General features: G+C 37.0%; 1 protein-coding gene across 2 annotated transcripts; it reads left to right on the forward strand.

Moving 5' to 3' along the window:
- Window positions 1-28382: 28382 nt before the first annotated feature.
- Window positions 28383-83204, forward strand: ABO6 (DEA(D/H)-box RNA helicase family protein). 2 transcript variants are annotated; one of them, XM_082915464.1, is made up of 20 exons: window positions 28387-28779; window positions 31648-31686; window positions 31925-32079; window positions 32172-32259; window positions 32361-32597; window positions 34591-34686; window positions 38979-39167; window positions 39328-39487; window positions 39579-39709; window positions 40245-40415; window positions 41101-41373; window positions 48189-48383; window positions 48770-48973; window positions 52762-52831; window positions 52927-53075; window positions 67295-67603; window positions 67695-67754; window positions 72565-72717; window positions 72833-72943; window positions 82203-83204. In XM_082915464.1, exons 3-20 carry the CDS (start codon window positions 32066-32068, stop codon window positions 82671-82673), a joined length of 3081 nt encoding a protein of 1026 aa, XP_082771590.1. In that variant the 5' UTR covers window positions 28387-28779; window positions 31648-31686; window positions 31925-32065; the 3' UTR covers window positions 82674-83204. The 2 variants fall into 2 exon arrangements, with proteins under 2 accessions (XP_082771589.1, XP_082771590.1); XM_082915463.1 differs by lacking the exon at window positions 31648-31686 and having other exon boundaries at window positions 28383-28779.
- The last annotated feature ends 27442 nt before the right edge of the window (window positions 83205-110646 follow it).

The raw sequence follows: 110646 nt of genomic DNA on the forward strand, positions 1-110646 counted from the left end.
TATATATATTAATATATATTTATAATTTAATATATATATAAACTTTATTTCATAAAATTGAAACTAATGTTAAATATATATAATAATAATTTATAATAATAAATAATAATCAACTATATAAAATATTTATTTTTTTATTTTAATTCTTAATTTTTTTTAATTTTATTGTTCAGGGATAAATTTTTTTATTTTTTTTATTTTAAGGTTTAAGGTTTAATTCTCAAAATTTATTTATTTTTATTTTAGGGTTTAGGATTTATAAAAAAAAATAAATTTTAAGAATTAAATTCTAAATTCTAAACCCTAAATTCTAAACTGTAAAATAAAAATAAATAAATTTTAAGAATTAAACCCTAAACCTTAAAATAAAAAAATAAAAAATTTTATCCCTAAACACTAAGGTAGCGTTTGGTAACATTTACGTTTTTGATTTATGTTTACAAAAATTTTATAAACTAGTTTCTGTTTCTTTTTAGAAAAACAAAAATTACAAACGTGTTTGGTTTGAACAAAATGTTTAAAAAAAATTTAAAACATAAACTAAAACTATGTTTGTTCAAGCCTAAAATATTTATATTTATACTTATTATTTATGACAGTGGGATCACACATATTATAATTGAAAAACATTAATTAAAAAAATAATTGAAAAAAATTAATTGGAAAAAACGTGGTTTGCAAATATTATTGAAAAAAAATTAATTGGAAAAAACGTGGTTTGTAAAAATTATTGAAAAAAAATTAATTAGAAAAAATTTAATTGAAAAAATTTATTTGAGGAAAAAACGAAAACTCAAAAAATGAGTTTACGGTTTCAGTTTTCAAAATTTTTTTTAAATAAATTTTTTTGAAAAATAATTTTTTTTTAATTAAATTTTTTTTCAATTATTTTTTTAATTAATTTTTTTTTTCGTTTTTTTTCAAATATATTTTTTTCAAATAATTTTTTTCAATTAAATTTTTTTTCAATTTTTTTTTTAATAATTTTTACAAACCACGTTTTTTCCAATTAATTTTTACAAACCACGTTTTTTTTCAATTTTTTTTTCAATTATTTTTTTTTCAATTATAATATGTGTAATCCCACTGTCATAAATAATAAGTATAAATATAAATATTTTGGACTTGAACAAACATATTTTTAGTTTATGTTTTAAATTTTTTTTAAACATTTTGTTCAAACCAAACACGTTTGTAATTTATGTTTTTCTAAAAATAAAAAGAAAGCCGTTTATAAAATTTTTGTAAACATAAACCAAAAACGTAAATGTTACCAAACGCTACCTTAGTGTTTAGGGATAATTTTTTTTTTTTTTTTATTTTAAGGTTTAGGGTTTAATTCTTAAAATTTATTTATTTTTATTTTAGAGTTTAGAATTTAGGGTTTAGAATTTAGAATTTAATTCTTAAAATTTATTTTTTTTATAAATCCTAAACCCTAAAATAAAAATAAATAAATTTTAAGAATTAAACCTTAAACCTTAAAATAAAAAAAAATAAATTTTATCTCTGAACAGTAAAATTAAAAAAAAATTAAGAATTAAAATAAAAAATAATTATTTTATATAATTGATTATTATTTATTATTATAAATTATTATTATTATATATATTTAACATTAGTTTCAATTTTATGAAATAAAATTTATATATATATTAAATTATATATATATATATATATATATTGAGTGTGAGTGATGTTTGTGCGTGGGGTTGTCAGAGGGAGAGAGAGTGTTTGTGTGTGTTTGATGAATTGAAAGCTGAGCGTGGTTTTGTGATGAAAATGTGTTTTCAAAACATGTTTCTACATTTTGGCTAAAATCGTGGTGGTTTAGAACAGCGAATTCAGAAGAAATTTTTTTTAGATAAAAGTGTGGTTTAGAACAACGAGTTCAGAAGAAACAAAAATTAATTAAAAGCGCCTTTTGTAACCGCGATTTCTTAATCAAAAGCGTGTTTTATAACCACAGTTTTAAGACTTCCCAAATTTCACGCGAGACAAGCGTACACGATTTAGCCTATTTTAAGAATTCTTTCAAAACTAGGCTTAGGCCAAGTTTGGCATGTGCCAAAAAAGTCAAAAAGTCAAAAAGTTACCCAAAAAGCTAAAAAGTTATCACTATTCACCAAAAGTCAAAAAATACGGCTGCACAACTCCCAATTCTAATTAGTGTGTTTGGTTTGAGTTTTTTGAATTAAGTTTTTTGAAAACTGAGTTTTTTTGTTTTCGTGTTTTTTTTATTTTTAGTGAATGTTTTTAAAATTTTAAACATTTTTTTTACTTTTTTAGATGCACCTTATTTAGATGTATCTAAAAAGTAAAAAATTTATGAAAAAATATTTTTAAAAATTAATAAATGCATAAAAATACAAAAAATGTACTGAATTCTCGTATTTTGTTTTTATATTTTTGGTATTTAGTGAATTTTTAAAAGGTTTTTTTCAATTTTTTTTTTTTACTTTTTTAGATATATATATGTTAAGTATGGAGGCTTTTCCCAATATAAGCCTTTTTTACATTGTATTTCCAAAACTAGGCCAACTTCTGACGGAATTCCAAAACTAAGCTAAAGCGCCATTACTATTCGCGCTTTTACTGTTAGGAGGCCAAAAGTTGATGAATAGTGAAATCGCTATTTTAAATCGCGATTTTAATTAAGAAAACGCTGTTCCAAATCGCGCTTTTAACATAAAAAAAATTTCTGAAGAAAACGCTATTTAAAATAGCGCTTTTACTGTGCATATAATAATTTTTTTTTTTTTTTTAAAAAACGCCATTTGAAATGGCGTTTCTACTGTTCATTCACCAACCAAAGCCAACACACACTGACACACACACACCAATGAAATAATATAATTTTTATATATAATAATAATTTATAATAATTAATTATATAATTTTTATAATTTTTGTAAATATAAATCATTTTTAGGTTATGAATGGTTTGATTTATAATACGTATGTAAGGATAAAAATTTTTATAATCAAAAATAATTTTTATAATTTTTATAATCAAAAACAATTTATAATACGTATGTATTATAAAAAAATTTATAATAATTTATAATACGTATGTATTATTTGAATCTTTACATTTTTTATTTAAAATTTTTCACAGTAAACCCATCTTCACATTTTATAATACGTATGTATTATTCAAAAATAATTTATAAAAATTTATAATTAATACGTATGTAAATAATTTAATACGTATCTTCACATTTACATTTACAGTAAACCCATCTTCACATTTACATATGTATGGTTTAAGGGTAAATTTTTTGATAAATGACTTAAATGATAAATCAAACCATCCATAACCTAAATTTTTTTACCCTTACATACGTATGGTTTAAATAATTTATAAAAATTATTGTCATACGTATGTAAAAATTGATTATAAAAATTGCAAAAATTATTCAAAAATTATTACAGTAAATCCATCTTCACATTTAGATTATTTGTAATTTTTAAAATTGCAAAATATAATTTTCGTAAATATAAATCATTTTTTTACCCTTTATTTATAAAATAAAGGGTAAAAAAATTGTAAAAATTGTAAAAATTAAAAAAAAATTTAAAAATTATAAAAATTATATAATTGATTATTATAAATTATTATTATATATAAAAAAATTTATAATCAATTTTTGCAATTTTTATAATCGATTTTTACATACGTATGGCAATAATTTTTATAAATTATTTAAACCATACGTATGTAAGGGTAAAAAATTTTAGGTTATGAATGGTTTGATTTATCATTTAAGTCATTTATAAAAAAATTTACCCTTAAACCATACGTATGTAAATGTGAAGATGGGTTTACTGTAAATGTAAATGTGAAGATACGTATTAAATTATTTACATACGTATTAATTATAAATTTTTATAAATTATTTTTGAATAATACATACGTATTATAAAATGTGAAGATCGGTTTACTGTAAAAAATTTTAAATAAAAAATGTAAAGATTTAAATAATACATACGTATTATAAATTATTTTTGATAATTTATAAATTATTTTTGATTATAAAAATTGAAAAAATTATTTTTGATTATAAAAATTTTTATCCTTACATACGTATTATAAATCAAACCATTCATAACCTAAAAATGATTTATATTTACGAAAATTATAAAAATTATATAATTAATTATTATAAATTATTATTATATATAAAAATTATATTATTTCATTGGTGTGTGTGTGTCAGTATAGTGATCCCAGGTTTACCCTTGTTGTACAGTGATCCGGACATGTGTCCGTGGATGTTGGTAGTTGTTTATTTTCTAGTTTGCATCCTCTTTACTTTGTATTTTGAGTTATGGGATGTGTTGGGCAGGTTTGTTACAGGTTGGTTGCGTTTGGGAGCCTAGTGTTGCTGCCCAGATTTTTGGTCCTTCGCTCGAGCGAGGAGTTTTTCGCTCGAGCGAGGAGTAGTGTTGCCCCGGTTCTGGACCTGAGAGTTGTAGTTTCTGGCTCGAGCGAGCTTTTCGTGGCTCGAGCGGTCTGGGTTTTTCTTCGCTCGATCGAGAACTTCTTGGCTCGAGCGAGAGTTTTCTGTGTCTGGTCGCTCGAGCGACAAATCCTTCGCTCGAGCGAGCGTGTTTTATATCAGCGGACAGCAGCGTCTAAAACATCACTTTTTCAGTCCTTTTCTTTGATTAAACCCTAAATCCGACACCCTCTCTCTCTAAATTTGCACTCTCTCTAAGATTTGATCTCCCTAAGGTGTGAATCTAGCCTAGGGCCTTTGTTAAAAAGATAGAGGGCGTTGGGAGCTTCGATTTAATCTGAAAAAGTTTGGATTTGGAGCAAGTTGATCTTGGAGTCTTCATCTCCTTTTTGGCTTAAACTTCAAGGTAGGGATAACCTACTCCTCTCTATGGGTTTTGTCTTTAAATTTTGGTATTTTGAGATGTTGGGCTTGGTTTGGTAATTTTGTGAAAGTTTGGGGCTTTTGTGTAATTTTACAAAAGTTGGGGTTTTATTCATAATAAACCTAGATGCATGTTTGACATAAAAAAATGGAATGATTGTTGAATCATTGATGAAAATGGAACCTAAGGGTTGAAATAGTAATTATGGAAAATGGCCTAATTACATTGTTTAATTAATTGGGATAATTAATTGATGAGAAATGAGGAAATGAAATGTTGATTGAATATCCATTTGTGCATTTATTTTCTGTTTTAGAAATAACTGCTTTGGGCTATCGGTGGAGGATAGTCGTGATTGTTGTAGACAATGTATGTTGATTAGGCAAACTGAAACTAATCAATGGAATGTGTTATGGAACTTGACAGTTGCTAGAATACATTAATTGTTTGTATTGTGTGATTGTATATAGAACCAATGTGTTTATATACGTTATGTGTAGAGGAGGAGATAGGGGATGTACTCCGCGGTTTAGGGGAAGATAGGGGATGGACCTCTAAACCGGATAGGTATTTGGAGGAGATAGGGGATGTACTCCGTAGACAGAGCTCATATGCTTGTCTAGAGAAGTGAAGATAGAGCTCATATGCTTATCTTTGTGAAGTGAAGTGTGGATACAGCTTGTATGCTTATCTGTGGATATTGTTGATATACATATCTGTTGTAGAATGTGGATACAGCTTGTATGCTTATCTGTGGATATTGTTGACATACATATCTGTTGAGAATGTGGATATAGCTTTTATACTTATCTGAATGTGAGATATAGTTTTTATACATATCTGTGGAAATGATGATAGAGCTAGCATGCTTATCTGTTGAAAAAGGGAAAATGAAAAGTAATTGGGACTTGTAAGTCGTTGACATAAATATGAAATTTATGTGATTGAATCAGTGTTGACCAACTATCAATTGCTAATGTTTTAGTCATTGTCCATGGTTGGTTTAGTGTATTTCTACTGGGCTGTGGCTCACCCTATATGGGAATATCATTTTCAGGTGCAGGAAGCATGCCACCTCCAAGGACATAGCTGGGAGGCTAGTGGCGGACATAGTTATGTCGTTTTACTGTTGATGTATTACATGTAATTTCAAGCCAAGGGCTTAATGTGTAAACGAGTTAGAACTCTTTGTTGTAACCAAGTGTTAACTTGGAAAGCTGTAAGCCCGTAGGGCATTTTGTTATGAGGTTAACATGTAATACTTATGTAACGGAATTCTAATGAATGAAAGGAATGTGGTTAGTTTAAATGTAAATGCATGTCTTATCTGGTGGGTTTATTGTTATTATTTTGAGGGCGTTACAGTCAGTGTGTGTTGGCTTTGGTTGGTGAATCAATAGTAGAAACGCCATTTCAAATGGCGTTTTTTAAAAAAAAAAAAATTATTATATGCACAGTAAAAGCGCTATTTTAAATAGCGTTTTCTTCAGAAATTTTTTTTATGTTAAAAGCGCGATTTGGAACAGCGTTTTCTTAATTAAAATCGCGATTTAAAATAGCGATTTCACTATTCATCAACTTTTGGCCTCCTAACAGTAAAAGCGCGAATAGTAATGGCGCTTTAGCTTAGTTTTGGAATACCGTCAGAAGTTGGCCTAGTTTTGGAAATATAATGTAAAAAAGGCTTATATTGGGAAAAGCCTCGTTGAGTATGTCTAAAAATTAAAAAAATTGCTCAAAATATTAAAAAAATTCAGTAAAAACAAAAAAACACGGAAAATAAGAAAGTAGAATTTTTTGAAAAGTGTTTTTGAAAAATCATAACCAAGCATGCTGAATTTTTCCCTACATACTAATTTATATAATTTTTTAATACATATTTTTTCATAAAAAGTCAAAAAGGTAACCCAAACAACAATATTTTTTTCCTCACCTTTTTAGTCTAAAAATTCAAAAAAGTGCACTTATTTATAATATCCCAAACAATCCCTTAGTTTGGGAATTGATTTAGGCCAAGTTTGGGATACTTAAAAAAAGTCAAAAAGTCAAAAAATTACTTAAAAAGTTAAAAAGTTAACACTATTTACCAAAAGTCAACAATTACGACTGCACAATTTCCAATCTTAATTGGAGGCTTTTCCCAAAATAAGCCATTTTTGTATTGTATTTCCAAAACTAGGCCAACTTCTGACGGAATTCCAAAACTAAGTTAAAGCGCCATTACTATTCGCGCTTTTACTGTTAGGAGCGGAAAAGTAGATGAACAGGAAAATCGCTATTACAAATAGCGACTTTGATTAATAAGTCGCTATTACAAATAGCGCTTCTAGTGTTTGTTTGTCTGCGGATAAAAACGCTTTTCCTAACAGCGCTTTTTTCAAAATTGCCCAAAAACGCTATTTGTAATAACAATTTTAAGAAAAAATTTTCCCCGAAAAAAACGCTATCTCTAATAGCGATTTCAGTTCAAATTTTGTTGCCAAAAAAACGCTATTTCTAATAGCGATTTCATTTAAATGAAATCGCTTTTTGGATCAGCGTTTTCAAAATCCTCATATATACGAACAAAACCCCCCCTCATTTGCATACGTTTTGCAGATTTTCAGACTTAGGTTTTTGGCTCTCTCTGCTCTCTGCTCTCTGCTCTCTGCTCTCGCTCACTCTCTGCTCTCGCTCGCTCTCTCTCTCTCTGCTCTCGCTCCTCCATCTCAGCTCGCTCTCGCTCTCTGTCTCTGCTCTCTGTCTCTCTCCGTGGTATGACATTAACCCTAATTTTATGTATTTAGTTTTTGTGTTTGTAAATGTGTTGTATTTTTCTGTCAATGTTAGGGTTTTACTTGTGAATTATTAAATGTGTTAGGGTTTTTATCATTGTGGTTATGAAATTAGGGTTTGGAATTTTTTGGCATACGGGTTAGGGTTTTTCTGTCAATGTTAGGGTTTTTAAATGAATTTGAATTTTTTGGAATCAGGGTTAGTTTTTGAATTTTTTGGAATTATTAAATGTATTTTTCTGTCAATGTTAGGGTTTTTATCATTGTGGTTATGAAATTGAATATGGTTATGAATGTTTATGCTTTGTCCGTGTGGTTGTGGTGATGAAATTAGGGTTCGATATTAGATTGTTCACATTATTAGGAATGTTCAAATTAGGATGTCATTTTAGGGTTCACATTATTAAGTGTTGTAATGCATTTGAATTTTTATGCTTTTGAATCATAAATCGGGTTTGGAATTTTTTTAATTTTTTGAATTTGTTAAATAAATCATAAATATGAGAATTGAGAATTGAGAATTGAAATTTGGAATGATGAAATTCGTAAATCATCAATTCATATAATTGATAATTGTTAATGTGATATTATGAAATGCATATAATTGAGAATTGAGAATTGAGAATTGAAATGACGAAATGTTTATATTTTGAAATTTGAAATCAGGAATTAGAATTTTGAAATTATGCTTGTGAATGAAAATGTCTATATTTTGAATATTGAATAAACCAACGTACATTTGTTGAATTGGAAATTGTTTTTTTTTGCTTGTGAAGAGGAATTAAAAGGAAATTAGGGTTTTAAAAGTAATTTTTTTTAATTAAAAATTGCGATTAAAAAATCCGAAATTCATATATTTAATTTTGACTCTATTTTATTAAAAAGAAATATTTTTATTGGTTTATCAAAATAAAGTATTTTTAATTTGAAACATATACTGTCATTATATAATTTTAAATAAAGTATTTTTATTTATTTGGTTTTTTATTTTTTGGAATAAATTGAAATGTTTTTTTTTTTTGTAATATTATAGCATCAATGGATTTTATTTTTTTGGTTCTAATATTATAAAATTAATAGATTAAAATCTAATTGTAAGTGAAATTCAACAATCTATTTCAAAGAATTGTTTCAAGTTAAATGAGCTTCCAAATAAAGAAAGTAATATTATTTATATGATTTATAAATTTATATTTTATTTATAATGAAATATTAATGTTTTTTGTTTTTTTATTCAAGAGGGTACTATCATTTTATTTTGTTATGTTTTTTTTATAAATTAGTTAATTTCATTATTTCAAATGTGAGAACATTTTTGTCTATGTACAAAAATATCTGAGTTTCATCATATTTATTTCTATTTATGTTTTACATTCTCCTATACAAATGAAGATAGTTAAAATAATTAAATACATTGGGCACATGTTAAAAAGACGCTTGTCATAATGTGCTTAAGCCTTGAAGTCCCATGGGATTTGCTAATTAAGGTCCGTTTGACCAGAGGTGAATTGGCTAAAATATTTGGCTAAAAAGACTACTAAAAAAAATCAAAAATCAAAAAGTTAACAAATTCAACCCTATTAGCGTCTATTTGGGAAGAGACTTTTTGGGCTTTTTTTGGCTAAAATAGCCACAAAAGATAAAATAAGCTATTTTAGTCACAATAAACAAAATATCACATTCAACCCATAATCCTTACACTCTTCTCTCACAAAAAAAGTCAAAAAAGTCAAAAAGTCAAAAAGTCCTTCCCAAACCAAACTTTTTAGCTCAGGCTAAAATAGTTAAAAAAGCCAAAAAAACCAACCCACTTCCCAAACAAAGTCTAAGTAAAAGATCACATCATATATATCAATCATTTTTTTCCTCACAACTATTTATTCAATTAAAAAAAAATTCCAAACACATTAATTTTTTTCACCTCATAAAAGACCAAAACATTAAAAAGCTACTAAAAAAATAAAGTTCCCAAAAGGGTACTAAAATGTGATAATGTAGGATTTTACAAAATAAACGGTTCGAATCATCGAAACGGAACTTGTGATGGGCTCTATAGGCTCCTCAAGTTCTCTCTTATTGAGATCTGAATATGAGAAAAATCCAAAGTAATTATATGTTGGATCTGATTAACGAATGTTTCAAGGCACAGGGACTATAAGAACAACAACAACGTAAAAGATCATGTTATCTCTATTTATCTAATTGTCATTTATCTGTTCACGTGTCACTCATTTGTCCAAATTATCACCACAACTGTCGATGACTTTTCCGATGATGGTCCTGTGACTATCTAGCGACAGTCGAGTGATTGTGGTGTGTAAGGGTATAACTACACAAGAGTGAAAATAAAAATAAATAAATAAATCTTCAAAACAATAATTTGTTTTTTTTTTCCACCAAAACCTTTTATTATTATGTCCTTATCAATAAAATAAATTAATCATTGACCTAATGCCGCATATACCCATCAAAATAGACTTTTCACCAATTTTTTCATTCCAATTGTCATAAAAACTGAATTAAATTAACCAAAATGTTAAAGACCCTAAAAAATTTATTAAAATTTCTACTAAATGTCTCACGTAGGTGTGGAATCTACATGGGACCTGCATGGTATGGGTCCTACGTGAGACATTTAGTAGAAATTTTGATAAATCTTTTAAGATCTCTAATATTACTCTTAAATTAAACATTCAACTATAAAAGTCTAACACACAATGACAAACATACAATAATAAAACGAACAAATGCAAGGATGAAAGACACACGCATGAATTGGGAGAGTCCATCCTTGAGCTCCAAACAAAGTGCAAGACTCTTGACCAACAAGCTAGTTCTTTGTTTCATACTTTTGCGAAGTGGGTTTATTAGTAGAAAGAAGAATCTCCAATGTCCACCCATTAATTACTATGTATTGCACCACTGGCATTGGACCCAAAAGAAAAATATTTTGAATATTGAATAAATTTGAATATTTTGAATGTTTATATTTTTAAATTTGAAATCAGGAATTAGAATTTTGAAATTATGCTTGTGAATGAAAATGTCTATATTTTGAATATTGAATAAACCAACGTACATTTGTTGAATTGGAAATTGTTTTTTTTTGCTTGTGAAGAGGAATTAAAAGGAAATTAGGGTTTTAAAAGTAATTTTTTTTAATTAAGAATTGCGATTAAAAAATCCAAAATTCATATATTTAATTTTGACTCTATTTTATTAAAAAGAAATATTTTTATTGGTTTCTCAAAATATTTAATTTTGACTCTATTTTATTAAAAAGAAATATTTTTATTGGTTTATCAAAATATTTAATTTTGACTCTATTTTATTGAAAAGAAATATTTTTATTGGTTTCTGAAAATATTTAAATTTGACTGTATTTGATTTAAAAAAAAAAAATTGGTTTAATTTCGTTTGGTTTATTTCACTATATTTGGGGTCAAGCAGCCAAAATATGATTAAAACATTTAATGAGCTGAATTTGTAATACATATAATAGTATTCTAGTACAAATTAAAATTTTATGAGAAAACTGAAGAAAATTTGAGAAAGTTTTTGAAATGGGTATTGAACGAACTGACTTATCGTCTTTTTCACTTTGTGATTGTCCACTACCATTGAAAAGGAAAATCTACTTTGTAATAAATTTAGAGTAGTTACAATATATGCATGACAAGAGTAATAAATTATTTTAATTAATAGTCCATAGCAATTTCGTACGTAAGAAGGGGAAAAAAAAAATTGGCACTTTGATGGGTAAGCATGTGTTTTGTAATACCAAATAATTGGTACGGATGGCCCGATAGATTCACATGGATAACTATCCAAAATGTAGTCCATACATTTAACCACCAACTTCAATTTAATTATCTGTAATTTTTTGCCATTATAAATTATTTCTGTAATTATTTTTTTGTTTTTGTATGTGTAAGAAAAAAAATGAGTAAATAAATTTAATTTTTTTCTTACTTTTCAGAACGATCCAAAATGATCCAAAATCAAGTTTTCTTACTTTTCAGAACGATCCAAAATGATCCAACATGGAAACACTTCAAATAATTTTTCAGTTTCTAGTATCCAGGTTTCAACTTTCAGTGGCTCAATAACACCTAGAAAAGTCAGAGGTTTCATCTTGTTAAATTTCTGAGTCAACCCGATAATGTCATTAATTATCAGTTCCACTTGCACTGAAGAAGGCGAAAGAGGTAGTTGTTGTCTCTGTTGTTATCTCATGGACTCGGTTAAAGCTTCTAACATTCTTTCCATTCTGCCATCAAAGGATTCAATCACATCATCACTTCTTGTTCTCTCCATTTGCTATAGGTAAATAGAGCACTAATAAACATAGGCAAATAGCTCGTTTATAGTTTTGACAATGCTCAATTTCATTTCATGTCTAATTGTTTCAGACATGTCGTATAATTTCACATACACTAACACATGCTGATGTAATGCCCCTAATTCTGTCTAGGACATCTAGTAGCTTATATGGACTCATGTGTACGGTATAACTCGTGCTCTGATACTACTCTATCACGACCCAAACCCGCTACTATAGGTATGACCGGCCAGTAATCCTAAGATTACCGAATGCCACTTAAATAGATTTACAAAATTAGGGGTTGGCGGAAGCAAATATCATAATTATTCTGTCCATAGAGGTGTGCAGACATATATGCATGAAAAGAGTAATAAATTATTTTAATTAATAGTCCATAGCAATTTCGTACGTAAGAAGGGAAAAAAAAAATTGGCACGTTGATGGGTAAGCATGTATTTTGTAATACCAAATAATTGGTACGGATGGCCCGATAGATTCACATGGATAACTATCCAAAATGTAGTCCATACATTTAACCACCAACTTCAATTTAATTATCTCTAATTTTTGGCCATTATAAATTATCTGTGTAATAATTTTTTTGTTTTTGTATGTGTAAGAAAAAAAAGGAGTAAATAAATTTAATTTTTTTTTTACTTTTCAGAACAATCCAAAATGATCCAAAATCAGTTTGTTGTTTTAATTTTATAAGAAAGCCTCTATGCCCTCTACAAAATGGACGAGGGTTACTAGTTCACATAGGAAATAACTTTGTCATTAAGGTCCGTAATGGCACAAGTTGGAGCAAATCAAATTAACTTATATTTTCCATAAATCTGAACAATTACATCACCAGGTTAAAAAAATCTCTCTCAATGTTTGCACCCTGTATTTTATATTGTCCAAATCAATCGCGTCACCCTCTACTAAATATCTCTCAACCTATTTTATTTTTCGCCACTAATTCGAAAGAATTAAGACAACAACTATACTTCTTGTTATGTGTTTTTTAGATGAAGACAATAGAGCAATGACAACAAAGAACATTCACGTTGAAAAGATAAGAGTCTTCACATACGAAGTAAATGAGACACAATATATAACTCCACGTATAGATGAAATCTCAGCTGTTCTGTTATACGAATAAAAATAAGTGAACAAAATGAGAAAATAAACAGTAATAATCAAGTTGAGACACAAATATATAGTTGACAAAATACAAATTGAATTAATGTTTCACCTCTACAGTTCCTTCAACCCTGGAAAATATAAATTGATAAAAAATTAGAGGGTTGCTTTTATTTGTGGCTTCTGCAAATTTTAATGTTTATTTTACAAGTACAATTCGATATATGTATATTGTTGATATTTTAATATTTATTGTTTCATTGAAGCAAGTATATGGCAACTGTTCCAATTATCTTTTACTGGGGGGGGGAAACATAATTCGGGATCCCGATGAAGGTGTGTCATATGATGCTGAGCCGAAAGGGATATATATGGTGCAACTTGGCACCACACTTGGCAATTTGGAGGAGATGTTTATGTCCAAGGTCGCAAGTTACGGGGAAACAGTCCGATTGATCTTCAAATGTAGATATCCTTATCGCCAGTGGCAAGCAACCAGCAAATACAAAATATTACCGATAAATGACGATGAGGCGTTGAACACCGTTTTAAGTATCGGTGGAAATTTCGAACCACCAAATTGTTTGGAAGTGTACATTCAGAAAGAGGTTGTACAGAATCTTCCGAATGTAACACAGATGGAATCGCATCCGTTCACTACATTGCTGACACATGGGGTTGACACGACAGCATTTCAGTCTCCTATGTATGAATCAAATGAATGTTATGCAGCTGGCTACACACAACAGACATTTCATGGCCATGGTGGAGAATCAAGTTCACATGGTGGATACGAGACTGAATTTCACAATAACACCCAAGATGTGCCCACCTATAGCCATCATACGACTCTAGTTGAAGTTGCTGGTAATATGGCTGAAACGGTTAATTTTGTGCAGTTTGCTGACAGTGACATGTACGGTCCTGATGTCGCCCTAGACAATGATGAGAATGAAATGTGTGATGAAGAAAATTTATTGGGCGGATCAGATGATGATGATGATGAAGAAGATGATGTCGACGCTCCCGTTGATATTCAGAATGCCCCCATTCCACCTAGACCTGAAATCCCTTTCTTTGAAAACATTCACATGGGTGGTGATTTTGACATTAGTAACCGCGATGTCGTTCCCCGTAACCGAATCTGGAATGCTGAAAATCCAGAGTTGGACAAAGGGATGGTTTTCGTTGATAAGAAGCAACTCGTACATGCTGTGAAATTGTACCATGCAACAAATAATCGAGAGTACAAAGTCGTAACCTCCAAGCGAGACGTTTGGGTGTGTGCTTACAAGCACGACTGTAGATGGTGGTTGCATGCATCTCTTAGTAAGAGACATGGGCTTTTTGAAATAAAGCAGTATAGGGGTCCTCACCATTGTTTATACCCACGAACGAACAGGGACCACACAAATATTAGCTCCAGTTACATTGCTTCTCATCTTTTGGGACAAGTTGCGGTGAGTATACAAAATAAATGTTTACATTTATATACACATTGTTTATTTAAAGTGTTCACACCAAAATTGTGTCTTTAAAGTGTTCACACCAAAATAATCTGACTCATAGGTATTGTTGTATGCAGAACGAACCTGATATGCCCATTAAGAATGTCATCGAAGACATAAAAAAATCCATGAACTATACTATACATTACAAGAAGGCGTGGCATGCAAGGGCAAAGGCAATTCGAATGGTATTCGGAGATTGGGATGAATCATATATGATGTTGCCTAAATTCATGTATGCATTACAAACATCTAATCCTGGTACCATCGTGCAATGGAAGCATAGATATACCGGAAATACAACCATTATGCCCGTCTTCCACTTTGTTTTTTGGTCTTTCAAACCCGTCATCGATGGATTCAGACATTGTAGGCCTATTATAACCATAGATGGTACATTCTTATACGGGAAATACACTGGTGTGTTGCTTGTAGCAACGATTGTCACCGCCAATGGCAAAGTACTACCGCTTGCATTTGCTGTTGTCGACAAGGAGAGTTTGGAGTCTTGGTCGTTCTTCATTTCAAATATCAAGGAACATATTGTCATGGACCGACAGGGAGTGACTTTGATATCCGATCGAGCTGAGAGTATTTTAGCTGCTGTGAGGCGGCATTGGTTGAATCCCTCGCTCCAATTTGTTGGATATCATCGGCACTGCCTTCGACATGTTTGTAGTAACTTTAACACTACGTTCAGAAATAAGGAGCTGAAACAACTTCTATGGAAAGCAGGAAGTGCTCATCAACGACGAAAGTGTAATGGTTACTTACAACAAATACAGGCTATTGACCAAGAAGCCATCACTTGGGTTTACAAGATGAATCCTGATGAGTGGGCCCTTTCGTATGACGGTGGACATCGCTGGGGGGTATTGACTAGCAATGATGCAGAGTGCTTCAATAGCGTCTTGAAAGGTGCAAGGAACTTACCTATCTCAGCTATGGTAGAATTTACATTTCGGCGGCTTGTAAAATATTTTGACGAGATGGGAGCCCAAGCTGAACTAGATGTACGAAATGAGTTCCAATACCCTAGACAGATGCAAAAAACTATTGAGGATGGCATCGCAAGGGCAAATACTTTCAAGTTGATATCATATGACAGGTTAGTTTGTAATATAAATGAAATTATTGTTATTATGTTGTCAATTTAACTACACCTAAAAACATGAACTTCATTAGTTTCTACTATAATTTTTTTATAGGCCACGCCGTGTGTTTGAGGTGCAAACATCTTTTCGCCATGGACGAGGTCGCAATACACAAATTGTGCGGATGAATCAACCCACGTGCAGTTGTGGGAAATATGAGATACGACACTATCCATGTTCTCATATGCTCGCTGTAATGTCTGAATGCGGTGACAATCCATTCGAGTACGTTGATCCAGTATATAGGCTTCCTGTATACATGAGGGTTTGGGAAACTAAATTCAATCCAATACCGCATCAAGATTATTGGGCTGATCCGCAGTGGACTTTAATGCCTAATGTACTGCGTCTGCGACAAGTGAAACGGGGTCATGCATCTATGTCTCGTATTCCGAATGAGATGGACATATCAGATAGGCGTTTCACCGCTCGTTGCAGTGAGTGCCAGCAGACAGGTCATGACAGGCGAACATGTCCGGCGCGACTTGGTCGATGAAGACTATGTAATACTTACATATTGTAATAGATCTTTTTGTAATTCTTTATTTGTAATAGATCATTTTCTTTTCTTTTGTAATTCATTATTTGTAAACGGGGTCATACATGTAATAGAACATTTTTTATTTGTAATAGATCATTTCTGTTGTTTAATTCTTTATATATTGTAATTGTTTTATTTGCTTGACGAAATTTACAACTATCATAGTTTTTATTCTCTACTTCATTCAAAATGTTTATTACAGAATTTTGTGAATTACATGTACGTAATTTACATGTACGTAATTTACAAATTTTTTACTTTATTGCAAAACAAAAATTACAAAATCAATAATGAAGTTGTCGAATATGCTATAAATGTAACGAATTTTGTCAAATATGTCAAAATCAATAATGACGTTATGTCAAATATGCCAAAATCAATAATGAAGTTTTGAAAAAAAAAATGATCATTCCATTTTGTTTGTAAATATTGACATACAAAAACTATCCACATGTTATTGGTCATTATTAAGCTTATGTAACTGATATCGTAAAATGACTTTGTAAAAGATTTTTATATTAGTCCGAAGCATAGATAACAATAGGTTATGTTGAATTGCTTATCATATTTAATGGGCACATAATATGCAAAATTTTGATTTTAGTTAATTGCTTCCATGTTAATGGCACACAAATTTATACTTTTAAAATAATCGACCACATTTATTTTTCAAGTCGTCATGTACATAATAATTTCAGCTTAATTGATATAGTTAAATTACATGCTCACCAATACAGTTTTTCAAAATGTATTTGTTTTTCAACTGTACAGGCTTCATGGCACATCTACCTGATGAGGTCCCCCTTTTGAGTCATCCACATCGGGCTGACAGTATATGGGAGGACCCGGTATGCAATAACGTTTGTTGGACTTTACGCGTACAATGAAAATACACTGCATTTTGTTTTTCATTTCCTTGATAATGCTATAATTTAAAATACTCATTCTGTTATACAGGACCAGTCACGCACCGTGGTGGCATGCCGACGGGGAGATTCCGGCCTGTGGGATCGTCCATTGGACCATAGAGTCTTGCAGTGTCTACTACGCGCGGGATTCTATGGTGTATATCGTATAGGCCATATCAGACTGGACCACCCACTCATTACTGCTCTCGTCGAGAGATGGCGCACAGAGACTCATACATTTCATTTCCCGACCGGTGAGGCCACCGTCACATTGCAGGACGTATCTGTCCTATACGGTCTACGGATTGATGGGCGAGCAGTTACTGGACTTGACCCATCATTGACGACGGAGCAGTGGATAGCGCTATGTGCTGAGCTATTGGGAGTAGCACCTACACCTGCAGACTTACAGGCAGGTAGAGTGCGGGTGAGGTGGCTGTCGGAGCATTTTCAGGGCGATTTTCCAGATGATGCTGCAGATGAATTAGTACAGCAGCATGCGCGAGCATATATTCTGTGGCTTATTGGGGGGGTACTTCTCCCTGATAAGTCACAGAACCTGCTCAAGCTGATGTATTTGCCACTATTGAGAGACATTGACATCATCGGCCAGTACAGCTGGGGCGCCGCGGCTTTGGCATGCTTGTATAGGATGTTATGTCGAGCCACTCAGGTGGGTGTGACTCAGATCGGAGGACCCCTTGTCTTGCTACAGGTTAGTAAGAATTTTATTACATGTCAATTCATATTGTATGGCATATATCAGTATTGTAATTGCGTTCAAACTATTGCAGATTTGGGCGTGGGAGAGATTGATTCGCATTGCCCCGGCTAGGCGGCAACTAGTTGCTCCTGGTGAGGTTCCCATCGGGCAGGGAGACATGCAGATGCCGGCCGGACCTCGAGGTAGCCGATGGAGGGTTGACATGAGCCACGAGGTCGTATCGACCCACGTAGTGGTCGTGTATAGAGACCAGCTTGACCGGATGATAGACGGCGAGGTATCAAATTTAAATACCTAAATTTTAATTGTCATATGGACTGTATACGTTTATGACCGATTTTTAATAGACTTGTCGTTATTGTAGTTTATCTGGCAGCCTTATGCTGATGTCCTCCACACGCTCCCAGACTACTGCCGCCTAGGTGAGGATATATGGATGGCGAGAGTACCACTCATTTGTTATGACGTGGTTGAGTGGCATCTCCCTGATCGTGTCCTCCGACAGTTTGGTCGGGTCCAGGCCGTGCCTGTAACGCCCTCAAAATAATAACATTAAACCCATCAGATAAGACAAGCATTTACATATAAACTAACCACATTCCTTTATTTCATTGAGTTTCATTACATAAGTATTACATGTTAACATCAAAACAAAATGCCCTACGGGCTTACAGCTTTCCAAGTTAACACTTGGTTTCATCAAAAGAGTACTAACTCGTTTACACATTAAGCCCTTGGCTTGAAGTTACATGTAATACATCAAAAGTAAAACAACTACACTATGTCCGCCTCTAGCCTCCCAAGCTATGTCCTTGGAGGTGGCATGCTTCCTGTACCTGAAAATGATATTCCCATATAGGGTGAGCCACAGCCCAGTAGAAATACACTAAACCAACCATGGACAATGACTAAAACATTAGCAATTGATAGTTGGTCAACACTGATACAATCACATAAATTACATATTTATGTCAACGACTTACAAGTCCCAATTACTCTTCATTTTCCCTTTTTCAACAGATAAGCATGCTAGCTCTATCATCATTTCCACAGATATGTATAAAAACTATATCTCACATTCAGATAAGCATAAAAGCTATATCCACATTCTCAACAGATATGTATATCAACAATATCCACAGATAAGCATACAAGCTGTATCCACACTTCACAACAGATATGTATATCAACAATATCCACAGATAAGCATACAAGCTGTATCCACACTTCACAAAGATAAGCATATGAGCTCTATCTTCACTTCTCTAGACAAGCATATGAGCTCTGTCTACGGAGTTCATCCCCTATCTCCTCCCAATACCTATCCGGTTTAGAGGTACATCCCCTATCTTCCCCTAAACCGCGGAGTACATCCCCTATCTCCTCCTCTACACATAACGTATATAAACACATTGGTTCTATATACAATCACACAATACACACAATTAATGTATTCTATCAACCGTCAAGTTCCATGACACATTCCATTGATTAGTTTCCGTTTACCTAATCATCATGCATTGTCTACAACAATCTCGACTATCCTCCACCGATAGCCCAAAGCAGTTATTTCTAAAACAGAAAATAAATGCACAAATGGATATTCAATCAACATTTCATTTCCTCATTTCTCACCAATTAATTATCCCAATTAATTAAACAATGTAATTAGGCCATTTTCCATAATTACCATTTCAACCCTTAGGTCCCATTTTCATCAATGATTCAACAATCATTCCATTTTTCTATGCCAAACATGCATCTAGGTTTATTATGAATAAAACCCCAACTTTTGTAAAATTACACAAAAGCCCCAAACTTTCACAAAATTACCAAACCAAGCCCAACATCTCAAAATACCAAAATTTAAAGACAAAACCCATAGAGAGGAGTAGGTTATCCCTACCTCAAATTCGGAGTCCCAAAGGAGAAGACGACAAAACCCAACGTGCTCCAAAACCCGAGATTTTCAGATTAAAATGAAGCCCTCGACGATCAACAACTTTTTTGTAAAGGCCAAAGGTGAGTAAATCACTCCTACTAGATCAAAACCTAGAGAGAAGGTAGAGTCTAGAGTGAGAGGCTCAACAATGGTGATTTTGGAAAAGTAAGAGAGAGAAGAGAAAGTGAAAAAGTGATTTAAAGAGTCACAAATTCGGGACTTTAACCCAGGTCTCCGCTCGAGCGTAAAACACCCCGCTCGAGCGGCCACTCACAGACTTCCGCTCGAGCGGCCAACCTCCCGCTCGATCGCAGAATGCACTCGCCCAGCACTTTTGCAGAACCAGGCCTCCGCTCGAGCTCCCAACCCTACGCTCGAGCGGCACTCAGACAACCCCGCTCGAGCGGCCAATACCACGCTCGAGCGTACAACGCTGCACAGGAAAATACTGAATGGGTGTAATCTACGCTCGAGCGCCAACACCTCCGCTCGAGCGTACAGGCCAAAAATCTGGGCAACTAGTTTTGGTTTCTAAACTCAACCAACTTGTAACAAACCCGCTCAACACATCCTATAACTCAAATACAAAGTAAGAAAGGATGCAAACAAGATAATAAACAACTACCAACATCCACGGACACATGTCCGGATCACTATACAACAAGGGTAAACCCGGGATCGCTATAGTGCCGGATCGATGTGACACCGAGTGGTGGTTGCATGCGACGGATAGACGTGGCCGAGCCAGCACTGACTGGAGTCAGCATCATATGCGATACATACAGTTGTGGGATGCCCGTCGCGACACTATTGTACAGGCTGACTGGAGCGATGGGGTCCTCCCCTCTCCCGACCCTTACATGTTGTGGTATCGGCGACATACACACCTACTTGTTGGTAATCCGAGCCACCTGTCCGAGGCCGGATATCAGGGAGTTGGGCCTTCTCTCGAGTCATTGGTGAGCAGCGTACTATATCTCCGATAATTGTTAACTATAGCCTAATATAGCCTAATATATCTATTTTTTTCAGTCAACTGTAGCCTAATATATCTATTTTCAGTCAACTATAGCCTAATATATCTATTTTTTTTACAGGTGGTTCGAGCTGGGAGGTCATATCACTTGGTTGAGGACGCTATTTTCAGACGTGATGGACAGCTTGGTCTGCAGGCCCTTGTAGAGATCAGAGAGTTATTGTACGAGGGGATCCAGCATGCCCATCGGGTAGATCGTCTGCATTTTGGGGACTACGGTGTACACACTGCAGCAGCTGCTCCAGACACATCAGTCCCATCCACGTCAGTGCCTTCCAGTTCAGCGCCAGCCACAGCAGGTCCTTCGACTTCAGTCACCCCACCACATGATACCCCATACATTTCTCCATATTCCCCACACGTACATCTTACCCAGCATGCTGACCCTGACCCTGATTGGTCACCGCCCCGCTTCATACATGATGTTATTACCCCACCCACCCAGTTACATCCTACTTTTCTGGGGAGTACTTCGACCGCCCCTCGGTTCATGCATGATGTTGCTACCCCACCCACCCAGTTACCACCTGCTTTTATGGGGACTACTTCGACCGCGCCCAGGAGTACACATGATGCAGTTCTCACTGACATCTCACACATTGATGATGAGGGCCATATTGAGCCCCCCCCAGAGCGCGAGGGAGAGGTTATGGTCATGGGGGACGTCGCGGCCGAGGTCGGGGTGCGGGCAGAGGCAGAGGTCGTGGTCCAGCTGCAGATCGTGATACAGTTGCACCAGACGAGGGAGTGGGAGTTTCACAGCTCACAGCAGTATATGATCTACAGGCACAGGCAGGATCAGGGGCATCAGATGCAGGAGAGGGGGGGTCACACTCACACTCACAGGCTCCACAGGCAGTCAGTGGAGGGCAGCATGCAGGGGAGAGAGTGCCAGATATTCAGAGAGTCTACCGTAGGAGACCGAGGAGGGAGATCCACGGTCAGGGTTGTGGGACTGGGGGCAGGTTAGGGCATTAGCGGTTGCGATATGGACTATATAGGTTTTTTTTTTTCTTTTTTTTGTTTGTATGTGTCAAACTTGTACAGCTGATGTAAGTGTCATACTTATTTATTCGCAATTATCATTTCACAATTTTTTATTCTTATTTATATTGATGAATCACACAAATCTGTTTCACATCTCTACCCCTCTCTCATTATCCGTAATTTAGGAGAACATAAATTAAAACCCCGTTTGGTTTGAACAAAACGTGTAAAGAAGCTATAAAAAATATGTTTGTTCAAGGCTAAAAATAATTGAAATATCTCGCTTTATTGATAAGTCATGGATAAGCATTACAAATTGCATGCATTACAGAAATGCCCTGGGCGTTCATCCAAACAATTTCATTCATTATCATCATCATCTGACATCTCAATATCAGATTCATACATAACATCCATGCTCCAGGCGTAGTACTGGTGTGCATCATCCATTAACCCATCTTCGGCACGCTCATTTGCGGTCTTCATTAGTTCGGACCTCTGCAAACGTTGGGTCATGCGATTAACCTCGTCGCGGATACGATGCAATGCCCTTTGCAACAACTGTGGAGTGTTAGTTGGCATACGCATGGCTAACCGGCGAGGAAATTTAAGATTAACTTCACGGCATAGCTCAACGAGAACGTTTGCTCGAGTTTTGCGAAATTCCCACTCAGCTCTCATGGTATTGACGGTGGCACGTGAGTAATGCAAATTTGGATTTAATGGGTATTGAAATTCATCTCCATCTGCAACCCAATAGCGACCCATTGCTGAATATAGATCAACCACCGTATATGTCATGATCATATCGGTAGAAATAGCTGTAAAACTTTTGTTGTGGTATGCTACGATATTTATACCATATACACACATGGTAGCTGTGTGTATGCAATTTCCTGTTCGATCACATGCATGCCACTGACCTTATCCAGTGCATACGGCTGTCAGGACTTGACTTTGTGCAGTCATGAACGAATCAACGGCCTGTAGCATCGGCTATTGTGCCGCAGATGCAGCGATGCCTGTGACTTTGTGCATAATTGCAATGGGCACAGTACGTAGGAGGTATGTGACTTTGTGCAGCGATGCAGGGATGCATCTGACTTTGTGCAGTGATACAGTGATGCGTGTGACTTTGTGCATCACTGCATCACTGCATGTGACTTTGTGCAGTGATGTAATGTTGCATGTCACTTTATGCAGCGATGCAGTAATGCATGTGACTTTCTTACTTTGCCATGCTTGTATACGTTGTGACTTTTTTCTTGACATTACGTGATGCATGTGACTTCTGCAGTGCAACTTACATGCTTTGTTTTTTCCGCACATTTCAGAATTCATCTAAGTCACATTATTATGACTGTGAAAAGAAGCAGAAATGCTATTATGTTGGTAAAAAAATATGATGGACGATTGTGTAATGACAATAAAAATCGGATGACTGTGAAGTTCATTAACTGAAAATAAGATAAAATATAGGCACCAACGTTCCAATCGTGTTTACCTAGCAGGTGACCATTTTCTTATGTTGGTGAGAAAAACAATGATAGTTTATGAACAATATTACTTGAATACAAAGAAAATTTCATTTTTCGATTTCATTTATAATTTCTCGAAAACACTTATACGTACTGAAATCGTCAATTCCAAGTGAGTACTTATTGTATTACAAAAGTAAGCATGACAAAATAGTTTCATGTGCCGATGTGACAACTCACTGCATTTTGTTTTATTTGACAACGCACTGCTCGAATATGAAGGGATAGCATTGTGATTCTATGGCCTACAATTATTATTTTATCTTACAACCACGTCCGTGACTACATCACATGTACACAAAGTCACGGGTAATCAAAATTACATGAAATGAATAACATCAAATAATATCACGTGTATCACTTATTCCATAGTGCCCTAGCACCACTATCATGTCTATAAATACCCCAGTATGATGTTTGTTGAAGGCATAACAATAGTAATAGATATACAATTACTATTATTATTATTTTTTTAAATTTTATTAACAATGTCTTCAAGAGGTGCAGGAAGTTCACGCCGGCAAAGAAATCCGAAAGTGTGGCTGCTACCTCCATTTATGTATGACTACAAGAGCGAAAAGTACTCAAGTCCGAAGGATTATTATGCTGGTATCCGAGCAGAATGGGCGTTCAGGGTAACGGAGCAAGAAGGATTGTATAATGATCTACGTAACTTTGGGGCACCGGTACCTCATCGTCGTTCATTGACCATGGCTAGACGAAATGTGAGTGACTATGAAAAAGCAGTTAGCAGAATTAAGAAGGAGAACAACAGGATGTTGATGCGGAGATGTCGACATTTCATGCTTCAGCTAGCCACTGAAATGGCAGAAGCAAGCAACAGAGATTTGACAATGGTTGAGCGAAATAATGTCTTCAACAATGAAAAATATCTCTCTGACTACTACATGTCAGATGACGAATAAGAAATCAAACACCGTTATCTTTCATATGTTCGTTCCTGGAGTGTAAGACAACGTTGTTGTTGGTGTAACGTACGGATGTATTTCAAGTATTTTTGTTATGAACCTGAAGTTTATGAAATACCTACATTTATAAGTACACATTTATGAGTTCATGACTTTCTTTATTGAATTGCAATTTGTTAATGAATGTTCTGGATTAATTAATGGATTAATGTATGTTCAATTATGTGAATACTTAAAACACATAAAATAGATTAGGCAACTCGGAGAAAAGGTTCCCTTAACTGGGGCTGCTGAAATAGGGATGAAATTACAACGAATTTCAATCTCCATCAGGAAAGAAGAAAGAGTCACCTTCCAATTCTTGAAAGTCCAGTAAAAATTATGACTCCGGTAATGAATGAGGGGTTGACAAAAAACTAAACTCGGTGAATCGAACTACCGCCTTCAACAACACATAAAACATAACAGGTAGGTCGGTGAATAGCTTCCCAAATGACAAGAACAATTCAAATAGTCATACTTTTCAATGAAATACAAATAGCGGGTCGTAAGCTTCATAAGCTCCATTTTTTCACACATTGAGTAGTCAAATCGTGGAGAGACTTGTCAGTATATGCAGATAGATTGTGAAGTCATGTGACCTGGTGCACAGTCTTCGGTTTTATTGATTTGTTTATTACAGTCACAACTCATCTCTTATTTACATATGTGGGATTCTCAACTCAGAAAGTCACATGGCAACAGTGAATTCATTGATTTACCTTATTGTTAGCCTGCCTTTATTTTGTCTGTATATGCAGATGGATTGTGAAGTCATGTGACTTGGTGCAGAGTCTTTGGTTTTCTCGATTTTTTGCTCGATTTTTTTTATTACAACTCATCTGTTATTGATATATGTGAGATTCTCAACTCAGAAAGTCACATGGCAACAGTGAATTCACTGATTTACCTTAACAACAGCATGCCTTTATTTTGTCCTTATATGCAGATGGATGGTCTTTGTCATGTGAATTGGTGCACAGGCTTTGGTTTCCTCGATTTGTTGCTCGATTTTTTTTATTACAGTGACAACTCATCTGTTATTGATATATGTAGGATTCTCAACTTAAAAAGTCACATGGCAACAGTGAATTCACTGAATTACCTTACAGTCACCATGCCCTTATTTTGTTCGTATATGCAGATGGATTGTGAAGTGATGTGACTTCGTGCACATGCTTTGGTTTTCTCCATTTTTTGCTCGACTTTTTTGTTACAGTGACAACTCATCTCGCATTGATATATGCGGGATTCTCAATTTAGAAAGTCACATGGCAACAGTGAATCTACTGATTTACCTTACAGTCAGCATGCATTTACCTTACAGTCAGCATGCATATATGTGGGATTCTCATTTATCCGTTCATAATCAACTATATAAACGAGTAAAGGTGAAGACACAACCTTACAACTCAAGGTGAAGACACAACCTTACAACTCATTTCGCCCTACGAAATTATTATTCATTTGTTTTAAAAAATTAGCATGGCTACATGGTTCATAGGAGGGAGTGGGGGTCGCAGAGGTGGTAGGAACTTGCAAAGGGGTGAAAGTTCACGACGAGGAGGGGGAAGGGGAAGTGGCGATGCTGAAGATGAAACACCATTTCCTTTCTTGGATGCCTCTTGTGCTTATCATGATAGGTTTGGGAAGCGACATTTCGTCATGCCCAAGTACTATCGAGATCCATGTGGTTTGGTGGAGGATCCATCAGAAAATCAAACAGGATATGGTTATGCAAAGGCTAGACTTCTTAAGTGGCCCGCACTATTTATAGAGCGAGTGCAAAACGAAAGATTATGTCGGGAAAGAGGACTGAAGGTGCCAAAAGCACGTTCTGTTGAGATCCAAAAGGAAGATCCTGATAATGTTGATCGACTATGTCAAACACTAGAACGTGAGATTTCTCAAATGGGTCGTAGATTGGCCCGCGATATGCAGCTACTCATACTTAAGAAGGATGCCCAGAAGAACAAAACAGAACCAAATGTTGCGGCTATCAAGGCTATCATGGAGGATCCTGAACTTGTCTCTGACGCTGAGCTTTCGGATTGTTCAGACTCTGAGCCACCTGCCGATTTAAGCGCGAATTAGGTGTTAATGTCTACACTTCGGCAATATAATAACTTCCATTAATATGTAATGTCTGTGTTAGAGTAAGTATAACTGTTATGTTATGTTATGTTTATGTTTAAGTTTATGTTTATGTATTGTGTCTGTCAAATGTTACGGCTATTAATATGCAATATTAGGTCATGAATTAGGTGTTTCTCTATCTAACTGTTATGTTTATGTATTGTGTGTTCAGTTAAGAGTGTCCAGGATGTATGTAATGTGTGTTCAGTTCATGGTGTCCATAATGTATTTTTGTGGGAGAATTATGTCTGTACTACCTACGTAACTGAAAACTATTACATTTGCAACTTCAGTTATGTTGTTTTCATACCCGTAAGAGTATTTTGTAAAGTACTGACTTCGTATATTATGTATTAAGTATTATTACAAAAATGTTGAGAAAATTTATTTTAGGAGCTCTCGCTGTGGCCTTTGTCTTCTTGGCCTACTCCGCGGTGGTCTTCGCGTCTCACCCTTCGTCGTTGCTCGTCGAGTTGCACAATGTGTGGGTGTGCTTCGAACTGTACATCATGCATATCACATTCTAACCCATAACAAAGACGATACAAAAAAATAAATTTTATAAATGAAAACGGGTACAAAACGGTTTTACTAAACTGGTTTACTAAACTGATTTTCTGAATTACATTCTCACCTTCTAACCCAAAACAAAAGAATAAATATATATTTATGTTTAAATGAAAACGGCTTTCGTAAAGCCAAAATAATTTTTTAAATAACACCTTCCAACCCAAAACAAAGACAAAAAAAAAAAACAAAATTACATGAAAACGACTTTAGTAAAGCGAAAAAAAAAAAATTAATTACACAAAACAATAAGCAAAAAAAATTTTTACATGAAAACAACTTTAGTGAAGACGAAATTTTTTTTTTAATTACATTTTCTAAAACAAAACAAAGACAAAAGAAAAAATAAAAAATGTAACATGACAACGGCTTCAGTAAAGCCAAATAAATGAACATGATTGGCTTAATAATATCTACATGAATATGATTTTGAAATTATATATATGAAAAATAGTATGTAAAATTAATATATGAAAAGAGGTTTTTTTTCATATTATGTAAAATTTATGAATTACACATTCTAAACAAAAACAAAAGAAAAAAAAAAAAAACATATTTTAACATGATAATTGCTTTATGTTTTTTTCTTTTGTTTTATCTTGAAAATAGCGTTTTATTCTAACAAAGTTTATGTTAAAAACGCTGGGTGGGAAAAAAATTTCTGTTAAAATCGCTATTAGAAATAGCATTTTTTTTGAACAAAATTTGAACTGAAATCGCTATTCTGAATAGCGTTTTTTCTGCAAAATTTTTTTTGTTAAAATCGCTATTATAAATAGCGTTTTTTTGGAAATTTTTTTTTGTTAAAATCGCTATTATCAATAGCGTTTTTTGGCAACAAAATTTTGTGTGAAAAGCGCTGTTAAGAACAGCGTTTTTTATTGGGAACAGAATAACACTATAAGCGCTATTCGTAACAGCGACTTATTAATCAAAGTCGTTATTTGTAATAGCGATTTTCATGTCCATCTACTTTTGCGCTCCTAACAGTAAAAGCGCGAATAGTAATGGCGCTTTAACTTAGTTTTTGAATTCCGTCAGAAGTTGGCCTAGTTTTGGAAATACAATACAAAAATGGCTTATATTGGGAAAAGCCCCTCTTAATTTTTCTCTACAAATCAATTTTTACAATTTTTTATTACATATTTTTTTTATAAAAAGTCAAAAAATTAACCCAAATATCTATATTTTTCCCTCAACTTTTTAGTCTAGGACACCCCCAAACAAACCCAGTGGTATTTTGACTTATTTATGGAAATGCCCCCGAGTCTTCTACTTTGAACAACCTGTTCTGCATTTAACAGGTATAAACTGTAAACAGACTGCTCATCTTCACTCTGGAATAAGCCAATGCCATGCCCCCAAAATGAACTCCAAATCCAATTCGAGGCTAGGGTTTCTCTTAGCAGCAGCATGTGGCAAACAATCCTCGCTTCTTCATGCTCTCTTCTTGTCCAATCAAAGGAGGAGGTTTGCAACTGCTAGGCCAGATCAGGACTTGTTCTCGTTTCCTGCTCTTCCCACCTCCAATAACGCCTTTCCCTCTCTCTCCAGAATTTTCTCCACCTTTTTATTCTCGGGTCGCCGAGCTTTTTGCGGCTACGCCGCTGAGCAGTTCTCAGACGACGAGTATGAATGCGACTACGACAATCATAAGGTTTTTCCATCTCCTAACAACTTCCTACTATTTTTTTTACATATTATTTTCTTGGGAAACACTATGGTGCATGACATAATTTCAATTTTCTGAGCGGAGGTATTACCCGTACCAATTAGTATATTAATTACCAGCATATGCCATGACATTGTTATTTTAAAATTGTTGATCTCACCTATTATACAAAGGGTGGTGCTACATGTCCTAATTGGTATACCAACTGCAACTAATGTACCAACATAACTTATGTACCCCGCCATTATAGAAATTACAAATATTTAAAATCTCTAAAATTATGCCATGTATTCCAACGGGTGCATATAGCATTATTCTTATACAAACTATAAATATCCAAAATTTATAAAATTGTATTACATCTCGTCTTAGCATTATTCTTTTCCGAGTAATAACTAAAAAAATGTCATAATGCATAACTAAAGCACTGATGAATCATAACTAAAATAAAAAAAATTGGGTATAACTAAAGAAAAAATGGTATAATTATGATCCACTCTTTCTTTTTTTTTTTATAGGGGTGTATATTAGAATTTACCTTTTTTTGTTTAATTATATATTTTTGTCCAATGTGCTGTTTGTGTATGCATATATATGTATAGTATGAAAATGAAAATTTTATGGTATGTATGTAGTTATGAGACCTTGTGGTGGTCAAATTTTGGGTGAACTTGGTTTCGCCTGTGCTTTGTGGTATCTGGTTATGGGTGCAAGTGGGCTTGGTTTTCAGGTTTTATGGTTATTGACAAATTTATGAACAGGCGTTGTCTTGTGCCTTTGGTTATTAGGTTTTATGGTGTTTTGGTTATGAACCAATTTATGAACAGAAGTTGTCTGGTTATGAGATTTTGTCATGTTTTGTTTTGAACTCAAGTTGTCTTGGTTTTTGTGGTGTTTTGGTTATGAACCAATTTTGTGTTTTGGTTATGACTCAATTTGGTGGAAGTTATAATTATTGTGGCTAGTTTTTTGGGTGCATACCATATGCATGTTTACAAAGTGTATATAGTAGCACCTCCCATATATGTAATGTAGGGTCTGAAATTCTTTACTTGTTGTTCAATTGTGAACTTGTGTTGAATAAATGGAGGAGAACAGAAGAAAACTAGGATTCTGATTTTTGTGGTTCTTTCTATTTTGGAAAATTCAGCTCAACTTTGGAATCCGCTCTTGTTACTAATGAGAGTTTGAATCCCCTTCCGTTGCCCAGTTCAATGGCTTAGGGAGTGGCTTTTGAACCTTGAGTTTACCTTCGTGGGTTGGGTTCAAAGGGCCCTCTTGCCTAGGATGGGTTCTCGATTAGCCAAAAAAAAAAAAAAAAAAAAAGACAAATATATCAATTGCGGAGAGATTTTTGGATTTAGGGATATGGGGAGCTCACCTCAACTGAGTCAAGTAATTGTCTTAGCTTCGGTGAGAAAAAAAGGTTTCTATGGAATATGGATGTTTAATAAGGATGATCCACAAAGAGTGTGTTTTGCTGACACAGCCGGACTTTAATTGCACACTATTGTTAATGCGATCCTTATGAAAATCAAATGCAACATTCAGAATCAAAAGCTTTTTGTAATTTTGAATTTTATGATGACACGATGATGGAATAAAATGAATCTTATGTTTTTTCAAGTTTTCTTTGAAATCAAAAGTTCTTTTCTGAATTCAAAAGTTCATTTTAATATGGGATGTCTTGAATCTTGATCGATTGATTTGTTGTGTAATGAATGGTGCTGATAATAGAAAAGAGAATCCAACTAAGAAGCATGAACATAGACACTTGGATAAGACATAGACATGTTGACACGTTAATTTTCAAAATATGTAGAACATGACATTTGGATGACACGTGCAAAATATATATTCTATATATTTATTATGTGACATATATAAGGGTAAATAATTATTATGACATATATATGAATATTTAAGTTAGAGACAATAATTTTTGAAGTCAAAAGGAGGAGAATATGTTTAAATTTACGTTGTTTTTGTTTTATCTTGGGTTACCAAGTTATTTTTTTTCAAACTTGTAATGTGTTTCATGTGTGTCTAAGTGTTAGGAAGTGTCCAACGAGTGTTGTGTCGTGTCGTGTCGTGTCGGTGTTGGACACGACACGTTACCTTCTTAGAAGTGTCCGCCGTGCTTCTTAGGAATTCAGACAAAAGAATGTGTTTTATCATTCTTGTATCTGTAAGTGTTAAACATATAAGATAGAATGTGTTTTTGGCTCCTCCTAAAAACAGATATCAGGGTCTCAGATAAGAGAAATTTTGGTAGCGTTTGGTAGAGTTTTCTAAATATGATTTGAGAATAGAGTTGTATTTTGAGTTTGTGAGTTTTGGAATTATGATTTGAGTGTGGAAAATTAGTTTGGTTATGAGTTTTGAAAAGAGTTTTGGAGGGAGTTTTGAGTTTTTGAAATTAGAAAAGTTATTTGATTCAAAAACTTGCAACTCATAACCATACACAACCCAAAATTCTATTCAAAACTCATTAAAAATTAAAAAAATTTCGAAAATATTTTTTATTTACAATATAAAAATAACAGGTGCCAAAAAAAAAAAGAAAAAAAAAAAAAACCGAACACTGTTCCGGTCAACCGGCCGGATGTCCGGGTTAGCCAAATTTTCCTGCCTGGAAAGGAGTTTTCAAAAGTGGGTGTGGAATTATAATTTGAAAACTCAAAAAAAAACACCACACTCAAATTAGTGGGTGGAAATATGTTTGGAACACACAACCAAACACAGCCTTCAAGATTTTAGGTTGTTTTCTTTTCCCAAGTTTTTTTAGCCACTGTTGGTCATGCATATTTTTATACTTCTCTTGTTCTCAGTTATGTGCCTTCTCCTCTGCAGAGACTGAGATGAAGGCATACAATAGGCGCTAAAGATAGTGTAAGTCTTTTGAAACTAAGAACTTTATGGAAGATTCTTGGTGCGCTGTCTTTAAACACGGGTCATAGCTAGTAAAAAGATAAGATTTTAAAACAAGTGCTGGTTCTTATAAACCTATTATTGATGTGTTTATGTATTTATTAATATTTGATCATAAATTTGCATTTATTAGTATATAATTTGGACGTGAAGGTAAAAATTGTGAAACTTATGTTCTTAAACATTTTGTTGATGGCAGGCATCTTCTTCTGTGGCCAACATTGATGAGTGGAATTGGAAACTTAACTTGCTATTACACAATGAAAAGGACCAGGAAATTGTGTCCAGAGATAAAAGAGATAGGAGAGACTATGAGCAAATATCTAACCTTGCCAAAAGGATGGGGCTTTACTGGTAGGGAAACCATTATTTAATATTCCTTTGTAGTTTTATAATGTCTTAGCATTCACTAAAATTTTCCTTGGATGTCCAATTTGCATGTTCAGTGAATTGTATGGAAAAGTGGTGGTTGCGAGCAAGGTTCCTCTTCCCAATTATAGGCCAGATCTCGATGACAAGCGGCCTCAAAGGGAGGTAATAACTACTGGTTGTTTGTAGAAGGGTTTTATTCTTTATTTGTATGGACTTTCATCACTTTATGGGATAATTTGAATTTTTGTGCCCTGTTTTTGCAGGTGGTTATCCCACTAAGCTTGCAAAGGAGAGTAGAGGGTCTGCTGCAGGAACACCTTGATAGAATGCAGTTGAGTTCTGAAAGGGTCAGTGGCACTTCAGTTGACACTAAGGCCACTGATCAGGTTGAAGATGTAAATCCAGATGATGATCCCGATTCTTTCTTAGATGGCTCTGTTATGGAAAAGGTTCTTCAGAGGCAGAGTTTGCGAATGCGTAATATGCAGAGAACGTGGCAGGTATATTTCATTTCCTTTTTTTGAAGGTAATTAAAATGTTATATATGTTATAAATGGGGACATCTCTTAGACATTAGATACAAGAACATATCAGTGCAGGCCTGTTTGTTTCTGTTTTCATTTTGAGTGGTTGTCAAATGTCATCGAGTGGTGTGGTTGTGCATTGAGGGTTTGGAGTTGTTTCCAATTGAGGCTTATAAATCTAGTTGGTTAGAAAGACATTTTAATGAGGAGATTAGGGTGGTAGTGTTTTAGTGTGTTGGGGATAAGGCTCTGGCACCCGATGGCTTCACTATGGTTGTCTTTCAAGATTGTTGGGATTTGGTTATGGGGGATTTGGTGAAATTTTTTGTTGAGTTTTTGAGAATGTCATAGTAAATACTTGCAAAATGCTTTTATTTGTTTGATTCCAAAGAAAGGATAATTTTTTAAGTATTGGAGATTTATTTATTTTTTTGGATTGGCACCGGGTTATTCGGATCAAAGCCTAACTAATCTCTAGGGGTGCACAGGCTCTCAGCAAGGAGTTTCCCGCAAGTGCTTCATCGTTAATTCAAGGGTTTTTCGCCAATCCGATGGCCCCTAGGAATTGTTAGCACCTAAGAGATTTCGATCCCTGAATTTTGGAGGGAGCACACCGCCAAGACCCAAGGCCTTGCCACTAGGTCAACCCCTTGGGATTAAGTATTGGGGATTTCAAACCAATTAGGTCTTGTCACAGCTCTTTTCAAAAATTGACAAAAGTGTTTAGGAGGCTGAGAATAGTTTTGGGGATACCATTTCTTTCTCTTAAGGGGCCTTTATTGAAGGACATTAGATTTTGGATGTGGTTTTGATTGCAAATTAGAGGAATGCATAGGATATAGTGAGGAATGTGTCATTTGTAAGTCTGATTTGGAAAAAAGCATATGATCATGTGGAGTGGTTTGTTTTGGAGTTAGTATTGCAAAAAAGTGGGGATAGGTGGAGAAAGTAGACTCATGGTTGTTTCCTTGTGTAATTTTATTTGTTATTGTTATGGAAAGGCAGGTGCTACATTCAAGGCTTTTGAAGGCCTTAGACTGGGGGATCCTTTATCCCCTTTCTTATTTACTTTGCTTGTGGATGTTCTAGCTAGAGTGATTGATAGGGCTAAGGATTTGGACAACAGGACATGGCTAGATTCATGATTTTAAATATTAAATTTTATTTTATTAGGGTAAAATGCTATTTACAAATTAGCATAGAGCATGTTATGCATTAAATGGTAGTCTTATGCATAGCTATTTGGTAAAATCAACTATTTATACATACTCATTAGGTGCATGACCAATTAGACATATCAAACATATATTCCATACCCTTAGACAGATGTCTGAGTGTCGTACACAACATTTAATAAATTTAGAAGAGTCCATGTAACATAGGTGCTGCCATAATGACAAAACTCTGTCTATAACAAACCTTTGAACATTCCGTTTCTCATTCTTTTGTTGCAGATTTTAATTTACTTTTTCTGCTTTGTTTTGTTTTGTTCACATTATTTTGTACAATAATTTAACCCAAATAAATTTGGAAATTACAAAGTAATAGAGATCAATGTTTGGATTCGCTTCTATATAATTATGTTTTTGATAACTTGTTCCTGTGTAAAGAAATTTGAGTTCATTTGGGTTTGACTTTTTGAGATATCTTTAATGTGGTTTGGCAACAGAGCTGGAGACCTGGGCTAGTTTGTTGGCTGAAAGCCTGAAAAGTCTATTTAGGTAGGTACTAGGGATAGTGCTCATCTTGCTGAAGTGTATTTGTTCTGAATTTGATATGTTTCAACAACAGTCTATTATTTTATGAATAGGCATGTTGGACCTATATTTTACTATGGGAACTGTATCCATTCCTTTTCTTGTTAGGGCTCTGTTTAAATTTTAAGCCATTATTTAAATGTCATTTTGGAACTTTTATCCACGTGGAATTCTAGTTGCATTTTGAAATGAATACACCCTTTCATCTATAGGAATCACCAGAAGGCAGGACAATGCTAGACTTTCGGAGATCTCTGCCTGCATTCAAGGAGAAGGAAAGGCTGCTCCAAGCAATTGCACAGAATCAGGTTTGACTTGGGAATTCATACCCTTTCTTTCTCAATTTTCAATCTAATATCTATAAAAAAAAAATGAAAATTTTGTAGGGAATGAACTTATTTTTATTGCTGTATATCTATGCACTCTTTGGTTGAGCCCTTTTCGGATTGTTGTTTTGGTTTGGTCCTCCATAAAGTGTGGGTTATTGTAAGCTTTTATTTTCCTTGCTCTATTTGCTCGTGTTCCTGCCTGCTTTCAGCTTGCTTTTAGGGTGTTCAGTTGAGGTGAGGCGAGAAAGAGGCAAAAGGTATTGTAAAATTGCTCTAACACGAATGATGTGGTGTGTGTGGAAATAGGATATTTGAAGAAGTTTTCATGTTTGAGCTTCATGCCTTTTGGCTGGGAGAGATTTTTTTGAGGTTCTTCTTATTATCTTTGATCTTCGTTTGCCTTGTCTTATGTTAGAAGTCTCATGTGGAGTTTTTGGGTTGTCATAATGAGGCTGTTAAAGTCCTCTTGCAATTGTTGAATAGAACTCTTAATTTTTCAACAAAAGGGGAAAAGAAAAAAAGAATAATGTTCTTAATTGGTTCTCAATTGATTTCAGTTTATGAAGTTATTGGTCCTAAAAAATAACATGGAATTAATTAAGAAAACCTTTTATTATTGAGGTTGTTTATTCTTTGGAAAGTCCCTCGAGCCTTGGATTTAGAGTTAATTAGATGTTCATATTTTTTTTGAAGGATTTTGTGTTGTGTCTTTTTTACATTGTGGTTTTGGTGTTTGATAATTCCTTTTTTTTCTTGTCCCCACTTTTTGCATACATCATCCTTTAGGCTTTACCGTAGAGCTTGGGGAATGGTAGATAATTGAAGAACTTGACATTTGTTTGCAAATTTGTTGCGAAGTTAAATGTAGGATGCAAGTAAATGTTTTTTTGTTTGGTGGAAGCAAATATAATTACTTGTTAAAACAAGAAGATACACAACATGCACCGATTTAGTATACTAGTTGAAGTAAGCCATCAAAGTTGAAACCACTAGTTGCACTAGTATTCTCAAAATGTGTTTGTTGAGGGAGGCAAATTTTTGTGGCTAACGAATGTGTTGATTCTAGATTGAGAAGTGCTGAGGCGGGGGGTTATTTGCAAATTGCAAAGGCTTATGATCATGTGATTTGATATTTGTTATTTTACTTGTTGGGTAGGATGGGTTTTGGAAATAAATGGAGGCAATACAACTTGACTCTTGGTGTTGCTGAATGGATCGCCTGCTGGTTTTTCCAGCTATTGAGGGATTTGTGGTGAAGTGTCTCTTTGTTACCTTTGTTTTTAATTCTTCCTATGTAGGCATTAAGTTGGATGATTACCATGGTGGTTCAGGGAGATTCTTGCAGTGTTTTATGTTAGTACTAGTAGTACTTGATGGTGCGCTCATATTTTGTATTTAGATGGCACTGCGATATTGTGGGGCAGATATGGTCCAATTGGACTAACTTCAGTGTGTTCTTTTGTGCTTTGAGGTTGTTTTATAGGTTTGATGGTAAATTTGAAAAAATAAGAGTTGATTCCGGTATGAGAAGTTTCTCATGTCGGGGAGTTGGCCTCTATTCTTGCTTGTAAGATTGGTGTACTTCCAGTTACATACCTTAGATTACCTCGGGGGTTTTCTTTTAAATCTAAGGTTGTACAAGTTGCAGTCATTGAGCAGTTCCAAAGGAATTGCTAGGTTGGAAAAGGCAACACCTGTGTAGGTGAGGTTGGCTTACTGTTACTAAGAGCACTTTATCAATCCTTCCAATCTATGTCATGTCCTTGCACACTATTCCAGTTTTGGTGGTTAGGAGGCTTGAAAAGTTGCACAGAGAAATTTTGTGGGTTTTTGTAGTTGAAGAGTTTAAATGTCATCTTATTGATTGGGACACTGTTTGTACTCCGGTGAGGGAAGGGGGTTTGCATATTAGAATGTTGGGAATCTTTAACAAAATTCTTTTGGGCAAGTGTTTATGGCAAAATATAGCAGCACTTGGGATGAGTGGCCTTCGTTGGAGATGAATGTCCCATGGAAGAGGGCTTTAGAAGGTCATTCGTCTAGTTTAGGAGGACTTTTTGAAATGTGGTTTCTTTAACTTGGGGAAGGGAGATAGGGTGAAGTTTTGGCATCATAACTAGAGTAGAGATGAGGTGTTGGAGAAGATTTTTCCTTATATTCTTCTTTGTATTTTGATTGGCCTTCTATTTTCTCTTTGTTGTTGATGGAAGCTTCGGTGGTGGATTGTGTCCGGGGTGTGCGAATTTATGTTTTTTCGTGATGTTGGGCTGAGAAGGAATTTGCAAGATTGGGAGTCATATCAATTGATTAACTTTTTCAATTTTCTGTGTGGGGTATACTGGTGTAGGGGTGTTGGAGAAGGGTCAAATTTATTCTTATGGTTGATTACTTAGTTAGGAGAAAAAGATCATTGTTGATTGGTAATGCCTTCATTAGTGTGATGGGGTTAGTTTGTAACATGATTATTCATTGTCAGATGGCTAGGCGTTTGTGCAGTTTGGTTTTGGCTCTATTTGGGATGGATTGGTTTTTCAATGGGGATGTGGTGGGGGTTATGTTTGCAGGGTGGGGAAGCAAAGACTTTTGGTTGCTAGCTTTGCTGTGCTTGACGTAGGAGTGGAATATGATGATTTTCAAGTTGTAGAGGAGTCTTTGTATTGGCCACTTTGTATAGTTGAATTTTAGGGAAGGTCATGTGTGGCATGGAACATTGTAGATTTTGTTGAATCTCTTAATTTGTAAATGTGTGTAGGCCTTTTTGTCTGAGCGCATATGTCTCTTTTGTTGTGAGTGGTACAAGCCATCATGGTTTAGCCCTTTTTTACATGGGCAATATCGCCTTTGATGATTATAGTGGTGGAGGGTGTTTTGGTTAGCGGAGATGGATTGTGTGGTACCTCCTTGTGTTCATATGTTTTGCAATGATTTTGGAGGTTTTGGATCAAATGACAAAGCAAAGACTCTTTGGGATTGTGTTGTATGTGCGGTTCTTTGGTTAGAGAGGAATGCTTGAGATTTTGAGGATAAATGTGAAGATTTAGGGGAATATGAAATAAATTTTGTTATTTGGCTCCTTTTTGGGCCTTGACAGCCCCTTATTTTAAGGTGATTCCTTTATTTTCAATTACTAGAGATTGGAGAGACGTATGTAGTTAGTTGGGTTTTTTGGTTTTGGTGGACAGCTTGTCCCCCCTTGTTATTTGTATCTCTTTTCCTTTTACTAATAAAAGTCTTGTTGTTGCTGATAAAAAAAGAAAATGTAACATAGGCCCCACTTATAGTTTTTAGGTCCAAAACCAGCACCTGATGAACCCTCTAGTTTGATCAGGATTTGAGTATGTGAAACCTGGGGAAATTAATGATCAGCCATGGGTAGGGGCAGACATCTCAAGGATTCTAAAATTCAGATGTTAAGAAAGGCATGTCCTGATTTGTTCCGTTACAAATGGTCCTGGTTAAAAATTTGAAAACTAGTCATGAACTCTTGTTCAACTTGTGTTTTTTGAAATTTAGAACAATTTTCTTTTCTTTTTCGTAGAGAAAGGAAAATAACAATTTCCAATTGACAGGAAGTACTTCTAGGGATTTTCCATGTCAGACCTGGCAACTTTCATCCACACCCCTCACCACTAGCTTCGTCTCTTTCAATGGCAACATCCCCTCCCTGTACACTTGCTGTTTTCCCTCAGCATAGGTTTAGAAGCTTTTGAAGCATTCTTAAGTCAAGACTAAACTGAAAAGAATTCTTCTGCAAGCCAGTTTACTTAATATTTCATTTGTAGCATTCACAGGAGGAGAATGAACATATGTGACTCTAATCCATTGAATGTAAAAGTTGTATCATCTTTGTACCTGACTTATCAAAAAAACCAAAAAAAAAAAAAAATATTTTTAGACCTGGTGTCCTAGCATTAATGTCTGAATGCCTGCAACCTTCTTACTTGGTTACTGTTGCTCATTTGTTGCCATTTAGTGTAATGCTTTTGCATGTGGCACAATATGCAAGGCATGAACAACCTAAGGTAGTGGGGAAACAATGCTTTGCGGAATTGCGTTGTGTTTTATATGGAAGGTAAATTTCCTCCTCTTGTGTCATTTCCAAATGTGAGCTGTTATATAATTCCTACTTATCTTTGTGAACCTCATAAATTGTGCAAATGATTTTTTTTCTGTTTCTTATGGGCACAGAAATGGTTCTGATAATTGATTTTTCGAATCCATATACGTATGTTTACTAGTAAGAGGATCCTGACTAGTTTTTATACTAACAGGTTGTTGTAATTTCTGGGGAGACTGGATGTGGTAAAACTACCCAACTTCCTCAGTATATATTGGAGTCAGAAATAGAATCTGGTCGTGGATCATTCTGTAACATAATTTGTACACAACCTCGACGAATATCAGCTATGGCTGTTGCAGAAAGAGTGTCTACTGAGAGAGGAGAGCCTCTTGGTGAATCAGTGAGCCTCTTTTTCTCTTTCTTCATCCCATCCTCTCCGTCTTGGGTTCCATGTTTGTTTTAAATTGGCTTTATGGACTTTTTGCTTGCTGAGTCAGTAGCTTCCTGTGCGAAAACTTCTTTATTCTACTTGCTATTCGACAATTCAGATTTTTTGATAGGTTGGCTATAAAGTTCGATTAGAGGGAATGAAAGGAAGAAATACCCATCTGCTTTTTTGTACCAGTGGTATTTTGCTTCGACGTTTGTTGAGTGACCGCAACCTGAATGGTATAACCCATGTGTTCGTTGATGAAATTCACGAGCGAGGCATGAATGAAGGTTCGGTTCCTAATAATTTTTGCTTTTCATCTGGGTTTTCTACAAAAGCATTCAATATCAATTATTAACATGTTTTTTTTTTCCCCATCAGACTTCCTATTGATTGTGTTGAAGGATCTTCTTCCACGACGTCGAGATTTGAGATTGATTTTAATGAGTGCTACTTTAAATGCTGAGTTATTTTCCAATTATTTTGGAGGAGCACCAACAATCCATATTCCGGTAAGCTGAAACTTGAGTTTGTTGTAGTGTATTATGTTTTCTTTCTTGGTCAGTGCTGTTTCTTGAACTTATTATGTTGTTGGTGTTGGGGCATGGTGTACCCTCTTTTCCAATTTGACCTTCAACTGAAATTGAAAATCGCATGGGAAACTTTATATAAAGATTAAAGACTGTTAATGCAAACAAGTTTTATAAAACTTTATTTTTTTGGATACCACTGTACGGTTTCTTAAACATATGAGTTGCATGGTTTATTGCTTTCTGGAACCATATATATATTTTTTTGTTTTTAGTTATTTTTTATTTTTATAATGATAAAATCATGTAATATTAGCTTATTTACAACTTGAGTGAGGTTGGGCATCCGATTTGGTTTAAGTTGCTAATAACATGTCAATTTAATTTCCCACTTTTCTCTGATATTGCTGCATTTAGTTGAGATAAGATCTGAAAATTATGCACTTTGCAAGTGGGGAAGAATTTGTTCATTTGATCTTTTTGCAGTTGATGTGAATTGTATCTTGTCTAAATTTAGGGTTTTACATACCCAGTGAAAGCACACTTTCTGGAAGATGTATTGGAAATGACTGGATATAAGTTGACTTCTTTCAACCAAATTGATGATTATGGTCAAGAGAAGATGTGGAAAACACAAAGACAGCTAGTGCCACGGAAAAGGAAAAACCAGATCACTGCTCTTGTTGAGGTATTGCACTACGCTCAAATTCAGTCTCAAATTTCAGTTCCTATCTGGAATTTGGTGAAAAAACTTAAAATATGTTGTGCTCTTGTGCAAGGATGCATTTTTTATTACATCCATTAGCAATTAAAAATGAGTTGCTTTGCAAGGATTGGCTTGTTTTTTTACCAAGGACGCATGGAGACTGACTATCAATACGAACATGGACAGACACGGGACACTGTGATTTCAAAAAAAAGAAAAAAGAAAAGAAATAAAAGGGATATGTATTCGACAAAAAATTATATTTTTATTTGCTATATATATAAATATTACATCCATAAACAATCAAATTAATGCAACAAAAAAGGAGGAGCAATTTTGCATTTTCCACTTAACTGTTGTCAAGTATGTCATGCCTGCTTTGTAGGGCAGGGAGTGGCACATCCCCATCTGTTATACTACTAATGGAAACCATCTTTGTTAAGTTAATTCTTTGGATTGTTTCTATTTGTATGTTCCTCTTCATGATATTCTATATATATATATATATATATTTGTGACTAAGGCTTGGAGGAAAAGCAATACGAAAACTTCATACACTGCCCTTTTTTTAATAGTGAGAAGCAGTAGATAAACTCGGACATATTGTAAATTTGAAGATTTGTACAATAACTATGTATAACTAGTCTTCTACCTTATTATTTCACAGGATGCTCTTAGTAAATCAAACTTCGAGAATTATAGTGCAAGGGCTCGTGATTCACTGTCATGTTGGATACCTGATTGCATTGGTTTTAATCTTATTGAGGCTTGTTTATGCCATATATGTCGGAAGGAACGGCCTGGTGCTGTCTTAGTATTTATGACTGGCTGGGAGGACATTAGCTGTATGAGGGATCAACTTAAAGCTCATCCTCTCTTAGGCGACCCTAACAGGGTTTTGCTCCTTTCTTGCCATGGTTCAATGGCAACATCTGAACAAGTAAGAACCTTTTGATTTCCACTGTTATGCATTGAAGTTGATTATTATGTCAAGGCTATGAAGCACAAATAAGGATGAGGGAAATAGATACAATACAATATGATATGAATATGGCAATACGAAAAAGACTTGGGGGGTATGGCTAGGATACGTTTATCAAAAAAGATTTATATATATATATATATTTAATTTTTTTATTGTATTTTCTTAAATTTTGGATATTAGTTTGAGAGCTAGTAGGTAGTTAATTTTAAATTTTTAATAGGCCTCATAAAAATTTCATTTTAATGTCAAGTCTAAATTGTTTATCTTGTTCCTGTGCTTTTCGCTTTTGAACTTAAGTGTTATATGTAAAAGTGTTGTATGCAAGTTCACTTGTTTGTTTGATTGTTGAAATATGATTTTAGTAACATCGGCTCTGTTTGGTTTGGTGGTCAGAATTTGTCTTCTGAAAATTTAAAAAAAAAAATTAATTTAAAAAAAAAACTTATTATTTACATGTAATTTTACATTTTTTGAGAGTGAAAATAATTTTTAAAATCCAAAAAAAAATTTGACGTTTATTTTTATCAAATTAATTTCTATTTTTTTAGAATAAATTCTAAAAATTGATTCTAAAATTGAGACCAAATAGAGCCATTATATTTCCTTATTTTTTCGAACTTTCTACGAAGTATGGATACATGTATGGAATGCATACATGACACATTAAGGATACGTCAATTGAATAAATTTTGAAAAAAAATGGATACTACTTTAATCTTACTATTTCCTTCTTGTCTAAGAAGTCAACAAAATATTGAAAAACTATTCTTATATTTATTCTAACAATTATCTAAAGAATTATTACAAAATTTTAATTTCATAATAGTTCGATTATATGACTTTGAGTATCCAATACTTCTCAAAATTAAAGAAAATTAATGTCAAATTATGGTTACATTTAGGAAGTATCGTTTACGTATCATCAACTATTCGAGGAGTATCAATATCGGATATGGATATGAATCACTTCTAGAAGTATTTGTGCTTCATAGATGTTAGATTATCATCAACATCCTCGTCATCATATTATTCCAACATTAGTATTGTTGTTCTTCTTCTTATTGTTAGCGAACTCGTTTTGAACTCGAGGATATGAGTTTTGATAGAAATGTTGGGAAATAATTCCTAGTTTGAAGTTATCAAACCAAAGGAAGAAAGAAAAGTGTGATGAGATCACCCTTATCCAAATGGACTCAACTTTGTGATCAATTGGTGAGAACACAAAGACTACAGTTTGGAAATAAAATTCATCTTACATGCTTTATATTATGTAGTTCTTTTTTTTTTGATGTCTGTCTTCTCGTACTTTTCTTTTTCTTTTTGAATATTCCCAAATAAATTCAACATTTTACAAAAACTTCTTTGAATGGTGTTAGATAATCGTACAGATAAAAGTTGGTCAAAATATATCTAGCTATGTGTTGCGCCAAGCTATAGTTAAGGGCCATGCATATCACGATTTTATTGTGAAACATTCTCTCAGCTTCACCCAGGATTTCTGGAGAGTTGTTGCAGTTTATGGTAATAATTTATGGCCAAAGTTTTTTTTGTTGAAATTCAAGGTCCTCTAATTTACTTTTTTTTTTCTTTCTAAATTGAGTAGTTGTTTGTTAGCTATATATATCATAGACATTGATATGGGACATGGACATGACACAATTGTGAAAAAAATCAATATATATAGAGAGAAAAGGACAATAACTTTTTATTCAACTAAACTCAACTATAACAAAACTAAATAAATAGTCGTTTGGTAAATATAAACTACCCAAAAATACATTTCACACCCCCTCAAGCTCATGATGCAAACCCTAGTGAGTATTGAGAGTTTGTCAAGTAAAAACTGTAAATTCGTAGAAGTGTAAGTCTTGGTAAAGAATTTTGCGAGTTGCAAAGAGTAGGAAACAAAAAGACAGCTCAATAGTACCTAACGGAAGATGTGTGGCACCGCTTTGTGGTGTGAGGTTGCAGCTTCAAATTCTATGGAGAAATGTTTGATATCCTTTGTGTTGCTCCCTTCCCCTACTAACAACTAACTAAACCCTACAAAAAAAAATGCTTACGGAAGATAGCACTAAAACAAGTGTACACTCTACAAAAAAAAAAAAAAAAAAAAAAATACTATGGCTTTACAATGCAACAAAAGCCCTTAGGCTAGAGAAAATCAAGTGTCCACATGCCTTGGATTCAACGTCGATCACCTGAAACGTTCTACTTGAGCCAAAGCCTAATAAGAAAAATGACCAACACAAGTAATATGCATGAATATGGTGCTAATGCCATGATGCTTCCTTTTATTTATAACTTTAAGTGTTTTCATCAAAATTCACTTTTAAAGCCAATGTGATGTAAAAAAATATCTATATATACATATAAGTTTCCAACTATTCTTGACTCCAAATTAAGTCCCGCCTTAGTGAAAATCCCCACACTAAGGCGACACAATTCACTTACTACTTATTTTCTTAGTCAAGCACAAATTGTCGATTGCGTACAAAAACAAAAACCATATACTAGTTGCTATAATACCGGCCATGTTTATGGGTACTAACCCGAAGGATAAAGGTTCCTTACCACATTGGTTTTCAATCTCGCACCATGGAGTTTGTCAAGCCCAACAAACTCAATGGATACACCAATCAAGCCCAACTGAAGTTTCAAACCAAGTGTACACAACTTAATTTAAGAATGTACTCCATGCAATATACTATATAGGTGGCATATGGAAAATTTAAGCTAGCTTTATTTTCAAAACCCTTGAACTCTAACCTCACAATTTCCTAAACAAAAGTAAAAGCATCAATTGGGGTATTTTTACAAACACCTAGTAAGTTCGAAATAATATTCACCTAAACTAGAGAAAAGGTTCGTTCAAGCTAGACATGGAGTTAAGCAAGGTATACCTCTATGAAAAAAGACAAAATTATCATATACATAATTTATCCTTATCATTGCAACACCAATTTAGAAGAATCAAACATTTGTGTAAAACCGCTCTTTCTAGCATATGGATTTCAAAATCAAGTTAGGGTTTGCACGAGTTTATCAAATTGATCACATGTAGGTCAAGAAAATAGCACGATAACATCATTCTCTACTACCTCAGAAGCAATGAAAGAGACTTGGAGGGGGAGGAGGGTTGAAAGCTTCAAATGCTCCAATGAAGGTTTTGTTTAGATTTGGAAACTCCCCTAGATGAGTAGAACAAGTTTTCATTTGCTTCAAGCTTGAATCTCGGTTTTCAGTTCACGAATCTACCAAAGAAGGTTAGGGTTTGTGAAAGTAAAGCAAGAGAAAGAGGAAGAGAGTGGCCGACTATTTGGGGGAAGGAAATGAGCAAAAATTCGTGTCTCTAGTCTTTTGTAAGAGTGCTGCTATTGTCCCCACCTATTTTCTTAGGTTCCCCCATTTCTTTAGACCCCTATCACCCAAATTGTTTCCCTTCTTTTTCTTTGGACCCCCACCATAATCCCCAAAATATTCCTTTCTTTCCCAATTTTCCTTTGACAAACCCCCTCTCTTGGCACCCTCATCTCCAACTGCCTCCACCACCACCTCTGGAGGCCTTACCCAACCTTCCCCAACATTTTTTTGCACCTCCACCATTGCCCAGCAACAGCTCTTCTTCACCCCAACAACCTTTTTCAAGCATTATTTTTTTTGTTCGAATTTTGTTTGGATAACTAGGGCCAAACAAACTTGATTTGTTTGATCATGTTTGACTGAACAAAGTTTGTTCGGCTGAAAACGATTGAACAAACCAAGTTTGTTTCGTTCTAGCCAACTGAATGGGGCAAAATTGGTGAAATTGATCACATTTGACCTTAGTAGTTTGAACAACCTTATAATGTTTGGCTACCATTGTCTGAACAATCTTAATGTGTTCGGCAAACCATAGTCGAACGGAACTTCGACTCCATTTTTTCAAAATCGCAAAAAATACCTCAAAATGATAACCAAACACACCCAAACATCTCTTAAACACCAAAATCTTGTATATAATTTATTTACAATTACCATATATATGTTTAAACTATGAATTTTTATTTTTTGTTCGTTGTTATCTTTTTCATGTTTTTTATAATAGTTACTTTTTGAGAAAGATGATAGGGCTGGAGAAGGGAGTCGTTGGCGAGAAGGGGCTGGGGTTGCCGGAGAGTGGGGGTGGCTACAGGTGATGGTGGTGGGTGGGTAGAGTTAGGGTTAGGGTTTGAAGGATAGGGGTGAGGATAAAATTGGTATTTCATAGTAGGGTAAATTTGTAATAAAAAATAAATAGAGGTGGTGGGGGCTATTACCAGTAGAGGTGTTCAAAAACCTGAATTACCAACGACTCGCTTGGCCCGCCGCTACTATGGACAGTTTTGACTAATTGAATGGTCGACTGCGGTTTTATTTTGTAAAATTTCATCTATTTTTGGTCCGCTGTCGGGAAAAAAAAAATTTCACTACCACCGATTGACCGAATTATATACGTATATATATACACTTTTATTATTATTATATTAGGTTTGCTTGGATTGGTATCTCAAGTCACCCTACACTTTTCAAAATATATATATTTTTCCAATAAGAAAAAATCTTCTCAAGACAAACAACACGTCTCCCAAGTCAATTAGAGACGTTTGACGTCTCACCCACCCTCTTGCCTCCCTCTCTCCTCAATCCTCTCTCCCACCGTTTCAAGCCTCTTATCATTATCTCTTACCCTTCTCTCTCCATCTCTATCTCCATCTCCATCTCTCTCAACCCTCTCGTTTTCCTCCCACAACCACCCCATTTCATCCCGTCACATTTTCTTCTCTCTCTCCTAACACTGTTGATCTCTCTCTCTCTCCCCTTTGAGAGAGATTCATCTATCACTTTCTCCCTCATCTTTATTTCTCTTTGTTTTCTCTTGCATCTGTCTTTCGATGGTGATGGTGATTATGGTAGACGATGGTGGTTATGGCAGACGATGGTGGTGGTTGTAGTTTGCGACAGCAGTGATAATGGTGAGACTCTCCCCTCTTGCTTTTCCTTTTTCTCATTCTTTCTATTGCCACTCATAGATCTGTATTAACTTTGTTATTTTGAACTTTTATTCCATTTTCCCCAATGTTTTCACCTTTGTGCCAAATGTTTGAAATTGACAGAACCGACTGTCAATTTGAGTTCTTTCATTTGGTTGATTTTGAACTGTAGCTCGGTCGATTATGGGTGATTGGTTTCCTAACCCACATGTGTCGGTTCGGCTAACGGCCAAGGGTAAACCCGACCCGACCCGACCCGACAAGTGAACATCCCTAATTAGCAGCTCACATGGCCCGCAAAGCTTAAATTACCGCTGTGCCCCTCACCAATTAATTTCATTATCTTGTTATGCCACCTTAAGCTAAAATCAACGCAGGATATAATTATAATGTATCTACATCCACTACGCACCTGTGTTGGTCCCACAACACGAAACCCAAAGCTTGGAACCCTAAAAAACTTGAAACTTGAGTGATTGGGCCCACAAAACTAAAGTTCACTAACATATGTTGCCAGCATATTAGGTTGTTATTGTGGGGACACCATGCTCACCCCCTACATTGTAGGTATTCTCGCCAATTTGAGGCCATCACATGCAAATGTTTTGTTTGGCCTGGCCTTGTGGTTCTCTTGGTAGGTATATGTAACTACTATATTTAGAGTCTGTAATAACTTAGCTTGAATTTGGTTATGTAAGGATGCCTATGATGTTAGGATGCATGCTAGAGTTTCTTTTGATGTATGATGATTGCCATAGCATTGTGGTGTGTTGGGAATAAGAGAATACTTATGCTTTTCTCTACCTGAAATAAGAGGAAAAAATATTTTTGGTTGATCAAAACCAATCTTAACACTTCTGTCATGCTCAGCTATGAAATTGGATTTCAAGGAAAACCCTTGTAACCTTGCTTATTAAAGAAATGTGAAATTTCACTTCATCTATTTGATTAGTATGAAATTTCACTGTTTCTATCTAAGGTGGAAAATTCACTGTTTCGGACTATTAGTGTGAAATTGCACTAAATCTGTCCCTATGGAAATCGGACACTGTTTTCAAAACCAATCTGAAAACAAATGTTTCATGAATAAATGTCATATGAACTTTTTCCAAAGGGCTTCGGGTTGTTTGGGAACCAATTAGGCCCCTTTTTAGGGCAATTTCGGTTACTTGAATAAAACCGGACAGATTCGTTGTCAAGTCTGTCCTGGAAATCTCTGTCACTTTTGGACCACAGACAAGGCCTTAAATGCATTTTAAAGTTGGAAAGTAGTTCGGTATGTTTATTATTTCATCCAAATGAACAAGAATGGGAATTGGATCAAAATATCGAATTTGGAACTTATAAACCGGGAAGAGCGCTCCCACACACACTCTTAACCTTACTTTCAAAACTTTTAGACATTGACCTTGGTTGGTCAACTAGTTGACCTTCACAAACTAAATTGGGTTCCATCTGATAATCATTTCCTTTAAGCTTAATCCTTTGGGTTTAAAAATCTGTGGCATGACATGTGCAGTTAGAATCCTTAGTAGAATGGATTTCAAATCACTCTTTTAATCTAGTTATTTCACATACATGATATATGGCATTTGAACTTGTGGTATATTACTTTAAAATACATTAGTTTGACTTGTTTGCATAGAAGCTTAAGTAGAAAACCTAATTAACTTCAGATCTGCTCATTTGAAATCTACTAATCCTAATGCAACCATATATTTTATTTCCTTTTTTTTTTTCTGTTGCTGATATTCACAGAAACTCATATTTGAGAAGCCGCCTCCTAATGTTCGTAAAATAGTACTTGCTACAAATATGGCAGAGGCAAGTATTACAATTAATGATGTTGTTTTTGTCATTGATTGTGGAAAAGCAAAGGAGACTACTTATGATGCATTAAATAATACTCCATGTCTTCTACCTTCATGGATATCACAAGCTTCTGCTCGGCAAGTAAGTTACCTTCTGCCCTTCTTTTACTACAGGGCATTTAAGCTTAAATGCTTTAATACGGTAATTTTAGATCGTAAGTATTTGATTGCGGGTGGTGGGTGTTTGCTTGATTGCATTGGGGAAGTTTGAAATTTGCTCTTGCATAATGAAGCTGTCTTTATGTGTACGTCTCAATGAGAGATATTCAAGTGGCTTAAAAAACTTACGGTAGGTAGTTGACAGCATGGTGGAAGACCTTTTAAAATAGTTTTTAGGGTGTCAGTGGCAATTAGCTTGTTGATTTTTTGTTGTCTTTTCCATTTGTTAGTTAATTACTTATCCATATATCTGTAACTCTTATTGCTAATGAGCATTTTTTATTTTGATGTTTTACATATGAATTGCAGAGAAGAGGTAGGGCTGGTCGTGTGCAGCCAGGCGAGTGCTACCATCTATATCCACAATGTGTTTATGAAGCGTTTGCTGAATATCAACTTCCTGAACTTCTGAGAACTCCTTTGAATTCTCTCTGTTTGCAAATAAAAAGTTTGCAGGTGGGCAGCATAGGAGACTTTTTGTCAGCTGCTCTGCAGCCACCAGAATCATTGGCTGTAAGTAATGTTCACTTCTAGATCTTCTTGGTCATTTTTATTTCCTTGCTATCCGCATCTGTATCTTGATGACAGTCGTGGATCTTTCTGATATGTAGATCAGTGCCAAACTTGTTATTTATGGTAGTTCTGCTTGTCTGAATCTATTGAAAATGTTGTGGGTCATATTTAAAATTTAAATTGCTAGCTAGCATTTGATCTTTAAAAAGGGTTTACCAACCAAAAATCATAAACAATGGACATACATTCTTGTAATGTATTTTTTAAATTAATAAATTATACGAGTGTCACACGCCAATTCCCGCAACATAGAGACATCTAGTGGAAGAAGGTAAATGAGTAGATAGGTCCAAGTGAAGGCAACAACCCAAATAGTGGCCAAGGGAGGAGGGGAGGAATGTAAATATGGTCATTTATGTTGGTTCCCCCCGGAAAATAAGGCATACGAATATTACGACAGACGTGGTCCTGATGTTGCAGAAGGGTTCTATTGAGTCAATATGGTGTCCTACTATGATGAGATTGAAGAAATAGCCGAATACCAACCCCCTGATGTGTTGCCCAAGGCCGATTCACATGCTTATGCCTTACAAAACTCTGTCCAGTTTCACGCCTTCTTTGACTAGTTAGGCTTTACTGAAGCTGCCAGGCTGGAAGTAACATCAATGTTGCCAAGGTGCATCATGAAGAATGCATGGGTGCTGAGTAATTTGTTCCTCGCAAAATCTGCGAAGATTACAACTCCATTACTTTCTCTAAAGCGGATGGCAAAATATCTGTTCCCTCACAACCGTCCGCTCTATGTGACAGGTTGCATCGACAATGTGGAATTCAGGTGCGCTTTCCTTGATGGAGGAGCATCAATATAGATTAAAACCAAAGACACATTCGAGAAAGCTGGTATACCCAAGGAAGGTATGGTGCACCAATCAATTATCACCATGGGGTTTGGCGGTGGAAGGACGGTTATGTCATGGTGGACTTGGCAGTTGGCAAAATTCGTGTTGCCACTAAGTTCCATGTGATAGATGCGGATACAAATTACCATATAATACTGGGCAGACCATAGATGCATCGGTACGGGGTGATACTGTTAAGTTATCATCAGTGTGTTAAGGTGAAGCTTGGGAAGAGAACAATGATCATGAATGCCTCAGAAAAGTGGTTTGGGACAGAAGAGACACACTACTCTGACGCAGTCTTTTTTACTAAATTGTCAATTGAAGAAAGCCCGAGGGCAAGGAAGGTTGCTGGGGTAAAAATACTTCGGTGGGAGGAGAGGACATTAACAATGAAAAAGAAATGCCGATGACTAGCGGATAGAAGTGAGCTAGCGAATCACCAACCACCTCATGGAAAATTGTCAAAGTACGTGAAGGCGGTAAGACCGTCTATTACCTTTGACGGTGTTAGGCGCTGGGCTTCTTACCCTAGGAAGATGGCCTTGCGGCAAGCGGGTACGAGGAGGTTGTGTTAAATGAAGAATTGGTTGAGGAACCTGAAGCAGCCCCAGAATACATGCAGGATGGACCAAAGCTGCAACAAGAGATACTGGGTGAGGTTAACCTGGGTGAAATACCAGGGCAAGAAAAACATGTGTTCATTAGCAGCATAATGGCACCAGCAGCAAAAGGTGAATTGCTTGCACTTTGTAAACAATACACTAATGTATGATGAAATGCCGGGTTTGGATCCATCTCTTGTCACCCATCACCTCAATTCCTTTCCTAACTCTAGGATAGTAGGCAAGAAAGTATCATCCTGACCTTGAGAAAAAGATAAAAGAAAAGATGAAGAAGTTGTAGAAGGTGTTTTTTATCCTGCTAATTCAGTACCTTACTTGGTTGGCAAACATTGTACCAGTTAAGAAGAAAAAAATGCCAAATCAGAGTTTGTGTGGACGTCCGAGACCCGAACAAGGCCTGCTCAAAGCGAATTTCTGTTACGTCATGTAGATACCCTCGTAGACTCCTCCGCAAGACATCAAATATTCTTCTTCATGGATGGGTTCAGTGGATACAATCAGATAAAATTGGCAGAAGAAGACTCAGAATAGACAGCTTTCAGGATTTGGTTTACACGGTAATGCCCTTTAGGTTGAAAAACGCAAGGGCAACCTACTAGAGGGTGATGACCACTGTCTTTCATGACATGCTGCATCACGAGATAGAAGTCTATGTAGATGATTTAGTAATAAAATCTACTGAGGCGTGTCGGCACTTCCATGACCTGGAAAAAGTCTTCAAGAGATGTCAGAAGTATTGTGTGAAAATGAACCCGTTGAAATGCGCTTTCGGAGTCACTGTTGGAAAATTCCTCAGTTTCCTGGTACATCAGCATGGAATAGAGTCAGATGAAGACAAGATTAAATCAATCGTGGAAATGCCCCAACCTCACGCTCACCTTCTCTCAAGTTATTTACTGTTCCACATCACTTGTCTCTCTAGTGATATATAACACTACACATTTGGACCTCCAACAACTCTAAGTGCTCGTTTGGGAACTTGGTTATTTTAGTATCTTTTTGGCTATTTTATGAGATGAAAAAAAGTTGTGTTTGTGATGATTTGTGAGCTTTTTTTTTTTTGGGAAGTTGAATAGATGATTGTGAGAGAAAAAAAATGATTGATTGATGTGGAGGATGTGACATTTATTATTTTATTTTATTATTAATTTTTTTTTTTTTTGTCTTTATTAGCTAGTTTAGCCAAACCCCAACTTTCCAAACAGCACTTCAATGCTGGCAAAAATAATTTATGGGACAACACACTAATTAAAGTTACCTGGTTTTAACTTTTTAGTGAAAAATGACCCGAAAAGGCGTCAGGTTGGGTCTCGGCCAACTCAATACCCCTTGAGCTAAAAAGCCTTAATAGTCCCCTAGAGTGCCAAAATCAAAATCTTGGGTAGAATCCACATTTTGAAGAAAAATCCCATTTCAAGTGTCAAAAGGTGGGTTTTTAACACCTAAGTTGCCTAGTTTACCAAAAATATTTACATTCACTTTAGTTTATTAAAACTCAATTTTTAATTAATGGTAAAGTCTTCCAATGAAATCGTTCCCCTATGCCATGGTAAGTAAATTCGTACACGTCTAAGGTTTAACTACACCACTACATGCGTTTACTAAAAATATTACAAGCATACATGTAATTCAAGATGTTACAAGTCAAATTAAGAGACAAATCCTCCATCAAAATAAAAGGGGAAAGGTACAATGCCCAATGCTTGAAAATGTAAGGGGTGAGCACGATGGCTCTGTAAGGATAATGTCTAGCAAACTACATAAGCAAGTAACGTGTAGATATTTCCATGGTCACATAACCACATAACCAAATAACATGGTAACCATTCTATACTTAGCATACATGTTTTCCACTATCCAATTCCAAGTCGTTATCCCATGTTACTAAAATGAGTAAATTACATGATCAAGTGTAGAGTATTTTGAATGCTATGATTGTTTTATATTCAACTTTAACCCATTACAAGGATTTCAATTACCCACCTTCTTTATTTTCTCAAGTTTTGTCACTACCCTAGGCTAATGTAAGTGAGTTGTTCATCCATAAATAACCACATAATATCATTATGCAATCCTTATTATTATTATTATGCTCTCCAATATATGTTAAGATGACCTGTTTAATTGTATACAGTTATTATTAATAAATATAGTGATCATGGATTCTGCACCAGCTCAGTTTGTCACATGAGAGATGTGTAGGCTTCCTTTAGTCTTATTCATGATTCTATAAGTGAAACAAGTTGGATTTAATTTGTTGCAGGTCCAAAATGCTGTTGATTTTTTGAAGATGATTGGAGCATTGGATGAGAATGAAAATCTCACACATCTTGGTGAGTATATGGTTTTTTGTATGAAAAATAGATGTATTAATGAATTTTTTTTTGCTAGTCTGATCGATAGTCTTCTATTTATTTCTTTTAACCAGGAGGGTTTCTGTCAATGCTGCCAGTAGATCCCAAGCTAGGGAAAATGTTAATAATGGGTGCTATCTTCAGTTGCTTTGATCCTATTCTGACAATTGTGGCTGGACTTAGTGTCAGGGATCCTTTTCTTTTGCCTCAAGATAAAAAAGATGTGAGTATAAAATTCAGCATCCTTTTCTTTTGCCTAAAGAAAAAGGACGCAAGTATAAAATTCAGTATTATTATTATTATTATATTTTAACGTGTTAACATGCATTGTTCCTTGCCTCTGCAATTTTTTGTTTTATGCAACTTCGGAATCATGAAGTAACTTGTTGAGCATCCTTTTTATACTTTGGTGAAATGTGAGATTCGTAAGAAAGTGCGTTATGAAAACAAAGATGTTACCAGTTATGTAACCAGGTCTTGTTAGTTGAAATGACTGTAAGAATTGAAATAAGGTAAAAAGAACTCTATTAAAGCTAATTTTGTTTTGATCTGAGTGGATTTGAGGTTGCTTTCTATTGTCTGATTGTGGTTGGAGTTAAATTTCTTTGACATTCACAATCTAAACTCAATTCAAGCTGTTTAATTTTGATTGATTGATTAATTTGCTCCTAAAGTTCAGTTCAATTCAGATTCTGTTCTTTGTTTGATTGTTGATCGGCTTCGGTTTCTTTATTCTTCCCAGTCATATTGGGAGTGTGATTTCACTAAGATTCTTGACCAAGGTTAGTTGGTTTTGCATATATGAGGGATATACAGCGCAATGTTTTTCTTTATATTCTAAGCTATTGTGAGTTGGCTCTTCTTGTGATCCAACACCATCTGGTCTGCAAATTGAAGATAGACTTTGCTCTTGGATTTGATTTCAAGATTTGCGTTTTGTTTTTGGGACTCAATCGATAATTTTGTGACTGCAGCAATCTCAGCAATGAGCTGATCTGTTGATCAAAACTGTGATTTGTCCATACTGAACCCTAGAAGATCCGATTTGGTTGCGAAGTTAGCTCTGCACTTGATCAAAGCTCGTCTCTTAGATCCTTGTTAGAAACTCCTAGATTTTTCAGATATGAGTTCAAAAAGGCCTCTTAGATCCTTATTCGAAACTCCTAGATCCTTTAGGTTTGAGTTCAAAAAGGCCTGATTGAGGTTAATTTGACTTTGAATCTCATGGATCTGATTTGAAACTTTTAGATTTCTTCAAACCCCTTAGATATAGTTTGATTTGGTTTGATTCCTTAAGTTCTGTATTCGATGGACCTTTTGGTTGATTTCTCTGGTCTGAAAAGTTATGTGAGTTGGATTAACAGGGCTACTGTGAATAAGATCTGCTCATCTTTTAGTTTCAATTTGATGGGTAGAGATCACACTGCAATTTTTTGGTGATGGTGCTGAGTTGAATCGACTTAATGGAAGGATGATGTTTTTCAAAATCCAAATTAATACCATTGAGATAAACTTAGAAAATATGAAGAAGAAGAACTCCGAAAATATGAGGAAGAAGGAATATATTTCTGTTATATTCAAAACTTCTTATCTTACAAGACCAAATGACACTCCTTATATAGGAGATATTACAAACATCATCATAACCCATTATATGCCACTTACATATTATATATTACCACTATCTACCACTATCATATTCTATACATGCCACTATCTACCACCAACACCACTATCATATTATATGCATGAACACAATTTCAGCACTCCCCCTCAAGCTGGTTTGAAGATATCTTCCATAGCCAGCTTGCTAGTCAGCTTATCAAATTGCTTCTTGTGTAGTCCCTTCGTTAGCACATCAGCTAATTGTTCACCTGTTGGAAGGTAGGTCATACAGATTATGCCAGCATTGATTTTCTCCTTGATGAAATGTTTATCCACTTCTATATGTTTTGTGCGATCATGTAGAACTGGATTATGAGCTATAGATATAGCTGCTTTGTTGTCACAATAGACCTTCATAGGTGTCGGGTGAGAAAGCTTTAATTCTTCAAGAATTCTTTTAATCCACATTACTTCACAGATTCCATGGGCAACAGCTCTGAACTCTGCTTCTGCACTACTTCTAGCTACCACATTCTGTTTTTTACTCCGCCATGTAACTAGGTTCCCACCTACAAAGGAGCAGTATCCGGTGTTGATCTCCTGTCTGTAACACTTCCTGCCCAGTCTGCATCTGTGTATACTTCAACTTGAAGATGTCCATGTTTCTTGAATAGTAAGCCTCTCCCTGGAGTTCCTTTCAAATATCTTAAGATCTTATAAACGGCCTCAAAGTGCTCTGCCCCTGGTGAATGCATGAACTGACTTACCATGCTGACTGCAAAGGCAATATCAGGCCGCGTATGAGACAAGTAAATCAATTTCCCTACAAGTCGCTGATATTGTTCTCTCTCTTTGACTTCTTCAGCCTTAGCAGCTTGTAACTTCAAGTTAGGTTCGATCGGAGTCTCCGCCATCTTACAACCAAGCATACCTGTTTCTCCAAGGAGATCAAGAACATATTTTCTCTGATTAACGAATATACCTTCCTTGGATCTTGCAAATTCCATTCCGAGGAAATACTTGAGGGCTCCCAGATCCTTAATGTGAAATTCTTTTGCGAGTTTCTCTTTGAGGGCTGCTAACTCTGCTTCATCATTACCAGTTAAAATGATGTCATCAACATAAACAATCAAAATTGCAATTTTACTGTTTTTTGAATGTTTATAAAATATTGTGTGATCTGCTTGACTCTGCGAGAAGCCACAACTGATAACTGCCTTCCCAAAGCGTTCAAACCACGCTCTTGGTGATTGTTTGAGTCCGTATAATGACTTGTTCAATCTGCATACTCTGTCACTTCCAAGTCTCTGCTCAAATCCCGGCGGTAGGCTCATGTACACCTCCTCTTCAAGATCACCATTGAGAAATGCATTTTTAATGTCAAGTTGATGTAGAGGCCAATCTGAATTTACTGCAAGAGATAACAGTACTCTGATGGAATTTATTTTAGCAACAGGAGCAAACGTCTCCTGATAGTCGATCCCATAAGTTTGAGTGAAGCCTTTAGCTACCAGTCTCGCCTTGTATCTCTCAACGCTTCCATCTGCGTTACATTTTATCGTAAACACCCATTTACACCCAACTGTTTTCTTGTCTTTGGGTAGATCAACTATCTCCCAAGTACCACTTCTCCTTAAAGCATTCATCTCTTCCATGACTGCTAATTTCCAATTCGGATCATCCAATGCTTCCTGTATATTCCTTGGAACAAACAAGTGTGAAATCCTAGATGTGAAAGCTCTATGGTTTTTAGACAGTCTTTGATAGGAGAGGTAATTTGCAATAGGATGTTTAATGCAATTTCGGACACCTTTCCTAATTGCTATAGGTACATCAAGGTCGGAAATAGAAGGAATAGGATTACCTAAAATTTCGATGCCAGAACTCGGGTGGACATTCGGGTCATTAGGATGGACATTCGGGTCATTATTCCTCAGATGAAATCGCTTCCTAGTATAAACCTGAAGCTCAGGATTTAGATCATTTTGTAGTACTTCTCCCCCTAAACAAGAATCTTCTTGACTAGGCACCATAGAACTTGGTTCTCCTAAGTGATCATTATCAGACAGATGTGGTTTTTGTGTAGGATAAATGACATTGGGGAGCGGGATAGAAATATCCCAAAAACGGTCTTCTACTCCACTTGTCTCCCCCTGAAGAGAAGTGTTGGGGAAATAGGATTTTGTTTCCACAAATGACACATCCATACTCACATGAAATTTCTTGTTTTGAGGATCGAAGCACTTATACCCCTTTTTGTTTGAGGAATAACCCAAAAAAACACATTTTATAGCACGGGGGTCTAGTTTTGAACGAAATTGACTGGGAACATGAACATAGGCAGTACATCCAAAAACTTTGGCGGGTAAATCAGAAAACAACCTCGTGTCAGGAAAAAAAGTTTTGAGACAATCAAAAGGTGTTTTGTATGTTAACACCTTTGTAGGCATCCTGTTTATCAAATACGAGGCTGTTAAAATTGCTTCACCCCATAAATATTTAGGAACATGCATGTAAAACATTATAGCACGTGCTACTTCAAGTAGATGTTTATTTTTTCGTTCTGCAATGCCATTTTGTTGAGGGGTATCCCGACATGTAGATTGATGAAAAATCCCCTTTTTTTCCAAAAACTCACCCAACTGCTCATTGAAATATTCTGTTCCATTATCAGAATGTAAAATACCAATTTTGGTTTGAAATTGGTTTTCAATCATATTGTAAAAATTTGTGAATAAATTTTTCACGTCAGATTTTTTATTCATCAAATAAATCCAACATAAGCGGGTATGGTCATCAATAAATGTAACAAACCATCTTTTACCAGAAAGAGTAGTGATTTTAGAAGGGCCCCAAACATCACTATGAATCAAATAAAAAGGTTTTGAAGCCTGGTAAGGTTTTGGCAAATAAGTAGAGCGATGAAATTTTGCAAAAATGCAACTTTCACAATGAAAAGAAGAACAATCAATCCCTTTAAATAATTCTGGAAATAAATGTTTCAGATAAAGAAAACTAGGATGTCCTAGCCTATAGTGCCATAGCATTATTTTTTCTCGAACAGAGATTGAACTGGTACTATTAAAGCTCTGAGCTTTTTTATTACTAACAGGTACTTCATCAAAGTAGTAAAGACCTTCAAGCATCCTAGCACGCCCAATCATCATCCCCGAGTTCTGGTCCTGAAATTCACAATGGGATTCAAAAAATGTAACACGACAATTAGAATCCTTAGATAGTTTACTGACAGACAAAAGGTTACAGGCTAAGTTGGGGACGTGAAGAACAGCATTGAGATTAATTTTCTCAGTTAGTTTAATAAATCCTTTTCCTGCAATAGGTGAAAAACTACCATCGGCTATTCTGATTTTGTCATGACCAGAACAAGGGAAATAGGTACTAAATAAATGGGAAAAACTAGTCATGTGATCGGAGGCACCGGAATCTATGATCCACGGAGAGAAGTTTAGGCAAGAGAAGGCTTTAGGATTTCTACCTGTTTGTGCCAACAAAACACTAGGAGTACCGGTTGAGGAGTTGGATTTTATCAGCTTTAAGAGTTGATCAATCTGCTCTTTGTTGAAGGGACCTGAATCGGCTTCATTAGCGGTAGGAAAGCCACGATTCTTCTCTCCTTGTTTGCTGCTTTTCCAGTTGACAGGTTTGCCATGAATCTTCCAACACGTTTCGCGTGTATGGCGAGGCTTGTTGCAAAAATCACACCAGACCCGTGGCTTATCATCAAACCTGCGCTGGTAATTTGCAGCCTTGTTGGCCGCAGCATCGCTAATTAAAGCAGAAATTTCAATTGATTCACCATTACCTTTTTTCTTAAGCATGACGCTCCTTCGGCTCTCTTCCCTTCTGACTTCGGCAAATACTTCGCCAATGGATGGGAGAGGAGGTCTGCCAATAATTCTTCCTCGCACTTCATCGAACTCAATGTTGAGGCCGGCAAGAAACTTGTAAATACGGCTGTCTTCCACAGTTTTCTTGTGGTGGTTGCAGTCGTCAACTGATTTCCATTCGTATGTGTTGAAGATGTCAAGATCCTGCCACAACCTTTTCAACGAATTGAAATATTTGGTGACGGAATCATCTCCTTGACGAATCTCTCCCAACTTCAAAGTTAATTCGAAAACTTGAGATTGATTTCCTAGGTCAGAATACATCTGACTAACATTATCCCACAATTCTTGTGCAGTAGTATAGCACATGTAATTAGAGCTTATATCCTCCTCCATGGAATTGACCAACCATGTCATAACCATGGAGTTTTCAGCGTCCCAATTGTCGAACAGCGGATCATTAACCGCAGGAGCCTTCTTGTCACCAGTGATGTAACCGATCTTTCCTTGCCCACGGATATACATCCGGACAGATTGTGACCAGCGGAGAAAATTATCACCATTTAGGCGGATGGTGGTGATTTGGACAGAGTGAGAGTTGGACGTTTTCACCGGAATGGCAGCGGCAGGGGTTGAAGTGGTTCCGGACGTGACTTCCGACATGGCTATGACGGTTTTAGGGCTGCTGTGTTTTTTGTTGCTCTGATACCAACTTAGAAAATATGAAGAAGAAGAACTCCGAAAATATGAGGAAGAAGGAATATATTTCTGTTATATTCAAAACTTCTTATCTTACAAGACCAAATGACACTCCTTATATAGGAGATATTACAAACATCATCATAACCCATTATATGCCACTTACATATTATATATTACCACTATCTACCACTATCATATTCTATACATGCCACTATCTACCACCAACACCACTATCATATTATATGCATGAACACAATTTCAGCAGATAATGTTAACTTTGCAAGCTTCAAAGAGCTTCTTTGAAGAAGTATGTTTGGTGCTCCTTTATGCCTCGATAGGAAGTTGGCTTGAGTTGAGTAAGTTGCTGGTTGTGAATGCTCATTTCACAGTTGTTTCCAAGGGACGGAAGGAAGCAGTGCAATGCAGAATTTTAGCTCTTGGGTAGTTTCTCTCATGTTGTTCTTACCTAGTGGATGCATTGTCAATCCCATCATTTCTGTCACATCCCTTAGCCTTGTTTTGGAAGATATCATTTACCAGTCAGTAGTCCCGTCCCGACAGGATGAGTACTTGTCTGTACTAGTCTGCAGGTTAGAGGTGAAGAGGTTTGGAAAATGGTAGTCTCTCCGAGCTTTAGTGAGAGGGTATGGACATGATGGGAGTTGTCAATTGTGCACCTTTGGTTGTTTAGCAAAGGATGCAGTTCCAATTTATTCATAGAAAGATGAGTTGTGAGAATCATGTTGGTGTTGAGCAAGGAAATACAGTGCTTGTTCCTCTCCTCAGGATAAATGAGTGGTGAAATTGAGTTCTTAGTTGTTGCTTAAACCTGATGACACGTTTCTTCTCTTCCAAGAGAGGGAGTGCTGATGTAGTAGAACAAATAGGTTAGTGTATGTTAAGTGGCCTATTGTTGCAGTCTATAAATAGGTGATGTAATACCCATTGTGCTTGGATTTTAATTGGAGATCATTGACATTGATTAGAGCAAAGTGCTTTGGTTCTCTTTGTAACCCTTAGGGCATGTTTGATTGGATGGATTAGAGCATAGATTGGGATTATTAATCGGTGGGCCCAATTATCCAATGTTTTTTTTAATATTTTGGTTTAGGATTATTAATCCAATGGATAATTAATTCAACAAATTTTTAGGATTATTAGTAATGGGATAGGGGTGGGATTATTAATCTAATGGATAATTTATCCTATTAATCCAATTGGATAGTGAATACCACACTAATTTGATAGGATTATTAATACCTCACTATTAGTCTTGTGAATCAAACATAGCCTTAGGGGTTTAACCCCCTAATTGGGTATTCTCTTCACTCTCTTGATTTTGGAATTTGAATGCAAATTTGTTTGCATCAGTCATGTAAAACCTATAGATGCCATGGTAAGGAAGAGTGATATGAATGTCATGAATGAAAATGTTTGGGGAAGGGAAAAACCTAGACTAACATGGGATGCAGTAGTAATAAAGGATATGCATATAACCTTGACAGAGCATAATAGTAAAAAAAGGATTCATGTAGCCGACACGACTTGATTGGGACACAAGGCTTAGTGTAGGTTGATTTGGTTTGGTTTTTTAAAATAAAATTGTTTGTGTGCGCGCTTATACGTATGGATGGGAAAAGAAAGGCTTCTTATAGGCTTTTTCTTAAAACCTTTGAAGAGATGGAACAGGTTAATTGATTTTTCTTCCCTTCCAACATGGCTAGTCATTAAGAAACTAGATTGGCTGTAAACTCAATAGAAAAGAGAGAAACCAGCAATTTTCACAATTCTAACATCCAATTTTCAGAGGAAAGAAGTCTAGATCCCAAAAAATTTCTTGTCCTTTTTGCTATTAAAATGGTCAAAGCCAGGAGTCCAGGACTCTTGATGTTTCAGGTGGTTTACCCTGGGATGCTTTTGAGCAGCCATTTCCATAATAATCATGGCATCATCATCTGAAAGATTGAAGAGGATGTTACTCATATGATTATAGTTCAATCACTACTTTTAATTTTTTTACATGCTGCTGTACTTGGTTTCACTTTTCATATTTTCTCGAAGTTAAAAGGAAACATTTAGGAGAATGTGTTATGTACAATAGAAGTTGTGTGCAATGTTAAATATGTGCTCAAAGGTTGTATTTCTTTATTTTAATAATGCTAAAGATTGAATTCTTTAAGCAATTAAGCATGTATTTATAACTAAATGTTGGGCCCACAACCAATGTTGCATGATCTTTCCTCTGTTTTGAGTGTCACAAGTGTGATTCTCATATAACATAACAATGCTGAGTGGAAAAACTCAGAACTGGAGAAAAATGTTTTCAAGACATTTAGGATAGCCCTGATGGTTGGTAAAATGAAGAGTAACGAGGCGATGAAGAATCAAACTTGAAGATTGGAACTTGAAATTTTGGAGTTGAAGACTGCAGATGTCATGCATGGATTAATAGAATAACTAAATATCATGTTTTACTTGAGCATGTGATATATGACATGAGATGGATGAAGGCCTATATTACCAACTGCAGAAAAGTTGTGGATCACAAGTTATTGAATCTTGTGTCAGCTTTAAGAAGAATCGGTTCGTTGTTTGGAAAGGCTTTCTGTTGGAGAAGAGAGGGGGGAAAGCTGAGACATGCATATTTTGTATGAAAGCTGACAGTTGACAGGGATAGAAAAGGAGTTGGATAAGGAATAACTGTTGGTTTGAATCACCTCAGGTTTAGTTTAGTCAGTAACGATTGTTTCAGTTTGTGTTCGATTTGGTTCGAAACTCATCAGATTTGGTTCGAATCTCTTTGATCCTACATATCTGTGTTCGTAAGGCTTGATTGAAGTCTTCTTTGATGAGATTTGGTTCGTTATTTCTTAGATTTGTATTCGAATTGGTTTGATTTGGACTGATTTGTGTTTGATTGGTTTAGATCTTGGGGGTGGTTCAACTTCAGTTCACTTTTACAGATTTCTCTTTGATTGATCAGAGTTGAATTGGTGTGCTTTGTTTTGGGTGGCTCACAAGTGTTGATGAACATTAGTGGCGATATTGGTGCACATCTACCAATTGGAAGGAATGATGCCATTCAAGATCAAAATCAGAATCATCGAGACGAGATGAGATGAAACAAATGAGTAGATCAGTTGTTATTTTGGAAGAGTTGGTGTAGTGAATGCAACCTCTTGCAAGCATATAATGATATAACTTTGCAAGTTTCAAATAGCTTCTTTGAAGTTGCATGTTTGGTATGCCTCTATTTTTCTTTAGGAAGTTGTTTTTGAGTTAAGTAGGTTGTTTCTTGTGATGCTTAGTTAGCCATTGTGTCCAAAAGGAAGGAAGGAAGCGAGGAAGGAGTGCAATGCCGAATTCTAGCTCGTGATCAGTTAAGCTCATGTGTTTTTCCTAGTGGATGCTTTGTCCATCTTGTCATTGTGTCATGTTTCTCAGCCTTGCTTTTGAAGATGTCTTCTACAGTTGGTCTCATTCCAACAGGATGAGTACTCTTCTGCTCAAGTATGCAGGTTAGAGGTGAAGGGGTTGGGAAATGGGGGTCTGTCCAAGGTTTAGCGAGAGTGTATGGACACACCTATGGTGGTTTAGCCAAGGAGAAATTTCTGTATCAATCTTACACCAGAGTTTCTTCAATTCCAACAAAAGGAAAAATTGGTGAACACCCAAGGATTTATTTATAAGAACAGTAAACCGAGACAAACATTCATTCAGCGTCAATTGTCTCAAGGTACTCAAATAAACAAAGGGATGAGCACCAACTATTTGGATACACAGAGTGAATCCATAACTTTGAAGTTTCTGATATGTAGGATCCACAAAAGAGTGGCAACCATAGAGCATACGCTTCGAAAGTTTAGAAGAAACAATGGGCAAATGCAAGGATGTAGTGCAATGTCTTCACAGACGGCTAAATTGTGAGAATCATGTTTGTTCTTGAGCAAAGAAACGCAGCACCTGTTCCTATTATGTGAGTAGTGCTACATTGAGCTCAATTAGCAGCTGCTTAAATTTAAGGACAAGTTTCTTCAAGAGGGTACTGACGTAGTAGAATAAATACCTTAAGTGTATGTTAAGTGGCCTATTAGTTGTAGCCTAATTGTAGTCTATAAATAGGTGATGTAATACTATTTTACTGAGTTTTAATTGAAGAATATTGATATTGAATAGAACCAAGAGCTTTGGTTTCTCTCTTCAACCTCGAGGGGTTTATCCCTATTTGGGAATTTGTTCTCTCTCTCTCTCTCTCTCTCTCTCTCTCAATTGATATTTGATTTGCATTTTGATTGCATTATTTGGTATCAGAACACATATTTTGTGTTTGTTCCTTCCTATTACATTTCAATGGCACTGATTGAATACTGATTGATTCTGGATATCTCAGATTTCCTCATGCCTTCTTCTTCTCCTTCTTTGGTTCTTCTCTCTTCTTCTTCTACTGCTTTTTGGTTATGCACCCACAGTAGTCAGGATGGTTGATCCTATTGTCATGTAGTTGAGGATATTACCTTCGAGGTGTTGAAAGAAATTTAATGTTGACTTGAGTCACTTATCAAGTCCTCATCCTTTGAAAAATCATACATAAGGGAACTCAAAACTGATTTCCAATGAGTAATATTTTTCTGATAATGCTTAAGTTGGTGTATGAATAGTTGTTGGTAAGAAGGATTTCTACAAAATATTTTATTGTAATGTGTACCTAGGTGTAAAAAAAAATAGATGTATTATTGATTGATTAATTGATTGATTGTTGTACTGATTGATATTCTGTCTATTACAAATGGTTCCTTATATAGATGTAGGTGTAGTGGATGGTGGTGGTAGGTGAGTGTGTGGTAGGTGATGGTAAGTGTGTGGTAGGTGATGGTAAATTTATACAATTTACATTAACAGCCCCCCTCAAACTCAAGGAGGATAGGTACTAGCCAACTTGAGTTTGGAGAGAGTAATAAAACAGAAAAATAAGCTGACAATTAAAAATGGGATAGGAGACACTGTATGGTCGTGTCGGACCGTTGTAGCAGACAGTTTACGGGGTCATGTCGGACCGTTGTAGCAGACACTGTGTGGTCGTGTCAGACCGATGTAGAAGACAGTTTACGGGGTCATGTCGGACCGTTGTAGCAGGACAGTTTACGGGGTCATGTCGGACCGTTGTAGAAGACAGTTTACGGGGTCATGTGGGACCGATGTAGCAGGACAGTTTACGGGGTCATGTCGGACCGTTGTAGCAGGCTAACCGGAATCAAATGTCGGGACAGTTTATAGGGTCATGTCGGACCGTTGGAAAAGCTAACCGGAATCAAATGTCGGGACAGTTTATGGGGTCATGTCGGACCGTTGAAAATGCTAACCGGAATCAAATGTCGGGACAGTTTATAGGGTCATGTCGGATCGTTGGAAAAAGCTGCACCCTCAAAAGGTGTGCCCAATCTGTCAAAAGGCGTGCCATTAAAAGGCGTGCCCATTTTATCAAAAGGTGTACCGGACATGATGGCGAGGCACGTGGGCGCCTTGGCTTGCGTGCCCGTTTGTCGGCTGGTGGCAAGAGGCGCGCGATGCGCGTGGCTGCCTCGGCTATAAGACGGAGGATGAGGCTGAGGCAGAGAAAAGCTGCGAAAAACCTCTGAAAAAAACTTCGTTGTGCTGAGAGAGAGAGTCTGAAAAACTCTTCGTTGTGCTGAGAGAGAGAGTCTGTAACACTCAGTTGCCCAGAAAATGGCCTCGTCCTCGTCTTCCCGTGGACTGCTCACCCTCTTTCCCGACCTCAACGAGTCAACAAGAGAGAGAACTGGTGCGGTGGCACTGGAACCTCAACCAAGCGCCCCGGAGTTTGCCCCGTTGAACTTTCCGATGCGGTCGGTGGAGCAAAGAATGGCAGTGCAAACGGATGTGGAGGCGAATCAGTATACTTTGAAGGCATGTGTGGAGAGCATGACGGCGGTCACAAACTTGTCGAACCGGCTGCAGAGTAGGACAAATGAGGTGCAACATTTAAACTCCCAGCTGGCTCTGCTCCAACGCATGTATAAGGATGCGCGAGCAGAGATAAGCGTGCTAAGGGCAGAAAATAAGGAACTGAAGCGGAAGGCCACCGTGATGTTCCGATTTGGAGGGCCGCCATATGCTGCAGTGGAGGAGTATGGGGGAGTGAACGTGCTCGGTGGACAAGGAAGCACTGAGGCAACACCGTCAAGGGCCGGCCAGGACGGAGGCAAGAAGAAGAGACCTGCAGTAGAGTAGAGAAGAAAAAATCCCGCTGTGGGTGTGGTTGATTGGTTTGTGTTTTTTTTTTTTTGGTGTAAAATTGTGATCGGGGTTGATCCCTGAGATGAATAAAATATGGGTTGTTGTGAAAATTGGTAAATTTTATTTTATTTTAGTTTATTTTATGGTTTTTTTTTTTTTTTTGATGTGTATCCATGAAAGAGAGGAATGTTAGAGAAAAGTTGATATAGTCGGGGCAAAAGTTGACATAGTGGAGGTGTAAGTAATATATTTTAATAAATATATATATATAAAATAAAAAGAAGAGTGGGTAGTAAAAAAAATAAAAGGAAACGACAAGAGGGGACAAAACCCACGTGATAAAGTGGAGAGAAGGGGAGAGAGGGAAACTCTGTGTCCCGCATGTGAGTGAGAGAGAGTGAAAGAGAGATGAGGGGAATCTGTGGTCAATTGAAAAAAACAGCCCCCTGTTTTGTTTGGTGGTTCTTCTCTTTCAATGAGTAGTGTCCTTTTATCTGAGATTCCAGGTCCAGCCACTTGGCCTCTTTACTCTCTCTCTCTCTCACAGTATAGTTCTTCTTACCTTGAGCACTCATCAAGTGAGTGTGTGCAGTACGCTGCTTTTAGAGAGAGAAGGAAGTGAGAGAAAGGTGAAAAGAGAGTGCGAACACACATACATATGGCTATGAGGATTGTTTGGAGCTCAACAAGAACCAAATGGGTCTCACTCTCTGGGCTACTTCTTCTTCATTTAGCTGTTGGACAATTACAAGACGGATTGCTGGACAACGGTGATTTCGAGACCCCTCCAGCCGGTGGGTTCTCAAACCTGGGATTAGGAGGAAGAGGGGATGGGCCGACGGCAATCCCAAGCTGGAAAACGAACGGGACAGTGGTGACGGAGATGAGGGAGTCGAGGTCGTCGTTGGGGAGCTGGTATTTGAGGAGGAAGGGGACGACGTCGTTCTCGTACAAATCGCCGGCGACGTAGAGATCGCGATCTGCAGAGTAGCTGTAGCGAAGCAAGCCGGCTTGCCTCGCCGATTCGAAGCACTGAGTGAAAAGGGAGATCGTCGGTGCAATCCCAGCTTCCGGAAGCCGGTACATGGCTTCTCCGAAAGTCATCCATGGTGTAGAAAAAGAAGATAGAAAGGGAGGTTCATAGTGGCCATTCTCACTATTCTGGTCTCTGCAAATGGTTACTTACTATGGTATAGTATGGTACAGTTTGGTTGAGACCCGGCGGGCGGTCAAGGCAAGGTTGCCGCCCGCCGGAAGGCGAAGAACACCAAAATCTTTAACCTATAGCTCTGATACCATGTAAAAAATAGATGTATTATTGATTGATTAATTGATTGATTGTTGTACTGATTGATATTCTGTCTATTACAAATGGTTCCTTATATAGATGTAGGTGTAGTGGATGGTGGTGGTAGGTGAGTGTAGTAGGTGAGTGTGTGGTAGGTGATGGTAAGTGTGTGGTAGGTGATGGTAAATTTATACAATTTACATTAACACTAGGATACCCGTACTCCTGTTTAATTATAAACTTTATGTTGAGCCCCTCCGACATTCAGAGAGTCGAGAAAATTGATTACATGTTGAATAGTGGTGGGAAATTCTCTGATAATCAGTTCTTTGGATAAAAAATGTTAAAGGCCTTAGAGACGATCATCTTTTAAGCTTCACTTTATTGGCTATTGTTTCTCTGCATCTTCCTAATCAAGGAAATTCTGTTACGAATGCTCAAATGGTCCATATTATTGATCACAAAAGGTTGTTTTGATCAGTCTCATTGCCCTGTGTGCAATGCATGTGTTATGTGATTTGTGCAATTTTCATTGCATTATAATCCCTGCAAGCCTACAATGGCCTTGTTCAAATAACATGCTACTCTTTTTGTATAGTACGTTGGTCAAACAGTAATCAACCATGATTCCATGAATGCAACCATTCATACTTGCTTGATGTTGGGAATGATTCTAGTTTTGTGTGCACTATGTTTACTTTGTGAAGAAATCTCATTAATGCATGTCTATATTTTTGGATTCAGTTAGCAGGTACAGCAAAGTCCAGATTTTCTGCAAAGGACTACAGTGATCATATGGCACTTGTTCGTGCATATGAAGGATGGAAAGATGCAGAAAGAGAAGGATCAGCATATGAGTACTGCTGGAGGAATTTCCTTTCTGCCCAAACACTTCAAGCCATCCATTCTCTTCGGAAGCAATTTAGCTTCATTTTGAAAGGTGCTGGATTGCTAGATGCCGATGCTGGCACTAACAATAGATTAAGTCACAACCAGTCATTGGTTCGTGCAATTATATGTTCTGGCCTCTTTCCTGGAATATCATCTGTAGTGGTACGGTAACTCTACTTGCAGTTGCACTTGTAATTTTTATCGAATAGATTTCAGTTCGGATAAGATGTGCTACTTTCCTCTACATGTGCAGCACAGGGAGACATCCATGTCCTTCAAAACAATGGATGATGGCCAGGTCTTAATTTATGCTGTAAGTATTGAATGGAAATGTTTTGCTGAAGCCTTAGAAATATATTTTGTTTCTTTTACTGTAAAAATATATTGATGTATATTATTGATTGATGTATTACAAGATTGATTAATTACAATTCCTATACAATCTATATATAGAAGAAAATGTGGTAGTAGGTGTAGTGGAGGTGATAGTGGGTTAGGTGAAGTGGAGTGTGTGGTGAAATGGAGATAGGTGAAGTGGAGTGTGTAGTGGAGTAGGTGAAGGTAAAGATGGGATAGTGGGTTAGGTTTAGTGGAGTGTGTGGTGAAGTGGAGATAGGTGAAGTGGAGTGTGTAGTGGAGTAGGTGAAGGTAAAGATGGGAAATTCTAACAGCCCCCCGCAAACTCAAGGAGGAGAGAAACTAACCAACTTGAGTTTGGAGAGAGTAACAAAACAAGAAAATACATAAAAATAAAAAAGGATAGGAGACACTGTATGGTCGTGTCAGACCGTTGGTGAAGACACTGAATGGTGGTGTCATAACGTTGTAGAGGACACTGTATGGGGGTGTCATAACGTTGTAGAGGACACGGTATGGTGGTGTCATAATGGTGTAGAGGACACTGGATGGCGGTGTCAGACCGCTGTAGAAGACAGTTTATGGGGTCATGTCGGACCGTTGTAAAAGACAGTTTATGGGGTCATGTCGGACCGTTGTAGAAAAACAGTTTATGGGGTCATGTCGGACCGTTTGTAGAAGACAATGTTGTGACAGTTTACGGAGTCTTGCTGGACCCTTGTAGAAACTAACCGGAATCAATGTCGGGACAGTTTACAGAGTCTTGTCGGACCCTTGTAGAAACTAACCGGAATCTAATGTCGGGACAGTTTACAGAGTCTTGTCGGACCCATAAAGGAGCTAACCGGTATCAAATGTCGGGACAGTTTATAGAGTCTTGTCGGACCCGTGGAAAAGTGGCATCCTCAAAAGGTGTGCCCAATTTTGTCAAAAGGCGTGCCATCAAAAGGCGTGCCCAATTCATCAAAAGGTGTGCCGGACATGATGGCGAGGCACGTGGGCGCCTTGGCTTGCGTGCCCGTTTGTCGGCTGGTGATAAGAGGCGCGCGATGCGCGTGGCTGGCCCTGGCTATTTAAAACAAGGTTGAGGCGAAGGCTGTGCATACGAGTCTGAAACCTCTGAACGCTCGGAGAGCTTGTCTCTGCAAATCTTGAAACACCCGGAAACCAACCCTTCTCTGAAACACTTAGCAACTCAAAAACATGGCCTCTTCTTCCCGTCCAGTTACCCAGAACCTGCTCACGCTCTTTCCAGAACTGAACGAGTCCACAAGAGAAATAACTGGTGCGGTGGCCAGTGAACCGCAACCAAACACCTCTGGTTTTGCTCCATTGAACTTTCCGATGCGGTCGGTGGAGCAAAAAATGGCGATGCAAACTGATATTGAGGCTAATCAGTATACTCTGAAGTCATGCGTGGAAACCATGACGGCGGTCACAAATTTGTCGAACCGGCTGCAGAGTAGGACAAATGAGATGCAGCATTTAAACTCCCAGCTGGCTCTGCTCCAACGCATGTATAAGGATGCGCGAGCAGAGATCAGTGTGCTAAAGACAGAAAACAAGGAGCTGAAGCGGAAGGCCACCGTGATGTTCCGTTTTGGAGGTCCGCCATATGCTGCAGTGGAGGAGCAGGGAGTAGTGATCATGCCTAGTGGAGTGGGAAGCACTGAGGCAACACCGTCAAGGGCCGCTCAGGACGGAGGAAAAAAGAAGAGACCTGCAGTAGAGTAGAGAAGAAAAATCCCACTGGTCGTTGTTTTTTGTTGTTTTTTTTTTTTGTTTTTTTTTTTGTTTTTGTGTAAAATGGTGATCGGGGTGAGCCCCTGATATGAATAAAATAGGAGTGTTGGGCAAATATGTAAATTTCGTGGGTTTGTTTGTTTTTTTTTTGTTTTTTTTTGTTTTGTTTTGTTTTTTATTTTATTTTATTTTATTTTATTTTTTTTATTTTTATTTTTATTATTTTTTTTTTTTAATAAAAAAGAGATATATATATATATATATATAAAATAAAGAAAGTGGGAAAGTGGCGGTGGATGCAAAGTGGGTTGGAAAGTGAAAAGATGAGAGAGAGGAGGCATGTGGGTGGAGAATAAAGAAAAGAAAAGAAAAGAAAAGAAAAGAAATCATTGTGTGTTGATCATTACCGAGAGAGAGAGTTTGTGCATGTGGCCAAAGCTATTCATGTCTTTTGGTCCCAAAGCACAAGCATCGAGCAAGACATGCCACCCATTTTCCTGTGCCATGCTCATCCATTGATAAGAGTAACTAGTTCCTGTAACTCTGGATTGAAGAGGGAACACAAACAGTCCCCTGTTTTTCTGCTTCTTCCTCTTCCTCACAACCATCGTTTTCAATTTTTTTTTTTTTTTTTCGAGTGAATTTTTTTTTCAATATATATTTTTTTTTTTCTGGGAAATAAATTTCGACTTCCATTAGGTAAGTTTTAAAGGTAGTCTTTCCACTGGCAGTGATCAATAAAGCCAAATTCTCATCCACTTCATCCATCTTAGCATTATTTCAACATATCAACTCACTAGTCCTAATCCACATTTTAACATTTTTCAACATGTATCTACATTAGCAGCACAAGAATTATCACGATTCACAACAAATCATAAAGATTATAATGTAATCCATAATAATTAAGAAAAAAAAAAAAAACATATAGGAGTACAATGCAAGGGACAAAGATCACCGCCTACAAGAACAGCAATCAATTTGGCATACAGACTCCAAATGGCCTGTATATTCTCTCCTCCTCTCTGAATCGAGTCCGAATCTCTCTTGTACTACCCCAGTTTCACCTTGTGCTGGGAAGAGCTCCAGAGCTCCAAATGAGAAGGAGCGACAACGAGCAAGAGGCGATCGGTGAGTTTGAGATAGATGATCCGCTCGAAGGACAGGGACCAGACACGAGAGGGATGACCTCTGGCCACCCATATGCCATATACATCTTCGATTTGGGTGTATATGTATGGAGAAGGAGAGAGAGAATTTGAAAATTTGGGTTTGTCCGGCGGACGGCCAAGGTGAGGCTGCCGCCCGCCGGTGAAGCGGAATCACTAATTTCTTAACCTTGCTCTGATACCATGTAAAAATATATTGATGTATATTATTGATTGATGTATTACAAGATTGATTAATTACAATTCCTATACAATCTATATATAGAAGAAAATGTGGTAGTAGGTGTAGTGGAGGTGATAGTGGGTTAGGTGAAGTGGAGTGTGTGGTGAAATGGAGATAGGTGAAGTGGAGTGTGTAGTGGAGTAGGTGAAGGTAAAGATGGGATAGTGGGTTAGGTTTAGTGGAGTGTGTGGTGAAGTGGAGATAGGTGAAGTGGAGTGTGTAGTGGAGTAGGTGAAGGTAAAGATGGGAAATTCTAACATTTACTGATTCCATAAGCAATTCTGTGCAGTTGACTCATGAACATAATATCCACTCTATTGCATCTTAACTAGAACTATGATTGCAAATTGCATATATGGTATAAACTCTGATGCCATGTTTGGTTAAATGGAATGAAAAGGTAATAGAATAGAATGCTCATTCCTTAGTGTCCTTACGGAATGATCATTTACTTTCAATGGTGACTGATGATTCCATTTGCAATATATTTTTAGTGAACCAAACACCACCTGAGATTTTGTGTAGTGTTTCACTTATGCGAATTGAGTGTGGATTGGACAAGATCTTAATTGATGAAAATATATTTCTATAGATGAGAATTGACACCTGAGATAAATTTGTGGGGTTGGGGCGGGGGCATTTCTTCTACATATGGCTTAGGATGCCTGTAATGTACATGTCTCTGGCCAAAAGTGGCCCCATCCACCCTAATCTAGTTTTTCTGCTGAAGCTTGGTCTGTGTCCTGATTTAAATTGTTTTACTTTGGCCTCCACGATGATGTAATAAACTTTCAACTAAAAATAAAAGTTGAATATAAGTTTAAAGATCCTTCTCTGAAAGGGAAGAAAAGGGCTTGTGCAGATTAAAACCTTCATCTACATTGGGAAGAAAATGATTATGGCAATCATCCGATAGCGTAGTTATCAAACAAGATGTGCACTGCATGCAAATTTTTGTTTTTATGGATCTCTTTCTTGGTTAAGACAACCACAGCCCAGGTGCAAATTTTTATTTCTTTTGCAGTTTGAAGCAGTAGCTGCAAATTTTCTGTATTTGTTTTAAATTTTTTTTTTAATTTGCAGCAGTTTAATCTCTAGAAGAACGTATTTGTATGAAACCTGCATGAAGAGTTGACTTTTTCATTGCCATGATAAAATATGATTTATGGAGACAGACCTCTTATGGGATTATCTCATTTTAATCATGCTCAGTCAACTGCTTTTGCACTGTACGAGCTTGGCTTTTCCTAGATATGCCTATTTATGCATAAATTCTTGCATGCATACATGTTTACTACATGCGTACATATGGTAAATACACAATTATCGTCTCTATGTTTAACTGAGAATATTTAAATATATTCCATCATGACACCATGCTTAACTCCTCAATTATCTCTCCCAAAATTGTTTATCCATTTTTTGAGAAATCATTGGATGGAGAAACTTTCAAATTGGAATGATAAAAATTGTTGTCCAAAATGATCTGATGAGTGATGAGAACATTTTGGCCAGGGAAAGAGAGTGCATATCTATAATTAGGAATTTTCCCCTTTCTAAAGGATACCCCTCAACTGCTAGACTCTGTTCTACGAGACATTTATCTGATGATGCTAATTATTTTGCTTCAGAATTCGGTGAATGCACGTTACCAGACTATTCCGTACCCATGGCTAGTCTTTGGTGAAAAAGTGAAGGTCAATACTGTTTTCATACGTGATTCTACTGGTGTTTCTGATTCTATTCTGATCCTTTTTGGTGGTAATCTCAACCATGGAGTCTTGGTAATTTCCTTCATTGCCAAATGTTTTTTGTGTTTAGTTTTGAATGAAATCACTCTGTAATTTACTTACCCAAAAAAGAAATCACTCTGTAATTTCGAATTTGCCTTCCTTGTAGGCCGGACATTTGAAAATGTTGGAAGGCTATATTGAATTCTTCATGGATCCAAGTCTGTTAGACTGTTATGTGAAGCTTAAGCAGGAACTTGATAAGCTTCTGCAAAAGAAGGCAAGTTTTGCAAACACTACTTTAAAAGAACATGTTTGTCTGTAAGTTTTGTCTATTAACAAGGTGCATATATGTACATACACACACATATAGTGCTTAACAGGAAATCATGTTCCATATTCTGCCCCTTCTAGCAAGATAGCGGGAACATATTCTCTTATTCTCAAATACAAGCCTTGGATGCATAAATGCATCCCATAGTTGTGCCATTCTCTATTGTTTCTTTTATAATTTTAGGAACTAATCTTTTTAAGTGATTAATCATGCCAAGTTCGTTATTTCCAAACCGTTGTATTTCTGGTTCATTCTGTGGGAGAAGGGTACTTGCATGAATAATAAACACATGCTAAAACAAAGCATCTGCAAGTTGATTTAGCTTGATGTCATCAAGACTAAACTTGATGTATCATGTAAGCTAGCGCCTAGCGTGCATGGCTTGGACATATATCGTACCCATCCATGCTGTACATCCCACAATTCTGATACCATGTGCTATGGTCTTGGGTTGAACTCAACCCCAAAAGCTAGCTTGTGAAGTGAGGGTACCCTCGAGCACTTCACGTCCCCTTTTGTACCTAGCTGATGTAGGACTTCGCTTCATAGTGAGCACATAATTGAGTTGAACTTCTTTTCTCCTTTTCTCCTCCTCCTGAAGGGGTGTCAGCCTCCCTTTAAGTTTACCATCCAACAAATTTAACTTTCAAGGGATTAGCCACTATTCTAAATATAGTAATGGTTGGAGTAGCCATTCATTAAAGTGCTAGAGTGTGGGGGTTGTTCCCATTATTGAAACCACAGTCTACGATTGTTATTTGTACATACAAACTTTTTTGGTGTTAAGATCAAAAGTTGAGAGGGAAGCCGTTCATGTGTGCGTGAGAGAGAGAGAGAGAGAGGTGGTGGTGGTGGTGGTGGTGGTTTGGGGGGGGGGGGAATTATATGTTCCTCCGCCAAATACCTCTATTATAATTGAAGAGGAGAGAGAGAACAAAGAGAGAAGAGTTTATAAGAACTATGGAGGCTATAGAATTGGACTCTGCCGACCTGTACATGAGAAACAGAGCACTTAAACTCTTTTTTCTCTGCAAATTTAATTTGTTTCTAGGGCTAATCCAATTTTGTACCCCTAGGCTGATTAATAAATGTAAAACTACGGAACTAACCACTGGCCTTGTGTCTATATGCCAAGTGGTATCATGTTGGCTTTCTTGACCATTTTTTTTTTAAGAATACTCAAATTTTGAAAAATATTTCTATATACATATATATATATATATATATATTTTAAAATGAAAATAGTATCAAATGTAATTGAAATGGGACCCTAAGACTTCACCTTATTGTTTTTCCCCAATGGACTTAATCAAGGTTCAAACTTACAATATTGGTTGTTGACTCAAGGACTACTAAGATAATTTGATTAGTGTATTTCATCAATGGGGCAATATGTAAAGATAAGCCATGGACAAAATTTCCTTTTTAAAATTTAAACCAGTGTTACCCAAAAATGCTAATACCGTAGCGATTTATGTTTTGGAACACATGTTCTGAAACATGATACACTTTCGTTCCAAAACAGAGAATTTAGTGATCCAAAGCATTCCTAAAATTTCTCCATTATATTTTCTGTAAAGTTTCCTATAGAAAGAAAAAATTGAAATATAATGAACTAAAACTCAAAGAGAATAGAGCTTTTGCATTACGAAATATAAAAACAATGGACCATAATGCTTCTAGAATAGCATTTTTATATTATTAATTTATAACAATATTTTATTGGATGCCTAACTATTAAAATATAATTGCTCTTATATTTAATAGTCTCTTAAATTCTAGTAATGTGATCTATAGAACCCTAGCCCTATTGCACCACATTTTAGAGCATGTGGTGTACCTCGTTTTCGTTCCTATTCCTCGTACCGGAACTTGTGTTCCATGTAACATAGATTTAAACTACAATAGAGGTAAAATAATGACAATCACCATCGAATGTACATGAACTAGATCTAAGCCAAACTAAGCCTCGTGTCCAATTAGGTGGGGTCGGCTACATAATTCTTTTTCGTAATTCCGCTCTGTCAAGGGCTATATGTTTAGTTAAATTAAATAAATTTTGTATCCTTTTTTACTACCACAGGCCCACAGCCCATGTCAATTTAGGTCCTCCTCGCCTCCCAAACATTTCCATTGATCATTTCTATCTTACTTACCATTACATTTACAAGTTCTTGTTGTATATAGCCGAACCTAGGAAGCACGGATACAGATACGGGATACGGATACGATACGATACGATACGGATACGGCGATACGACTAAATTTGAAAAATTAGGATACGGGTATGGCGGGGATACGTTCATAAAAAATATTATTTTAACAATTTTTAGTAATGCAGTATGCATAAAAATAAAACCTAAAGCAAAAGACAACTTGATAAAGAAGAAAGATTCCTATAAAACTAAGAGTCTTTAAGGTCAATAGCTTCAACTTGTTTCCCTTTATTAGTGAATATCACAAGACCTTAGCTAAAGTGAAAAAACCATTCTTAAATAAAAATTTCAGCAAATATACTTTTTTAAGTCATCAATGATAGCCTAGGAAGCACGGATACGGATATGGTGATATGGGGATGTGGATATGGCGATATGTCAAAATTTGAAAAAGTATGATACGGGTACAACGGGGATACATTCGTAAATTTTTTTATTTTATTTTATAATTTTAATAATGTAATATGTATGAAAATAAAACTTAAAGTAAATTAATAAATAAAGAAAGGGATTCCTATTAACTTAAAAGTGCTCAAACATTTATAAAACATCCAAAACTAAAAGCAAAAGCAAATGCAAATGCAAATTAAATATCATCCTTACATGCTAACACCAAAAAAAGAATGAGAGCAGAGAGAAGAAACGTAAGAGAGTGAGAAAGCAAGAGAGAAGTGAGAGAGACAACAAGGATACATCAATTTGACAAATTCTATTACTTTAACTCTCACTATATTCCTCTTATTAAAGAACTAAACAAAATATTATAAGTAATATGTAACTTCGAGTATCCGATACTTCAAAATTAATAAAAAATTAATTAAGAAGTATCCGATACTTTTAAGAAGTATCCGATACGTATTCGCGAGTATCCGAGGAGTATCGGTATCCGATAAGTATCCGATACGGATACGTCACCCTTTTTGAAGTATCCGTGCTTCATAGAGCTGAACCATCTTCTCCTTCAACTTGTCTTCAGTTGGAGCTACTCCTGCCATTTTATGATTATATTTATTTCTAATTTTTTCTTTCCTATCTTTACTGTACATCAGTCATAATATCTCGATTTTAGTTTCACTCATTTTTTGAATGTGTTGTTTCTCAGTTGCTCAACATTTTGTCTTGTAAAACTTCACTGGCCTTATAATAGTTCTATAAAAATTTTCTTTCAATTTAAATATGCTAGAAGCATTCCTCCACTTGAGCGTGCCTACATCGAGTCTATGGATTGCATCATCTCCAAGACTCCGACTTCTCTGTCCTTCATTAATTATTGAACCCAAGTTACAAAAATGTTCACTCTTTGTTATCTCCTAGTATTTGATCTTCACATTCCCATTTCTACTTCTAATGTCACTAAAAACTAAAGTTCATTCCATCTATTCAGTTTTAGTTATACTACTTTTAAACTCTTTTGACTTGAGTAATTCTCAACAGACCATCCGCTAGAACAATATCAAACATACTCCATGGGACATCATCTTGACGTGCTTAGTTAATTCGTCCATGACTAAGCCAAATAGGCAAGGACTCAAAGCTGACCCTTGATGCAATACGATAGTGATTGGGTTATTCACTAGTTTCTCCTATACGTAATGTAAGTATAGTCACAATCCCATCATCAGATGTTTCCGGAAAGTTTTGAAAATTGTCATGTCGGCATGTCCATGTGGCATTGTGTTGCAATTTTGGAAAATTGTCGTGTCAACTTGTCCATGTGTCATGTGTTCATATCCATGCTTCTCAGGTCTTAGTAATCAAAAGGATGAACATTTCTTATTTTGAAGACATAGTCATAGTTAAGATAAGATGCAAGCCTACATAAACACATGTAATCTTTTGGTGCAATAAGAGTTGAGTTTTGGAGAATTTGTGATTTGGTTTTGTGTAAGATTGTTTAACCTCTGCAAGTCATTGGTTTTCTTCTTCTTCTAATTATTTTTAGCAAGTTCTAGCACTTTGTACTCTACAGGTGCACCTTAAAAGTCAATGCTTTCAACCCTCAAATCATCGTTTAGCCAAATTGTTAGAATTTACCATCACCTACCACCACTACCACCTCACCTACTCCACTAAACCTAACCCACTACACTACTACCACTTCACCTACTCCACTAAACCTAACCCACTACACCACTATCACCATCCACTACACACCATCCACTACACCTACATCTATATAAGGAACCATTTGTAATAGACAGAAAATGTATCAACACAACAATCAATAATACATAAATTTTTACATGGTATCAGAGCAAGGTTAAAAACCTGGTATTTTCGCTTCACCGGCGGGCGGCAGCCTCGCCTTGGCCGCCCGCCGGACCTCTCATCTTCCAACTCTTTCTGCATGACTTCCATCACAGTGAAGGCACAAGCCCTGTTCAGATCAACCTTGCCAGTTTCAATCATCACCTTCAGCCTCACCCACTCCTTGAATTTCTCAATGCCCAACAAAAACTGCATGATGGACCCTTCGGAGAGGTTCTGAAATCTGCCCAGGAAGCAATAGTTTTGCCTCCATGGGTTGCTCTTGCTATTCGGTTGAGGCCCGGTGTCTGGGAATACATCCGAGTGAATATTAATGCCCTTGTTGTTGAGGAGTTGAGCGTCCCGGAGTATCTTCATTTCAAAGAAGAACTTGTTGAAGGACCTCGCAATGGCAACTTTGTTCTTGAGTTGGATTTCCTCAACAGGCACCTCTCTGCAAAAATGTTCCATGACAAGGAAAGCATGCTACCTCCATTATTTCCAACCCACAGGCTGCTCTCTCTCTCTTTTCTCTCTCTCTCTCTCTCTCGGTCTGAACAACCAACAATGCCGTCGCCGGAACTCCACGGCCACCGCCAAAAGAACCACCAACAGAGGCGGAGGCCGCCAGCGACGCCTCCGACACAATCACATCTCCGCCGACACCCGGCTTCACCGGCTGTAGCACTAGTTGAAGTTTGATCCAGCGATTGACTGGGTACCTCACCATTTTCCCCTGCAATGCGCTCTTCACATTCTTTGATCAAGTTGGTGAATCTCAAATCTCACTTGACCGATTTCTCTCTCTCTCTATGAGAGCCATGTTTGTTTAAAAGCAAAAAACACAAAAACAAGTGTGAGTGGATCTGACACTCCACTTCCTTTTCCTTTCCTCACCAAACCAGCTTTCACACTTGCACCCACGTGATTTTCTTTTATCTATTTCTTTTAATTTTTAATTCCTTCCCTTCTCCAATAAAATAATTCTTCCACAGAACTCCCACAGAGGCCTATATGTCACACACCCACCTTTCTTTTTATTATTTTATCACACAAGGGAGACAGCCCCATGTGAACCATTCACACGGTTTTCACTTTCCCAAACAAAAAAAAATTAAATAAATAAATAAATAAATAAATAAATAAAATAAAATACCATAAAACAACAAAGCACAATACACTCATTTTATTCATATCGGGATCAACCTCGATCCACATTTTACACAATAAAATAAAAAAAAAAAAAAAAAAAAAAAAAACACAAAACATCACAACCACAACAACTTTGTTTTCTTTTCTGCAGCCGGCCACCAACCGACCTCACTTCTTCGCCTATTCCGCCGGTCTTTTCTTCTTGCCTCCGTCCTGGGCGGTCCTTGACGGTGCTGCCTCCGTGCTTCCTCGGCCACCTAGCAAGTTGCCTCCTGCCTGTTCCTCCACTGCAGCATATGGCGGCCCTCCAAATCGGAACATCACCGTGGCCTTCCGCTTCAGCTCCTTATTTTCCGCCTTCAGCACACTTATCTCTGCTCGCGCATCCTTATACATGCGTTGGAGCAGAGCCAGTTGGGCGTTTAAATGCTGCACCTCATTTGCCCTACTCTGCAGCCGGTTCGACAAGTTTGTCACCGCAGTCATGGTTTCCACACATGACTTCAATGTATACTGATTGGCTTCCACATCCGACTGCACTGCCATTCTTTGCTCCACAGATCGCATCGGAAAGTTCAACGGAGCAAACTCCGGGGCGCTTGGTTGAGGTTCCAGTGCCACCGCACCAGTTCTCTCTCTCGTTGACTCGTTGAGGTCGGGAAAGAGGGTGAGCAGCCCGCGGGAAGACGAAGCCATTTTTCTGGGCTACAAAGTGTTCCACAGTTTCTCTCTCCGAAGAGGCAGAGTTTTTCAGAGAAGGGTTGGTTTCAGAGGTTTCAGAATGGTATGCCTCAGCCTCAGCCTCAGCCTTCGTCTTGGTTAAATAGCCAAGGCAGCCACGCGTATCGCGCGCCACTTGACGCCAGACGACAAACGGGCACGCCAACCAAGACACTCACGTGCCTCGCCATCATGTCCGGCACGTCTTTTGATGAAGTGGGCGCGCCTTTTGATGGAACGCCTTTTTATGGATTGGGCACGCCTTTTGATGGCACGCCTTTTTGAAAAATTGGGCACACCTTTTGAGGGTGCGATTTTTTATGGGTCCGACAAGACTCTGTAAACTGTCCCGACATTAATTCCGGTTAGTTTCTACAAGGGTCCGACAAGACTCTGTAAACTGTCCCGACATAGATTCCGGTTAGTTTCTACAAGGGTCCGACAAGACTCTGTAAACTGTCCCGACATTGATTCCGGTTAGCTCCTTCAAGGGTCCGACAAGACTCTGTAAACTGTCCCGACATTGATTCCGGTTAGTTTCTACAAGGGTCCAACAAGACTCCGTAAACTGTCACAACATTGTCTGCTACAACGGTCCGACATGACCCCATAAACTGTTTCTACAACGGTCCGACATGACCCCGTAAACTGTCTTCTACAACGGTCCGACATAACCCCATAAACTGTCTTCTACATCGGTCTGACACCACCATCCAGTGTCCTCTACCACGTTATGACACCCCCATACAGTGTCCTCTACAACGTTATGACACCACCATACAGTGTCCTCTACAACGTTATGACACCACCATACAGTGTCTCCTATCCTTTTTTTTCTGTATTTTCTTGTTTTGTTCCTCTCTTCAAACTCAAGTTGGTTAGTTTCTATCCTCCTTGAGTTTGCGGGGGGCTGTTAGAATTTACCATCACCTACCACCACTACCACCTCACCTACTCCACTAAACCTAACCCACTACACCACTACCACTTCACCTACTCCACTAAACCTAACCCACTACACCACTATCACCATCCACTACACACCATCCACTACACCTACATCTATATAAGGAACCATTTGTAATAGACAGAAAATGTATCAACACAACAATCAATAATACATAAATTTTTACACAAATTAATCCGTACATCAAGAGCTGACCCTAACACCCTACAACAAAAGGAAAAAGTTATTTTTTGGGGGGTACTGTTTACAGCCCCAACGCAACCCAAAATACAGCCCTGAAACTCTCCCATATACAGACCTAATAAACCCTGACCTCTTGCCCTACCTTTCCACCATCAAGTTGACTCCAAACGTGTAGCTTTGGTTATTGCCTAGACCTTTGAAGCACACATTCTCAGAAAATCCAGCATGCTGACAATTTGAAAGTCAACCCTTTTTTGGTTCTTCTTCATCTACAAACCCTAATCCATGTCTTCTATCATTTATAACCCTAACTTGACATGCCTTGTGAAATGTTTTTTCACCATAAAACAATTCACAAGGCTGAATATTTTGAATATTCAAAGTTGGCCTACATCTGGAACCAAGATATGGCACCAAGTCATCTTGGGGATACATATTGGTTGTTACTAAAACATTGATTGATTTATCCTGGCATAAAGTGATACAATTATAGTCCACATCCATTACACAATTTTTGGATAGCATGAGTTGTCTCAGATCGAAAGCATGTGATTTCGAGTTGACATCATTTTGGCCGATATTTTGAATCCTGTTTTTCATGTTTATCAAACAAGATAAAATAGTTCTTAATTAATCATCTTTTGCATTATTCACAAAATTCCTAAACCAAGCATAGACCAAAAGCCTATCAAAATAAACAAATAATCATAGATTGTTATGAACTTGTAAAAATAACAAATGCAGATACTTATTAGATACATCTTAAATTGCTAAAACCAATGCAATTGCTATAACATTAATCATAGGGTGTATCAATCCCCCCTTGTTGAAGAAAACTGGACTCATGCGAATCATAATTGTTGACTTTGATACCAAAGTTGATATAGTTTTTGTCTCTGCTACTGAATTTGGATTGACATGGCTCTAATAGTTATCCCATTAAGCATTTGGAGTTCTAATCTTTATATAATTTATTTTATTTTTTAATGGAAAGAGAAAGGGGAGAGGGGTTCTTAATTATTTTCTCATTGAAATATCTATTTGTCTTGCTAATCCCATTTGCATCCTTGAGGCAACCCCAACCCAACACACGGCTAGGTGGCCTACAGTTCCTTATCCCAACACCCCTACCAGGGTTCGGACAACGACCATTCCTATGGAAGAGCCAGGGAGATGCCACTAGGTCAACAACATACCTCGGCCAACTTGAATTACCTAAATCAATTAAAGTGTCATAACAAGCGCTTGTGGGTCCCATGTCAAGTGCCTGCAGTGAATCATAATTGTGGTGAGATCCATGTTAGAACATTATAATGCATCAAGGGTGGAGAAACAACCTTTGTTTCAATGTGCCTTCCATGGAAGGACCATGCATCAAGCTAAGTTGTAGATGTACTCGAATGTTCTTATATTGATTCAATCATTTTCTGATTCCTTCTGTGTATGTGTGAATCTAAGTATATATCTCTTTACTATTTTAAACTCGCCATTTTACTTTACATATACAGATGAAGTACAGAAAAATGGTCACCTTTTCTGCAGAGTATAATATACTGATTATAAATCCTTGATTGGATTTTTCTGTATACAAATGCGTTTCTCTATTGTCGTTGCTGTCTATATAGTGAGGTGTTATAGCCAAGTACTAATCTACTTGTGTCACAAAGCTCTTTCTAGTTCAACCTAACAGTTGGGTGATAATGGTATTGCAATGTTGCAGCTCCAAGATCCTAGCCTCGACATCCAGAAGGCAGGCAAGTACCTCATGCTCGCTGTTCAGGAGCTAGTATCAGGAGACCAATGTGAAGGGAGGTTTGTATTTGGCCGTGAAAGCAAGAAGCCCAAGGAGTCTAGTGACAGTGATAGATTTACAAGAGATGGAACAAACCCTAAGAGCTTGCTGCAAACACTCATGATGCGGGCGGGGCACTCCCCTCCAAAGTACAAAACAAAGCATCTCAAGACAAATGAATTCAGAGCGTTGGTAGAGTTTAAAGGAATGCAATTTGTGGGGAAGCCCAAGAAAAACAAACAGCTTGCAGAGAGGGATGCTGCTTTAGAGGCATTAGCTTGGTTGACTCAGACCTCTGACAAAACTAATGATGAGGATGATAATTCCCCACCTGATGTCACTGACAACATGTTGAAACTCCTTGGTAAGCGCAGAAGATCAAAGCGGCGCTCGGGTTGATGATACATTCATGTCAAATGGATCTCTTTTTGCAGTTGTGGTGCCAAAGAATGACAACTAAGCCATTTGTGATTTATGAATATGATGATCTCACACCTGGTGTCCCTAACAACATGCTAAAACATGGAGGCACTAGGATTGAAGCACCACTTTGGCCAATGTCGTACTGAAATGTCCCGTTTACCTGCTGTTTGGCCAAAGAACAGCAGTGAACAAAGTAGATGCTTTTCAAAACCGGTCTCGGAGCCTAGTGGTAATTTGAGCCCTAGATGATAAGGTTCAATATCGTTATGGAGGAAGAAATCAATATTTACACAATTTTGTCCTATGATTTGAATCTGTTAGATGCAGCCCCCGCATGAGGGGAGTTGAAGTGCAACATATTTTTGTTGTTTTTAATACCAGAATGGCAGGGTGGGGGACGTAATATACGAGAAAATATTGTAAATTTGAGGGTTTTCTTTTTTTTTTGGTGTAAAAGAAAAACAAAATATTGTTATTAAGATATAATTTATATTTGAACTTTGATTATATTCCTGTTCAGCATTTATTATCTGCATCTGATCTGAGTTATTGAAACTGAATTTTTTTTTAAAAAAAAAAAAAAAAAAAAAATCCTTTCAAGACATGGCATGTAAATGTATGGAGGCAATTTTTTAGGCCAGTCTTCGTGAAAGTTGCTTAGTGTTCTGTTTGTAGACCAACGGATTGTTTGGTTTACTGAAATAAAATAAAACATAATTAAATAATCATTATTATCCTCTTTATGGAATAACTATTATTCTGTAATAATGAATGATGATTTAATTTGTAATACTTATTGTCATTTTAACATTGATACTACAATGAAAAGATTATTTTATTTCACTTTATTTAAGCACCAAATCTAGACATGTAAGGTGGGTGGCTATCTGATCATAAAGAGAAAATATCATTTTGCCCTTTAAATTTTTATTCGTTTTTCAATTGGAACCCTACACTTCGATTAATATCAATTTTGCATTTAAACTTTCAAAATTTTGATCAATTTGGCTCCTGTCGTCACATGCCGTCTACAATTGGACAAAATGTGTTGACGTGACACCAAAATTTATTAGAAATTTCATTTTACTTCTCAAAATATACTTTAAAAATCAATTTGTCCCCCCAAACTATATCTTAAAAATCAATTTACTCTACACGTCGGCACATTCTGTTCAATTGTAGAATTTTGAAAGCTTAAATGTAAAATTAATATTAATCGAAATCTAGAGATCAAATTAAAAAATATATGAAAGTTCAGAAAGTGAAATGATATTTTCTTGATCATAAAAGAGGCCCCTCGTGATGTGCCCTTTTAAAACATTAATTAGGTGAAAAATTAATTAACCAATGCGTGATTATTTAATAGAAAATTCTCCTTTTAACTTCATTAACCAAAACATTTTCCCATCCTCATTCCATAACTTGACAAAAGTCGAATTGTCTTTGAAAAATGTATTCATATCTATTTTATAAACTCTGATTGCCAAAAACTGTCTAAATAAGTATTTTTTTTATAAAAAAAAATTGAGTTTTGTTCCGAATAAAGGTCCACAAGGTCAAAGTTATTGTATTGAGAAATTTGACAAACTTCATTGCTTTTGTAAAAAGGTTTAATTTTGACAAATATGTTCTTTTTATCAATTTTTTTATAAAAAAGTCAAGTTTTAGCCAATATCATCCATTTTAATTGTTTAAAATGAACTTCAAATTTATTTATTTATAATTTTAAATGGATAAAAGTTCACTCAATGCTTAGAACACCCTTCAGCATGCAACGTCCAAAATGAAATACATCACGATGTTTAAAGATTATAAACCACAAATTAAGTTTACATGTTACAACACAAAAAGTCCTTAGCCCAAATTAACCTATGGTCCAAAATCACCAAAACAAAAGTAAATCCATAGCTTCCTTTTACAATTTCTCCTCACATTTCTAGCACAAGAAAGTCGAAGTATATACTTTATTCCATACACTCATTTATTCATTTTATTTATAGGATCCACAATGATAATTAGAAAGATTTCTATATATACGTCCAATAATATCATAATATGATACATCAGCCCAAACTGCCTTACTAATGGGATGTCCTAACACGTTACAAAATTTTGCTTTAGATAATATGATCCAATCATAGGAATAATAGGAACTACAGTGTCAAACTTCTTAGTAGAATTTGACTCCATACCATTAAATGGTTTAGTTGCACACTTGAAACAATAAGTCAAGGACACTGTGTGAGTCGAGTATAGAAATTGTTCATTCGGCAAACAGAGCACTCCCAGGCCCATCACTGATGGGCCCAAGTTTAACCAGGCTCAATGGATTACAGAGGTTCGATGCTGAGTAAATCCTTTCACTGACTAGGTGACACATCGGGAGGGTAGTGTTGACAATCAAAGAACATTAATGCTGAGTACTAGGGACAATTCGGTAGGCTATCCCAATCAAAATGGGCCCAAGCCATCCCTTTCCGGAGGTGTAATAGGGACGTGGGTGTTGACATTATGGTAATGATGATGATCAAACTACGTGAAGAAATATTTACACATGACCTCTATATAAAGAAGGTAATTAGAAGAAGAAAGATATGCCTAATCACCCTAACTTGATCTTTTATTTGAATACCTAACCCATTTTCTTTCTCAACCAATATCTGTTTTGATCGTTAGAGTACTAATTTCGGCACCCCCGACTAAAGTGTTACTTGTTTCAGGTACCGGAGCGAGGATCCAACAAAGGTTTGTTTTGGACGAAGAAGTACTGCAAATCCACCTCTCACAATTGGCACCGTCTGTGGTAATACTCAAACTCATCCATGGAAGATCCAACTAATGATCCTCCAACTACTAAAGTTGATACCACAGTACCCGGAGGTTCCTTCAATCCAGATGGAATTCTCTCGTATGATGAGTATTAAAATTCGATCCACCAAATCCATCTTTACCACGGATGTCCACTGAAGATGCAATACGTACGCTGCTAGACCAATCCAAACGTAACGAAAAACGTTTTGAAGTTATGGAAGCTGAGAATGAATGCCTTCGCTAAGAATTGGCAAAATCTAAGAAAATATCATGCTAGGAGCGCAGCCGGTCTCTAGTAAAGGGAGCCAACCAACATCATCCCCGGAGACATGGTAATAGCAACAGTTTTACCGATTTATCTCGAGGCAAGCCCAAGAAACGTGACCGTGATAATGTCTCGAGATTATCTGATGAAGAACACTCCCTGCGGGCACGACAACGGGCAAGAAAACGAAAGGATGAAGATTCTGTTTTAGAGGACAAGCACAATCCATTTGTCCAGTGGATAGCTATTAGCTAGGGATGCCTTGCCCAAGAAATTTAAGGCTCCGTCATTTACACTCTATGAAGGCAAGTTGGACCCCACTGATCATGTTCATCACTACAAGCAGGCCATCACACTATATGTAGATGATAAAGCACTTATCTATTGTATTTTCCTTAGTAGCTTAGGCCATTTGGCTGTTAGATGGTATTACAAACTTGAACTGACTTCCATCAAGAGTTTCACCAGCTCTAGAAATCTTTCTGGGGTAGGTTCATCACCAATGAAACATAGCACAAACAAGTGGATTCCTTGTGGGCAATGAAGATTGGACCCAACAAGACTCTCAAGCATACTCGACAAATTTTTTGGAGTGTTTTAATCTTGTTGATGATGATTGTAATGATGCTATGGTTGTTTCAACCTTTAAAATGGGACTTCACCTAGACAGTCCGCTTCAGAACTCCTTGACCCGAAGACTACCAAAATCAATTTGGACCTTGATGAAGAAGATGGAGGAATATTGTAAGATTGAGGATGACATGCTCCAAATAAATGTTGGGCTTCAAGCCCCAGAGTTGGCCGCACCAATTGTGGCTCAGCCACTAATACCAAACAGAGAAGTCACACCGCCAAGAAAGAGTCCAAAACCAAGTGGAAAGTTCAGAAAGGATAACTGCCGAGGCTCGCACTAAAGAAATGAACAGTACCAAGTTGACTCTAGGGGTCAACGACGTTCTGATAAAAAATACATAAAATTTTCAGAGCCAATTAGTCAGATCCTCCCAAAGATCAAACATCGCACTTTCTTCAAGTGGCCGACCAAGATGTTTGGACCCCCTAATATGAGAAGAAGAGATCAAAGGTGCAATTATCATCAAGATCATGGCCATTTGACAGATAAGGACCACTTGAAGGATTTGTTAAGGGTTGGTCATGTGACACCAGACATTTCATGCATATGCACATCATGACATTCATGCATGTTAATCTCATGTTAAGTGCTTATTTGCTTGAACTAGAACTTGGAAGGAGTATAGGAGAAGGAGAAGTTAGTTTAGAAACCTAAACTTAGGAAATATTGCTTGTTTCATACTTGAAGTTAGGGAATGGTTTAGATTGGAATTTGAGAGCCATAGGATGTCCCCATGCCTTAATTGAAGAGCTTAAAGGTTTTAGTCTAATGAACTTGTACATTTCATGCTATTTGCCAAATTGCTAATTAGGATTAATTAGGATAAGATTAGATTATTTAGTTTTAAAGTTGGTTAACTAGGCCAAAACAAGGAGATTAGATAATTAAGGAAACTTATGACTTTTGCCCCATTCACACCATATAAACCTCATGTCTCAATCCAAACAAATAAGGTATTTACTGGGGAATTCAAGAACAATCGGGAGAAGAGGAAGAAGAGAAGGAGAAAAAGGGGAGAAAAGGAAAGAAAAGTCAAAAGAGCTAAGGATTCGAGCCTAGAAATTCCAAGAAAATCACTATGAGGTAAGAAACTCGACCCTTTTCTATATTCCCATATTAAAACATAACCAAAAATAGATTAGGAATAAGTTTTGGAATTGAAATAGAAAGAAAATAGGAAAGTTTGGAAGTTAGGAAAGAGTTTGAAGAAATGATAGAAAACTATGTTTTGAACTAGTTTCATGCAAGATTTGAGCAAGCCAAGCATTATGTTATGAACCTAGACCTTTTATTTGTAACTAAGAAGCTTTAGAACTTGGTCTTGAAGGATTGAAAACATTGAATGAAAGAAAGGATTGAAAAGATTGAAAAACTTGAATTAAACTATCTATTACTTGTTTAATCATCAAATCAATGCATAATCCTAAGTTTTTATTACTTTTTCATTATACATATGGTTATTAGGATGTTATGGATCAAGATTTGGGATTTGAAAGCTTGAGATATGGGGTTGGAAGCCTTATAACAGCCTAGAAGGGAGCAATTCGTGAAATGCAAAATCTGTTCTACAGATCACCGCTTGAGTGGACCGCCCAGAAACCTGTGTGAGTCGGTTAGCCACTTTAGCAGTTAAAGGATGGCTCGAGCGCATTTTAGACACTCCCAGAATCTCTTTATGTTGGTCTGAACTTCTATAAGTACCCATTCATCGCTCGAACAGATTGCCTAGTTTTGGAAAGCTGAAAACTTGATTTCACCTGTTTCTCTCCCTTTCCTTGGACACTTTTAGGTATGTTTTGGACCTAGACACATGAATAACATAATTAGAAACCCACTTGAATCGTGTTTAAATAGAGAAGAGAATTAAAGTCCAATTACATGATAAAATTCCTATAATAAGTTTGAAGTTTCCTACAATTCAATGTTTGCTATTGTTTTGTGTAGGTCAAGCCTTGGAGGGAAAAACCTTGTCTAGTTGAGCGATTTGTGACTAGTAATTTAGTAACGCTATGTTTGATAAATTATATTTTCAATGCAAACTTGATTATGTTTATAAACTTGATATGTTTTATTATGAATGAACATTTTATACTTTTGTGTCATGTATCTAGATGGCATTCTTGGATCATGTCCCACAATTGATGAAATATCCAATCATGTATTATAGCCGAGCTCATCTTGTTACGTTTAGCCAATACTCGGGCCGGTTTAGAACCTTGTAATCCTTGAAATGCTCATCACTATGTATTTTGTTTGCAAGTCAAGCTATGCTTTGTCTTATACAAGTGACTATGTTATTTTGAAAGAATATTTAAAGTTTTTAATATTCATTCATTTACCGCCTTACTTTATTGCTATTCACTGGGCTATGGCTCACTGTAGACGCGCCTCGAGGGCCTTATGCTACAGTTCAGACTCAAACGTCACGGTTCTTAATCTCATATCACAATGTGCGATGTGAGATTGATAAATCACCAAAGAGTCTAAATTTGGCAAATCGTTTTGGAAAACTGATTTTTAAGAAAGAAGTGTCAAACATGGACTGCTTTGCCAGATACAGAGTCGCCACCTAAATGTTTTATTTTAGGGGAATTTAGGAAACCCTGACTCGTGCCTAAGGCCACGTGTTCGTCATCACCAAAGTTGCCTCGGCTCGGGAACTTGGGTACGATTGGGGAAGGTCATCTATGAGCACCCCCGCTCGCCCGATCAAAGATCGGCCTGTACTAAACATGATATCTTGTTTTTGAAAACACATGCACTCTTATTCCGGTTAATTAGCTAATCTTACTACGTGATGCGTACTACACAAAAGTATAGACTAGATCACCTAATTTGGAATAAAGCATCGCATATCCGTTTGTTTGGAAATGGTTTGGAGTTTGCTACTCGCAAGTAGGCTAAAATGTGGATTTGCCACCCTCAAGTGGGCTTAAAACTCGCATTTCGATGAATTGTTCCAATTCAAGCAATTTAACCTTCACCCACAAGCATTCAAGCAGTTTATATCACATAAGAAAATAGCCTCATGGCAAGCATGCTATCATGACAATCACTCACACACATGCAAGATGCTAAAGCATAACACTTACAGTGTACTCCGAGCCAAAGAAAGAAGCTAATTAGAAATCATGCGTGAATCCTAACTATGCTGAGATGCCTAATACAACACGTGCAAAAATGTAATTAGAATATGCTTAGCTAATCTAAGATGTCATATGAATGCAACTAGATAATCATGTACTCAAATCGGTATTGAAATACAATGTAGTTAGCATGATGCGCCAAGCCCGATGCATGCGATACAGGTGAATGGATGCAAACATGCATAGCATAAGGTATGCTAATTGAAACATGCCCTAAGACTAACCATCAAAAGCAGGTAAATAAAAGGGAGAAAGACGTGGGGTTGGAAGACATTCACACACTCACGCACACTTATTACAAAATTGTGCCCTCTCGACGGAGGGTCCGAAAGAATAATACAAATTAACTAATTAACAACTAATAAGCTAATTAATTATTATACAACACTTAACTAATTAAGCTATGAAAGCAGTAAAACAGCCTCTGGAAGAGGGACAAATGCATGCATGCTCGGCTCTGCCCGGAAATCTATCGCTATGCTCATGCTGCCTCTGTTTACACTGCTCTGCACCTCTGAAAACTGCACAAGTCTCAAGGATGCTTCTGAATCACCTTCTGGGTGCTGTGAGAGGCCATCGGCCAAGTGGAAAGACCATCGGCCAAGAGGAACTGGTCATCGACTAATAATGGGGCTCTCGGCCATAAATTTGTAGCCGACCGGCACTGAAGATGGCCGACCAGCCATCTCTTCCTACAGAATGCTGTTTTGCTGCAACAGAGAACAAATAGAGCATGGCAATGCATTTAGAAGACAATGTATGCACGACTACCCTCCCTATCATGTCATGAGCTCAAGAGAGTATGGTCCTCGACCCTCGGGCCACCAATCACGCGCCTCGATGCATGATGGCCAAAGAGGCCAAGTGTGCAATTTATATCAAATGAAATGCACACAACATATAAGGGGCCCCAACCTCTATCATGCTTAATCAAGAGGCAAGGGATGTATGCTTAATGCTATGCAACCTAGGCATGCAAGCAAGCTAATGCCACATGATCATGCAAACAAGCAATGTACAATAGGCATACAACCTAAACAAGTAAACATGCAAGGCATATAACAACAATGCCAATGACAAGCATGCAACAACTTGTGAGGCAAACATGTGACAACATGTAAAGGGATAAGCATGCAACAAGCATGCAACATACTAGAATGCAACAACACGCAAGGTACTAAATATGCTACAAGCATGCGACAACATGCAAGGCAAGCATGCAATAACATGCAAATGATGGACTTAAACCAAAATGGACAGCTCTCAAATAGGCCCAAATCAGTGGCCAAAGTGATGAAACAAAGGCATGAAATACACATACAAACATGCATGCTAATTAGCCTAAGGATTAAGGCATAAAGGGCAACTCTTAAGCACCCTTAAAAGAGACAAATATGGACATGTGACAAACATGTTAAACTCTGAAATCATGCATGGAAAGGTGCCAAATCAATCAAACTACACAAGTAAAGCATGCAAGAAAGCCCAAAGCTTGAGGCTAGCCAAGGGGCTCAAACCATAGCCACACAAGGCAAGCCCCAAAGGGCCAAGGGATCCTAAAACAGTCCTAAGGTAGGTCTAAACAAGACCAAAGACAAGCTCAAAACTAGCTAACACAAGCTAGAACACAACGCCAAAACATGAGGCATGCAAGGCTACCAAAGAGGGTGTTACACTACACCTATCAAAACCAAACATGGCATGACTTAAGCCAATAAAATCAGAGTTATGGCATGTTAGAATAAGCCCAAAAACCCACTTAGATGGCATCCCAAAGGCCTAAGCATGATGGCATACGCAATGACACATTCATGAGGTATAAAACACAAACCCTTTGAAGCATTAAAGGAGTAATAAGTGCAAGCATGTGAGCATGAAACATGGACTGAAATAACATAACAAGTGATGCCAAATCACTGAAATGGCCCAAGTAAAGCATGCTAGTGACTTGAACACTCAAAGCTAACAAGCTAGATTACATGGTGGCTATACAAAGCAAGGCATACATGGTTAAAACAACTCAAATCAGAGCTTAAGCATGCTATAACAAGGCTAAAAGCTTCATGGAGTCGAGCCAAAATCATGCTAGAATGACATGTTACAACATGATGCATGTTAAGGCAATAAAGAGGATTACAAGACAAGTATATGGTGCATGCAAGGAGCCATTAACCGACCTTAGACAGAGGTAAAACATGGAAAAATAACACCAAATACTTGCTGAAATGAAGCTAAAACAAGCTAAGCACACATGCTACCTACATAAGCCATTTATGCAAGCATTCAAGACAACAAGGAGAGGGGATGACCCTCTCCTATTTAGGACACCAAAACCACCTCTCCACCACTAAAAATCCTCTGGATTTCGGTGGTAGAGAGGCCATGCAAAGTTTAAAGCAAGGGCCAAAAGGTATGGCCTAAAACAAGGCCTTGGAGGGGGTAAACAACCCCAAACCTCAAAATGACCTTAAACAAAGTTCTAAATCAAGTAAAAACAGAACTTTTATCAGTTAATAGCTAAACTCAAAACAATAAGCAAGAAGGGCTAAAATCTTAAACAAGAAAGGGGTATCTAAAGCAAGAATGCTCACCTTTGAAGAACACCTTCAAGAACACAACACCAGCACCTTTCTCTAATCAAAAATAGCCCAAGAACTCCAAAACCAAATCCTTAGCACCTCAGCAACTCAAGGATGGTGTAACACTAGGTGTTTGTGTGCAAAAATAAGACAAAATCACACTTTTGAGCACAAAAACACACACAAATACAGAGAGAGAGAGAGGGATATATAAACTCTATATCTATTTTTCTCCACCTCTGAGAAGGGAGGAGGAGCTCCCTTCTTATAGAAATCCAATTTGCAAAGCTTCTTGGAGAAGCTAAGCAAGAGGCAAATCCCTCCATGCACGTGTATGGAGAGGGGGAATTGTGCGTGCCAGCTATGCCAACTGGCACAAAATATCTGCATAAAGCAGATGAACAGGGTTCGGCCAGCAAAAATGGCCGATCGACCAACATGGGGGCCGGCCGACCAAATATAGTGCCGATCGGCCAACACTTTTGGCCGATGGCAAGAAAAATGGGCCGATGGCTTCATGTCACGCCCCACTTTTTATTACTCGAAGTCATTACCAAATTCATTAACTTAATTCAATTTCAAGGGTAACATGCAGAAATAAACTCATACATTCAATCCGTAGGAGTGATTAACAATACTCTCATTCGTATGCAAGTAAATATTACATGAACATACTTAATAAATTGCCCTTGGGCTTACATCACTTAAGGTATAAGAAGAAGGGTGTAACCCTTTTACAACAACGGCATTCCGCCAACATAACTGACGCCCCGTGGCCAGTAAATAAGTAGATCCAAATCTTGCAGCTCAATCTGCTTAATATCTGAAAAAGATTCAACAACGTGGGATGAACATATAGTCCAGTAGGGAACTCAACATGATCCTCAACAATAACAACTTACAGATAGCTATGATCATGAACACTCATTCTCATACTAGAATAGTAATGTGACAGTTTATACAAAATATATATGTATGAACTTTTCTAGAAAACAACCATTTCAATCAACGCCATAGGCGATTCATCTTTCTTTTTCTTTTCATTAATCCCCGTTCCCAATCTTTCACAACATTAATAATACCTTAGGAAACAGTTTCACTAAGCCCACTACACTTTTCCATTTTCCAAATATACACAGATATGCTTTTCAAAATATATGTTTCTTTAAAAAGTCCGTTCTCCTTCACACTTTCCAAAAGACAAATATGACGTTTTGGCTTTCTCCCCATACAATCAATTCTAAACATGCACTGTTATAAAAGAGATAACAACTCACCGACATGCATAAGATAAACCAATGAGGCAACTCGCCCCTCAAAAACCATAATCAACACAATCCATGATATTCCCAAACACACTGAAATATCAACAACAAACTTTGCTCTACTAGCTATGCGCATAGTAAGCCAAGGATACACCTCTCACAACAACATACCAGTTTACCAGGCGCTAGCTGGAAGGGTGTGGTACCTTAGATTCTCAGCGCAGTCAGTTTACCAGGCGCTAGCTGGAAGGTAACGGTACCTCTGATTATCAGCGCAGGGTATAACACCACCAATTGAAATGCAACAGGGCATAACCAACATGTACAACATATATACATAAACTATCCAAATACAAACAATGTGTTAAAGTGTATGAACACATAGGTGTGTGGAGTCCATCCTCTATCTTCTCACACACACTGGAGTACAACCCCTCTCTCCTCCCTAACAAGTATACATATATAATGCATCTCAATATTTCATCACATAAGATGTTCAATCAACAATGGTGTAATGCATACACGACAATTCAACACAACCACGTCATCCTCCACCGATGACCAAGGACAAAACCTCTAGATGCAAATATTTAGTACATCTATTAAAGACTCAATTACTATGAGACCACAAACCCGACAACAACATTAACATGGTAATTCAAGATACAATTCCACACATGTGTGTTCAACACTCATGAAACAACAATCCAATCTTCATACGTATTTCAAAATATCTTTCCCGTTTCACAAAACAAGTTCCATATCCCTTTTGTTTTCACAAAATCAACTCCGTCCCTTTTGTTGTTACAAAACCAAATTCATTCCTTTGTTTTACAAAACCACTTCCATTGATAATAAATTCATAACTCACATTAGTCCACTACATTCATTTCAAACCATTCCAAAGCCAAAGTTAATCCCTTAGGCATTAACACCTTCACCCAACCCACATCAACACTAGAGATTTACAATATAAATTCACTATCCTCCATTTTAATTTAATTTATCAATCAAAAAATGATTTAGGGCTTTTTCTTCCATCAACTACAACATGCTAATTTACACTCCAATTAGCCCAAAGTATCCATCAATGACAACATAACCATTTTCCAACACCCAACCCTAGGTTCCTTCCCATGATTTCAAACAAATCCAACATGGATATGATTTTTATGCAATACAAAATTACCACATGTCTATCTATATACGAAGTATTGAAAAAGAACAAGGAGAATCCCTACCTCAAATGGAGAACTCAAATAGAGAAGATGACCCGAAATCAAAGTGCTCCAAATCCCAAATTTCTTGGATCACAACGAAGCCCTCGACGATCAACACACTTCTTACAAAGGCCCAAGGTGAGGAAAACACTCTAGCTAGATCAATCCTAGGAGAGAAGTTAGGTTTTTAGAGTGAGGTGCTCTCCAATGGCTTTTTCGGAAAAGTAAGAGAGAGAAAGGAAATCAAAAAGTGATTCAAAAAGCTGAATCTCGGTGTGTTATACAGGTCGACCCGCTCGAGCGTGGAAACCCCCGTTCGAGCGTCACTCACAGACTCCCACTCGAGCGCCAAAACCCCCGCTCGAGCGGCGGATACCACAATCCAGAAGTTTTGCAGAACAGGTCCCTGCTCGAGCGTCCAACTCCCCGCTCGAGCGTCACACACAAACTCCTGCTCGAGCGTCAAACCTCACACTCGAGCGTCCAACACTACAGAGGAAGTACTGGGAAGGTGATTTTCCCGCTCGAGCGCCGAAACCCCCGCTCGAGCGGAGAGGCCAAAAACTGGGCAAAGATTCTAAGTTTTAAAACACAACCAACTTATTCCTAACAAGTCCAACACAACCCAAAGCTCTAAGATAAAGAGTAAGGGATAGAAAAGAGGATAAGACAACAACAAATCTACGGAACCAAGTCCGGATTACAGTTCAATAACAACAGGGAATACCGGGATCGCTATACTTCATGCCTTGGCCGATGGGTTGAGGGGATGGCCAACAAGCCACCCTCTTCCCTCAGAAGTAAAAACAAAAGTCCTTGGTCCACAGCCAAGCACAAAAACAGTTAAGTTGAAAGATCTTGAGGCAAGGCGCGCGACCGAGACCTCTGAGAACTCAAAACGAACACGAGCATGGATGATCATCGAGTGTTCAAACGATGACATTTAAGTCTTGAGAACGGTCAAAAATGGGGTGTCTACATTCACCCCTCTCCGTTATATGTATATAGGTGAAGATGTGGACTAAGTGCAACAACTAAATCCATTCATGCATCATGTATATTAATGGTTCATGCGTTCATGCTATATGTTATGTACTTGTGAGACTTAGGGCTTGCTAGTATTAGAATGAGGAAAAAAGAAGTATCGAAGGTTATGTTAGAAATTTATTTTGTTATGTGATTTGAGTTAGGGGATAGCTTAGAACTTGATTTGAGAACCATGGGGTATGCCTAAACCTTAAGTGAGGAGCTTAAAGACCTTAGTCTAATAAACCTGACCATTTCATGCTAGTTACTATTTTACTAAGTAGGATTAGTGATAATTAAGTATGATTAATGAATCTTAATTAGGATTAATTAGGGTGAGTATGATTAGGATAAGAGAGATTAATTAGTCCTAACCTAGATTAATTAAGCACAAATAAACAAGATTAGAGGTTTGATAATATTATAACTTTTGCCCTACCACATACAATAAAACCTTAGGCCCCTATACCAAGCAAAAGAGAGAAAAATTAGCCATATTGAAGAACCAACAAGAGGGAGAAGGAAAGGAAAAGAAGAAAAGAGGAGAGAAGGGAGAAAAGAAAGGAACTTCAAGAACTTCAACAAAAATTTAATCTAGAAGTGTTCCAAGGTAAGATTTCAACCTTAAACCTTGTAATAGACCTTTCAAACATCAAAGGATAGGAAGAAATTAGAATCAAATTGAGTTAGAAATGAACAACTTGGAAGAAATAGAAAAGAAGTTGAGCTAGGAAAGAAAATATGCTAGGAAGCTTAGGAATTCACTATTTTGATTGATGTCTTAATGTTCTTGGTGTACATGGGTCTCTATTTTCACATATTCTTATGATTTTCAAGAGTTTCCACGATTTAATTTATGCTTTGGAAAGAAAGAAAAGAAAGGTTTTGGAAAAGATTTGAAAATCAACTAAATCAAGGGGTTTGATCTTTTAAGCATAGGATTTCATTATGTTTTGACGTGGAAAACAACTATAATTCTAAGTTTCCTATTGATTTTGCATGTTTTTGGGTGTTTTAACTTGAACCCTAAGCTTGAGAATGAAAGAAAATAAGCTAGAACAAACAGAATTTTTGAACGACAGGTTCTTGCCCAGAACCACACGTGCAGTGGGGCTTCCCGCACGTACAGCAGTCTTCCTTCAGCAAACATTTGGCTACTGGAATAATTGCACGTGCGGCCGTACGTGCCTCGACCTTCCTGCACGTGTAGTTTTGGTTCTACACGTGCGAAAATCTCCTATTTTGTATACTCTTTTGTTTTGCAACCTTTTTTTTTCACATAGAACACTTCTTAGACCCATTTGGCACATAAACAAGGTTTAAACTAGACCTAGAAGGGTAGGATACTTGAGGAAATTAGGGGAAATGCTTAACTAAGTTAGGTAACCGATTTGTTATGTTAATACTTAGGACGCTCAATGTTTTGTTTTCATTTTGTAGGTCAAGTCTTGAAGAAGTTAAGCCCTTGAGCAAGGAGCCAATTGTGAGTGGTAGTGTAGTAAAGTTATGTTCTTTAAAATTATGATTCGAAATGCAAACATATGACACGTTTAGAAGATTATCCTATTGTTTTGCTATAAATTATATCATGTACTAAGATAACTTCTTGGAATTTGTTAGTTATTGGGAATCATGTCAATAACCTTATACTAACTGAGCTCTTCAGCCACCTGTTTTGGACCATGTTTCGTTCCGAAGTGCCTCGAGAATGTTCATCGCTATGTATATGCTTCCAAGTTAGATTTTAATGTCATGTGTAAATTATATTATGTTTGAAAAGTACTTGTGCTTGGTTTAAAATAAAGTTTGTTGGTGTTCATTCATTTACCACTTTACTATATTGCTATTCACTGGGCTTTGACTCACTCCTCCTCCTCCCTATATGTATGTAGGTGATGGTGAGAACCCTATTGTGGATGAGAGATTGTGCTAGAAGTCTTTTTCTTTTATTTTTCTACTTTTGGAAGTTGGAGCTTTCGGACGAAGACCTTGTCATCAAGTTTTGGTTTTTGTTAGCCATATGTTTGTAAATGTTGTACTTTCCTTTTTGAATGTTGAGCTTGTAAAGTCAAAGATAAATAAATAAAGTCGCTTGTTTGTATCATATGATTCATACACAGGCTCTGGATGGACCCTTGGTAATTAATGGACGATGTTGTTTTTCCGCATAAGCTCCAATGTTTTAGTTCAACCTTGTTTTGTCTTGCTAGGCCTTTGGTTGTCAGACACTACTGGCCGATCATAACTATTAGGGATGGTTGCGGATTGGATTTGTACGGTTTGCGGTTTGGTTTTCACTCGCTCGGATTTATGCGGTTTGGGAAAAAGTCAAATCGCAACCGCCCATAATGCGGTTTGCGGTTTGCGCAGATAGGGTTCGTGAATGTGGGGCGGTTGCGGGCGGTTGTGGGCGGTTTGTGGATTGAACTTTTTCCTTTAAAAATCTAATTTTTTAGTTAAATAAGTCAAATCTTGCAACTTCAATTACAAACAGCACATAAAGTTAGAGATACATGGAAAGCAGATGCTAAGAAGCAAGAAAAACAAACTGATTGTCATTAAAATTTACCAGAACCATTTCTCTTTTGCAAACCAAATTCACAAAAAAAAAAAAGAGTTGATTTCTATATCAATTCTTTAAAAAGTCAATTTATTTTTTTTTCTTTTTTCGTGACAATATTATTTGAAAGTGAAGTTCTATGTCAATTCTATATGCAGAGATTTAACATTCAAATTATTATCACCTTAACTCAACAATTTGAGCAAAAAAATTAAATGGGCCTGTTTCCTATTGATTTCAGACCACAGTCGTTAAAAAAACATGTTCTCAAAAAACTCTGACTTTTTCCCTTTTGATTAATAAGATAATTGAAAAAGTTTTGGGAACACGTTTTTTCTGGACATTTTAGTATTTTTGTTATGAAATAGAAAACAAAAATTACTTTCTGGTGTAGCTGAAACTAGTTCTTTCTAACAGTATTTTCTCAAAATAGTTTTCAAAATAACGAACCAAAAAAAGCAGCTTACCTGAGAGTTGCCGGAGAGAGAGTTCCTGAAAATTTGTAATATTCCAAACCGCATCCGATCCTAATGTGTTTGCGAAACTACCCATATGTGTGCGGGTTAGATAACCCTATGCCCACCCCTAATAACTACTATCCTGTTTGGGGCGGGATGGGATTGTGACACTAAGAACACGAAGAGGGGTCGCACTAGAACCCTTTTTCTTTTATTTCGTCTTTTGGAGAAGTCCTAACTTTGGAACTAGAGTTTTGTCCTTATGGTTTGTGGTTCTTGTAAGGATAACTTTTGATGTTGTACCCTTTTCTTTTGTTGTTTGGACATGTAAATATCAAGGTAAATAAATAAAATGTATGCTTGTTTTATCTTCATCCTATTTATGCACTTGCTTTGAATGGATTTTGATTAATATAATAAACATGTTATTCCGTTTAAGCCCCAAAATTATAGTTCAATCTTGTCTTGACTTGTCAGGCCTTTGGTAGTTGGATACTACTGGCTGGTCATAGCCATTGAACATGGTAAATTTGGTCCAGGTGCATTTAGTTGAGGCACCTACATAGCCCTGTCCAGAATCAAAGCCTCGGTCGAAGAAACAGCAAGGTATGCCAATTAACGAGATTGGCTTTTTTGATGATGATCTCGTTGGGTTTACTTTACCTCATGATGATGCCTTTGTTATTGAACTGAGGGTAAACAGGTTCTTTGTCAAGCAAATTCTTATTGATCAAGGGAGCACTTCGGAAATCATGTATTATAAAACTTTTCTCAAGCTTGGCCTTAAGGACGAGAATCTCAAGCTAGCTGATTATCTGTTCCTTGGCTTTAATGCCAATCCAGAGTTTCTGCTTGGAAAAATTGTTTTGTTGGTTCATGCCAACACCAAGACACTAGATATGAAATTCTAAGTTGTCAAGTTCCCATCATCTTACAACATAATTATGGGCCAAACGTGGCTCCATGCAATGAAGGTTGTACTGAGTACGTAACATCAGCTCTTGCGGTTCCATACTAAGTACGACATTGAGCAGATTCAGGGATCACAGAGTTCGACAAAAAAATGTTACCATACAGCCCTCGCCATGAAGACAAAGGAGCTTAAGGTCAATTCAATTCAGATTCTTGATAAAGAGGGTCTTGAAGATGTAAGAAAGATACCAACTGATAAAGTGACTGAGAATCTAGAATGGGTTATGATTTCTGAAGATTTGAAAAAGTTTTTCCATATTGGAGCAGGTCTTAGTGTTGCCGAATAATAGGAGTTGGTTGTCTTCCTCCTCAACAACATCAATATTTTTGCTTGGACCCCATATGAGATGCCCAGAGTCGACCTGGAAGTGGTTGTGCACCATTTGAATGTGGATCCAAAAGCCAAACCTATAATATAGAGAAATCGACGAGCGACTGTTGAGCATGTCAAAGCAGTTGTTGAAGAAGTTGATAGATTGCTAGAGGTTGGGGCAATACGGGAAGTAACTTATCCCATATGGTTCTCCAACACCGTGGTAGTGAAAAAGAAGATAGGGACGTGAAAGGTTTGTGTCAACTTCATGGATTTGAATAAGGCATGTCCAAAAGACTATTTTTTCCTTTTCCGAATTGATCAGTTGGTGAATGCCATGACATTTCACTAGAGGATGAGTTTCTTAGATGCTTATCGAGGTTATCATCAAATTGCTATGGACTTAGCCGACTAGGATGAAATGGCGTTTCTCACTGCCAAGGGGAATCTATTGTTACAAGGTTATATGCCTTTTGGATTGAAAAGCATTCAGGCAACTTATCAGCAACTGGTCGTTACCATGTTTAAAGATCAACTCGACAAAACCCTAGAGGTGTGCATCAATGAATGGTCGTAAAGTTAAAAGAAAAGAGTGCTCATCTATCCAATCTTGCTACCACCTTTGATATTTTGCAAAAATATAAGATGAAGCACAACGAGGTCGGCTTAGGCAAATTCCTTGGCTATATAATGAACCACTGCGAAATAGAGTCCAATTCGAAGAAAATCAAGGCCATAACAAAACTCGGCTCTCCTTGAGCTATTAAGGTAGTCCAAAAGTTAATGGGTATGGTACCAGCATTGAACAAATTCATTAGTTGATCCTTCGATTAATACCGACCATTTTTTCTGATACTTTAACAGGGAAAATTGTTCAAAAGGACTCCTGAGTGACAAGAAACTCTCGAGGGGCTTAAGACTTATCTTAGTTTCGTCCCATTACTATCGACTCCAGAACCAAGTGATGAGCTTGTTCTATACTTGGTGGTATCAGATCACACAGTTAGTGCGGTCCTTCTTAGGGAAGAGCTCTAGGAGTAGCAACCTGTCTTTTACGTCAGCAAATCAATGGTCGGAGCAGAAACTCGATATCTACTCCTTAAGAAGTTGATTTTGGCTTTTGTAATGGCTGCCAGAAAGTTGATGCATTACTTCCAAGCCTATACTATTAAGGTCTTGACTAATCACCCTATTCGTTCCATTTTTCGCCGAGTTGAGTCTTTTGGGAAGGTGTCCAAGTGGGCACTAGAACTCGGGCAATATGATCTCAAGTTTCTACCGTGATTATCCATTAAGGGTCAAGTTGTTGCCGATTTCATTGTCGAATTTACTAGACCATTGATTGATGTTGAGTTGAGTTGAGCAACCCGAGCAAGAGTGACGAATGTACGTTGGGGATATATGGAAATTGTATTATGATGGCTAATCAAACCAGCATGACAATAGGGCAGGCGTAGTCATCATGACCCCGGATGGAGCAGGGATTAAGCAATCAGTCAAGCTTGGCTTTGATGCCTCTGACAATAAAGAAGAATACGAAGCCCTCCTAATCAACTGGAGAAATTCACTCCAAATGGGTGCCAAGCATCTACAAGTCTACTGCGACTGAAAACTGGTTATTAGTTAGTTGAAAGGGGAATATGCTGCAAGGAATGATCGTATGCCGGCTTATATACGAATGGCTAGTGCTTTGTTAGGAAAGTTCGATAACCATGAACTAAAACAAATAACCTAGAAGCAAAACACCCATGTTGATGCCTTGGCCTGTCTACTCTCAACTGTCAACTCGGAGGTCAAGCGTACCATTAAAATGAGTTTCATTCCAAGACCAAGCATTAATCTTTCCCAGGAAGAGCCAATTGTACTTGTCATCTAGAGGGGTTTGAGATGGATGCTATAGCCACGTTTCTGGCTTCAAAACAACTACCAGAGGATAAAAAAATGGCCTATAAACTTTGTAACAAAGGTATTATCTTCACCCGAAGGAAAAGTTGGACAAAAAATCGCTGTTGGGACTTTACCTTGAATGTGTCCATCCAAATGGGGTTGGAGATTTCCTAGTTGAAATACATGAGGGAAGTTGTGGTGCGCATTCGGAAAAACAATCATTGGCCCATATAGCAATAACGCAAGGATACTAGTGGCTGATCATGTGAACTGACGCAGAAGAGTATGTTAAGAAATGCGAGCAAAGCCAAAAATTCTCTTCTCTTATGTATTTGCCTGCCGAAGAGCTAACTTCTTTGACCAGTCCTTGGCCCATTTCTTAATGGGAGTTAGATATCGTGGGGCTAATGCCGAGAGCTCCAAGCAATAAATGGTTTTTGATTGTTGCTACCGATTACTTTCCCAAGTGGGTTGAAGTAGAGCCGTTGGTTAGTATATGTGACATAGATGTGAAGCACTTTGTATGGAAGAACATTATAGCACAATTCGGTATCCCCAGGGCACTTATATCATATAATGAGACTTAGTTTGACTGTGGGGTTTATTGAGAATAGTGTGATATGTATGGGATTCGGGCCTATTTTTCTTCATCGGCTTATCTACAAAGCAATAGACAAGCTGAGACCTCTAACAAAGTAGTTTTGGATGGCATCAAGAAGCATTTGGAGAAAGTGAAAGGGAAATGGGTTGAGGAGTTGCCTAGTGTACTGTGTGCTCATCGGACAACACCAAGACGGTCCGTCGGGGAGACTTCGTTTTCTTTGTCCTTTGGCAATGAGGCAATCATACCCCTAGAAATCAGCCTACCATCTCTCCGAACAAAGGCCTTTGACACTAAATAGAACAATATGATGCTCACACTTGATCTCAACTTAATTGAGGAACATCGAGATAGGGCATTAGTCAAAATGGCCTGATATCAATAGCAGCTAACTAAATCTTACAACCAAAAAGTGCGAATTTGCCACTATATGCCTTGCGAGTTAGTCCTAAGAAGGTTCTGCTTGTTGCTAAGAACCCTACTTACGACAAGCTTAGCCTGAGCTAGGATGGACCGTACCAAATAGATTCCATTGCAGGGGTAAGGGCAGGGACATACTGCATTTCGAACATGAATGGCAAGTGATTACCTCAGCCTTGGAACTCTACACATCTTTGCATATTCTACTATTGATGTAAGTTTTTCAGCTTTCTACTTTTTTCGTGTTTAACGAGTTTACATCATTAGATATAGGCAATCAATGACATGAGATATATTATTATCCTTGCAATGTTTGAAATTGATCGCCACTTGAAATCAACAAAAATCTCCGAATTCGAATCTCCATGCTCGACATGAAGCGCTATCAACAAAAGTCTCCGAATTCAGAGCAATCTCCGTGCTCGACACGGAGCGCCATCAACGAGTCTCCGAATTTGGAGCAATCTCTATGCTCGGCATGGAGCGCTATCGTAAAGCAATATCCATACTTGGAAACATACTGCTACTTGCTACGAAAGCTTAAAGTACATGCATTATTTGCAATACAAAAGCAACCTTGAATTGCATTAAGGGAACATGTATAAATTACATGACATAAATAAAAATTACATTATGACTTTACATTTAAAGAACAAGTAACATCAACGCCCCGTTGCTCATAACCATATCGGGTCCCTGAGCTGTGCGAGATAAATTGGCAATTCAGATTTGTTCGGTTGAACCCAAGAATCAAACTGGAGACTCATCTTAAGCCTAATTCTCAGTAAGAGCTTCTGGGCCTTCGTCATCATCTGTCTTCTTAACATCATATGCTTCAAACGTCATTTTGAAGTTCATGTAAAGCGGGGATTCATAATCAATACTCGCTGATTAAAGGGCCTTGATGCATCCATGCTTGAAGTCACGATCCTTATATCGGTAGAGGTCATCGGCAAGATTTTCGATGGTAGTTCGCACTCCTTGCTTCTTTTCTTCTTTAAACCCTTGGTTGTACACTTGGCTTTGATGAAAGTCCTTGAGGAAAAATTATGCAGTTTCTAGATCAGATAAAGCACGACCAACTTGAAGTTGCACTCCTTTGTTTTGGGCTGTCGCAAGTCAATAGACCTCTTCGCTTTTTTCCTTTGCCACCCTGGCTCTTTGAGTCTCTGATTCGACTTTTTTCTCAGCCTTGGACAACCGCCATTGCAAGTTTCGAATTAACCTATCTTTCCGCCTAACCTTTGCTTGGGCGGCATGGAGGTGCATACCAATTTCGTATGAGCTATAGAGCCCCTTCATGGCTCTATGAATTCCTTTCTAATAAACCTCGCAGTCATTGAGGTTGGTTACTGACCTGTGGATTTCATCAAGAAAGATTTGTCAATGGCTACGTTGGGATCATTAACCAACGAGTCAGTCTCTGTCATTGGCTTGTTCCCAATGAAAATTGCGAAGCTCAAGGGGCGAGGTGACTTACTCAACTTGCCTACATTAGGGGCATCAATTGTCTTACTACCTCCTTTATCGCGTGTTCACCCCTAGGCGATCTACTTCGTTGTTTCTTTTGACAAGAGCTCCAGTGGGGTTGGTGCTGTGAATGACATCTATTTTCCTCTTCTATTTCAACCAAACCTCTGCAACAGGAATTATCTTGTGAACGCTAGTCCATTTTTGCATCTAATTCAGCAAGACTCCTAGCTTCGCCACTACTGTTGAATAATATTCTTCCAAACATTAAAGAAGGATCCAAGAAGTGATTAACAACGGAGAATAGCTGTAGAATGTGATTTCGTGAGTTATTTTGTAGTAGATCGAGAAGGATAAAGGAAAAGAGGAGCAGTTGTAGCTTACGGTTTCAATGGAAATGAAGTCTCACACCTTATGGATCTCGAAACTCGAAATAGCCACAAATGGAATGGACAAGGCACGTGTCACTTTAAATAGTCATTATTGGTGCCCTTTTCAAAGCATTTAACAGACTACCACGTGTTAGGCATGTCACATCATCAATCAGCTTGTGCTCCGCCAATCACTGGGGTAACTCCATGATGGCCGGCTTATGTTCATTAGTTTTCATTTCACAATCAAGGTAGGGGCATATTAGTACAATGCATTCGATAAGAGGTTCCCTATTTATGAAATTTGATGCTAATGTAGAGGAGCAATGCTAGGTATCATGAAAAAACTTTCATAAAAATGATCATGAAAGATTTATGACCTTTGGATTACACTTAAAATAAAACACCACACACTGATCAAGGTAATCCAAGGGTCATAAATTTTTCATGATCAGTTTCATGAAAGTTTTTTCATGATCCCTATCTTTTCTCTAATGTAGAGTTCACGGACAAGGAGTTGGCGTGTTGCTAACTTTGCAGTCTGAATACCTTATTTGACAAGAGGTTTACCCCGTTGTATGAACTATCATGCTGATGTCAAGTGAATGAACAATGGATGCGTCACTAATTTTTCAGCCTGAACACCATGTTTTCACAAATGCTGGATTGTGTCATGCAAAAGACACTATTTTCATTAATAGCTGAATTGGATTACAAGTCATTTTATACATGAAAACGGCCCTAATTAGAAAATGCTGGAAAAGCAAAATCTGTTTTAAAAAAAAAAGAAAAAGCAAAACAAAACTAGTTAGCGTCATTTCTACTCGAGGTCAGAGTCTAGGGGTTCAACGCCTTTGTTCTCATAGGGGATCGACACGTCCAGGGTGACCTTGGCTGCTGCAATGGCCTTGGTCCATCCGTGCTTAAAACCCCTATTTTCAAATTTCAAAGCTTCATCGGTGTAGGAATTGGTTGCTGACTTTTCTCCTTTCTTGAAAGCTTCTGTGGCCGATTGCTGTGCCTCACAAGTTCAGCCTTCACCTCTAGTAGATCACCCTCCGCTGCCATGTAAGTAATTTCAAAAGTAGCTACTATTTTTTCGATAGCAAGACGTGACTTCTCAGTTTCATCGACTCTGGTGCGCTCAGTTTTAGCTCTGGTGTGTTCGACATCGACTTTCTTAGTCGCAATCGCTAAGTCAGTAGCTGCCATTTGAGCTTTCTTTTCTTTAGCCGACACCTTATATGTGATGCTTTTCACCAAGGTCACAACATTGTGGTGCCGACGTCCGATGTCAGTAATTTTTTCGGCAGCCTGTAAAAAGTTAGCTTTAAAAATCAAGTCAGCATAATCTACAATTGAAGTAATTCGGCATAATACTTACCAAGATCACTGATTGAGTTGCGAGGGCTATGGTCACAACATCCTCTTTGGCATGCAGTATTTCTTTGTCCGTCGGAAGAATAATGGCTTTGGCCAAGATGACATGAGCATCTTTAACCTTTGACTGAATCACAAAGGGTGTCGTGATGTCTAAGGTTGCGAAGATGCATGCTCTTTTTTTCTACTGGTTCTTCGGATTCAACAGGACATTTTGAGCCCTCCCTTGATCAGCCTCACCGACAGTCACCACGAAAACGGCTATTTCTAGAGCCTATTCCTTGGGGACCTTATCCTCTTTCTAAGCAACTACTCCCCCTCCTACTAGAGCTTCAGTCTACCCGCTCTTGTAGGTAGTATCCGTTGGCTTGTTCTTTGCAGCCATCCTTTCAACATTCTGCCGTTTAGTGAGTTGCGACAAGGACATCTTCTCGGCGCCCTTATCTTCTACTCTGGAGCCTGGTAAATCTTTTAGGTCTTGAAAGATAAAGAAGTCAGTGTCCTCTTTAGTACGAGCTTTAGGATCAACTCGGCCTATGAAGTCAGTCTTAAACTTAGGAGATTGACCACGTCTAGATGTGTCAACTTCTTTTAAGGACATTTCTTTTGCCAACTCTCTATTCTCAACGTCCTCTTCTTCGTCGACTACCTCAACCGCTTCTTCCAACTTCGTAAAACTAAGGGCGTTGCCGTAAGTGATGGCACAAGATAGTTCTCCCCTTTGGAGATTGGCACGTTATCGGCAGCGGCAAAGGTTGAATATGTACGGTCGTATCGGAGCAAAGCGTGGGCAGCACGGCCATGGCCCTTAAATTCCTTTTGGATTGTATATTCTAAGGCAGTCTTCACTTGGTCAAGTACTTCAACATCCCTTCACAGAAGAGCCTTTTTAATATCGGCACTTGTAGGAAACGAATCCGATTAGAAACAGTTGAAAGATGCAATCAAATTCAAAGGAATAAAAAAATACTTGGCCACTTGAGTCACCCCTATTGCTAGGAATGGAATCTAAGTGATCTTCCTTAGCGCCAAATTCCCAATTGCCACGGACTAGGACCATTACAGCATCAACACTTTTGCCCAAACTGGCTAACATAGTTACCAGTTAGTGGTCCTTATCCTTGTCCTTTAGGAAAAGTATGCAAAGCCGTCTAGAAGACTTGGCAAAGGTGTAACAATGTCGAATAGTAGGCATCCCTAAGTTGATCCCTAGAATGTTGTTCAATTCCATGACTCCTATGATAATATGGAAAACATTGACATTAGGCTAGGAGGGAATTAAACCCTAGTAACAAAGAGCAGTTCAAGGCAAGGAATGGAAGGGAAGTGAAATCCCCCCTCAGCGATGGCCAGTAGCGGCAAAGCAATGGTGCTCGCATCCCTGATGAGTTCCAACTCAACATCGTCTGGGATCTTGAAGTGGCAACGAAAGGAAACAAATTTTGACTTAGACAATAGCTCCTTTAGGTGATTCGCCATAAATACTCACGGAAAAAAACTTAAAGAGAAGAAAATGTGAAATTGAAAATGCGATATGGAAAAAGAAAGGGGCTCAGAAGACTTAAAGAAGAGTTTGTGGCTTGCTCAAAGGAGGGATTGCCAAGCAACTTCAATGTAGAGGATGGAAATGAAGAATTACATAAAATGGAGTGGTTTTTGGAAGTGAAAGGGCACTTAGAATTCATTTTTTCAAAATGCACTAAATGAAGCGTATGCAAGAAGTACGAAGGGGTGGGAAGTTTATGTATCTTCTGTGGGATCCCATCAGACAGGTCAAAGATAAAGCAGCCCACCCGTCAAGAAGATTAGCCGAATGAAAGGTTTAGTGCGAGCTAAGCACGCAGGCCACTTGGTACTCGAAGCGACCAGGAGCTCAGGGGGCAATTATGTGAGCCGAGTATAGAAATTGCACATTTGGAAAACAGAGAACTCCCAGGCCCATCACAGATGGACCCAAGTTCAACCAGGTTCACTAGATTACAGAGGTTCGATGCCAAGTAAATCCTTTCACCGACTAGGTGACATGCCCAGAGGATAGTGCCGACAATCAAAGAACATTAATGCTGAGTACTAGGGACAATTTGGCAACCTATCCCAATCAAAGTGGGTCCAAGTCGTCCCTTTCTGGAAGTGTAATAGGGACGTGTATGGTAATGATGATGATCAAATTACGTGAAGAAATATCTACACATGACCTTTATATAAAGAAGGTAACTGGAAGAAGAAAGATATGCCTAATCACCCTAACTTGCTCTACTCTTTGAATACCTAACGCATTTTCCCTCTCAACCAATATCTAACTTGCCCATCAAAGTGCTAATTTTGACAACATCGACCGGAGTGTTACTTGTTTCAGGTATTGAAGCGAGGATCCAACAAAGGTCTGTTTAGGACAAAGGAGTATTGCGAATCCACCCCTCACAGACATAAATCAAACACAAATATATATATATATATATATATATTTATTTTTTGAGCGGCAACAAAACAGTTTAATTGAAACAAAAATGAAAACAAAGGGAGGACAAGAAGTCCTCCTACAAAGTTAGAAAAAACAAAGAGAAAGATCGAAGAAACAAAAACTACGACATAAAACAATCCACTATTAAGTATGGCAAACAGTAGCCCAATCCTTAGAGATCAAAAACAAGGGTATGTCTTTGAAAGGGGAAGACACACAAGCCCAAACTAATGCCATATGTCTCATCCTATCCCACAAAGATTCCTCTTTTACTTCCTTTTCATTAAAAAATCCTATTATTTGTTTCCAACCAAATGATCCAAAATATCGCAAAAACAATGCAAGACCACAATGTTTTAGCCTTCCTATTGCTTCCAAACCCTCCGTAAGAAACTAGCAGCATATGCATGCTCTCCCACGGAGCAACCCACTGTACATCACAAAGACCAAAGAGTCACTGCCACAGTGCAAAAGACACCAGACAACGTAGAAATAAGTGATCCGCCGATTCCGCATCCTTCTTACACATTATATACCATTGAGGACCAAAAGCATGATTGGGCCTTTTCCTTTGGAGAATATCATTGGCCATGACACTTCTATGAGCTAAGGACCACATGAAGAACTTCACTTTATAAGGAACAACTTCTTTCCAAAAATGATTCTATGATTCTATAATTCTACAAGAATATAAAGTAAATCCCACCAACAAATCTTTTCAAATTTTATTGAATCATTTTTGCATGTGTGTTCCTAGTTCTGTGTTTAATGTGTGGTCTTAGCATTGGTAGTGTAGGATAACAATAATATATTGCTTCTATGTTTAATGTGCAGTCCTAGAATCGGTAGTGTAGGGTAACAATAATACGTCGGCCATACCTTCTAGCTTTGAATATGAAACTAGGAATGTGATGGGGCATATCATGAACAAAACTTTCACAATGATGGAGTGCTACTACAGCATGAGTATCACCCTCACGAATTATAGTACAATGTACTGTACACTAGCCTTCTATTCAGATTTGGTTATTTGAACGGTGTCATGGAGGCAAGACAAGAGGCTAGCGTGGGTGTCAAAAACTCTCTATGTGAATGAGATATGGACTTGGGGCTTTTCTGCTAGACCTAATGTTTATTTTATTTTTTTTGGGACTCAAGTTATATGAATTAGAACTGATACCAATTCTTTACTTTGAACTGAGTTAGGTATACATATTTGTCATGGCCCTCTAGTCTCATAATTTTAGTCATTTTTTTTTCACAAAAGAAAAAAAGAAAGAAAAATAAAGTCTTTTATTTGGTTCTGTAGTCAATGAAGCTCCTTTTACTACCCAAAAAATAAATAAATAAAAAATAAAAATGCCAAAAACGATAGCCAAACAACACACTGACCACAGACCATAGGGTCATCATGTCTAACGATACAATGGAAAAAGAGTTTGTTAATCTCTGAGGGATTTTATTTACACTCAAAAAATCATTAAATACGTTTAATTTTGTAGTACACTCTGTTCAATTATTTAGGGTTATAATTTACTTTTAATACAATCTATTTTTTTTTTTTTTTCCAAATTACCCTTTAAGGTACACCCAAATAATAAACAAATTAAAAAACTCAAATCATTTGAAAAACTTTTCAAAAACCTTTCTCTTGTTCAAATATAAGGAATACGACAGGGACCATGGCATCGGTGAAGGCAGCACTAACAACGGAGAACAACGAAGGAGAACAAGAGGTGAACTTCGCGTTTGAACTTGAAAATTGAAAACTTCATGTTCGTGTTTACATTTGCATTTACCGAGCTTGAAGCTTGAACTTTGTGTTGACCACCGACCACAGTCATCTGTTGGAGCTCGCTTACACCATGGAGTGAATCAGGTTCTTCCTACAAACTTAAAATTGGATGAACGAAAACAAATTGAGAAGTTAAATTTTAAATTTGAAAAATTAGGATTCAGACTTTCAGATCTGAACATGTTGAATTTGTTTGGATCTAACAATCCGAACAACAATGACATTAAACGAGTTGAATTCGTTTTTATGCTACAAAAAAAAATGTACTTTGATATTTATGTGAATACTTACCTCCTATTTGATGGGTTATTTTAA

The sequence above is a fragment of the Camellia sinensis genome, chromosome 2 (assembly GCF_055761805.1).
Source record: "Camellia sinensis isolate YWXY chromosome 2, ASM5576180v1, whole genome shotgun sequence".
NCBI classification, from domain to species: domain Eukaryota; kingdom Viridiplantae; phylum Streptophyta; class Magnoliopsida; order Ericales; family Theaceae; genus Camellia; species Camellia sinensis.

Bases quoted from the DNA above. Each gene is read 5' to 3' on its own strand.
- ABO6 (XM_082915463.1), top strand. From the start codon at position 28,489: ATGAACTCCAAATCCAATTCGAGGCTAGGGTTTCTCTTAGCAGCAGCA. The intron at 67,604-67,694 runs GTACGGTAACTC...CTACATGTGCAG, and splicing joins CTGGAATATCATCTGTAGTG to CACAGGGAGACATCCATGTC. The intron at 67,755-72,564 runs GTAAGTATTGAA...ATTTTGCTTCAG, and splicing joins GCCAGGTCTTAATTTATGCT to AATTCGGTGAATGCACGTTA.